A 122,788-nucleotide genomic window follows, 5' to 3' on the forward strand; every position below is an offset into this window, starting at 1 on the left:
TTGTTTCATTTAAGTCTTGTATGGTTGTATTATTAACACTTTCATAGTAAAACATGTATTAAGGTCTTCTCTATCTGACTGACTGGGTTTCTTTAATGATGCAGGTTGCATGGCAGCTTTGGATGCAGAACATTACTTGCAAGAGATTGGATCGCAGGAGGGTAAAAAGGATTGACTACATAGGGTGTGCTGCGGATTTGAAAGCCAATCAGTTAGAAGCAATATTTAATCAAAGATATAGAATTATCTTTGAAACATTTATATTTTAGCATTGGACTATTGGATGCATTGATAGATTACTACATAAGTTGATTGGCTTGATAATCTAGAAATCCTATGTTTAAATTTGGCATTTGTTTATGGTTTTGATTAAAACTGGTTGTAGCTTTGACTCCTGGTTTATTGAGATATCTTGCTTAAGCACCAGGTTTGATGAGCTAAGTCACATGTAAATTGTTTCCTTGCACTTTGGTCATGTGGTGGCATGTCCTATTGGTAATTATTCTTCTCCTCACATGGAGGTCATGCCATTATGAACAAATGCACATTTTTTTTACTAGGTTAGTTGAGCACTTGAGCTTTATCAGATTTTGATGTTCATGGATTTGTGGTTGAAATATCCTACTGGTTATTTATTAACCTTGTTGTGTGAGGGCATGCCAATAACCTTGTTGATAATGTCTTGAATTTCTCAAAATTTAACATCATTGGACAAATGGCTTTGTTAACGAGGGATATGATGCAAAATAAGGCTTCTTGATATAGTTGGAAAAAATTTATCACATCATAGAACCTATGTCTAATAAAAAAAAAAAAAGATGAAGAACATTGTGTTAGAATTAAGATGGAGCAATGTAGGCGAAAAGAACCTCTTCCTCTTCGGGCTTGGCCATAATGGGTGGCTGAGAAAGATAATCCTTCAACTGCTAGAAGGCCAAAGCGCATTCTTCTGTCTACTCAAATCATTTCCATTTGTGCAACAATTGGAAGAAAGGTTTACACTTGTTCGCGGACCAAGAGATGAATTAGTTCAGGGCTACAGTCATTCCTGTCAACTTCTGGGCTTCCTTGGGATTTTGAGGGGGTTGTAAATTATTGATTGCTTTAATCTGATATGGATTAACTTCAATTTCACGATGAGTGACCATATAACCCAAAAATTTGCCTGAACTGATGCCAAAAGAAGACTCAGAAGCATTAAGACGTAGCTTGTGCTTTCTCAACACTTCAAAAATACTTTCGAGGTCCTTGACGTGCTCGGACTCCACCTTGCTTTTCACCACCATATTATCTATGTAGACTTCAATATTCTAGCCAAGTTGAGGTTCAAACATCCTAGTCATCATCCTCTAATAAGTGGATCTGGCATTCTTCAATCCAAATGGCATCACTTTGTAATTGTAATTCCCAGTGGGCGTAACAAAAGTAGTATTTTCCTGATTATCCAGAGCCAAGGGTATTTGATGGTACCTGTGGGGGGTAAAAGCTATTGAATAAATTTTTTTGCTTTGGGCCTGATCGGTTAGTACCAGTCTGTTTTGATCAAGACTTTTAGGCCCACAAGTCAATCCGCACTGTAGTTGTCCGAGGAGTTGTCCGAGAAGGAGTGTCTCCTCGGACAGGTCCAACAATGACCCTGGGACTTCCTAAATGGGTTAGAGGTAGAACTCTGGAAGAACTGGTGGATAAGAGGGTGATCCAAGCACCCTTTAGAAGCAGAGACATGTGAGAAATATCTAAGGAAAAAGCTGTTATCACCACATTAAAGGCCCTGCATCTACCTTCCTAGCCGCATTAATGGGGAAATGACCTCTGAACAGTAGGATTCAACCTCCCTACTATTATTTGAAGACTTCAAGAAGGTGGTGGATGGGACAAGTATCCAAGGGGAAGATTTGTATGACACGTGGATGAACCAATGAAGAAGAAGTATATAAGGAAACGAGAGAGGAAAGAGAAGAGGGATCTGCATTTTTTGTTGAGAGAAAATAGAAATTAAGAATTGTAAACTTTGGCATAGAAAGAGAATATTTATACAAATCGTCCTCGGCTTACGTTCGAGGAGGTTTCTTTGTCATATTCGTTTACCATTTGCATAGATTGTGACACTCTAGTCTGTTAGTCAAACTTCCAACTTCCCGAACCTAGATTTCAAATCCATACTCTAAAAATTTTATTGTATAAGGCTCATTGGGTCCGAGCCCAACACTTATTTTTGGGTCCGGGTACAATTGTGCACTTACAATTGGCTTCGTTTATGGGAAATCTAGCGTTGAAGGAATTGGAATATAATGGCAGGCTTGGGTTCGCATCATGCAGAATCTCAGGGATCACAGCCTGAAGATCTTTTTTAGCGTCTTGAGTGCCGGAGGGATCGAGAGGGAAGTGTTCATACCGTATATCCTGGCGCGAGTCATACGCGCGGCGGAGGCAGTGCCACCTATGAGGATGATGCCCAGGCCATGCAGAGGGAGATTGACCACCTCAAGAAAAAGCTGCGCCATGTCAGACGAAGGCGGGCTTCACCCCCATCCAATCCTTCTTCAGGGGAATCTCGGGGAAGCAGTTATAGTTCAAGGTCCAGGACTCCCCCTAGCGAAACCTTTTCTCGCGAAGAGGATGACCTACCAGGTCGTAGGCATAGGAAGCTTCCTTCCAGGGGCTTGGGGAACGATGCTATGAGCCGAGCGTTACACCAACTCTCCAAATCGCCCTTCTCACGCAGGATTGAGAATGGAAGGCTCCCTAGGCGGTTCACCCAGCCCACCTTCAACATTTATAATGGCCAGATGGATCCGGTGGAACATGTGAGCCACTTTAATCAGAGGATGGCGGTGCATTCTCATAATGAGACCTTGATGTGCAAAGTCTTTCCTTCTAACCTGGGACCTGTTGCTATGAGATGGTTCAATGGGCTGAAGTCGGGGTCTGTCGGTTCGTTCAGGGAACTTACTAGGGCATTCGCGTCTCGGTTCATTACATGCAGCAGAGTGCCTCGACCGTTGGACTCGCTATTATCTATGGCCATAAGGGAGGGTGAGACATTGAAAACATACTCCGACAGGTATTGGGAGATGTTCAATGAGATAGATGGAGATTTTGACGAAGTGGCAATTAATACTTTTAAAGTGGGCATTCCCACTGATCATGATTTAAGGAAATCCTTGACCAAAAAGCCCGTACGGAGTGTACGTCGCCTCATGGACTGTATTGACGAGTACAAAAGGGTTGAGGAGGACCAACAGCAGGGCAAGGGTAAGGCGAAGGTTATCCTGCAGGAGAGAATGGATTTCAGGTTGGACAGGTATCATAACAATAAGCCGAGGAGAGAATACACTGGGCAATCTGGTCCAGCCACTTCTCAAGTAGTTAATACCGTACAGGTTGGACAGGTATCATAACAATAAGCCGAGGAGAGATTACACTGGGCAATCTGGTCCATCCACTCCTCAAGTAGTTAATACCGTATTCCGAGAACCAGTGCACCAGCTGTTGGAAAAGGTCCATAAGGAACCCTACTTCAAATGGCCCAGTAAGATGGCGGGGGACCCTACGAAGTGGAATCGGAACCTTTTTTGCCAGTATCATCAAGATGTGGGTCATACTACCGAGAATTGTCGGGCCCTCTGGAACCATCTAGAGCAGCTTGTTAGCGAGGGGAAGTTGAAGCAGCACATGTACCAACCTAACGGGCAAGGCAATCAGTCAGGTTCAAATAATCAGAAGAACAACTCATCTCGGCCGCCCTTGGGAACGATTAATGTCATCTTCGCTGCACTTGGCAGGACCGGTTCCTGTCCAACCAGGGTGATGGCAGTGTCACACTCCCAGGCCGAGGAGTCAGGCTCGAAGCCGAAGAGGGTCAGAAGGAGTGTGCCTATCTTGGGATTCTTTGATGAGGATAAGGTTGGGACTATTCAACCCCATGATGACGCCCTGGTGGTCACGTTGAGGATAGGGAATTACGACGTCAGAAGGGTGATGATCGATTAGGGTAGCGGTGCAGATATTATGTACCACGACTTATTCAAGGGGCTTAAGTTGAAGTTGGAGGATCTCACTCCTTATGACTCGCCATTAATAAGTTTTGAAGGGAAGACTGTTATACCGAAGGGACAGATTCGATTGCCTGTACAGTCTGGCTCGAAAACGGTCGAGGTAGATTTTATTGTGGTTGACACATATTCCCCATACACGGCCATCCTTGCCAGACCTTGGCTGCACGCTTTGGGTGCTGTCTCTTCGACTTTGCATGTTAAAGTAAAATTCCCCTCGGGGGGATTCATCGATGAAATTCTTGGCAGCCAGTCAGTGGCCAGGCAATGCATATCGGCTGCAGTACTACATCAAGCCAAATCAGAGTCCTCAGCTTCGGCTGGGAAGGACTTATAGCAATTAACAACTCTAACTGCGCCTAATGCAGTGACAGCGGAGGAGGCCATGTGTGAAGATCTAGAAAGGTTTCTCATAGCCGATGACCCCGAAAGGTTCTTTCAAGTTGGTATACGGTTACCACACCAAGAGAAGATGGAATTGGTGAAGTTTTTGAAGGACAATATCGATATCTTTGCCTGGGACCCCTATGAGGCTTCGGGGGTTGACCCAAGCTTTATTTGCCATCATTTGAACGTAAACCCTGCCGTTGTTCCTAGGAGGTAGCCACCTCGGCGTTCCTCCAAAGAGCATTCCGAGGCTGTCAAAGAAGAAGTGCTCAAGCTCAAAAGGGCTGGGGCTATTAAAGAAGTCTTCTACCCGGAGTGGTTAGCGCATACAGTTGTGGTGAAAAAGAAGAATGGAAAATGGAGAGTATGTGTGGACTTCACAGACCTGAACAAAGCTTGTCCAAATAACTCGTTCCCGATGCCACGCATCAATCAGCTTGTGGATGCTACGGTTGGGTATCCTCGGATGAGTTTTTTAGATGCTTTCCAGGGTTATCACCAAATACCATTTGGCGTTTGGTGATCAGGAGAAGACTGCTTTCATCACTCCAACAGGGAACTATCACTATAAAGTGATGCCGTTCGGATTGAAAAATGCCGGGGCTACTTACCAAAGGATAATGACCAGAATGTTTGAATCGCAACTTAGAAAGACCATTGAGGTATATGTGGATGATATGGTAGTGAAGAGTAAGACAGTACCTATGCATGTGAAAGATCTGGACAATACCTTTCAAATACTTAGAAAGTACAAGCTGCGCTTTAATGCCTCAAAGTGTTCTTTTGGGGTGGGTTTCGGAAAGTTTCTAGGCTACATGGTGACTCATAGAGGAATAGAGGTGAATCTGGCACAGGTCAGAGTCATTCAAAGCTTGCAACCACCTCGGAATCCGAATGAAGTTCAGAAGTTGACCGGGATGATCGCTGCTCTCAGCAGATTTATCTCTCGGTCAGTTGACATGTGCAAACATTTTTTTCAACTGTTAAATAAATGGAAAGGATTCCAATGGTCCGAGGAGTGTGCTTTAGCTTTCCAGCGACTTAAGGAATATCTTTCCCGGCCACCCATTATGTCTCGACTGGAAGTTGATGAAATTCTGATTGCATACCTAGCTGTGGCCGTCCATGCAGTCAGCCTGGTCCTTATAAAGGACGACGACGGGGTGCAAAGATCGGTTTATTACATCAGTAAATCCTTGAATGAAGCTGAGGTGCGTTACCTGCCTTTAGAGAAGGCACTCCTGGCTGTAGTCCATGCCACGCCAAAGCTTTCTCACTATTTCCAGTCCCATACTATTGTGGTTTTGACCCAACTGCCTCTCAAGTCAGTGTTACGCAGTGCTGACTACTCGGGAAGGGTAGCTAAGTGGGGAACTATTTTGGAAGCTTTTGATATCAAATACATGTCACGCACCTCGGTGAAGGGCTAGGTTCTCGCGAATTTGGTGGCAGAGTTCGCTGAACCATTGTTGGAAGAAACTGCGAAGGAATCACACATGGATGAAAAATCAGTTGGCATGATTATGGACAAAGGACCTTCGATGTGGAAAGTGTCCGTTGATGGGGCAGCCAACCAGATGGGGTTTGGTGTTGGACTTGTTTTGGTATCCCCTGAGGGAATCGTCTTCGAAAAATCATTGAGATTAGCGTTCTCGGCAACTAATAACGAGGCCGAGTATGAAGCGGTCTTGGTTGGTATGAACATGGTACGTAGAATGGGGGGAAATGAAGTTCATATGTTCTCAGATTCTCAGTTAGTCGTGGGCCAAGTGACGGGGACCATAGAGGCTAGGGATCCAAGAATGCAAGAGTACCTAACCCAGGTCAAATGTTTACAATCCGAGTTTGATTCTTTTATACTTTCTTACGTTTCTAGAAGTGGAAACACACATGCGGACTCGTTAGCCACTTTGGCAACATCCTCGGCTCAGTGTTTGCCTAGGATTATCCTCGTTGAAGACTTGCTAAAACCAACTCTAACCACTAAAAGTGCCGTCCGTATCCATCTGATAAGGCCTGGACCTAGTTGGATTGACCTTATGATATCTTTTCTAAAAAGCGATATTCTTCCTGAGGACAAGTCTGAAGCAGATAAGATTCGTCGAAAGGCACCTCGTTTCTGGTTGTTTGAGGATCAGAAATTGTATAAACGCTCCTTCTCCGGACCATATTTGCTATGTGTACATCCTGAGGTAACAGAGACACTTTTGGAAGAATTGCATGAGGGAATTTGTGGAAGCCATACTGGGGGAAGGTCCTTAGGCCATAGAGCTCTGACTCAGGGATATTGGTGGCCCAATATACAGAGGGAAGCTCAAGATTACGCGAGAAAGTGTGACCAATGCCAAAGGTTCGCTCCCAACATTCATCAGCCTGGAGGGGTCCTTAATCCTTTGTCCAGTCCTTGGCCATTTGTTCAATGGGGATTGGATATAGTTGGGCCTTTTTCGAGGGCTGTGGGAAACAAAAGGTGGCTACTCGTGGGAACCGACTACTTCACCAAATGGGTTGAAGCTGAGCCCTTAGCAAATATTAGGGATATTGACTCTAAGAAGTTTATCAGGAAGAATATTATCACTAGATTTGGGGTACCTCACACACTTATTTCAGATAATGGCGTCCAATTTTATAGTAGAGCTTTCAGGAAATATTGTAGTGACATGGGCATCACAAACAGATACTCCACCCCAGCTTATCCTCAGGGAAACGGGCAGGCCGAGACCGTTAACAAAGTCATAGTCAGTGGACTTAAGAAGAGGCTTGATGATGCGAAGGGTAGATGGGTAGAGGAGTTACCACATGTTTTATGGACGTATCGGACTACGCCACGTAGATCCACTGGAGAAACACCCTTCTCCATGACCTATGGGGCGGAGGCGGTGATACCTTTAGAATCTGGTTTTCCCACGCTGAGGACAAGTTCTTTTAGCCTAGAAAATAACGATGGCCTCCTTGAAAAAAGCCTGGATCTGGTTGAGGAGCGGCGAGAGGCCGCTATGGTCCAAATGGCTTACTATCAGCAGAAGCTTAAACGAGGATATGATGCTCATGTGAAGATAAGGCCACTAGCGCCTGGAGATCTAGTGTTAAGGAAAGTTGTGGGTACTGCCAAAAACCCAGCATGGGGAAAGCTAGCACCAAATTGGGAAGGACCCTATCAGATCATCTCTGTAGCTGGCATAGGATCATATTGATTAGCTGATCTAGATGAAAAAATTGTACAACGCCCTTGGAATGTAAACAACCTACGAAGGTATTATTATTAATAAAAGGTACTCCTATCTTTCATTGTTCAAATTATCAATATGTACTTGGGCTTATCTCTCACAATCTCCAAGTGTCAAATAGAAACTTGGTCATGCATGGTTCTCAAACCACATACCCTGTGGAAATTGATATCTTATCAAGTGTCAAACAGAAACTTGGTCATGGATGGTCCTCGGACCACATACCTTGTGGAAATTGATATCTTATCATTTGTTAAACAGAACCTTAGTTATGTCGGGTCCACAGACCTTCTACTTTGGGGAAATTAGCATTTCAAGTTACTATTTCTAAGTGTCAAACAGAAACTTGGTCATGCATGGTCCTCGGACCACATACCTTGTGGAAATTGATATCTTATCAAGTGTCAAACAGAAACTTGGTCATGGATGGTCCTCGGACCACATACCTTGTGGAAATTGATATCTTATCATTTGTTAAATAGAACCTTAGTTATGTCGGGTCCACAGACCTTCTACTTTGGGGGATCAATATCTCAAGTTACTGTTTCTAAGTGTTAACTAGAAACTTGGACATGTATGGTTCTCGGACCACATGCCTTGTAAAAAATTGGCATCCTACTTGTTGTTGAAAGGAAGTTTGATTATGCTGGGTCCTTGAACCCTCTACTTTGAGAACATTGGCAAAAACCATGTCACATTAGTATTGAGATGTTGATGAAACACTTGGATTGCTTTATGCCCCAAATTAAATTCTAAGTTAATTTTTTGATTGTATATTGTTGTGTCACATATGTTATGCTCTTGAGGCATGATTTGCAAAGTATAAGCTAAGTATGTGTACTTCCATTTAAAGTCATAACAAATTGACATATTACAAGTGGAGTTAGCTGTTCCATTCATTCATTTTTGTATTGATGGGTATTTTTATACTAAAAATTGCAAGTCAAATGAAATTAAGCCAGGCAGTTTCTCATTAATTACTGTTAATGTACATTCAAATCAAAAATTTTAAAAATTTGTTACATAACAAAAAGAGAAGTCCTATCTAGCCTAGACCCTAAGCCTTTGAAGGGGGGTTCTGCTCGGACATGCTGGCAGCCTCTGTACGTTTCAACTCTATTTCAAATGAGGGTTGTGCTTGTTTTCCCTTGTCTGTTGCCACTGGTGGAGGGATATTAGGCTCGGCGCTTTGGCTCGTAGTCTTCTTGGCACCTTCACCCTGTTCCTTTTCTTTATTGGAACTCGTAGGTTCTGTAGGAGTAAGAATGGGCTCTGGATCATATGAGGGAGCATGGAAGATACTGTCTCAGGGGCAGGGGCAACAGGAGGAAGTTATTCTATCACTTGGATGTCTAGGGGAAGCCAAATGTTTTCAGGCTTCCTCAGTTCGGAAGTTGAGGGAATCCCTGCCACATTTAAGGCTTCCTCCCACACCTGTTGGCAATACTCTCGGCACAGTCCGGCGAACTCCTCAGTTAGCTGGTTTTCTGTCACCACCACCCCTTTCTCGTAAGCAATTTTCTTCGCGGCCTCCATAGAGTCCTTGAAGGTACGAGCCTCGTCCTTCATCCTGGCAAGCTCCTTCTTCAGGTCTGAGTTTTCCTGTTGAGTTTTGGACAAGTCTTCATCCTTTTGACGAAGAAGCTTGCGTTGCCCCTCCACCTGGGTCCTCATCGTCTTCAAGCTGGCCTCAGCACCGTCCTTTTCCCTCTTCAGCTCCGTCAGCTGTGTGGTTAGCTTCTCATTATGCGCAAGAGCTTGGCCTAAGGACTTCTCGGTCTCCTACCTAAGCTCCAGTTCAAGTCTAGCCTTCTTTCGAGAATTTTCCACCCACTTCTCGGCAGCAAAGACTTCCTGGATGGCTTGTGGTGAAATATGAAAATGAATGCATTATTAGAAATGCAAGTATTAAGTACATAAGAACGTTTCTTACGATAAGGTGTAATGAAAAATAAGGTGAGGATAAGACTCAAATACTCACCAGGGCCAAGTCCCTTTTTAGAGAAAGGAACAGATGCGGCTGGTTCATTTTGCCCAGGGCGTCCATGTCCTTGGGCAGAAGAATGGGACGTTCCAAGGCGTCGGCCAGATGGAGAGCATGGCCTTGCTGGAATGCCCGGATACTAGACTGGCAAGAGATTGGTACCCCGTCCAGTTTAAGCTCGGGAGACCAGGTAGCCGGTGCATGGCGTACCTCGGCAAGGTCCCTGTTCTCCCCGCTTTCTACTGAAGAGGCACGTCCCTTGCCTTTGCTAGGCTTTTGTTGTTGTTGTTGTTGCTTCAACTTCTTCTGCCCCTCTGCATTTGCCTCCTCGGCCTCACTCTTCCTCTTCTTCTTGGACTCTAGAACAAGAGGCTTAGGGTCGGAGGGAGGAGGGGGTGGTGGCAAGGACGGAGGGACTTGCGACCCACCCGTTCCCTTTTTGGAGACTCTCGCGCCCCTCTTGTGCATCAGCTGTCGTAAAGCATCCATGTCTTCTTCTTCTTCGGAGCTAGAGTCAGGCTGGGCAATCACCAGACCTTGTATCCCCGAAGTCTCGGCGGGCGTGTGTTCCTCGTCCGAGAGAATGACAAGGGGATCTCCTCGAGGCCTTTCAACGTCCTCGAGTTGAAATCGGTCTATCTCCTCGTCCAACAATTGTTGCGAGGACGCTTGCTCTTCTCGGACGACGGTTGTCTAGGAGTGTGTCGACAGAGGAATCGTGGCGATGGGGCGTGTGTACAGAATGATGGAGGGATCGTCGGAGAGTTCACGGTTGGAAAGGAAGCTTAGTCTTGCCACGTCTATCCTTCTGCGTCGCTTATCTCTTGCAATGATCGCGTTGTCAATTTCTTGGAAGTCCACAGATATGGGGTCGTATCCCAGTATCAGGTGGGCAGCTCTCACTTGTAGGTCCTTACTGACGAATACTTCGGAGCAGAGGACACAGTTCAAGTCAGCAACGTTGAAAAGGTTGAGGCGTGGGCGTACGTGTTGTTTATCTGTAAGAAAAAGCATCCGAGAAGACGAGCATGGTCAGAATAGTGATAAACATCAAGACAAGAAGTAATAATGTGCAATAAAAATTAAAGGCGATAAAGGCAACGAGATTGAATCATGGGTTAAGAAATCTAACTCCTAAGGAATCACACCTGGCTCTCCCCATTCGACTGGGTAGTGAGGACAGTTATACCAGTTTCCAGAGGCGATGAGGTAGTCGTCCTTCATGCCTTTGTTGGATTTAGGAAGGCAGGAAATCAGCCTAACTATGCTAGACCGGGATTTAATATAATATCCTACATTTTTAAATTTATGGCACTCGTACATATAGACAACGTCGTGCCATGTGAGGTTCAGACTCATTTGATCATTCAGAGCATCGACACAGCCTAAGACTCTAAACATGTTTGGTGTGCATTGGTCTGGGCATAACCTATGGTTACGAAGGTATTTACTGGTCACATTTTCCATAGGAAGAGTCATCCCACCTTCTATGAAAGCGATCATGGGAATGAGGACTTCTCCCTCTCTTCTAGCGTTACCTACGGCTTCTACAGGACAATATCTTAGACCTATGTCACTGGGAATCCGGTATTTGCCTTAAAACCCTCCATACCGGCGTCAGTATCTACCAAACACTTAAATCTACCCATTTGGGAGAAGCGAAAATGAGAGTTTAAAGTAGAAAAGAGGTTTAGATGGTGGCCGAGGACAGAAGCCGGGAAGGAATAAGTAAAGAAAGTAAGAACTTACGAGAGTTGGTTATGCGATTCTTCACAAACTTCTGGAGAGAAAAAGTAATGATTGACACTTAGACACGATTGATTTCTGAAGAAATGAATGAGGGCGCGGATTTCCAAGCGTTTTTGACGTGCGGGAGGCAGCCTCAAAATTAAAATAGTCCTGCTCAAATTTTTAGAGCTAATTTGGGCGGTTGGATGCACATCCCACCGTCGAACGTGGGGAACAGGATGTAACTTACGGTCATAAATGCGCGCGTTCCAGGTTTCGAAGTGTCAGAGACATTTTTAGGGAGTGAAAGGACCCATACACGCGTGGCGGCTTACAAAGCGTGTGGAAGGTATGTTGGTTGGTTCAAAACTCTATTTCTCTCCTCGAATGGGAGGGAAAAATAAAGTTTTGAGGGGCTATTGTGGGGGGTAAAAGCTATTGAATAAATGTTTGGGTTTTCCGCCTGATCAGTTAGTACCAGTCTGTTTTGATCAGGGCCTCTAGGCCCACAAGTCAATCCGCATTGTAGTTGTCCGAGGAGTTGTCTGAGGAGGAGTGTCTCCTCGGACAGGTCCAGCAATGACCCTGGGATTTGCTAAATGGGTTAGAGGCAGAACTCTAGAAGAACTAGTGGGTAAGAGGGTGATCCAAGCACCCTTTAGAAGCAGAGACATGTGAGAAATATCTAATGAAAAAGTTGCTACCACCACATTAAAGGCCCTGCATCTACCTCCCTGGCCGTATTAATAGGGAAATGACCTCTGAACAGTAGGATTCAGCCTCCCTGCTATTATTTGAAGACTTCAAGAAGGTGGTGGATGAGACAAGTATCCAAGGGGAAGATTTGTATGACACGTGGATGAACCAGTGAAGAAGAAGTATATAAGGAAACGAGAGAGGAAAGAGAAGAGGGATCTGCACTTTCTGCTAAGAGAAAATAGGAACTAAGAATTGTAAACTTTGGCATAGAAAGAGAATATTTATACAAATCGTCTTTGGCTTACGTTCGAGAAGGTCTCTTTGTCATATTTGTTTACCATTTGCATAGATTGTGACACTCTAGTCTGTTAGTCAAACTTCCAACTTCCCGAACCTAGATTTCAAATCCATACTCTACAAATTTTATTGTATAAGGCTCATTGGGCCCGAGCCCAACACTTGTTTTTGGGTCCGGGTACAATTGTGCACTTACAGTACCCCTGAAAGGCATCCAAAAAGCTCATCCAATTGCAAACTCTCAAGACAGTGACTATTTTAAATAATTAAACCCTTCTATTCCTTTATCAAAAAACCAAACAGAAATTTTAAAAATAATTAAGAGTCAAGATTAGGATTTGTGGTGGAAATATCCTACTGGTTATTTATTAACCTTGTTGTGTGAGGGCATGCCAATAACCTTCTTGATAATGTCTTGAATTTCTCAGAATTTAACATCTTTGGACAAATGGCTTTGTTAACGAGAGATATGATGCAAAATAAGGCTTCTTGATATAGTTGGAAAAAATGTATTATATCATAAAACCTGTGTCTATAAAAAAAAGAAAAAAGAAAAGAAAAGAAAAGATGAAGAACATTGTGTTAGAATTAAGATGGAACAATATCAGATTGTTTCTTCAATTTGTGTCCAAGAATAACTACGGTTTGGAAACTTGTAAATTTTAAGCTTATTTTGAATTGTGGGTCACAAAATATTACACTTTGTGCATGTCTACTGAACTTCCTTAAGAAGACTGGAAGAGGGATGGTAGGAGTAGGACAAAATTTTGTCATGCCCAACCACCAAAAATTGCTCATAAAGATGCGTGAACATACATCATCCACTCCTCTTTGCTTATTAGTGAAAGATTATATGCACGCCAATGCTACATGGCTAGCATGTGGTCAAATAGTAACTTACGTGTCAACCTTTTATGAAACTTCAAAAAGGAAAAAAAATTGCGCAATTGGAAATTTCTGTTGTCAATTGTCATAGTTCTAGAGTCTTGCATTGAAATTAAATCATGCCTTCACAATCTGTCAAAAACAACCAACTAATTCTTAGGTTTAGTCTCTCTCTCTTTCTCTCTTGGTTCTGGTGAGTGTTTGAAAGGATTGAATATTGCTCGACACTGCGGTGCTTAAAATAATTCAAATGACCTCTACACTAGGGTTCTTCTTCTCTTATTTATTTTTTTTTTTTTTAGATTCCCTACATTTCCAAATGGACAGCACATTTTTGGTGCTGGGTTTTTGAACTGGTCATTGTCGAGCATAAAATTTGTGGTTCCTACAGAATTTTACGGAATAATTACATTTTAAGTCTTACGCTTCGTTTGTTTCAATGGAAAATCTTGTGTAAAGATAGTTTTCCTTATTTTTCAATGTTTGGTAGCATAAAAAAAATGAGTCAAAGGAAAACTATTTTTGGTCAATCTAAAAAATATGGCTTATTTTTAGATATTGTTTTCCATTAATTTTTTTTGGAAAACAACTCTATCTCACAGCAAGTTAAATAAAGGAAGTTAAGAAGTTGTTTTTCAACTTATTTAAAGTTGCTACCAAACATTGGAAAATGAGATAGTTTTATAGAAAATGCTTTTTAGAAAATGACTCATTTTCTAGAAAACATCATTATTGAAACAAACAGAGCGTTATAATTTAGGAGTGTGTTGGATAAAATATTTTGAAATCTCCTATTTGCCAACTAAAAATGACAGTTAAGCGTGCTAATAGAGGAGATAATGACAGTTACTTCCTCCGTCCCACTTAGTTTTTCATTTATTCTATTTTGAGATGTTTCAAAATATTATCCTATTTCTAATAATAAAAGTCATTAATTTACTAATGTTCCTATTATACCCCTATTTAATTTTCAAAACTCCTCCATTTGAAAAGAAAATCAACAAAATTATTTAAGGGTAGTTTTGGAAATTAATACATTTTTAAAAGTTAGACAAGACAATAAATGATGTTCCCTTAAAAAATTTGACTTTTCAAACAGGACAAACTAAGTAGGACGGAGGGAGTATTAAACTTCAAATAACCCATGAAATATTTCATGGTCATCAAAGTGAAAGGAAAGGATGCCAAATGAAGAGAAGAAATTGTCAATAACTACTACTAATTATTGATAACTGTTTGAGAGCTAAGTATAAATAGAAGACTTATTTATCAAAATAAGACACACAACTCTCTTATCAAAAGAGATTTTTTTTTTCTCTCTTATTATAGTATTTTTGCTTTCTAGTTTGGAATCTTTGTAAGTCGTTAATGCAAATAAGTAATTTGCTTATAATCATTACTCCTACGTGTCTATGAAGTTCTATTAGATTCATTGCAAGTTCTCAGTTGTTAAATCAGTAGATCCTTAGAGTCCTCAGTTCAATAGTCATTTATTGTTTCTCATCAATATAGCTTGTTAGTACTTAGTACTATGATTTGCTGAATATATTTTTTTTTTTTTTGAGGAAGATATGCTGAATATGTTAATCCTTTATACTTATCAGTACATTTGTATTTTATAGATCTCTTGGAGCATTCACATTAATTCTTCTAAAAATTGCTGTATATTTGAGGATTTAATTAAAGCAAGATTATGCAGGCTTAAATAGAGTTCATTTACAATTTCACATCCACACAACTCAGTAGAGCCGACTTAATCTAAGCAGTTCATTTCTAATTGTGAATCTGTAACAACAATACCTGATTCATCCCAGTCATTCCTTAGGATTTTCGACTTTGGGTGACAAGGAAAATTCATCAAAGCCGTTCATTTAGACATTACCTGATTCATCCCAGCCATTCCTTAGAATTTTTGACTTTGGGCGACAAGAAAAATATCATCAAAGCCGTTCATTTCTAATTGTGAATTTGTGCTGACAACACTTGATTCATCTCAACCATTCCTCTAGGATTTTCCACTTTGCGCAACCAGGAAAAATTGTAATACTGACAAAAGAATTGGCTAAAATATGTTTGTACTTGAAATTGTGAGCTTAAAAAAAAAAAAAAAAAAAAAAAACTGTACATAAATTAGATAAGCTAAACACTAAATGAAAAAGCTCGTGGTTATGTGTTTGGGAAGAAGCTATTATTTATTAGCATTTTGTTTCTTGTCTTAGCTTCAATTTCAATTTCAGTATTTCTTTTTAAAAAATAAAAGCTTTAATTTCAAATTCCCAAAAATTAACTTTTTCGAAAATTAAGTTTTGTAATACTGTTGAGTGACAATTTTTTTCACATATCACATGTTTTTGTCTCATTGAATCTCACTTACACACTCATCTGAAAATACCCAAATGGCCTTCAAAAATTGTTTTAGATCTTTACAATTATTTCATATTTCATTACAAAATTGGACCACAAGAAGATTTTTTTTTTTTTTTGAGGAAAACCACAAGAAGAACTCATTCATACAAAAGTCCAAAATATCATACTTTCACTATTTAACAAAGCTCAAAACCGCCGAATAAGCCCAATTGACACATCACTAGGCAAAATTCTTAGCACTAGTTTACGCATTAGGCATGGATTTTTTTTTTTTTTTTTAACATTGATATGGCAAGGTGTTTTGACGAATTGGAAACTTTTAAATTTTAAACTTATTTCGAATTGCGGGGCAAAATGTTACATTAGATAAGGCACTTGGCTTATGTTTCTGGTTAGTAAGCAGCAACTAAAACCAGTTATCAATGTTTTAGCAACCAAAAAAAAACCTAGTTATCAATGGGTTATAGATCAAACAGCACATCCTTCCAAATATTAACTTATTTTGATCAGTTTGTTTTGTTTGTTTATTAGGTATTCTTTTTAAAAGGCTAAAATATAATGTTGGTCACTTAAGTTTGTCTATTGTACGCTTTTGGTTCCTTAAGTTTGGAGTGAGTGCTATTAGTCCCTGAAGTTTAAAAAATAAGAATTGTTGGTCCTTCTATTAACTTCTGTTAAATTCTTGCTTATGTGTCTAATGGAAAATTGGCATGACACTTTTTTTTTCTTTCCTGTGACAACTTATTTTTTATTAATTAAAAAATCACATTCGTGATTAAAATCCAAAATCACTTTTTTTTTTCCTTATTTAAACTCAAATCCGAAAAACTTTGGTAATTGACTACACTCTCAAAATTAAATCATACTCAATTGAGATGGAATGCACATCAGAGCAGCAGCGCGCTGTCACATCTACAAAGGTCTTAGTGGATGTGCTTTCTTTGAATTTATTGGCTATAAAATTGCCAAATGCTTTTTCCCTCTTTTTTATTTTTATTTTATTTTATTTATTTATGTTCCCGTTTACAAGCATAGGGCATAAATCATAATATAGTTATTAATTAAGAGTTTCCATTGTATGAAACCAGATCAGACTAAGGGATTGTGAATTGTTTGAATAATATGTGGTTTGAAATTGATCAACGGTGAAGCCATTATAAAATGTCATGTCATTGTTCCGTTAGATATATAAGCAAGAATTTAACAGAAGTTAATAAAGGGACCAACAATGCTCATTTTTTAAACTTCAGGGACTAATAAAGTAATAATGCTTACTCGAAACTTAAAGGACCAAAAACGAATAATAGACAAACTTCAAAGACCAACATTTTATTTTTGCCATTTTTAAAACTTTACATTTTAGGTGTAACTATATTTTTACACAATAAATAAATTAAGTTGATGGTAATGTGCTCGTCGAAACAAATACTTGGAGGATAAAATTACACTATATGCATTTGCAAGTTATCATTTAGGGAAAAAAAGAAAAAGAAAAAGAAAAGTTGTGGTTGTTCAAAGAATTTCATTTTTATAAAAGCATACCAATGCTTCATTCAATCAAGAAAAACTAACGGATCTTGAACTGAATTCAAATGATGCTTCAATATAATAGGAAATTGTTTTATGGTTTTGCTTAAGGGGCTAAAGAGTGGACTTTTGAATATGGGGAGCCAAGACTGTTTGGAGCTTAAATTGCCAATTAGTGTTCTTGGAGTTCCTTTAGACGACTGGAAGAGTTATGGTAGAACAAAGAGGTTACACATTTGTCATGCCTAAAACAACCAAAAATTGCATATAAATTCCATCAAAAAAAAATTGCATATAAAGATGGACATGATTTCTTTTCAAACTAGTTTAGAGAGAAATCTTTTAAACTCCTTCTATATCTTTGTATTAGATGTGAATTTTGAAAATTTAATCGTTGAATTGTATATTTTTATTATATTCTCAATATTTGCAAAATTTCAAGAAAATTAAAGATCAATAGCTATGTCTTTAATCAAATATTTAAATTTTAATTTTTGTGGTACATGCTAACATGTGGTCAAATAGAAACTTACCGGTCAACCTTCTCTGCAACTTCAAAAAAAAAATGTGCAATTGGAAATTTATGTTTGTAAGGGCATGTTTTGCTCCCACAACCCAAAAGAAAGGTCAATGACCCAAAAAGCCCAAAACAATGAATTTGTAGTGAGTGAGCTTGAAGTTGAACTCTCAATAAATTTGGTTGACAATAATCACATTATGCTAATTGTTATTAGAAAGCATAAACAAACAGTTTGGGCAAGGAAAATCCTCGTCGGCAAAGTCCGAGAATGGTTGTTCTTATATATTTCTCTTAAACTTAATCTCAATTACAGTTCTTGAGTGTACAGTGATTTTTCTGTAGATTATCCGATCTCCCCCTGTAATGGAGTTTTTCTTCTTTATATTCCCCTTCTCCTTGGACAACATTTCTAGTTCCTCACGATTGAACTCCTTCCACGGACCATTATTTTGTAGGCTTCTGTCATTATTACCTGTCCTCGGACTGCTTGAGGTCCTCGGACACAGCCTATGACCTAATACCCATATCTGGCCCTTTATCCCCACACTGTTCATAGAGTTTTGACATTGGAATGAAATAATTTCTTCACAACCTGACCAAAAACACCATACTAATAATTCCTTGGTTCTGTCTTTCTCTCTCCTGATCTTGATAGAGTTAGAAAATGATTGATCATTGCTTGACATTGTCAGAAGATATGGCAACTGTGGTGCTTAAAAAAGTAAAATGAACTTTACACTTGGGTTTTTATTTTTGGCGGGGGGGGTTCTTGAAATGGCATATTCCCTTGCATTTCCACTTCTCTCTCACAAGGTTGATGGCCCGCAATGCCGACATTTACAAGGACAGCATATATCTGGTTGGTGGGTTTATGAACTGGCGATCTTTGAAATTTGTGGCTCCTATCAAATTTTATAGGAAATTATAATTTTTAATTCTTATAATTTAGGAGCTTTTTAGATAATATATTATAAAATCTCTTATTTTCCAGTTGGACACAAGTAGCGATATAGGGGAGCAACAAATGTAAAGGACAAAGCTCAAGTACAATTTGAACATGATAATAGAGGAGATAATGATAGTTATTAAATTTTGAATAAAATGTGGAATCGAGTATGAGTGTTAGAGCATCAGCATTGAATGTGGGAAATCTCAAATGCATGCCAAATTCTGAATTTTTTTACAATTGAGCTCAAAAAACATCTGCAATGAAAGTTGTATAATACAATAATGGTAAAAAAAAATACCATTGAGCTACAGTGTGATTCTAAATGTAGAATCACACTGTAGCTCAATGGTATAAAAAATAATAATTTTTTATTTGCTCAGAACCCGCGCTCTAACAGAATTTGCTCTCTCTTCTTTCTTTATTTCTCTCTTTCTCCCTTTCTTTATTTCTCTGTCTCTCTTTCTTTCTACTCTCTTCTTCCTGCTCTCTCTTCTTCCAGGAAAATATTGTTCCGATGGGTTTTGGTTTGCTCGGTATGTGATCGGCGTTACTGGTTCCGATGGTTGATGATGGGTTCCGATTGGCTTTGTTTTTCCGATGGGTTTTTTTTTTCTGGGTTTGCTGGTTTTTCCGATGGGTTTTTTTTTTTGACAATGGTTTGACGATGGGTTCCGATGATGGGTTCCGATTGGCTTTGCTTTTCCGATGGGTTTTTCTTTTTCTGGGTTTGCTGGTTTTTCCGATGGGTTTTTTTTTTTTGACGATGGGTTCCGATGATGGGTTCCGATTGGCTTTGTTTTTTCGATGGGTTTTTCTTTTTCTGGGTTTGCTGGTTTGCTGGTTTTTCCGATGGGTTTTTTTTTTGACGATGGGTTCCGATGATGGGTTGATGATGGGTTCCGATTGGCTTTGTTTTTCCGATGGGTTTTTTTTTTCTGGGTTTGCTGGTTTTTCCGATGAATGATGGGTTTTTCCGATGAATGATGGGTTTGCTGGTTTTTCCGATGCTGGTTTGATGGGTTCCGATGAATGATGATGGAGGAGTTGGGTTGATGATGGAGGAAGAGTTTGAAGAGGTGAACGGATGATTCTGGAAGAGGATAAAATTGAGAATAAACAAAACAGTAAATAATATATTTTATTGTGAAAATATATTATTTTAATAAGTAGAATAGAAAAATAAAAGTTTTGATGTTGGGTGTTTTAAAAAATGGTATTGTAAAATTGATAAAGTGAATTTTTGATGGTAAAATAGGATAGAATTAAGAAAAATGAATGTGGATGCTCTTATTGAAGTGAAAGGAAAGAATGTCAAAGTGAAGAGAAGAATCTTCAATAACAAGGCACAAAATTCTCTCGTCACAAAATACTCGAAAGATTTTTCTCTTGTTATTGTGTTTTTAGGGTCTTTGTAAAGCGTTAATGCAAGTAAGTAGTATGCTTATCATCAGTTACTCCTTCATATTTAAGAAGTTCTATTAGATTCATTTCAAGTTCACAAGTGTTAGCTTAGTAGGTTTTTATTTGCTCAAAAAAAAAAAAAACAAAAACTTAGTAGGTTTTTAAAGTACTTAGTTCAATTACCATTTACATTCTTTATCGATATAGCTTAATAGTATCATAGTTTTTTTTGAACATGTGAATCCTTTAAACTTCTTAGTAAAATTGTATTTTCATTAATCTCTTAGATGGTAATTTTCTCTTAATCGATAGTTAACTCAACAATTTCCTTGATAATCTATGTACCGTAGTTAATGACACTAGCATTGATAGATTAAAGTCAATGTTTTGTTTTTTATTTTTTATTTTGATTGATAATTTGATAGTTGCAATAATTGGAGAGAGATATTTGAATCGTGATTCTCCTCATAAATGAGAGCAAATAATGCCATTGGGTTACAATGCTATTAGCAAATACAATAAAAGCCCTCCTAATTAAGGCAATACTAAACCACACCCTTTTCAATATGAAGCCAAACCATAAAATTAAGATTTTTTTTTATACACATAAAATTAATATTTTAATAAAGGTCATCAACACACCCAAGAAAGCTTATTGATTCATTGGCAGTAGCATTGATATGTCTGGAATCATATCTGTAGGTGCACAATTTATACCCAGACTCAACCAAGTGATGGGTTCAGGTCCAAAAAGCCTTATACAATGAAATTTGTAGAGCGTGGGCTTGAAACCTAGGTTTTATGGATATTGGACAACAGATAGGTGGGCTAGATCGCCACTACTTATACAATCAATGGATGAAAATAACAGAAATTCTTCTCGGATGTAAGCCGATGATCACTTGTATTGCCTTTCTTTCTTTAGACAAAAGATTAAAACTGAAGATAATGTGTACAGTGCTTTCTTTATCTCTCCCTCTCTTTTTTCTTCTCCCATCCCCCCTTCCTAATGCCTCTTTCTTTCTCTTATATCAATCTTCTTCTCCCTTTCATCTTCCACGTATAGCACAGATTACCCAATTAGATATCTGTCCCATCCATCACCTTCTTGAAATCTTCAAACAATAGCTGAAAGGCTAAACATTACTGTTCAGAGGTCATTTCCTCATAAATGCGGCCAGAGAGGTAGGTGCAGGGTCTTTAATGCGGTGGTAACAACATTTTTCCTTGATATTTCTCATACGTTCTTCCTCTCTATAACTGTGTGGAATATACATTTACCCACCAAGCCTTCCAGAATCCTCTCCCCAAACATCATGATGTGTCACATGATCTTCACTTGACTTAGCCGAGGAGATGCCTCTCCTCGGACAACCTCATCAATCTTTCTAGTAAGAACTGGTTTGTGGGCTTCAAAGGCTCTGCTCTAACAGACTCACACCACCAAATCAGCCCCAAAACCTAAATACGTGTTCTGACCATTTTACCCCCCACAATATCAATACGCATGTAATTTCAAAAATAACAAATTACATCTTCTGGTTTCAAACAATAATAAATTAAAGATTAAAATTTCAAAAGTGATGATGCCTAAAAGATCAACAGTAAGCTGCTAGTACTTTCCCGATTTGAAGCAACACCTGCGAAGGAAAAAGGTAGGTGATCGACAGAGAGCACCGGTGTGGTGCCGGCCAAAGACCCTCCGACGATCAAGTTAGAATCTTTTAAACAACCCTAGAGTGCCAGAGTTGAGGTAATGGTGCGTACCTTTGGGTCATGAGGGCCTTGGGGTATATATAGTGGTGTGTGGCCGAAATTTGCGCCCAGGTGAAGATGTACTTTCCTTTTTAAAAGAGTAATTCACGGATCTTTGTCTATTGTATTGAGCCCTTTCCTTATGGGAATCTCCTTAACTAAGTCGAACGCGTAGCGCAAGGACTTTCCTTATATTCACATAAGCAGAGGTCCAGATAGGCTAAAAATGAAAGTTGGATTATTCCTTCGGCCTTCACCTGCCAAGGTCGTCAGCCCACGCGTAACTCCTATACCGTCGTCGGCTTACGTACGTCAACGTGGTCCGTCAGCCAAGGACATCAGCCAGACCTCACAGTCAAGGTCGTCACCCCTGACTCGTCCACGTGATCCGTCACCCTAACGTTGTTGCGTAAGGGGCATGGCTATGAATGCTAAAGAGGTGTTAGTGACAGTAGTTGACGGACAGCGTATTGTCGTCAGCTTCTTGACGCGCATTCAATATGTAAGTGAACTTCCGTCACCTTCTTCATGTATCGTCACCTTGTAATAACGTCACTATCAAAAAGTTAAAAAAAAAAAGAAAAAAGAAGAAGAAGAAGAAGAGATCCTTAGCCTATATTAATTCTAAACACAATGTTATTCTACTTAAATGTTTTAAGTTTTAATTTGTTAATTTTTTAAGCATTAAGGTTTAATTTGTTATTTTTGAAACTCTAATGTTTAGTTTATTATTTTTTAAGACCTTACGATTTAATTTGCTATACTCTTTAAACTGTACAGTTAAAATGTAATATTCCCAAATGTTAGTGACAATTTACATTTGTGTCTTACTGTTAGAGATGATTTAAAATATTTACCTTATTAGCTCGCATATTATTCCTCATACGCTACTAAATATTGATTTATAATGGCATACATATATTCCCAACATTTCTAAAAGATTTACCCTAAGCAAACTTCTCTTCTCCAGCTGTCACATATGTCTCCTAAATGATTTCATCCATTCGTTATGTATTTTCTAAACTTCTTAGTCTGATAAAAATAATGTTTAGAGTTTCATGTCACCTTTCTAGCTAAATAATCTTAGTCAATGATGTTTTAGCCCATCAACTTTGTCGGTGAGAATGATGCCTCATGAATTCATCTAACAAAAAGAAAGACTCCGTAATAATTTTAAATATTTGAAATGAAAGCAGGGACGGATGCATTAATTGACCCGGGGGAGGCAGTGGCCCCTCTAATTTATTTTTAAAAATATATTAATAATATATATATATATATATATATATATGCATCAACTTTAGTAATTTTGTTCTATAAAATTACATTTTACCCCTTAATAATACTCCCTCCGTCTCACTTTATTTGACCTCTATTTTATTTTGAGATATTCCAAAATATTGTCATGTTTCTGAAAATAGAAGTTATTAATTTACTAATGTTTCTATTATACCCCTATTTTATTTTCAAAACTATTTAATAATTCAATTTTTTGATAAATTTATTTAAGGGTAGTTTTGAAAATTTATACATTTTAAAAATGTAGACAAGATAATAAATGATATTCCCTTAAAAAATTGACTTTTCAAACCGGACGAACAAAGTGAGACGGAGGGAGTATTATTGAATCTTTTTAGAGTAATGTTAAAGATACAAACTTATTTACAATATTTTTATAAACTGTTGAGGTATAAATTCTTATTGGTTCATATCTGAGCCTATTACTTGCATCACTTTTTTACTTACCAATAATCATTCACTATATTAGCAATATACTTCTAGCACTTTTCTCATTTTAAAAGTCATTAAAAAAAATTTATAGATCTAAAATCTAAAACAACATATACTAGCCCAAAAACATTTGTGCAACAACAAAAATCACCAATAGCAAAGCTAAAAAAAATTAAGTCCAATTAACCAATTTTACTCAAACAAACAACTGGCCCTTTAAAAAGTTTTAAATATAATAATTTTATCTTTACCTGGCAAATGCCAACGTTAAAAACTCAAAAAAAAAAAAAAAAAAAAAACCTTTGTGGCTAAGAAGCCACCAAACTAGAGGTCAGGGTCACCCCCCTTAACTTAAAATCCTAGCTCCGTCCCTGAATGAAAGATTTAGAGTTCAAGTCTAAGTAGAGGTTAACTACCTCTCTCACTTATGGTCAATCATGATCAGCATTAGAAAAAAATATTTTGTATAATAGTAGTTGAATAGATCAATATAATCCAATCAATAAAATTTTAGGGCATTTTCTTTTACCGTTCTAGTCTTCCCTTGATCTCCGTGTTTTCTCTTACTGATAGTGATTCTATAATTGGTTACTGCTTTCTTTTAAGTGATTCTCTCATTTCTTTGTGTAAAGGCTAAGTTTCCTTACTAACATCACATTTCAACTTTTCTAATTATGTTAGTTACTATATGACCTCCTTAATGTGCTCCCTCACCTAACCATTATGACAACCGGAGTGCCATTCAAATGCCCACATTGATATAGAGCACTAAATATATTGAGATCAATTGTCATTTGGTACATTATCATTTGGAACAAGGCATGCTTCATCAATTATCCAAGCCGTTTTCGACTTTTTTGTACTCTTGTCACTATACTCAAGCTAATGTATAACTTCCCACATTAAAGGGTTGTTTAGTAGTGTATTTTGAATAATAGTTTTTAATATTTAAACAACATTACATGTATTTTTATACACTTTTTCATCTACGTGTATTTAAAAAAAAATACAAACAACATTACCAAACGTGCCCATTGCAGGAGTAGACTATTAATTGATGAATTGGCCCAAACCTGTTCTTAATTCTTGCACATTTTGCAATTTCTAGACAATGTCATTACTCTTGAGTGACGTGGATATTGCCAAATCTATATGTCAACTGCCAAGCTCTCTCTCTCGTTTTATTATTTTCATATTTTGTAGTATCAATTTGAATTATTGTTAATTTGATAAAAATTATTTTTTTAAAAACAAATATATAGGATATTAAAATTTATGGCCTGTTTGGAAGTTAAAAAAAGAAAGGAGAGTTGTTCAATTACCTAATTTGGAAGTTTTTTAAGGAAGGAGAGAGAGGGGTTTGAAGGGGTTTTAACTACCTCTAACCCTTCATTTTTAATTCCTCCAAATTGGAGAGATTTGGAGGGAGAGTAGACTAGATAAATTATTAACCAAATGAATTTATCAATTTACCCTTTCTAAATTAACAAAATTACAAACCAATTATATAAATAATATTTGTTTGTTTCCTGAGAAAATTTAAGTTGACTGAAAAAAATAAAAATAAAAATAATTTGCTAATAAACAGGACCTCACACCGGTACATTTGCACTGTTTGTCGGCGCCGGAACTCTGCACAGAAACCGGCCGGTCGCGCCTTGGACTCACCGCTAGTGACACCTCGTTTGTATTCCGGCGAGGGCCAGGCCTTGATCTGAAGCACAAAAGCGGCAATTCGTTTCCATCGCGACTAATGCGGCTCGCCGGAGACCTTGCTGACTTCATTACGACGATCGGAGACTCACCATTCCGATCCTAAACGAAGTTCTGGTGGCTCATTTGGTATGGTTTTTAGCTTTCTTCGAATGCAAAAGGCCTTTGAGTTGCAGAGCTTCGAGAATATGCTTCAAAGCCTCCAATTCCTCTGTGCCATTCCTCTATACGACACCGTTCTATAATTTTCCATAAATAAAGAAAATTTATTTTTATTTTTGTTATAATTTTTTTAAGGTAATAAAAATTATTTTATAATAGTTTTTTTTTTAGAATAAATTATTTTATAATAGTTAATAATAGTTTTATACTTTTATTAGTGATATTTGATGAAATGAAAATATTAATTAAGTAATTATTTAATTTAACAAATTAATCCTTGATCAATGTTGTAAGTTTATTTTTAAATAGGGATAAATTTGTCTATTTAAATCATTTATTCTCCTTTCCATCCTAAATTTAAAAGAGAAATGATATGTCCACAATATTTTTACAACATTTTTACAACAAATCTTAAGTGGCAGGTTGTTACTGGTTGTTATTGTTGGGGCAAAAAAGTAATCTTAGTGTTAAGTTCAAATTTGAACCAATAATAACTAACTACCTATGATTTGTTGTGAAAATATTGTAAAAATGTTGTAGACGTAGCACCTCTTAATTTAAGAACATCCAAACAAAAAAAAGGTTTAATTAATCTCTTCCCCCTTACTAATTTTAAAAACATCCAAACAAAATAGAAAATAACCAAAATAAAGAATAACCATTCCCTTCTAATCTCCTTTCCACTACTCCACTTTTCTTTCCACTGCTCTCCTCCCTCTCTAAACCTCCACACAGGCCAGTTTCCTAAATCCTAATCCAATCTTTGCAATGATGGTACCTGTGCAGAACAGAACAGTCCATTTTAATGAAAGTAAATAAAAAGAGAATAATAAATATGTTTTTGCTTTTCCAGGTCCAGCCAACGCTGCCAACCCATTCGCCGCACGAAAATATAATCCGTGTGTTCTGGAGAAGATTGATGCAAACCCCATCGACAACAATCACCAAAAGCAAAAATATTTCGAAAAGTGGTCCCTTCGAATACAAATACCAAAATATAATACTAAAATTATAGTAGACCCTACTACCACTCTCTCTCCACGTGGGCTCCCACTCCATTATCACAAACACCAAGAATATATACATATATATATATATATATCTCTCCATTTTTACTAATTTGCAGTACGAAACATTAAAAAAAAAAAATCACAATCTCAAAAACATTTTAAAAAAATAAAGCTGAGCTGGCAAAGGCATTAATGTGAACCACCCAAAATGACACACACTGTAACACTGCTGCAAAAAATGCGCAGCTAAGCTTAAATCCAAAAATAAATAACAAAGCTACTAACAGAATAATAATAACTCAAAAAATTAAAGGAAAAAAAAAAAAAAGCAACAGTTTTAAGAAGACCTATGAAATTACAATTCAGGACAGGAAAAGCGAGGAAATAACAGTGGCACAGCCAGTGAGAACTACTGCCATCACTGCAGAACCCTTCACGTGATGCGCTCCGTTTGCAGTCTTACTATTCTCAGACTCCGCCGTCGGCGCGTCCGCCGGAGAACCCGAAGGAGTCTCTGCCGGAGGTGCTGGCGGCGAAGCTTTCGTAGGAGACGGCGCCTCAGCCGGACTTGGAGCCAAAACAGGCGCTGGACTTGGAGTCGTCACCGGCCCCGGAGCCGGCGCAGGCGAGGGAGATTTTCCGAACAGCTCTTCCGGAAGAAGCACATTGTCGACGGTGAAGATAGCCAAAGGCGTAGCGTCGAGCACCGTGTCGGCGATTCTCGACGAGTCTACTCCGGTGTGAAGCGTGACCTCGTCTCCGGCCGTCGTGACTTTCAGATCGTACTTTCCAGCACCGTTGGTCGCCAAAGTGTCGATCGGATCCTTGGTGGTTTTCAAAGTTCCCTTAGGAGTGTAGCCAGCGCGTGCATGATAGAGTAAGAGCGAGACTTTATCAGCGTTGGAGAGCTTGTTTATATCAGGTACTCCGGCGGCTTTAAACGCCTCGTCGTTCGGTGCAAAGACGGTCAAACCCTTATCAGCCGTTGACTGAAACGTTTTAATCACGCCGTTAGCGGTAATCAACGACGCGAAGGTCTTGCACCCAGCCTTCTCAAGAGCCGCCGTTATGTTAACGTCGGACGCCGACGGAGCCGGAGCCGTCAAAATTCCCGGCGCGATGATCGGCGCGCTGATCTCGATCACCGAAATGTTGTAAGGGATTTGCTTGACCGCTTTGGTGTAGCTCGAGTCGAGTTTCGAGCCGGGAACAGCCGAGCCGAAGCCGACTTTGCCACCCTGGAGGTCGGTTATATTGACAAAACCAAGATTTCCAGGGGCATTTCCGGTAGTTTGGTAAAGAGTGGTGCTGAGAGTCGAGCCCTTTGGGATTTGGTGGAGCTTGGTCGGGTCGTAGTAGTCGAGGATGACGTGGAGGCTGAGGGCGTTTTTAATGACGGAGATGGGGTGTTTGGCTGTGAGGGCAGACAAGGCGCCGTTGTTCAGGACAAGGACAGTGATTGTTTGGCGACTGTTGATCTCGTCGTTGAGTTTCGTTTGGGTGAGGTAGTTGTTGAAGTCTGAGTACTCTGGGAAGGCTGAGAGAATGTCGGTGATGTTGTGGGCTGAGATGGTTGTGACTAGCAGCACTACTGTTGTTGTGAGAGTGAGAAGGAAGAGGATTTTGTGTGCCATGTTGGAAAAGTTTTGGAGCTTGGAAAGAGAGTGAGAGTGTGAAATGGGAATTAAAGGGAGTTAAAAAGAGATGGGTTAACTAGAGTTAAGGGGTTCGGTTAACCATGGTTGTTGTTTAGGGGGGTTTAACTAGGGTTAAAGGGTTTTTGGGGGTGGGGGGGCCACGTGAGGGGGCAGGAGGGGCTTGGTTCACAGCTGGAAATGAAAAGGCGTTTGTGTAGGCATTTGTTCTTTGCTAAATGGTAATGGTAATAGCTACAAAACTCTTTTGAGTGGAATTACAGATATATGGCCATGGGCCTTTGTCTTTTGCCTTTTTGTTTAGGACGTTTGATAAATAGAACAAAGTGATTTATGGGTGGGTGTTATTATGAATAAGATGGTTCTGTGAGTAACGGTTCTAAACAAAGTTGGTGGCTTTGGGTTCTTTTGCTAAATGGTCAGGTTAGTTTTTTTTTTTCTTTCTAACGGTTGTAAACAAACCCATGGGGGAACCTTGAGTTGAGTTGGTGATCATTGGTTTAGACAGTAGTGCTTCAAAGATATGGTCAATGCAGGCAGTATATAAATTTGGTCACAACTTACAAGTGGTATCTAACTTTTGAAGACCTATTCTAGCTCTAGCTACTGTAACTACTCACCATGTGATTAAAACTTAGGGTACAAATGTACAATGCTCTATAGCAAAAGTTCAGCATAATAGTTTTGTATTGAGAAAATAATTGGGAAAGCTGAATTTATTATAAAATGCTTATAAATAAAATTGGTATGACAATAAATCAGATTGGTTTCAAAACAACAACATAATAAATAAATTTTGAGTCATATATTTATTTTGGGTATAAAAGTTTCCACCTTAATTTGTAAGACTCGTGGTGCACTTTGCTGTAATTAATTAATTGTAACATTACTCAAATTGTTGCAAAATATGACAGTGATTATTCATTAATTGACAAGATGATGATATGTTATGAGTCTTAACTTTTTTTAAAAAAATTTATTTATATAGAGGAAGTCTAAGTTATCTTGATTATTATAAATAACAATAGGGATGTGTTTTATTGATTCAAATAAATTAATTCGTAGGAGGAATTTTTGAAAAGAGTTTGTGGTAGGTGTAAGTGCACAATTGCACCTGGACCCAAAGAAGATTATGGGCTCAGGCCCAATGAGCCTTAAACAATAAAATTTATAGAGTGTGGGCTTGAAACCTAGGTTAGAAGTGCTGGGAGCTTGATAACAGACTTTTATAAAAGAATACAGGTAAATAACGAACGATAATTGCAAATGGATCTCCTCGGACTCGAGCCGAGGACTACTTCTTTATTATTTTTCTTTCTTTCTTACAGGTTACAATCCTTAATTTCTTTTTTTTTTTTTTTAGAGAGAGAGAAAAAGATCAAGATCCCCTTTCCTTTTGCATTCCTCCCCCCTTAAATACCCCTTTTTTAGATGCCCTTTGGGACCCTGACTAGAAGTTTCTGCCCTACTGTTCAAGGGTCACTTCCCCATTAATGCGGCCAGAGAGGTAGGTGCAGAGTCTTTAATGCAGAGGTGGCAGCCTTTGCTCTAGATATTTTCCTTAACACTAGGGTATCGAGAAGGTTCAGGATTTCCCCCTTTAACCATTAGTCTTTCTAGAGTTGAGCTTTGACCTTCATAATGAAGCTTTGAATTCTCTAGAGCTTGTCCGAGGAGAAACTCGTCCTCGGCTGCACCCTTGGACCCTCGGCGTATTGGCCAATTCGTAGAGTTCAATTCTGAAGCAGGTCGGCCCTTCATGCTACAGTCCAAAGGCCCATATGCCCATTTGGGTCCTTTTACTCCCCACAATAGCCCCTCAAAACTCTATTTTTCATCATCCGAGGAGAAAAATAGGGTTTTGATCCAACGAACACTTTCCCCACCCTTTCTGTAAATAACTACACGTGTGAAAACCGTTTCGCGTTCCAGAGGGTGCCACTTGGCGGTTTTATTTTCAAAAACGCGCGCATTTATTACCGTAAGTTATAACTTGTCCCCCATGTTCAACGGTGAGATGAGCATCCAACGATCCTTGTTACTCTGTGAAAATTTGGGCAGGACAAATACAATTTCGAGGCCGCTTCCCACACGTGCTGACGCTTCGGGAACCTGCGCCTTCATTTATTTCTCCAGAGGCTAATCCCATCAAAACATCAATGATCACCTTTTGTCTGCACAAATCCGTGGAAATTCGCACAACTTCAAGTCTGTAAGTTCCTGTTCCTTTTTTTCTCTTAACCCTTTCTCCTCGGACCCTATCCTCAGCTCCCCTTATAATCATTCCCCCTCTTAGAATTTAGCCTTTCGTTCCTTTCTGATGGGAAAGTTCAAGTGTCTAGTTGATACCGCCACTGGGATGGAAGGCTTTAGAGCCAAGTATCGTATTCCCAGCGACGTAGGTTTAAAATACTGCCCGGTGGAAGCCGTGGCTGGTTCTAGGAAGGCTGGAGAGGTTATCATCCCAATGGTAGCCTTCGTAGAAGGTGGGATGACCCTCCCAATGAAGCCTGTAACCAGGGAGTACCTCCGCAACCACCGGTTGTGTCCCGATCAGTGTGCCCCAAACGTTTTTAGAGTTTTGGGTAGCGTCGACGCTCTAAAAGAGCAAATGGGTCTGAACCTCACCTGGCATGATGTCGTCTACATGTACGAATGTCATAAACTCACTGGAGTAGGTTACTACATCAAATCCCGCTCCAGTATAGTTAGGTTGATCTCCTGTTTGCCCAAGTCTAATAAAGGCATGAAGGATGACTACCTCATCGTCTCTGGCAATTGGCACGACGGCCCCCACTGCCCTGTTGAGTGGGGAGATCCAGGTGCGACACCTTAGGATTTAACTTCCCCTAACTTCCTAAATCATCTAGGAATATGTATTGACATTTACTTGAGCGTCTGACTTTGATTTATTATATGTTCTACGTATCTGACCGTATTCTCTTATTTTGATGTTTCTCTCTGCAGATAAGTAAAACGTGCGCCCGCGCCTAAGCCACTGCAACGTTGCAGACTTGAACAGAGTGCTACGCTCCGAGGTGTTCGTAAGCAGAGATCTACAACTTAGAGCGGCCCATTTGATTTTGGGGTACGATCCCGTCTCCTCGGACTTCCAGGAGATCGAGAACGCCATAATCGCGGGTGACCGAAGGCGTAGGAAAATTAACGTAGCCAGACGCCACTTTTTGGCCGACCACGACATCCCTGACGCCCCACACACAGTGCTGTACACACAACCCATAGCGGCAGTTCCCATTGCTGTGCACTCTCAGGCAATTGCTGTCCCAGAGGAGCGAGTGTCTTCCTCGAACACGTTGGACGAGGAGATAGAACAATTCCAGTTTGAGGACTCCCCACGACCTCGCGGAAACCCGTTCGTCGTTCTTTCCGACGAGGAAGAAGAAGCCGTCGAAGCCTCTGGGATAGAAGGTCTAGTGATAGCACGTCCAGACGACAGCTCCATTGAAGAAGGGATGGACGAGCTAAAAGACCTTATGACCGCAAGAGGTGCATGAGTGGCGAAGAAGGGGACACGGGGGTCCCAGGTTCCCCCGGTTTAACCACTACCTCCTCCTCCTCCAGCCGACCCTAAGCCTTCAGCCGAAGATCCCAAGAAGAAAAGGAAAGCGGAGGTCGAGGGGGCTGGAGGAGAAAAACAAAAGAAGATGAAACAGCCCGCACCGGCCCAGCAGCAGAAGTTGGACAAGGGCAATGGGCGCGCCCGCTCGATTGAAAGCGGGGAGATCAGAGACGTGGCCGAGGTTCGCCGAGCACTAGCTACCTGGTCTCCTGACTTGAGACTAGACGGCGCTCCCATTCCCTGCCATTCCAGCATTAGGGCAGTTCAACAAGGCCACGCCCACCACTTAGCCGAGGTGCTGGAGCGTCCTCTTCTGCTGCCCAAGGACATGGAAACCTTGGAGAAGATGGGCCAGCCGCAGCTGTTTCTTTCGTTAAAAAGGGGTTTAGCTCTGGTAAGTTCCACCCTGCCCTCGTACCTTATATTTGTTTGTAAATACTTTAGCATATTTATCCTTCTAACGTTTTTGCAGTCCATCCAAGAAGTTTTCGCGGCTGAGAAGTTCGTGGAGGAGTCTCGGAAGCGCACCGGGATGGAGCAAGAGCTAAGGCAAGAGGCAGAAAAATCCTTAAGCCAGGCCCTAGCTAAGAATGGGAAGCTCACATCAAGGTTGGCCGAACTAAAAAGAGAGAGCGATGGTGACAAGTCCAGCCTAAAGACGATGGAGACCCAAGTGAAGGGACAGCGTAAGCTCCTTCGTCAAAAGGATGACGAGCTCACCCAAGTCCAACAGGCACGCTCTGACTTGGAAAAGGAGCTTACGCGGGCTAGGGAGGAGGCTCGCGCCCATAAGCACGCACTGGAGGCCGCGAAGAAGGCCAGTTACCAGGAGGGGGTAACCAGAACACAAGAACAGCTGACAGAGGCCTTTGCGGCCTTGTGCCGAGAGTACTGTCAGCAAGTCTGGGGAGAGGCCATGAATGCAGCAGGAATTCCTCAAGCTTCCGAGCTGAGGAAGCCCGAGAACATTTGGTTTCCCCTAGACATACAGGAAATTGAAGACCCTCCTGTTGCTGCCTCTCCTGACCTTCCTCCTGTGGTGCAAGATCTTGTTCCTGATCCTACAGAACCTGAAGGTTCCTATAAAGAGAAGGACAAGTGTGATGGAGCCGAGAAGGAGCAAGTCTAAGACATGGAGCCCCTCGTTCCTTCAACAGAAAAAGGGAAGCAAGTTTTGTCCACCTTTGAACTGGAGTTGAAGAGTACCGAGGCTGGCAGCAGCTCCCTCCAAGACCCTCTTCCTTAGTTTAGGGCCTAGTATAGGAATTTTCTGTACTCCTCTTCTTTGTATATAATTAATGAAGAAGATTTTTATTCAACTTTCGTTCATGTTGTCTTTGTTTTACTTTATACTTTTTGTGCTTGCCATGAGAGCTTTCAATAACAAATAGTTAAAAGGAAAACAGAATAAATAAGTATAACTCCACCATGCGAATAACTATGACTTCAAAACTGCCACATAACTTAATTTAGACATCAAATAATGTTAAAGTTAGACAATTCACATGACAGTTAAACCTTTGTAATATGACATATTGCTTTCAGTAGGATGTAAGGTCCGAAGACCATTCCTTACAAAAATTCTGCTTAACACTTAAAGATGAAGAACTTGAGATCCAAATTAATAAATAGTGAGATAATGATTTCCATAAAACGGGTGATAAGAATAAGAACAGTGACAAAATATTAAGAACAACGACAAGGTTTGTGGTCCGAGGACTACACTTAACCAAGTTTCTGTTTGATTCTTAAGAACAGTAACTTCAAATGTTAATTTCCCCAAAGTAGGAGGTCCGAGGACCCGGCATAACTAAGGTTCTGTTTAACAAATGACAAGATATCAATTTTCACAAGGTTTGTGGTCCGAGGACTGCACTTAACCAAGTTTCTGTTTGATTCTTAAGAACAGTAACTTCAAATGTTAATTTCTCCAAAGTAGGAGGTCCGAGGACCCGGCATAACTAAGGTTCTGTTTAACAAATGACAAGACATCAATTTTCACAAGGTTTGTGGTCCGAGGACTGCACTTAATCAAGTTTCTGTTTGATTCTTAAGAACAGTAACTTCAAATGTTAATTTTCCCAAAGTAGGAGGTCCGAGGACCCGGCATAACTAAGGTTTTGTTTAACAAATGACAAGACATCAATTTCCATAAGGCTTGTGGTTCGAGGATTGCACTTAACCAAGTTTCTGTTTGATTCTTTAAGAACAGTAACTTCAAATGTTAATTTTCCCAAAGTAGGAGGTCCGAGGACCCGGTATAACTAAGGTTCTGTTTAACAAATGACAAGACATCAATTTCCACAAGGTTTATGGTCCGAGGACTGCACTTAACCAAGTTTCTGTTTGATTCTTAAGAACAGTAACTTCAAATGTTAATTTTCCCAAAGTAGGAGGTCCGAGGACCCGGCATAACTAAGGTTCTGTTTAACAAATGACAAGGCATCAATTTCCACAAGGTTTGTGGTCTGAGGACTACACTTAACCAAGTTTCTGTTTGATTCTTAAGAACAGTAATTTCAAATGTTAATTTTTCCAAAGTAGGATGTCCGAGGACCCGGCATAACTAAGGTTCTGTTTAACAAATGACAAGGCATCAATTTTCACAAGGTTTGTGGTCCGAGGACTGCACTTAACCACATTTCTGTTTGATTCTTAAGAACAGTAACTTCAAATGTTAATTTTCCCAAAGTAGGAGGTCCGAGGACCCGACATAACTAAGGTTCTGTTTAACAAATGACAAGACATCAATTTTCACAAGGTTTGTGGTCCGAGGACTGCACTTAACCAAGTTTCTGTTTGATTCTTAAGAACAGTAACTTCAAATGTTAATTTTCCCAAAGTAGGAGGTCCGAGGACCCGGCATAACTAAGGTTCTGTTTAACAAGTGACAAGGCATCAATTTCCACAAGGTTTGTGGTCCGAGGACTGCACTTAACCAAGTTTCTGTTTGATTCTTAAGAACAGTAACTTCAAATGTTAATTTTCCCAAAGTAGGAGGTCCGAGGACCCGGCATAACTAAGGTTCTGTTTAACAAATGACAAGACATCAATTTTCACAAGGTTTGTGGTCCGAGGACTGCACTTAATTAAGTTTCTGTTTGATTCTTAAGAACAGTAACTTCAAATGTTAATTTTCCCAAAGTAGGAGGTCCGAGGACCCGGCATAACTAAGGTTCTGTTTAACAAATGACAAGACATCAATTTCCACAAGGTTTGTGGTCCGAGGACTGCACTTAACCAAGTTTCTGTTTGATTCTTAAGAACAGTAACTTCAAATGTTAAGAGTACTTATAACTTTGAAATGTTAACCAACAAAAGCACGTTTTATTACAAATAATACCTTCTAAGGTTATTTACATTCCACGGACGTGGTACAATTCTTTCATCTAAGTCAGCTAGCCGATATGACCCTATGCCTGCTACTGAAACAATGCGATAAGGGCCTTCCCAGTTGGGTCCTAGCTTACCCCAAGCTGGGTTCTTAGAAATCCCTACAACCTTTCTTAGTACAAGATCACCAGGTGCAAGTGGCCTTAGCTTCACATGGGCATCATATCCCCGTTTTAGCTTCTGTTGATAGTAAGCCATTTGGACCATAGCTGCCTCGCGTCGTTCCTCGAGTAAATCAAGACCTTTCTCCAGGAGTCCATTGTTATTCTCCGGGCTAAAAGAGCTCGTCTTTAGGGTGGGAAAACCAGATTCCAGAGGTATCACCGCCTCGGCTCCATAAGTCATAGAGAATGGCGTTTCTCCCGTGGACCTGCGCGGTGTGGTCCGATACGTCCATAGAACATGAGGGAGCTCTTCTACCCATCTGCCTTTCGCATCATCCAACCTTTTCTTAAGCCCACTGACTATGACCTTGTTAACGGCCTCGGCTTACCCATTTCCCTGAGGATAAGCTGGGGTGGAGTATCTGTTTATGATACCCATGTCACCACAATATTGCCTAAAGGCCTTGCTGTCAAATTGAACGCCATTGTCGGAGATAAGTGTGTGTGGTATACCGAATCTAGTGACAATATTTTTCCAGACAAACTTCTTGGAATCAATATCTCTGATATTTGCTAAGGGCTCGGCCTCAACCCATTTGGTGAAATAGTTTGTTCCCACAAGAAGCCATCTTTTATTTCCTGCTGCTCTCGGAAATGGCCTCACTATATCCAATCCCCACTGCGCAAAAGGCCAAGGACTAGAGAGAGGGTTGAGAACCCCTCCAGGTTGATGAATATTAGGGGTGAACCTCTGGCATTGATCACATTTTCTGGCATAGTCCTGAGCCTCCCTCTGCATGTTGGGCCACCAATAACCCTGAGTCAGGGCCCTATGGGCTAAGGACCTTCCCCCAATGTGGCTTCCACAAATCCCTTCATGCAGTTCCTCGAGAAGTGCTTCCGTTGATTAAGGGTGCACACACAACAAGTACGGTCCTGAGAAAGATCGTTTGTACAGTTTCTGATCCTCGGATAGCCAAAAACGTGGCGCCTTCCGACGCACCTTCTCTGCTTCAGACTTGTCCTCAGGAAGGATGTCGTTCTTAAGAAAAAATACGACTGGGTCCATCCAACTAGGTCCAAGCCTTATTAGATGGATGCGAGCCGCCTTGGCGGGGATAAGAGTTGGCTCCAGCAAGTCCTCCACAAGGATAATCCTGGGCAAATCCTGAGCCGAGAACGTTGCTAACGTAGCCAAAGAATCGGCATGAGTGTTCCCACTCCTAGAGATGTGAGCTAAGACAAAGGAGTCAAATTCTGCTTGCTGACGCTTGACCTGGGCCAAATATTCTTGCATTCTTGGGTCCCTAGCCTCCATGGTCCCCATGACCTGGCCGACCACTAACTAAGAGTCCGAGAACGCATGGACTTCCTTTCCACCCATCTTATGTAACATGTTCATGCCTACCAGAACTGCTTCGTATTCGGCTTCATTATTAGTAGCCGAGAATGACAGCCTTAGAGATTTTTCGAAGATAATTCCCTCTGGGGATATCAGAACAAGTCCCACACCAGACCCTCTCTGATTAGCTGCCCTATCCACGTACATTTTCCAAGTCGAAGGCCTTGCGGCCGTGATCACACCAACTGATTTTCCATCCATGTGTGCTTCTTTTAGAGTCTCTTCTGGCAATGGTTCAGTAAACTCTGCCACCAAGTCAGCGAGGACCTGGCCCTTCACCGAGGTGCGAGGCTTGTATTTAATGTCAAAAGCTCCTAAAATGATTCCCCATTTTTCCACCCTACCAGAGTAGTCGGCGCTGCGTAACACTGCCTTGAGAGGCAATTGGGTCAGAACCACTACAGTATGAGACTGAAAATAATGAGGGAGCTTCCGCGTGGCATGAACTATGGCCAGAAGCGCTTTCTCTAAGAGCAGGTAGCGCACCTCGGCCTCATTCAAAGACTTACTAACATAGTAGACCGGTCTTTGCACCCCACTTTCATTCCTGATAAGGACCAGGCTGACCGCGTGTACGGCCACTACCAGATAAGCAAACAAGACCTCGTCCGCCTCGGGGCGAGACAAAATGGGTGGCCGAGAAAGATATTGTTTAAGCTGCTGGAAAGCTAACACGCAGTCCTCGGTCCATTGAAACCTTTTCCACTTATTCAACAATTGGAAGAAGGGACGGCATCGGTCAGCTGACCGAGAGATAAACCTATTCAATGCAGCAATCATCCCGGTCAATTTTTGGATTTCTTTCGGGTTCCGAGGCGGTTGCAAATCCTGAATAGCCTTAACCTGCACTGGGTTCACCTCTATGCCTTTGTGAGTAATCATGTATCCCAAAAACTTTCCGGACCCCACGCCAAAAGAGCATTTTGAGGCATTGAGGCGCAGCCTGTACTTTCTTAGCACCTGGAATGTGTCGGCTAGATCTTGGACGTGCGAAGGTATTGTTTTGCTCTTTACCACCATATCGTCCACATACACCTCAATAGTCTTACCCAGTTGCTGTTCGAACATCCTGGTCATCATTCTTTGGTAAGTAGCCCCAGCATTTTTCAACCCAAATGGCATGACCTTATAGTGGTAGTTCCCCTTTGGAGTAATGAAAGCAGTCTTCTCTTGATCCTCCAATGCTAATGGAATCTGATGGTAACCCTGGAAAGCATCCAAAAAACTCATTCGAGGATGTCCGACAGTGGCATCCACCAGTTGATCAATACGCGGCATTGGGAACGAGTCCTTGGGGCAGGCTTTGTTCAAATCTGTGTAGTCCACACATACTCTCCACGTTCCATTCTTCTTCTTAACCACAACCGTATGTGCCAACCATTCGGGGTAGAAAACCTCTTTAATAGCCCCAGCCCTCTTGAGTTTGAGCACCTCTTCCTTTACAGCCACGGAATGTTCTTTGGAAGAACGCCGAGGTGGCTGCCTTCTCCGAACAATGGCAGGGTTGACATTCAAACGATGGCAAATGAAGCTCGGATCTACACCTGGAGCCTCATACGGGTCCCACGCAAAAACATCAATATTGTCCTTCAGAAATTCTAACAACTCCACTTTCTCCTGGTGTGGCAAACGTATGCCGACTTGGAAGAACCTCTCTGGATCATCAGCTACCAAAAACTTCTCTAACTCCTCACACTGAGCCTCCTCTCCTGTCATCATTCCAGATGCATCAGGAGCCGTTAACTGCTATAAGTCTTCGGTGATCAAAGCCGAAGACTCGGCTTCTGTCTGGTGCAGCACTGCAGCCGATATGCATTGCCTGGCCACCGATTGGCTGCCGAGAACTTCCTCAACATATTCCCCCGAGGGAAATTTAACTTTAACATGCAAAGTAGAGGAGACAGCTCCCAGAGCGTGCAGCCAAGGCCTGGCGAGGATGGCCGTGTATGGAGAGTACGCGTCAACCACAATGAAATCCACTTCAACCGTTTCTGAGCCGGATTGAACGGGCAAACGAATCTGTCCATTCAGCACAACGGACCTCCCTTCAAAGCTTATAAGTGGCGAGTCATAAGGAGTAAGATCTTCCAGCTTCAATCTTAACCCCTTAAATAGATCAGGGTACATGATATCTGCACCGCTGCCCTGATCTATCATCACCCTCCTCACATCATAGTTCCCTATCCTAAGCGTAACTACAAGAGCATCGTCATGGGGTTGGATAGTCCCTACTTTATCCTCCTCAGAAAATCCCAAGACGGGCAAATTGAGCTTCAACCTCTTCGGCCTGCAGCCCGACTCCTCGGCCTGAGGATGTGAAACTGCCATCACCCTGGTGGGAGCCGAGCCGGTCCTGCCAGGTGCAGCAAAAATAACATTAATTGTTCCTAACGCCGGCCGGGATGAATAATTCCTTTGATTATTTGAGCCAGATTGACTGCCCTGCCCGCTAGGTTGGCATAAGTGCTGCTTCAGTTTTCCTTCACTGACAAGCTGCTCCAAGTGGTTCCAAAGGGTCCGACAGTTCTCGGTAGTGTGGCCCACGTCCTGGTGGTACTGGCAAAAGAGGTTCTGATTCCTCTTCGCAGGGTCTCCTGCCATCTTATCAGGCCATCTAAAGAAGGCCTCCTTACGCACTTTTTCCAGCAACTGATGTACTGGTTCTCGGAACACAGTGTTCACGGCCTGAGGTGCTGCCGAGCTGGACTGCCCAACGTAATCTCTCCTCGGCTTGTTGTTATTGTGGTACCTGTCCAACCTGAAATCCCTTCGCTCTTGCGGGATAACCTTCTCCTTGCCCTTTCCTTGCTGTTGGTCTTCCTCCACTCTCTTGTACTCGTCAATACGGTCCATGAGGCGACGTACGCTGCGGACGGGCTTTTTAGTCAAAGACTTTCTCAGGTCGTGATCAGTAGGAAGGCCTACCTTAAAGGTATTAAGCGCCACCTCATCAAAGTCGCCATCTATTTCATTAAACATCTCCCAGTAACGGTCGGAGTATGCTTTCAGCGTCTCCCCTTCCCTCATGGTCATGGATAACAGCGAGTCCAATGGCCGAGGTACTCTGCTACACGTAATGAACCGCGAAGCGAATGCTCTAGTAAGCTCCCCAAACAAACCTATAGACCCCGATTTAAGGCCGTTGAACCACCTCATAGCAACAGGTCCCAAGCTAGAGGGGAAAACTTTACACATCAAGGTCTCGTTGTGAGAGTGCACCGCCATCCTCTGGTTAAAATAACTCACATGCTCCACCGGATCAATCCGGCCATTGTAGATGGTAAAGGTGGGTTGAGTAAACCTCCTAGGAAGCCTCCCCTTCTCAATCCTCCGTGAAAACGGAGATTTGGAGAGTTGGTACAGTGTCCGACTCATAGCATCGTTTCCTAAGCCCCTAGAAGGAGCCTTCTTGCGTCTGCGAGCTGACTGGTCATCCTCCTCACCAGAGGACATTGCACTGGGGGGTAAGCATGATCTTGAGCTGCAGCTACCTCCCCGTTCCTCCTCTGAGGAAGGATTAGATGAGGATGGTGAAGACCTACGTCTGGCGCGGCGTAACTTTCTCTTCAAACGATTAATCTCCTTCTACATGGCCCTAGCACCATCCTCATGGGTGGTGCTACCCCCGCCCTGAGTATGGCTAGCCCCGGGGTATTCTGTATGGACACTTCCCTCACGATCCCTTTGACGCTCAAGGCGCTTGAAACGATCCTCCAGTTGTGATCCCTGTGACTCTGCATGGTGAGAACCTAGGCCTGCCATGGTATCCCAACCTTTTCTAGACTAGATTCCCAGCAGACGACGCCAATTATAAGTGCACAATTGCACCTGGACCCAAAGAAGATTATGGGCTCAGGCCCAATGAGCCTTAAACAATAAAATTTGTAGAGTGTGGGCTTGAAACCTAGGTTAGAAGTACTGGGAGCTTGATAACAGACTTTTATAAACGAATACAGGTAAATAACGAACGATAATTGCAAATGGATCTCCTCGGACTCGAGCCGAGGACTACTTCTTTATTATTTTTCTTTCTTTCTTACAGGTTACAATCCTTAATTTCTTTTCTTTTTTTTTTAGAGAGAGAGAGTAAGCGAGAGAGAAAAAGATCAAGATCCCCTTTCCTTTTGCATTCCTCCCCCCTTAAATACCCCTTTTTTAGATGCCCTTTGGGACCCTGACTAGAAGTTTTTGCCCTACTGTTCAGGGGTCACTTCCCCATTAATGCGGCCAGAGAGGTAGGTGCAGAGTTTTTAATGCGGAGGTGGCAGCCTTTGCTCTAGATATTTTCCTTAACACTAGGGTATCGAGAAGGTTCAAGGTTTCCCCCTTTAACCATTAGTCTTTCTAGAGTTGAGCTTTGACCTTCATAATGAAGCTTTGAATTCTCTAGGGCTTGTCCGAGGAGAAGCTCGTCCTCGGCTGCACCCTTGGACCCTCGGCGTATTGGCCAATTCGTAGAGTTTAATTCTGAAGTAGGTCGGCCCTTCATGCTACAGTCCAAAGGCTCATATGCCCATTTGGGTCCTTTTACTCCCCACAGTAGGATCAATTAGGAACTTAGGATATTATAATTAGGGGCGGAGCCAAGGGGGGTGAAGGGGGCACCGGGGGGGGGGGGAAGTGCCCCTTGACCCCACCCAAGGTCTCCACTACCCCACGTTTGTTGTTGTAATTTTATTTTTTAAAGTTATATTCCACATACAAAGCTTTATTCTTATTCTTATGGGGTAATAACTTGTAAGGATGTGAAAGTGATATTGAGGAAATAAATAATTAAGTTTCAAAAGACAGATTTCAATGAAAATAAATTGATCTCAATTAGCTTCTTAACTACTAGTATTTCCGGTTTAAGAATAACTTAACTGGATGGGTTTTATTCAATATAGTCTATGTCACTGTTCACTTTAGTTTTCCTATAAATTGTTAAAATAGCCACCAGAAGAAATAAACAAGGTAGCACCAGTTCCCAACATGGTCCTAATTGTTATGTGATAGTCTTATCAAGTAATAACGTTATGGTTTTGAACAATTAATAGCAAAGACAAGTAAATCAATTGAACAACTTATTAGATTATCTCTGCTCAATAATGATTACTAACGTTTAATTGTTAGGGACATATTTAATGTAATTAACTAATTCTTTGATAAAATGCACTTTACTTGTAATTAGGTAGATTTAGAATGGTTTAAGACTTCAAAAAACATGTTGTTCAAGTCAAACCATACAAATTTGTCTAAGAAACAAGTGAATAAGTGTTGTTCATTAAAGCTCAAAAGATGACTCGATAGAAGCCTATCTATCGATATTTCATGTTGAAGCTCGACACAAGTTGTATTTGTTGAGAATTATGAAATCAAACTTTTCAAATTTGATTACATGCATATCCTTGAGTATTTGTGTAGGGTTTCTTTTCTCACAACCCTAGACATATATAAGAGTTATTTTAAGAGCCGTCACAAGTGATGCAAGGGTATTGAAAATAGAATACACGCATATTGCGATTGGAGACCGAAATTGTCCTAATTCATCATTCTCTTTGTAGAAGCTACTGCGTCTTTGCGTCAAGGGTTTAGAGACAAGGAGCTTCGAAACAAGGAGCTTCTTGATCTTCACGTTGATGAACTGAAGAACTTTGTAGCCAACATCTTCTTCAAGTTAGTGTGTTAGTCACGTACTGGGATCTAGGGTTGTAAACGAGCCGAGCTTTGTCAAGTAGTGATTGTTCAAGCTTGGCTCGACTTGACAGTAAAAGCAGAATGTTCAAGCTTAGCTTGAGCTTGATACAAGCTTACAAATAATGTTCAAGTTTGAGCTCGGCTTGGCTTGGCTCGGCTCAGTTCATTAGTCAAGCCAAGCTCGAGCTCTATATCAAGCCCAAACTCAAGCTCAATATCTTGTTTTTGAGCTTGGGATCCAACACAAATATTATCAAGCTTATAGCAAGTTTATTATCTAGCCTATTTGGTTTGGATGAGTGGTCTCAACTTATAATTAATTAAAGTCTTAGAAGGATATGAGTGTACTTGTTAAGCTCATATCAATTTCATTATCAAACTCATAAATAAGCCCAAGCTTAACTTGTTTTGTTACTTTTGTATCGAGCCTTGGTGTTCACGAGCTTTTTCATGAACAATATTTTTTACTCGGGCTTGGCTCATTTATCAAACAAGCCTAAAACTAAAACTCAAGCTTGGCTTGTTTATTAATAAACAAACACGAACGAGTTTTTTATTGAACCAAACCCAAGCTGTTTATGAACAACTTGGTTCATTTACAGCCCTTGTGGGATCCGTGCATCATTGGTTAGTCACGAACTAGGATTCGTGCATTGAACGGAGAGATTGCCGCTACAATACAAGTCCAATTAGGTATTGGGATAAGAGTTCAACTGTAGGTTGGTATTAGGTACTGAAATTCCTTTTCCTTGTAGCCGCTTGTATTTGATAATTCACCTAGTGGGGTTTTGCCTTAAAAGTTTTCTCCATTCGTAAACAAATCACCATGTTAAATTTATTTTCCACTACATTTAGTTTAATTGGTGATTTATTTGTGCTACCACTCTATTGCATGTTAAATTGACTTAATTAATTAATTTGGATAATTAATTAATTAATTTTCCAAATGGGTCAATACAATTTTGGCCTATCATAATCTTTTTTACATTCAAATGATTTGTTCGAATATCTTATATTTAAATTAATCTTTTAACTTCATACATTGATAATGATTATGATTTCTATACTTGTTTACAATATACATTTTTAGCCCGTTTAAATTATGAAGTGGTTTAAGCATTGCAATGATTATAACTTTTACATTATATTTTTTGTGTTGATCAAATATTGTTTAATAAATTAATTTTTTCTTATATTAATAATTTTTATATAAATTTTGTCTTCAATTTTTTTATCTTAATCTTGCCCCCCCTAAATCAAATTCTTGGCTCTGCCACTGATTATAATTATGATTATTTTTATTGATAGACTATGAGAAGATGGTATTTATCTTTCTTTTCTTTTTTTGAGAAAGACACATGCATACAAAGGATTAGTTACAAATTGTTAGTAAATCTAACTTTGAAGTTTGAATTTCCTTTGCAATTATCCCTTTATTAATTTTGAAAGCCATGATTCTCTGAATCAACCAATAAAAAAATTGTGCATGTTTTTTTTTTTTTTTTTTTTTGAGAAACACACACACACATATATAGGGGAAGAGAGATGAGATAAAGGAATACACTCACACCAATAAAAAAATTGTGCATGTTATATAATAATTTTGGAATTTGTTGGGCTAGATGGTTCCACTTGTTCCACTCAATATTTATACGGTCATCCCACAATCAAAACCTTTCATTACCGTATAAATATTGAGTGGAACAAGTGGAACCCTCTAGCCCAACAATCAAAACCTTTCATTAAATATAAATACGGAATAAACATGTTTTTGAGTTACCCTTTCCTTCTATGTATAATGTAATACATATGATTTTTTTTATTAGATATGAAATAAATATGATTAAGTTACCCTCTCGTTCGTTATAAGATTATTCCTTCCTCCATTTTAAAACTTATAAGGTTGAGCAATCCATTTTAAAATTCAAAATGGACTATTAATTTACATTACAAAGATTATTTACTGAAAAAGAAATAAAACCAATATATATATATATATATATATATATATATATATATATATATATATATATATATATATATATATATAATTATATAACTTTTTTAAAGTGGTGGTAAGTGGCTTTACTTTGATGATACAGCTCAAACGATTCTAATAAGACAGAATAGAAGACCTTTAGTGAATCTCTTAATAAATTTAAAAAGGAATGTACCATTGATCTTCTTAATAAAACAGCAATATATATATATATATATATATATATCATTAAGATTTATAATTAGGAGATTAGAAGGTAGGGTGGTGAGGAAAATGGTGTTGCAATTGTTGGGGTTGATTTTGAGATTTTTGGTGGCTTGGGGATATGAAATAATACTAGTGAAATAATTTTTTGGGTCAATTTTACTTTCCTCTCCTCTACCCCACTCTCTCTCCCTTCTTAATCCAAACAGATAATATAACTAAACATTTGTAAGATTATATTGATATAATTTTGGATTCACTGGTTTTTTTTTGGGGATGTTTTTGCAACTATATAGTATATATGGAGGTTAATTTACAACAAATTGCAATAATTGAAATTCAAAAATCCGGTGAAGAGAGTAGATTTGAATTTGCAATTTCTCTCTTGTGTGATTATTGTCTATACTCTATTGCTATTGATGAGATGGTAACAATTGGAGTGATTGCCAGTGTATTGATAATTAACGTGGTTATTAGTTTATTACCACTGTATTGAAAACCGACCCTAATGATAATTATGATATGATTAACATTTAAGTAACATTCAACGTTCGGAACATAGTTATGTTGCGGTGAACTGTAATTTGCTTTCAACTTTTAAAAAGAAGAAAGCGCTACGCCAAAAAAAAAAAAAAAAAAACCGACAGGCCCGAAAGAAGAAAAAAGCATTAATGGACTGGCAATTAAGCATCTCGTGTGCCTCAAACTCAAAGCAAGAAAATGCCTTTATAACTCTCATTGGTTGTCAAAATATATCTTTCAAACATTCTGATTAATTAGTGAAAATGTGAATGGAGTAGCTTACTCTAATCATTGTCAATTTTATAAAATTAAAAACTTTATAGCTCAAATTGACAATTTCTAATAATTACAACGTGTTGCTAACCTCGCAGCTCGAATATTTTCCCCCTAGGAATGACAACAGGTTAGGTTTAGGCCAGATTTTTTGATACCCGAACCCGACCCACGGGCTCGGACCCGCAACCTAGACCCAGCCCGATTATTAAACGGATTTTTTTTGCGGGCTCCAAACCCGCCCCGTCGGGCCACGCGAGCCCCGTCTAGCCACTTTTGCTGCCTATTCAGAAGCCCAATCCAATCCAATCATAAAAAAAAAATTACATCCATAGAAATCACAACCACAAATTGTTTCACAAACATAAATAGAAATACAAATCACACCCATAAAAAAAAGAAAAGAAATGCAAATCACAAACAAACTATTTTCAATCTTCAATAGGATAAATCAAGTTTTGCTATCAGTCACCAGACAGATTATAACATTTAAATTTAAATAAGAAAGAACATTACTCTGTGTGTGCGTGTGCTAGTCCTTAAACCATTGACCCTTTTGGTTTGCATTCATCACACAAAGCCAATAGAACACCGAATAAAAGAAATGGAATCATTAATTGAAAAAGAGCTCTCGCATTAGAAATGTATTGTACAGGGATCTAAATCCAAACTGAACTACATGTGAGACAACACAGGATAGAACTAAAATGGTGCTACTTCACAAGGATAATCACCCCGTGGCTATAAAAAAAAAAAAAGAAGATTTGGAGGCTCTATGCTGAGTTGAAGCAATGAAGAGATGGGATCGTTAAGAGGCTCTATGTAGCGACAGCGCCGTTTCAGTCTCGCTGTCAGATTTGCGATGAAGATGATGGTGTAACGCCAGTAATGAATCGAAGACGATGACTATGACAATGGCGATGAGAGATGACGGCGGTAACAAGGATTTGGATTAGTATTGAGGTTTGTTTGAAGATCAGCAAAAGTAGGTGGCTGGCGGCAATGTGTGGGAGCCTATGTGTGTGTGTGTGTGTGAGAGAGAGAGAGAGAGAGAGAGAGAGAGAGAGAGAGAGAGAGGGGTGGCTGAGAGGTGAGGGTTAGGGTTTGTAGGTGGCCGACGGTAGTGTGTGAGAGCTTTGGTGAGAGAGTGAGAGAGAGAGAGAGGGGGCGGCTGAGAAGTGAGGGTGAGGGTTAGGGTTTGGAAAATGAAATGTGATAGGAGAAAGAAAGTATTTATATCTAGGGTTTTAAAAAAAAATATTATATACGTATATGGGTCGGGTTCGGGCTGGGTATGCATAAAACCCAGACCCGTTCCGGGTTTTTTTTAAAAAAAAAAAAAAAAATCTATATCCGACCCTATAAAGTCCGGCCCATTAGGGTCGGATCGGGCCGGGTACCCGCAGGTCGGCCTTTTATTGCCATCCCTATTTCCTCCTTAGACCCCTAACCACTTTGTATAAGGGAAGGTGTTAATTCAACTACAAGGCCTTTGGCAGATGAACTACTGGATTTATTCTTTATTACAAAACCAATTTTCTTTTCTTTTGTCTTTTCTATTGAGATACAAAACGGCAAATCGCATACCAAATTATAAGTTCATTAAATTTCATTGTATTAGTGAAAGATAAAATATTTAAATGTAAAAATTTGTTATTGCTAGAGTTGTCTAGGCTTGACTTGGGAATTTTTTTTTTAAATTGGTTTATTTAACAAATGAGTCATATTCCTCAAAAAGAGAAAAATAAAAAAGAGAGAGAGTCATGCTCAAGCCTAAAATAAATATATATTTGACTATTAAACAAGTCAACTCAAATATAAAAATGTGCATGAGAACGAGCTTGTAAGTATGAGACTTGATTAAAGTATATATAACATTATTTATATCTACATGTATAAACATTTAAAATAAGCTTATATAGATTTAAAAAAAACAAACAAACATACACATGCGCAATTGAGAGAAAATAAGGTTCTAATACAAAGACATAGGACAAACAATATAAACTTGATATTAAATTATGTAAATTTGTAAATACGTTCATAAGATATCAAATTACTACTTGTAATTTAATGAGCATATATTAAATAGTCTCTTTTTATTGGTTAATAAAATTATACATAATTTTTAACAAAAATAAGATTGGTTAATCTAATTTTTATAATAAACAAAAAATCATCCTATTTAATTAATTTAAATAATATAATTTCATTTTGTTATTAATTATTAGCATAAAGTTGTGAAATGGTAAAAAAATTTAGTCATTGTGCTTACTATATATAGAAAAAAAATATAAGTGTCAAGTAGCTTGTGAATTAATTCAAGTTTATATGATAAGAAATTAAACTAAATTTTAACATATAATTTAGTTTAGTAATGAGTTAAAAATTGGCTTGTGTTTGAAATAAATTTAAATGAACAATTTTAAACTTTTATTTTGAAATCCTATGCTATTTAGTATTTAGTATTTACACCACTTGATAGCAGACACGTGGCCTTGTTGATGTTAAACTGTTTTAATCTTTTGGGTTATTGTTATAATCTCTGAGGCTTTGGAGAAATTATATAGTATTCATGGTGAACCACGTTACTTATCCACTATTTTACTAAAAGACTCCTACTTGTTTAAAATTGTTGAGTAAGTAATCAATTTCTGTTTAAAAAAAATTTATGACTTAACAATTTTAACTAGGTGAGAGTTTTTTAGTGGAATTGTGGACAAGTGACATGGTCCACCATGAGGACCTTATAATTTCTTGAGATTTTGACTATGAAATCCGGAAAATTATTGAATATTCTAGAAGTACCATAAATGCATACTCCCATCTCTCACATGAATTGTGAGTCCTCCCATAAATTTAATTAATGGAATCCATAATTATGTGAGAAGAAAGAGTATGCATTTATAATACTGTTACCCATAAAATCCACAGGAAAATGGGAATATAAGCATTAAGGAGGGGGTTTGATGCCTTGATGGTTGTTAGTTGTTACGCAAACTATATATTGTCGGCAACAACGTAACATCTCATGCAGGTTAAAATTATTAAAATCAGAATAATTTTAATTATTTGTATTGGATGTCATGTGACTAATGTTGTGCCCCATTAACATCTGAATATGATAGATGGTCCACATGCTTGTTTGCATCTAAAAACGATATTGAGAACTCAATTTTCAGCTTGAAAATGAGTTTTTGGTTTAAAATGATTAAAAAAAAAACCGAAATGTTACAAATTAAAAGCAATTTCTCTACATTGTTTTGTTTTTTCCTATGATCTCTTTTATAAGTTTTAACTATTAAGTATTAACTTTTTTTTTTTTTTAGTAAACAGTAATACTTATTAAAACACATACATAAAAATAATAACATTTGTATTTTAAACCGAGTTTATAATATATTACATAATCAGAGTATAATTACAAAATAGCCTAATATTTATAGTTGTAGACTAGAGTTATAAATAGTAGATACTAAATACATACAACTAATGTAGGATAAACATCTCTATTAAATTTGTTATTAGTTAAAGAGAACTTTATTTCTTTTTGTTAATGAAATCAAGTTCGTGTCTCCAAAAAAAAAAAAAAAAAATTCATGTCTAAAGAGAGAATTGGTAGGTTGAACACAAGCTTACCCTATTGCCTGTTGGATCTCTACAAGAAAGAATTGATTTATTGTATCAAAAGGCTTTATTTTATTTTATTTTATGGGGAACTGAAATTTCATTGCATCAGAGAAATTGAATTACAACAGGGAAAAGGAAACAACTGGAAGAAATCCTGCCTGAGTAGAAATTTGATACAAGGTGGTTCAGTTCCTTTCCAGAGGTGAGAGATCCCACTAACTCTTGCTAGATGGGCCAGCTCGTGTGCTGCCCTGTTGGACTCCCTTTTCAAGTGCTGATAATTCCAATAGCGGAAGGCAGAAAGTGTTTGATGCGTCCCCTGAATGATGTGCCCAAGAACACCAGCAGTCTCCTGTTTTTTTAAAGGATTGGATAACAGAGAGCGAGTCAGATTCAACAATTATATCCAAAAGATTTAGCTCCTGAGCAAGCAGCACCCCATTTTCCACTACTATTCTTCGACTTCATCCACCGTGTACTGTGCAGGAAGAGTTTTGCACATGGTTGCAATGACAGAGCCCTCAGAAGTTCTTATGATTTCACCAATGCTTGAGGGTCTGTGATCTTGCGAAGTTGCTCCGTCAACATTTACTTTAAAAAGACCAGGAGGGGGAGCTGTCCATCCGGGCTGACTTGGGAAGATTTGTTGAGGACAAGATGAATTTGCATTAGAAAAATCCTGGATCAGCCTTTGAGCCGACTCCTATATTTGAAGAGCAGGCCTTGCAGCAGCCTCATGAATGGTTTGGTTCCTATTGTTCCAAATAAACCAAGCTGTAGAAAAGAAAACTTCAAGGTCCAAAACAAAGCCAGGGTTTAGCAATTCAATGGCGGCATCAGAAATGTTAAAGTATAGAGTCTAGGAGTTTAATGGGACACTCAGACCAGAAGTTCCATACCTTGGCAGCCAACTCACAATGAATTAAGGCATGGGATGTGCTTTCAAAGTCATGGCTGCAAAGAGGGCAAGACTCCTCCACGGCAACCCCCCTTAACCGAAGATTCGTCATAGTTGGAAGAGCATCCTTACAGGCTCTTAACAATAAAGAATTGATTTATTGTATCAAACTCCAAACCTCAAGGAATTAGTGTTATGAAGTTACAATGATTTTTCCGTTTAGGGTTAGAAATTAGAATTTCTCACAATAAATTTTGTTCCAATTAGATTGGATGCCTCAGAAGAGAGACCTTCAGAAACTGGTAACAATATTGAAAGATAACTCACTCACACTATATAACAGAAAACTTATTTAGTCTTTACCAAAAAAAAAAAAAAAAACTTATTTAGTAGAAATTTTTTTTTTCTTTTTGAGAATAATTGCTGTGAACTTTATTAAAAAAAAAAAAACTAGCCATGGCCAATCAAAAGAACATCATGAAAGTGGGAAGGAACATGCTCCAATCATACTAATAAACTCTTAACATGTCTTGTATACTTAGCAAGGTTATGGGTTACAAAATTACTTGATCTACGTGTTGGAGAAAAACAAATACTATTAAAGTCATCTATAGTGGGTTTCATGGAGCCAAAAATCAATTTAGAGTCACCCTTTGAGAAGTGAGAGCCCGTTTAGTACATGTGTTTAAACTTATATTTTTAGTTTTTAAACAACATTACACGTATTTTCATACACTTTTTTACTCACACGTATTTAAAAAAAATAAAAACAACGTTATTAGAATAACGTCACCAAACGACCGTTTGTTTGGTACGGTTGTTTAAACAACAGTTTTTACTATTTAAATAACAATAATACTTTAACACGTAATTTTATAACACTCAAACACGTATTTTCATAACACTGAAAATTGAACAATAATATTTAAACACTGCTACCAAACAGACCCTTAGGGGTATTTGGTTTGTGTTCTCAAACAACCATTTTCAGTTTTTAAACAACATTACACGTATTTCTATACACTTTTTCACCCTCACGTATTTTCACAAATGTTTTCAAATAACAATTTTCAATTTTTAAACACATATACCAAACGGGCCTTTAGTTCCTGAGTAAAGAAGATTGCTCGGACCTTTGCGAAAGCTTCGACACCATCGTTCTTTATAAAGAAGATTGCATTTGTTATATAGCAAAAGAGAAATGCAAAATAAGAACAAAAGAAAAAAAGAATAAAGTAGTGCATGATGGAATATCGAAATAAAAGAAGGATAAAAACGTTTGGATCTTCCAACATTTCGAGAAATCCTAAAAAATTATTTGAACCAATTGTTACCTAGGTATCATGGGTTAGTTCGTTAGGTGTCCAGATATGAAATCTGAAGTAGCTTCTATTTTGTTGTCATGTGGTATGAGACTATTGAGTCTATGACTCTATGAGCTAGCAGCCTAGCAGTAGCACATTGATTTGAACTTTGAAGATTGAAGTATTAATACATTTGTTTTGGGCTGAATAAAGTTTTAACTTTTAATACATTAAGTCAGGGCCTTATATTTTTTATGATGTTTTTTCTTTCTTTTTATTTTGGACCTTGTAGCCCGTTATCAGGCGAGCTGGCATGCTCTGGATGCAAATAAAGATAATGGGGTTTCTACATCCAATTCCAGCCCAATTTTTCATAAACAAAATAGCAAGTTTTATGATGGGCCTTACACTTTTTTTTGGATAGTATGTTTTGAACTTAAGCAAATATTGGGCCAGACTATCTCAAAATACTTCATTACTTTGAAATCCAACCTTAGAAAAATATTGAATCATATTTTTAATATTTTATTATTTTAGGACCGGGTTGGTAGAAGATTTTTTGTTTTTGTTTTCAAATTTTTTTTATATAAAACTAGTTTTCACATAATAATTTTTACATTATATTTGTTTGACTTCCATTTTTAAGAACATTTTCAAAATGGTGAAATAAATGATGTTTTTGGGAGACCATTTTCTACTTTTGAGAAAAATTTAACTATTTAACAAAAAGTAACGTGTAGATTACATGTTTTTTTTATTTTTTATTTTTTTATTTATAATGAATAAGCTCCAAAAGAATCAAAACTAAATCCTATAAAAAAAGAGCTCATGTATTGTTATTACTATTATTATTTTTATAATGATAAGTTTCAAAATTGAAATGTAAGAATTTTTGTGATAAAACTAAACTTCCAAATTTAAAAGATAGAAAAATTTAGGCAAATGAGTGGGATCTGTTATTTTCAATTTATTTATAATTATGCCATTAAAAACATTTCCTATATCTTAAAAAGTGAAAATATCCCTCAACTATTTTCATAATCACGTTAAGTAAAAACAGAAAATAATTTTTTGAAAATTAAATAAAAAAACATCATCCAATCAATAAATTCAAGTGTATTTAAATCCACTTACCAGCCTATATTCTCTATCTTGTCATCTTGTGTTACTTTCTTAACACTCATATTAATATTGTCAACCTATCACCTATGTATATCAAACAAATATATAATCCAATCAAATGATCATCTATATATATATATAAACGTATCCATAATATGTGTATATTTTGTCTTATTAGGTTTCATTGGATTTGACAATGCAACAGAGGCAAACAACAAGTCCAGCCCATATTGATGATCCTACCTAATCAGACCCAACCCAATCCAATCGCCAAAAACAAAGAAAGAAAGGAAGAAAGAAAGAAACAAACAATACGGTACTAGAGGAAGAGGAGGACACTCCACGGCCACTGCAAAGGCCCACTTGTCACTGAGAGCACCCACACATGGGCCCCACCAATCCACTTCCCTACCTGACTCCATTTGGGAACCACGTAACGGAAAACCCAATGACGTGTCTTCCTCTACCTTAACGTTATTGCCAGACAAGACAACAACCCTGACAAGGCGCGTGTACCCAGTTCAACACAAAGTCACAAACCTCCCGCGTACCCGCCCAGCTAATATCTCAGTGTCCCTCACGCGCTTCTAAGTACTCCGAAACTACCGTTTACATACGTTGTTTTTTTTGAAAAAGTGGTAATTTTCTTCAAGTAACGTTTGTATTTTTTAAAATTACGCACTAATGAAAAAGTGTATAAAAAAAAAAAATTTTTATTTAAAAGTATTGCTTAGACACGGCTCATATCATCCCCGCTTAAATTTATTATTTATTCCCAATGCTGCCAATACAATGTACTGTACATTTTAAATTTTTTTTTAATATATATTTTTGGCACTGAGGAGAGCTTCAGAGAAAAATAAAAAAGAAGGCTGAGAAATTGTCAGAAAACTGACACACTGACAACACTTTAATCTCACTTTCTCTCTCACACACACCAACATTTACACTCACACACCATTTGTTGTGAGTGCAAGAGGCTTTTTTTTTTTTTTTTTCGGTTTTGCTTTTGGGGTTTTGATTTTTTTTTTTTTGTGGGTTTTTTGAAACACGCTTTTTAATTAATATGTCAAGGACCTGCAGTGCACCTGTAGTAGTGTAGTGTGTGTTGATACTTGCTGTCCTGTCACGTTCGCAGTTGTTTCAGGTTTTGCTTTTGGCGTTAGAAATTTACTCTCATCACATTTTCTCTCCATCTCTATCTTTATCTTTCTTTCACTTTCCCTCAAATCCCAATTTTGGGATTTTGGTTTGTTCTGTCTCTTAAAAACTTGAAGCTCATGTGAAAATGGAGGCTCCACTACCTCATCAAAGTCTGGTTCTCTCTCTCTCTCTTGCTTATTTGGTTTTTTGGGTCTATAAAGATTTCTGTTTTTTTTTTTTGTTTTTATTTAGGTGGTGGAGGTGGACCCCAGAAGTTGTTTGAAAAGGCATCGACGGTCAAGGTTGAAGATGTAAAGGAAATTGCACAAGAAGAGGCACAACAACCGTGGATCAAGCTTGGTCTTGGGATTGGTGCTAGTTGTAGTAGCTCTTGTGATGAAGCACAAAACCTCGTGACTATTGCTATTGGTAGTAGTAGTAGCTGCTCTTGTGAAGATACACAAAGACACGAAAAGCCTGTGTTGTTGACACCAACTCAGCTGCATGAGCTCCAACAACAGGCTCTCATCTACAAGCACTTGGCTGCTGCTCTCCCTGTTCCTCTTCACCTCGTCATTCCTATTTGGAAGAGCGTGGCTAGCTGTTTTGGTCCCGCTATTTATGACCGATATCCTAGCTGTGAGTCTCTTTAGTCTTTCAACTTTTCTTGCTTTCAATAGGGTCCTCTTTTAGCTTTCTTTATCTTGTTATTAAGAAAGTTGCTGTCTTTTTCATCTTTTAGAATTCTTTGAATTGGAATTGAGGTGGGTTTTCAATTGTGAGGTGATCTTGACTTTATTTGATTAGAAATTTGACGGGTTTCTTTGTTGGTTACTGTTTTTTTTTTTTTTTTTTTTGTTCCGGTAGATTTGTAAGTGAAACTTTATTGGGATTATTGATTATATATGTGTATATGTGTGGTGTGCGTGTGTTTGGGGTGGGTATAAGCTTGCAAGACTTGATATAGGATTATGATAGTCAGATAGATCAGCTACTTTGTTTTTATGGATTTTTCTTAGAATTTTGATCTTACATTTGTTTTATAAGATGGTATTTGTTTATTAGGCTTGAAATTTGAGATTGGATCAGCCTAATCAAATTAATTTTCTCTTGGTTTGGGAATATATGTTTTAAAATTTGTATTGGTTTTGTTTATCTGAAATGGTGTTAGTCATCATGGCTAAATTTGGAATTTGGAATTTGGAATTTGGAATTTGGAATTTGGAATTTGGAATTTGGAATTAGGCTTATGTCAAATCAAATGATTGCCTTTTGTTTTCCGCCAACTTTGCTGAGAAATATTGATTTTTGAAATGGAGTCATGTTTAGTCAGTTGAAATTGGTTTATGTTTATGAGACATGAATTTTGGGATTTGTTTTCATTAATCAAATATTGCAATTATCTATTAAAATTTCAGTTGAAGGTTGTGATCTGGGTTTTGTTTCTTTTTGTTGATCCCGTTCAGTTATAGGTTATTTTAGTCCCAAAGGATTTGACTATAGGACCATGATGGATCCTGAACCGGGAAGGTGTCGAAGAACTGATGGGAAGAAATGGAGGTGTGGTAAGAATGTGGTTCCAGATCAGAAATACTGTGAGCGGCACATGCACAGAGGCCGTCAGCGTTCAAGAAAGCCTGTGGAAGCTTTTAAAATTGCCTCCCCTTCAGAGTCAACACCATCCAACAAGTTAACTGACAAATTAGTGGAGTTGAAAACCAAGCATGGTAATTCAACTGCTGTAGGCCTTCAACTCATGACTCCATCTTCTACTAACAGTGCCAACAGCCATAGTACCTCCTCCACCTCTAACGCCAACACCCCCAGTAGCAATATTGGAAGCAAGAAAAATGAAATTTGTGATGCTGTTACCGCCAGAACCCCGATCTCTGCGACTACCATACCTGCCACTGTTACTGCAAGCATCACAACTACCCCTGCCACTGCACCCACTCTCACTGCTAATTCCAACAACAAAATTGACCACAATACTTACAGGAAAGATATGAGTGGCAACTATGCCTGTTACAATGGCACCATGAAAAGCAGCAGAAAAAGGGTTAACAACATAAATATTGGTATGACAATGGGATTGGACTTCTCACCGAAGAGTGTTCTTCAAGGTAATATTAGTAATATTGAAACCACCCTTTTGTCATCTGAAAACTGTTATAAATGATGACATTTTTGTAACAGGGATTTCTCCTTTTCTTTTCCCTCACAAAGAGACTGCTTTCTTGTTATTGTTTGCTGGTATAAATAGATGGACTTCTCCATTGGCCCCCTTAATACTTTGAAGGCTATTGATTTTCTAATGTAGATTGTTTTGTCTTTTCAGTATGTGTCTCTTATGCTTGTTCTTCTGGAGATATATAAATATATATATATATATATATATATATATATTTATTAATAGTAATGCTTTCTCATAAAGAATGTTAGGTGTATATATATATATATTTATTTATAGTAATGCTTTCTCATAAAGAATGTTAGGTGTGTGTGTATATATATATATATATATATATATATATTTATTTATTTATAGTAATGCTTTCTCATAAAGAATGTTAGGTAAACTAGGATATGGTCTTGATATGGTTGATATGTTTATGCTGTTGGCACACTCTTATAGAATCCTCTTTCTTTTGATTCATTGGTAATAAAACTTTGATGCATTTATTTCTGAAAATTTCTTTCGTCTACTGCTATTAGCAATTTGAGTTGTAAGTTAAGATCAAATCAATTTTGATGAGATGGTTTATAAGTAAGGTTTATGTGTCTGATGTTGTTGGAACTTGGTCACTTGATTTTGATAAATATCGTGTGATACCAAGGTTAGAATAGGACTGAGATGCTGATGCTTTGTCATAGAAAATAAACTATTGAGGTATGATGTTATATAATTTACTGCTTTAAGTGGGTGTATGTTCAATCTCATTGTGCCTTGTTGAAAATTTTGAGTGGTCATATTTTAGTTGCTTTCTTTTGGGATTGTGAAATGAGATTTATCTTCTTTTCATCTACTTTTTTCAGTTCAAGGTTGCAGTGGTTCATGCTTTGGAGACCGAAATGGGAATGAACTTGAACCAGGGAGGTGTAGAAGAACAGATGGAAAGAAGTGGCGGTGCAGCAGGGATGTGGTTCCTGATCAGAAGTATTGTGAGCAGCACATGCACAGAGGTGCCAAAAAGCGTGTGCTAGCCTCCCAAACAATATCTGTTCCCCCTGTTTCCACTGCTGCAAGTCATAGAGCTCCACCATATTGTTCTACAAATATACCCAACAAAGCAGCTTGTGCAATCCCAAACACAAATCTCTCCATTTCAATCCAAGCAAGTCCTCAATTAATACACAATGATGAAAAGAGTACCAGCAGTAGCAGTGACACCACAATTACGGACACCAGCATCACTGCCAATGAATATGGTTATGTTTCTTCGTAAAGATGCTGTCTACAAGACTAACCTTTTAATCTTTTGAGTGCTTTCATACAATTGCCGGCGGTTGAGAAACCAGTTTTGAGGCATTGTTGCATGCAGGAGGTAATGGTGATTTTATTTGTGTTGTGTAAGGAGGAGATATATAACCGATGAGCTTCTTGTTCTGTATCTTGTAACTACCGAGAGGCCTATTTTGTTAAAATGGAAGCCTTGTTTGTTACTATACAAAGCCTTTTTTCTTACGAAGATTATGTTTGGTTAGCTGCCATCTAAGACGGGAAAATATACAACTGCAGAAACCAATCTATTTGGCAAAACTACCTGATGTTCATTGGTACAATATTGTTTGGTTTACTAAAGCTGTCTTCAAAGCATGCTTTTATGTTTTATTGGCTATTAAAAGCAATCTATTGAGAAGGAATAGATTAGCTTAATGGGGTTGCACAGGAGATTTCTTAAGTGTTTTTTTGGAGAAGCATGATTAAATGTAGAAAGCATTATTCTTCTGATTGCTCTTTTACAAAGAAACTGTGGCAAGCAGTATACAGAAAAAGTTTGGATGTCATTTTGATCAATGGCTTGGGCTGCAGCTATTTCCCTATTGTAATTTAGAGAGGAAAGTGGAGTTCGTGGTGATGGAATCAATGATAAGAAAGCTATTGATACTGATTGTGGCAGACATTTTACAGATAAACTGTCAGTAGTGTCCACTATCTAGCAAGAAACCCTTACGCACTAGGACAAATCCAACATAAACAAGAGTAACCAAGGATCCCATCTCACAATTGGCTAAAAGCCTAAAACTAAGATTAGCCCCTCACCAGTGCAAGCTCTTAGCCTAGGCGCAGAAATATGTGTTGTCCTCTATCTCTATCCATCCGATTCTACACAAGGCAGTACTCTCCTAATTCTTCAAGTAATCATTCCCTACCAGCCTCACCATTGGAAGGTTCCACTGCGTCTGAGCTTTCTAATGGGTTCCAGCCACTGATTCAAGAATCCAAGAGAAAATTCATCAAAAAAAAAAAAAAAAAAAAATCCAAGAGAAAAGAAATGAACAACCATCAGAAGCACACACGGTAACTCATATTCTTCCTTATTTTATCAATTGACCATGACTTTTGTTCCCATCTTATTATTGCTAGTTGCAAAACTCACGAGATGCTTCGAAAAATGTAATATAATTATTTTATAAAATTATAATAAATTTCTTTTAGGTTAAATAGTTCATGTGTAATTTAAAAGTATTTTCTATTTTTTATAATTAATTTTTATGTAATGGAATAATTTATTTTGCATTCAACAACAATACGTACTGAGATATATATATATATATATATATATATATATATATATATATATATATATATATAATGAAGAAGATGTTATTAAAATTATTTAAAAAAAATACCATAATTAGTTGATTAATTTGAGCATATCCAAGAATATTAAAAAAAAAATGTACACCCTCAATCCATGGAACACATGTAACATATTATATTAAGTTTAAATTATTATATAAGTTTAGAATTCTAACTTTTTTTTCTATCTTTTCAAATATAACTATAGTACTATATTATTGAAACTTTAATATTTAAGGTAATCTTTTGAATATTTATGATATTTATTGTTTTTTTAGGCTCAAATTCTAATGCCTATTTTGTTTGTATTTTTTAGTCAAAAATTAAAAAGTATGGCTCAAATAGAATAAAATTTCATTCTTCTCAACTCAAAAATTAAGAAAAAAAGAAAATGCAAATTTGAACCAAAAACTCAAAAGACAACCTACAAAAAGAACCAATATAAGGGTCAATTAGTCCGAAGTGGATCAAAGTGGACCAAATGATTGAAATTGATAAAAAAAAAAATGTATCTTTTAGAAACACTAGGAGATACTAATATGTTAACATTATAGGAGTGTGTATGAGTTGTATTAGATACTTATATGGTTTTTTTCAATCAAGCCTTTTTAGTTTGAGAAATTTCCAACCTAACCCATCACATGTATAGAAACCAATGATTGCGCATACATATTTAATGCCTTATTAAAATTTGGGTTTTTATCAATTGTTTAAACATTTTTTCAATAAATTATTACAATTAATATTATTTACTTAAATTGTATTAAATTTTTTTTAAATTTATCAAAATTAATTCTTAAAATACCAAAATCATTCAAATTTATTAATAACTAGCAGTCAAATTTCCACATCACTAAACCATCAAATTTAATGCGCCATACCAAAAGAAAAAAAAGAAAAAGCGCCACACCAAATTTCGTCAAGCAGAACAAAAATCCAAATCCAAATTTGATTTATCGGCATCTTATTCATTATTTTTATTCATTCCTTAAGAATTGGGCCTGTATTCGTTCGGCCCAATTAGTAATTTTTTCTTTGTCGTTCCGCAACTATGTATTATGTATACTTCTCTTAATAATATATAAAAATCGAAAGTTAAGAATCACACAGAATGACCATTAACACATTAATTAGTCACTGAAGTGAAAACTAATACTGTTAATCTGTTATTATACAGTTGCTTGGAATAAAATTGCAGTATTTCCTTGAAAAAAAAACACTTGGAAATAGTTGGAATATCAAATATGCCTCTTTTCATTTTTTTTGGTTCATTTTTTTAATAAATAATAATAGGGAGTCTATAAATAAAAAGTAATTTTAGAACCATACATTTATTCTACAATTAATCAATGTAGTAAATTGTGATTGACTACTTGTAATTTTCACATGTACTCATTATTTATTTTCACTGCTCATAGCTTACTACATGAGCATTAGCATTCATTTTCTACAAAATATCTCATTTTATCATTTCAAAAGTTACTTTATTTATTATACCATACTATTTTACAAGAGAGATGCTATGTCCACAATATTTTTACAACATTTTCACAACAAATCACAGGTGGTTAGTTGTTATTAGTTCAAATTTGAACCTAACATGAAGATTACTTTTTTGCTCCAACAATAACAACCTGCCACTTAGGATTTGTTGTAAAAATGTTGTGAAAATATTGTGAACATATCATTTCTCATTTTACAATACACCTAACATCCCAACTTTTATATTCCTATATAACACATTAAAATAATATATCTATACAATCAAATATATAACCCAAAACAGTAAAAAACAATATTTTAATTTTTTGGTGAGTTAGGGAGAGAGAAAGAGAAAGAGGAAGATGCTTTTGAGGTAAATGAATATACAACATTATTTTAATTTTGCAAGTGAACTACATAATTATTATAAATTTAGGATGGTACTGTAGTATAATTGCAATTTTTTTTACTATTGTAAAACTGGGTAATGAACTATTATTGTACTTTAATGCTAAAATATAGTATAGTATATCATATGCGAGATCTGATGTGAATTGTAGTAAAATTGTAGCATAAAAGATGTGGTCATATATTTTTTTCATATGTAAAATGAAATGGTGTCCTAATAACTATAAACCGTTTCACTCTCAGACACCTGAAAAACCCTGAAACATGGGGTAGAATATCAGACTGTTCTCGTATACGATACAAGTAAAGAGACTATTTTTAGTGCGGTTTTCAACAAGCAAGCTGGAACTCTCAAAGAATTTAGGTACCATCTTTGGTCTTTCCTTTACAGATAAATTGTATAGTAGTAGTTACTAGCAAGTTACAAGTATCACCATAATATATTGCTTAATTTGCTGGGGTTCGAGTAATTATTCTGATGGCTTTTTCTTAAATAAAATCCAAATTGATCACAACCAACACGTTCTCATCTTTATGTTCAAAAAAAAAGTTGTAGCTTTTGGTGCAACTAAAACAGCCTGTTCATGCCACATTAATTGTTCTACAATTTTGAGTTCAAAGTTTACTAGGTATAGTTTGCATGGTTCCTGTTGTGGGTTTGGTTGGAGTTGGAAGGTTGCAACATAATCACTGGCGACTCCAGGAATTTTGTTCAGGGTGTTCCTATTCCACTTTGAAAATTTTTTGGGTCATTTCGGTCTATTTCGGGTGTTTCGGGACATTTCGGTAAATACTGGCTTCAATTCAAAATTTGGCAAGCATGAAGTTTGTACTTAAAAAAAAAATTCTTAAAACCAAAACAAATTTGCATTCTGCACACCGAAAAAATTCAAAAGAAAAAAAAATAAAAAAAGAAAAAAAAAAAGAAAAGAAATTAATGAACAAAGGTACCGATACAATAAACTATAAGTTCATTTGAAATATTAATCAAATTATTAATTATTGTTGTTTAGTTGTTTCATAAAATTGTTTGTCTTTTATAAATTATAATTTGTTGTATTATTGTTGTGGGTAGTAAAAGGATCCAGGTGGGCATATGGGCCTTTGGACTGTAGCATGGAGGGCCGACCTACTCCAGAATTAAACTCTACGAATTGGCCCATACGCCGAGGATCCGAGGACACGTCCGAGGGTAAGTTTCTCCTCGGATAGGCCCAGGAGAACTCAAAACTTCATTATGAAGGTCCAGGCACAACTCTGGAAAGACTAATGGTTAAAGGGGGACACCCTGAACCTCCTAGATGCACCAGTGTTAAAAAAAATATCAAGAGCAAAGGCTGCTACCTCCGCATTAAAGGCTCTGCACCTACCTCCCTGGCCGCATTAATGGGAAAGTGACCCTTGAACAGTAGGGCTGAAACTTCTAGTCACTTTCCAAAAAGTATCAGGGAATGAAGTATTTAAGGGGGGGTGAAGGCCAAAGAGAGGGGGGATCGGTAACTAAAAAAAAGAAATTAAAAATTGTAATCTTTAAAGAAGAAAGAGAAATAGTCCTCGGCTCAAGCCCGATGAGACTCATTTGCAATTATCATTGATTATTTACAAGTGTTTGCTTATAAAAGCCCGTTATCAAGTTCTCAGTACCTTTAATCTAGATTCTGAACCCACACTCTACAAATTTCATTGTTTAAGGCGCATTGGGCCTGAGCCCATAACCTTCTTTGAGTTCAGGTGCAATTGTGCACTTACAATTGGCGCCATCTGTGGGGAGTCTAGTCTAAAAGGAGTTGGGATATTATGGCAGGCCTGGGTTCTCACCATGCAGAGTCACAGGGATCACAACCGGAGGATCTTTTCGAGCGTCTTGAGCGTCGAAGGGATCGTGAGGGAAGTGTCCATACAGAATACCCCGGGGCTAGCCATACTTATGGTGGAGGTAGTACCACCCATGGGGATGGTTCTAAGGCCATGCAGAAGGAGATTAATCGTTTGAAGAGGAAGTTACGCCGCGCCAGACGCAGGTCTTCACCGTCCTCATCTAGTCCTTCCTTAGAGGAGGTACGGGGAGGTAGCTACAGCTTAAGGTCATGCTCACCCCCCAGTGCAATGTCCTCTGGTGAGGAGGACGACCAGCCAGCTCGCAGACGCAAGAAGCTTCCTTCAAGGGGCTTAGGGAACGATGCTATGAGTCGGGCGTTGCACCAACTCTTCAAATCTCCATTTTCATGGAGGATTGAGAAGGGGAGACTTCCCAGGAGGTTTACCCAGCCCACCTTTACCATCTACAATGGCCGGACTGATCCGGTGGAGCACGTGAGTCACTTTAACCAGAGGATGGCAGTGCACTCTCACAACGAGACCCTGATGTGTAAAGTTTTCCCCTTTAGCTTGGGACCTGTTGCTATGAGGTGGTTCAACGGCCTTAAATCGGGGTCTATAGGTTCGCTTGGGGAGCTCACTAAAGCATTCGCTTCGCGGTTCATTACGTGTAACAGAGTACCTCGGCCATTGGATTCGCTGTTGTCCATGACCATGAGGGAAGGGGAGACGTTGAAAGCATATTCTGACCGGTACTAGGAAATGTTTAATGAAATAAATGGAGACTTTGATGAGGTGGCGCTCAATACTTTTAAGGTAGGCCTTCCTACTGATCATGACTTGAAGAAGTCTTTGACTAAAAAGCCCGTCCGCAGCGTACGTCGCCTCATGGACCGCATTGACGAGTATAAGAGAGTGGAGGAAGACCAGCAGCAAGGAAAGGGTAAGGAAAAGGTTATCCCGCAGGAGAGAAGGGATTTCAGGTCGAACAGATACCACAACAACAAGCCGAGAAGAGATTATGTTGGGTAGTCCGGCTCGGCAGCACCTCAGGCTGTGAACACTGTGTTCCGAGAACCAGTACATCAGTTGCTGGAGAAAGTTCATAAGGAGCCCTTCTTCAGATGGCCTGGTAAGATGGCAGGAGACCCGACGAAGAGGAATCAAAACCTCTTTTGTCAGTACCACCAGGATGTGGGCCATACTACCGAGAACTATCGGATCCTTTGGAACCACTTGGAGCAGCTGGTCAATGAAGGGAAACTAAAGCAGCACTTGTGTCAACCTGGTGGACAGGGCAGTCAATCTGGCTCGAACAATCAGAAGAATAATCCATCTCGGCCCCCATTGGGAACGATTAATGTTATCTTCGCTGCACCTGGCAGGACTGGCTCAGGTCCCATTAGGGTGATGGCAGTTTCCCATTCTCAGGCCGAGGAACCAGGCTGCAGGCCGAAGAGGTTGAAGGTGACCTTACCCGTCTTGGAATTTTCGGAGGAAGATAAGGTTGGTACCATTCAACCCCATGACGATGCTCTTGTGGTCACTCTCAGGATAGGGAGTTATGATGTCAAGAGAGTTATGATTGATCAGGGTAGCGGTGCAGATATCATGTACCCTGATTTATTTAAGGGGTTAAGGCTGAAGTTGGAAGATCTTACTCCTTATGACTCGCCACTCATAAGCTTCGAAGGAAGGGCCGTTGTGCCGAAGGGACAGATTCGTTTGCCCGTCCAATCCGGCTCAGAAACGGTTGAGGTGGATTTCATTGTGGTCGACGCGTACTCCCCATATACAGCCATCCTCGCCAGGCCATGGCTGCACGCTCTAGGAGCTGTCTCCTCTACCTTGCATGTTAAGGTTAAGTTTCCCTCGGGGGAGTATGTTGAGGAAATCCTCGGCAGCCAATCAGTGGCCAGGCAATGCATATCGGCCGCAGTGCTTCATCAGTCAGAAGCCGAGTTATCAGCTTTGCCCATCCAAGAGTCATAGCAATTAACAGCTCCGGATGCACCTGGAGCGGTGACAGGAGATGAGACTGTTTGTGAGGAGTTAGAGAAGTTTTTAATAGCAGATGACCCAGAGAGGTTCTTCCAGGTCGGCATACGCTTACCGCACCAGGAGAAGATGGAGTTGTTGGAATTTCTGAAAGACAATATCGATGTTTTTGCGTGGGATCTTTATGAGGCTCCGGGTGTAGATCCGAGCTTCATTTGTCATCGTTTGAACGTCAACCCTGCCATTGCCCCGAGAAGGCAGCCACCTCGGCGTTCCTCCAAAGAACATTCCGAGGCTGTGAAGGAAGAGGTGCTCAAACTCAAGAGGGCCGGGGCTATTAAAGAAGTTTTCTACCCCGAGTGGTTGGCGCATACGGTTGTGGTTAAAAAGAAGAATGGAACGTGGAGAGTATGTGTGGACTTTACGGATTTAAACAAGGCATGCCCCAAGGATTCATTCCCAATGCCGCGTATTGATCAACTGGTGGATGCCACTGTCGGACATCCTCGAATGAGTTTTTTGGATGCCTTCCAGGGTTACCATCAGATCCCATTAGCATTGGAGGATCAAGAGAAGACTGCTTTTATTACTCCAACAGGGAACTACCATTATAAGGTCATGCCATTTGGGTTGAAGAATGCTGGGGCTATCTACCAAAGAATGATGACCAGAATGTTTGAACAGCAACTAGGGAAGACCATTAAGGTATATGTGGATGATATGGTGGTGAAGAGTAAAACAATACCTTCACACGTGAAAGATCTGGCCGACACCTTTCAGGTACTAAGAAAGTACAAGCTGCGCCTTAACGCCTCAAAGTGCTCTTTTGGCGTGGGGTCCGGAAAGTTCTTGGGATACATGATTACTCACAGAGGTATAGAGGTGAACCCAGCGCAGGTCAGGGCTATTCAGGATTTGCAGCCGCCTCGGAACCCAAAAGAGATCCAGAAATTGACCGGAATGATTGCTGCATTGAATAGGTTTATCTCTTGGTCAGCCGACCAATGTCGTCCTTTCTTCCAATTGTTGAATAAGTGGAAAGGGTTTCAATGGACCGAGGATTGCGTGTTAGCTTTCCAACAGCTTAAGCAATATCTTTCTCGGCCACCCATTTTGTCTCGCCCCGAGGCGGATGAGGTCTTGTTTGCTTATCTGGCAGTGGCCGTCCACGCAGTCAGCCTGGTCTATATAAGGAATGAAAGCGGGGTGCAAAGACCGGTCTACTACGTTAGTAAGTCTTTGAATGAGGCCGAGGTGCGCTATCTGCTCTTGGAGAAAGCACTTCTGGCCATAGTTCACGCCACGCGCAAGCTTCCTCATTATTTTTAGTCCCACACTGTGGTGGTCCTGACCCAATTGCCTCTTAAGGCGGTGTTACGCAGTACCGATTACTCTGGCAGGGTGGCAAAATGGGGAACCATTTTGGGAGCCTTTGATGTTAAATATAAGCCTCGCACCTCGGTGAAGGGCCATGTCCTCGCTGACTTGGTGGCAGAGTTTATCGAACCATTGCTAGAAGAAACCCTGACAGAGGCACACATGGATGAAAAACCTGTTGGTGTGATCACAGCTACAGTACCTCCGACTTGGAAAGTGTATGTGGATGGGGTAGCTAATCAGAGAGGGTCTGGTGTTGGACTTGTCCTAATGTCCCCTGAGGGGATTGTCTTCGAAAAATCTTTAAGATTGGCGTTCTCGGCTACTAATAATGAGGCCGAGTATGAAGCAGTCTTGGTGGCCATGAAGATGGTACGTAGAATGGGTGGAAAGGAAATCCATGTGTTCTCGGACTCTCAGTTAGTGGTCAGCCAAGTCATGGGGACCATGGAGGCTAGAGACCCCAGAATGCAGGAATATTTGGCCCAGGTCAAGCGTCAGCAAGCTGAATTTGACTCCTTCGTCTTAGCTCATATTTCTAGGAGTGGAAACACCTATGCAGATTCTTTGGCTACGTTAGCAACGTCCTCGTCTCAGGGTTTGCCCAGGATTATCCTCGTGGAGGATTTGCTAGAGCCAACTCTTACCATTGTTAGCGCAGTTCGCATTCATCTGATAAGGCCGGGACCTAGTTGGATTGACCCGGTTATATATTTTCTTAAGAATTACATCCTTCCTCAGGACAAATCTGAAGCGGATAAGATACGTTGAAAGGCGCCACGCTTCTGGTTGTCCGAGGACCAGAAACTGTATAAACGATCCTTCTCAGGATTGTACTTGTTGTGTGTGCATCCTGAATCAACGAAAGCACTTCTGGAGGAACTGCATGAGGGAATTTGTGGAAGCCACACTGGGGGAAGGTCCTTAGCCCATAGAGCCCTGACTCAGGGTTATTGGTGGCCCAATATGCAGAGAGAGACTCAGGACTATGCCAGAAAATGTGATCAATGTCATAGGTTTGCTCCTAATATTCATCAACCTGGAGGGGTTCTTAACCCTCTCTCCAGCCCTTGGCCTTTTGCGCAGTGGGGATTGGACATAGTGGGGCCATTTCCGAGAGCTACAGGAAACAAAAGATGGCTTCTCGTGGGGACAAACTATTTCACTAAATGGGTTGAGGCCGAGCCCTTAGCAAATATCAGAGACGTTGACTCCAAGAAATTTGTCTGGAAAAACATCGTCACTAGATTCGGTATTCCACACACGCTTATCTCAGACAATGGCGTTCAATTCGACAGCAAGGCTTTTAGGAAATACTGTGATGATATAGGCATCGTAAATAGATATTCAACCCCAGCTTATCTTCAGGGAAATGGGCAAGTCGAGGCTGTTAACAAGGTCATAGTTAGTGGGCTCAAGAAAAGGTTAGACGATGCGAAAGGCAGGTGGGTAGAGGAACTCCCACATGTTCTGTGGACGTATCAGACTACGCCGCGCAGGTCCACGGGAGAAACACAATTCTCTATGACTTATGGAGCCGAGACGGTTATACCCCTGGAATTTGGTTTTCCCACCCTGAAGAAAAGTTCTTTTAGCCTAGAGAACAACAATGGACTCCTGAAGAAAGGCCTCGATTTACTTAAGGAACGACGCGAGGTAGCTATGGTCCAAATGGCTTATTATCAGTAGAAGCTAAAACGGGGATATGATGCCCACGTGAAGCTAAGGCCGCTCGCACCTGGTGATCTTGTACTAAGAAAAGTTGTGGGCACTTCTAAGAACCTAGCTTGGGGTAAGTTAGGACCCAACTGGGAAGGCCCCTATCGCATTGTTTTAGTAGCATGTATAGGGTCATATCGGTTAGCTGACCTAGATGAAAGAATTGTACCACGCCCGTGGAATGTAAATAACCTTAGAAGGTATTATTATTAATGAAATGTGTTTTTGTTAGTTAACATTTTAAAGTTATAAGTACCTCTAACATTTCGAGTTACTACTTTTAAAAATCAAACAGAAACTCGGTTAAGTGTAGTCCTCGGACCACAAACCTTGTGGAAATTGATATCTTATCATTTTTTAAACAGAACCTTAGCTATGCCGGGTCCTCGGACCTCCTACTTTGGGGAAATTAACATTTGAAGCTACTACTCTTAAGAGTCAAACAGAAACTTGGTTAAGTGTAGTCCTCGGACCACAAACCTTGTGGAAATTGATATCTTATCATTTGTTAAACAGAACCTTAGTTATGCTGGGTCCTCGGACCTCCTACTTTGGGGAAATTAACATTTGAAGCTACTACTCTTAAGAGTCAAACAGAAACTTGGTTAAGTGTAGTCCTCAGACCACAAACCTTGTGGAAATTGATATCTTATCATTTGTTAAACAGAACCTTAGTTATGCTGGGTCCTCGGACCTCCTACTTTTGGGAAATTAACATTTGAAGCTACTACTCTTAAGAGTCAAACATAAACTTGGTTAAGTGTAGTCCTCGGACCACAAACCTTGTGAAAATTGATATCTTATCATTTGTTAAATAGAACCTTAGTTATGCTGGGTCCTCGGACCTCCTACTTTGGGGAAATTAACAATTGAAACTACTACTCTTAAAAATCAAACAGAAACTTGGTTAAGTGTAGTCCTTGGACCACAAATCTTGTGAAAATTGATATCTTATCATTTGTTAAACAGAACCTTAGTTATGCCGGGTCCTCGGACCTCCTACTTTGGGGAAATTAACATTTGAGGTTACTATTCTTAAGAGTCAAACAGAAACTTGGTTAAGTATAGTCCTTGGACCACAAACCTTGTCACTGTTCTTAATATCTTGTTACTGTTCTTATTCTTATTACACGTTTCATGGAAATCAGTATCTCACCATTCATTAATTTGGATCTCAAGTTCCACATTTTTAAGTGTTGAACAAATTTTGGTAAGGAATGGTCTTCGGACCTTACATCCTACTGAAAGCAATACGTCAGATTACAAAATTTTAATCATCATGTGAGTTGTCTAACTGTGACATTATTTAATATCTAAATTAAGTTATGTGGTTGTTTTGAAGTCATAGTTGTTTGCATGGTGGAGTTAGACTTATTTATTCTTTTTTCCCTTTAACTATTTGTTATGGAAGACTTTCATGGCAAGCACAAAAAGAATAAGGTAAAACAAAGACAACATGAACGAAAGTTGAATAAAAATGTTCTTCATTAATTATATACAAAAAAGGGGGAGTACAAAAGGTTCTATCCTAGGCCTTAAGCTTGTGCAGGGGGTCTTGGAGGGAGCTGCTGCCAGCCTCGGTACTCTTCAACTCCAGTTCAAAGGTGGACAAAACTTGCTTCCCTTTGTCTGCTGAAGGGACGAGGGGCTCCGTGTCTTGAACTTGCTCCTTCTCGGCGCCATCACACTTGTCCTTCTCTTTATAGGAACCTTCAGGTTCTGTAGGATCAGGAACAAGTTCTTGCACTGCAGGAGGAAGGGCAGGAGAGGCAGCAATAGGAGGGTCTTCAATTTCCTATATGTCTAGGGGAAGCCAAATGTTCTCGGGCTTCCTCAGCTCGGAAGCTTGAGGAACCCCTGCTGCATTCATGGCCTCTCCCCAGACCTGCTGACAGTACTCTCGGCACAAGGCCGCAAAAGCTTCTGTCAGCTGTTCTTGCGTTCTGGTGACCCTCTCCTGATAGCTAGCCTTCTTCGCGGCCTTCAGTGCGTGCTTGTGGGCGCGAGCCTCCTCTTTCGCCCGCGTAAGCTCCTTTTCCAAGTCAGAGCGTGCCTGTTGGACTTGGGCAAGCTCGTCATCCTTTTGGCGGAGAAGCTTACGCTGCCCCTCCACTTGGCCCTCCATCGTTTTCAAGCTGGCCTTGTCTCCATCTCTCTCTCTTTTCAAGTCGGCCAGCTGTGACGTGATCTTCCCGTTCTCTGCTAGGGCCTAGCCTAGGGACCTTTCTGCCTCTTGCCTTAGCTCTTGCTCCATCCCAGCGCGCTTCCGAGAATCCTCCACGAACTTCTCGGCCGCGAAAACTTCTTGGATGGACTGCAAAAATGCCAGGAGGTTAAATGCGGTAAAGTGTTTGCAAATAAATATAAAGTACGAGTGCGAGGTGGAACTTACCAGAGCTAAACCCCTTTTTAATGAGAGGAACAATTGCGGCTGGCCCATCTTTTCCAAGGTTTCCATGTCCTTGGGCAGCAGAAGAGGACGCTCCAACACCTCGGCCAAATGATGGGCGTGGCCTTGCTGGACTACCCTAATGCTGGAGTGACAGGGAATGGGCGCGCCGTCCAGTCTCAAGTCAAGAGACCAGGTAGCTGGTGCTCGGCGCACCTCGGCCACGTCTCTGATCTCCCTGCTCTCAACTGAGCGGGCGCGCCCTTTGCCTTTGTCCATTTTCTGCTGCTGGGCCGGCGCGGGCTGTTTCATCTTCTTTTGTTTTTCAGCTCCAGCCCCCTCGGCCTCCGCTTTCCTTTTCTTCTTGGGATCTTCGGCTGGAGGCTTGGGGTCGGCTGGAGGAGGAGGAGGTGGTGGTAAAGCTGGGGGAACCTGGGACCCCCTCGTCCCCTTCTTCGCCACTCGTGCGCCTCTTACGGTCATAAGGTCCTTTAGCTCGTCCATCTCTTCTTCAATGGAGCTGTCGTCTGGACGCGCTATCACTAGACCTTCTATCCAAGAGGCTTCGGCTGCTTCTTCTTCCTCGTCGGAAAGAACAACAAATGGGTTTCCGTGAGGTATTGGGGAGTCCTCGAACTGAAATTGTTCTATCTCCTCGTCCAACGTGTTCGAAGAAGACACTCGCTCCTCTGGGACAGCAATTTCCTGAGGGTGCACAGCGAGGGGAACTGCCACTATGAGCTGTGTGTACAACACTGTGTTTGGGGCGTCAGGGATGTCGTGGTCGGCCAAAAAGTGGGGTCTGGCTATGTTAATTCTCCTACGCCTTCAGTCACCTGCGATTATTGCGTTCTCGATCTCCTGGAAGTCCAAGGAGATGGGATCGTACCCCAGAATCAAGTGCGCCGCCCTAAGTTGTAAGTCTCTGCTGACTAACACCTCGGAGCGTAGCACTCTATTCAAATCTGCAACGTTGCAGTGGCTTAAGCGTGGGCGCACGTTTTGCTTATCTGCAAAGAAAAACATCCAAATGAACAAACATGGTCAGATTCGTAGAACATATAATAAATTGAAGTTAGACGCTCAAGTAAATGCGAATACATATGCGTAGATGATTTAGGGAGTTATGGAGGGGGAAGTTAAATTCTAAGGTGTCGCACCTGGATCTCCTCACTCAACTGGGCAGTGGGGGCCGTCGTGCCAGTTGCCAAAGACGATGAGGTAGTCATCCTTCATGCCTTTATTGGACTTGGGCAAACAGGAGATCAACATAACTACACTGGAGCGGGATTTGATGTAATAACCTACTCCAGTGAGTTTGTGGCATTCGTACATAAAGACGACATCATGCCACGTGAGGTTCAGACCCATTTGCTCGTTTAGAGCATCAACGCTTCCTAAGACCCTAAAAACGTTGGGGGCACACTGATCGGGGCACAACTGGTGGTTGCGGAGGTACTCCCTGGTTACGGGTTTCATTGGGAGGGTCATCCCACCTTCTACGAAGGCGACCATGGGGATGATGACCTCTTCGGTTTTTCTAGAACCGGCCACGGCTTCCGCCGGGCAGTATTTTAGACCTACGTCGCTGGGAATATGATACTTGGCTCTAAAACCTTCCATCCTAGCGGCGGTATCAACTAGGCACTTAAACTTTCCCATCGGAAAGGAACGAAAGACTAAGTTCTAAGAGGGAGAATGGTTATAAGAGGAGCTGAGGACAGGGTCCGAGGAGAAAGGGTTAAGAAAAAAAGGAATAAGAATTTACAAATTTCAAGTTGTACGAATTTCCACGGATTTCTGCAGACCAAAGGGTGATTACTAATGTTTTGATGGGATTAGCCTCAGAGGAAATAAATGAGGGCGCAGGTTCCCGAAGCGTCACGACGTGCGGGAAGCAGCCTTGAAATTGCATTTGTCCCGCCCAAATTTTCATGGAGTAACAAGGGCCGTTGGATGCTCATCTCACCGTTGAACGTGGGGGACAAGGTGTAACTTACGGTAATAAATGACGCGTTTTTGAAAATAAAACCGCCAAGTGGCATCCTCTGGAACGCGAAACGGTTTCCACACGAGCAGTTATTTACAAAACGTGTGGGGTAAGTCCTTGTTGAATCAAAACCCTATTTTTTCTCCTCGGATGATGAAAAATAGAGTTTTGAGGGGCTATTGTGGGGAGTAAAAGGACCCAGGTGGGCATATGGGCCTTTGGACTGTAGCATGGAGGGCCGACCTGCTCAAGAATTAAACTCTACGAATTGGCCCATACGCCGAGGATCCGAGGACACGTCCGAGGGTAAGTTTCTCCTCGGATAGGCCCAGGAGAACTCAAAACTTCATTATGAAGGTCCAGGCACAACTCTGGAAAGACTAATGGTTAAAGGGGGACACCCTAAACCTCCTAGATGCACCAGTGTTAAAGAAAATATCAAGAGCAAAGGCTGCTACCTCCGCATTAAAGGCTCTGCACTTACCTCCCTGGCCGTATTAATGGGGAAGTGACCCCTGAATAGTAGGGCTGAAACTTCTAGTCACTTTCCAAAAAGTATTAGGGAAGGAAGTATTTAAGGGGGGATGAAGGCCAAAGAGAGGGGGGATCGGTAACTAAAAAAAAGAAATTAAGAATTGTAATCTTTAAGGAAGAAAGAGAAATAGTAAAGAAATAGTCCTCGGCTCAAGCCCGAGGAGACTCATTTGCAATTATCATTCATTATTTACAAGTGTTTGCTTATAAAAGCCCGTTATCAAGTTCTCAGTACCTTTAATCTAGATTCTGAACCCACACTCTACAAATTTCATTGTTTAAGGCTCATTGGGCCTGAGCCCATAACCTTCTTTGGGTTCAGGTGCAATTGTGCACTTACAGTTGTTTCATTAATTATTAAATTATAAAATTATTAATTTTTGTTTAGCTTAACATAATTTAATTTGTTTGTCTTTTATAATGTATAAGTTAATTAAATTATTAATTACTGGTGTTTAGTTGCTTCATTCATTTTTTTTTTACTAACTATTAGGAGTCTAGCACACACTCCACTGTGCGTAAACACACACCTCATGTGTGCACACACCCCTGCCTCTGCATGTTTTTTAGTTCAAAATTTGTTTAGCATAAAAATTTTGAGGGTGTTCCTAATATTGCTTGAGGGTGTTTTTTTTTTTTTTTTTTTTTAAGGGTAAACAAAAAAAAAAAATTTTATTATATATAAAAAAAAAAAAAAAAAAAAATTCAAGCCAGGGTGTTCCTAGGAACACCCTGGCTACTGAGTGGCGTCGCCACTGAACATAATATTAATCATGCACATTGTTTTTCTTCACACCACAAAGAGATTTTGCCATGCAAAAACAGAGCCAAAGTCACTAAATTGGTCAATGCGCGTACAAAGATTGATTGGATTTTGTGGGAGAATATGTGGCTTTAGTTTGGTGTTTGGTGCTATGTTTGTTATTGCTATTTGTGGTGCAAGAATACGAAGAGTCCCATACTCAGGAAGGTTCCATCTCTCTCATTGAAATGTTGGAGGATCTGTTAGGAGATATTGAGTGGCAGAAGTTTGAGGAGGAATACAGAGGGAAATTACTCCCTCTATCAGACCCTCGAACTATTCGGGTACAATCTATAGCTGCAAAGATCATTATAGCAATGAATAGCGGGTTAAGGGTTGGAGACGAGTTCACGATCAATGGCCATTTATATGCTAGTAGAGATTTTGGAGATAAAGGGTCATTGTTGGCACCAAAATCTGAAGGAGATAAGGCTGAACAAGGGTTTAAGCAGAGACAAAACCGGGATCGAAACTATATATGGAAACCTGCTACTAAATTTTTATACCAAAGAAATTGGGAAGTCTATGTGATGGATACTTTGGAAATTAATGCCAAATGCTTCTCTGGTGGAAGGATTGTTGTTCACAAGGGGTTGCTTGAGATTCTACACTGTGATGCAGAGTTAGCAACTATTATTGCGCATGAGATCTAATTTGGTCATTTTCTTTAGAAATACAGTATTCATTCCTCTATTGGGTTTAACTATATGAGAACTATTTAGTGCATTTTGGTTTTAAATTAATTAACTCCCTTTTTCTGTGGTTAGATTGGGCATGCTGTGGCTAGGCATAGCTCAGAACGTTTGTGATGGATTTTGTCTGGGTTCTCATTGCTCTGATTCTTCTTATTTTTGCTATTCTTAATGTTGGCAGTTCAACTTCAAGAAGAAATCCGGATGGTCCTGCAAAACTTTGGGGAATGTTTAAGAATTTTAGAAGCAGGAGGTATTTTCTTCTCATCAAAACCCTCATGTTTAAATCATTCTCTAACAATCTTGAATGCATTCTTTTTTTTTTTTCTTTTTTTTTTTTTCTCCCCCCTTTGAATTCGTGGTCTGTATGCAATTTTTTAAAGAATAAGATAGATAGAAGCTGCATTTTATATTTGAAAGTAGGAATTAAAGTTTACACAAGGCTTTTGCATGTTTGTTTGGTCATTTGTTTTCTTCGTCATAGATAATCAATTAGTTCTTCAAATGACAGCGCTAATTAACGACCTTGTACTGAGAATGTTTCTCAAATACTCCTATGATCTTTCCATTATTATTTCTGAAGGGGCCCTTGGTCAATTATAGCCAGGGCTTTCCTCACTGTGTTGATGAGTATTAACAAAGCAGATTGGGAGGAGGACAGGAGAATGCTATATTAGTGTCAATAGCAGACACTGTTTGGTATATTCATATCCAAAGATTCCAATCCCAATTGTTATCTACAAGTTGAAAGGGGCTGCTTCCTTAGGAGTTAATTACTTGAGATTGCATATGGATTTGTGAATCCAAAGGAAGGATTTCAATTCACTTGAATGAGCTTTAAAGGCTAAGATATTTCTTTCTTTTTCATTTTTATTTTTAAAAAAGATCTATTTGGATTTTCAAATGAATTGGAACCTTCTTACGCTGTGGACTTGTGATAATTATTATATGGAATTCCTTATTTCTTTTTCTTTATTATTGTTCAAACAAAACCTAAATGCATGTGCTTGAAATTTCTTTCTTGGTGTCCATAATTGATATTGTTGTGAAATTCTAAATTCTGTTAACTTGAATTTTCTTCACAGTAATTTGTAGTTAAAAGTTGGGATAATTGTTTGTAATGTCAAATTGTAATAATGTTACAGTTGATTTCCTTCGCAGGAGGGAAGAGGGAGCAGATTATATTGGACTAATGTTAATGGCATCTGCTGGATATAACCCTCAAGTGGCACCCACAATATATAAGAGAAACCTGAGGAATCTTGGTGGTGAAGGTGATATCAACTCAACTCACCCATCAAGTATTAAGAGGGCTGAACTGCTAAATAAAGCAGACGTAATGAACAAAGCGTTGGCTGTGTACAAAGAAGTGAAAGCTGGTGAGGGGGTGAGAAGCTTTGTCTAGGATGCTTTTGTAATATAAATCATAATGCTTTGCTTGCTTAAGATAACGAATGGGAGATGCACTATTCATATTATTGTTCATGGAGGGGATTGATGAAACTATGTTTGCAATTTCCTTTAACCAATAGGCTGGTAATGAAAAGGGCATTTTTGGTTAAGAATGCTAAGTTTCGAAAGCTTTGCTTGGATAATTTCTTCAGCAAGGGTAGTGATTAGTGAAACCCATGATATGTAATGTTTTGGATATATAACAATATTCTTGTTTTGGAATGGTTATGTATTAGACTTTGAATGGTAGTATCATGGTTATGGAACAATGTTTGCTTTGGAATGGTTATGTATTAGACTTTGAATGGTAGTATCATGGTTATGGAACAATGTTTGCTTTGGAATGGTTATATATTAACTTGGATGGTAGTATCATGATATGGAACAATTTTAGTTTGAGTTTGGAAACTTGAATTTGGATTTTAAATTAATAGATTTTTTTTTTTGAGAAAAATTAGATTCATTAATTTTAGATATCATTTAAAATCCAAGGATTTTAAAGGTTTAAAATCATTGGTGGATTTGGTCAAATTCAAATCCTTGATCTTTTAAAACTCCAAACAAGGTATTTGAGTTTTAATTACTCAAATCTTGCTATCCAAACACACATTTGGAATGATTATGTATCAGAACTTTTTTTTTTTGAGAATGTTATGTATTAGAACTTGGATGGTAATATCATACTTATGGAACTATAATAAATTTATGGTTATGTGTAGTATTGTGATAATTTGAGTATTTTGCTTATGTTTAACTAGGTTTAAGTGCTGTATTTTGAACATGAACTTCCCTTGCTTATGATGTAATTATGGATGTACCGGGTATGTCTTGTTGAAAAAAAAAATTATGTTGATTATATTGATTTTAGTTATGTATCTTGTGAATTTAGTTTTTTAACTTTTATTTTCATCTAATTATTTATTTTATATACTTGGAAATAAAGGAGAGATGTTACCTAATTTTTACTTGAAATTTATACAAAATGAAAATACTAATGGAGGTGACGGAGTTGAGGAGTGGACTAAGTCGCACAATACCATCTACGGATTTATCCGATGTAGTAGAAAAAATTTTACATGTTGTCCTTAGAATACTTATTCTCAACAAAAAAAAAAAAAAAAAACTTTAGCAAAGAAAGCGATATTGCCATTAACAGATAAAAATTGATTTCATCAATTCACTTAATTGAGCATTTAATCAATATTAAAATAATTTATAATTTTTTTTTATAAAAATAATCCAACACAAACCAAACACCAGAAAACAAGTAATTTTCCTGAACTAAAAAAAAAAAAATTGTCAGAAAACGTTTTGTGTCAAAACAAAGGCAATCTTAATAAAATTATGAAATGGGTGACATCTTCTAGTAAAAAGGTTCTTAAAGTTCCTTCAAGGGGGTTTTTTTTTTTTTTTGAGAAAAATTTATGGAGCTTTTTTAAGTTGTGACACACAGGCCATACACCCATAGACCATAGTCCATAGACATAAAAATGAAGTTTTAGGCAAAAGAAGATTATCCTTCACCATATCTACAATTGTTCAAGTAGTGTGGCCTAGGGGGAAAAAGAGAAAGAAAGAAAGAAGGAAAAAGATAGTGGACTCTGATTAAACCCATAAGGCTTTATTACTTTTTTTCCCTTTTAAATAGTACAAAATAACAGCTCATTAAGATTAATGATTGGAATAAAAATCCAACCATAAGGGAGTTCATAAGGGAATGGAACGGAATGGAATAGAATGATCATAAAGGAATGGAATGGAATGGAATGTATTTAAGTAAGGGAAAATAATGGAATGAAATTAAGTAACCTTGATTGAATGTTTTAAAATAAAAGAATGGAAAGGAATGAAAATGAATGGAATGTAAGTAATTTTGTTTGGGAGTAACATGGAGAGAGTGGAATGGAATGGAATCATTTTATGACAATATTACTATTAGACTCCTATTTTAAAATAAATGGTTGAATATATAAGTGTATTTTGGGAGTTTTAGTAAAAAATTCATTAAATCTAATTCCATTCCCTCCCATTCCTCCCAATTTTGGGGGGAATGAAAATTTGAGGTTTTAAGGGAATAGAGAGGAATGAGTGTTCCTTTCTATCCATTCCATTCCCTCCCACTTAAACTCCCAAATAAGGGAATGGACTTTCCATTCCCTCCATTAAAACTCCCGAACAAGGGAAGGGAAAAATATTCTAAAATTATTATTTTCATTCATTTCCATTTCATTCCTTCCTCCCAAACGAGGCTTAAATTTCAATTTTGATATGGACTTATTCCTATAGAATTGGGCCTGTATTCGTTTGGCCTAATTCAAAATGTTGCTTGTTCCGCAAGTATACCTTCTAGCCTAATCTCCTTCTTATCTACTCGACTTCCAAACCAGAGTTTATTCAACCATGAAAGAAACCAATTTTAAAGCTGGATGCCCAAGTTTTTCAACAAGAATCTCCAGGGTAACATCTTTCCTTCACAGATAGTATATATAGTAGTAGCACACTAGTTCTACTGTACTAGTATCATCACCATTATATTGCTCAATTTGCTAGGGCTTGAGTAATTATTCATGGGGTTTTCTTATGCAAAAGCCAAATTAAACACATTCAACACATTCTCATCTTTCTTTTCAAAGAAAAATGTAGCTTTTGGTGCAGCTAATAATAGCCGGTTCACGCCACATAGTTCTACAATCTTGGGTTCAAACTTTTCAAGTTTTAGTGTGGTTCCTGTTGTGGGTTTGCTTGGAGTTGGAGGAGTGCAACGTAATATTCATCAAACATGTCGTTTTCTTCACGTCACAAGGAGATCTTACCAAGCAAGAACAGTGTCGAATTCACGAAATTGGTCAATGCACGTACAAAGATTGATGAGATTTTGTAGAAGAAATTGGGTTGCTTTGTTTTTTGGTGGTTCTGTGGTTTGTACTACTATTTGTTGTGCAAGAATACAAAGAGTCCCATACACAGGAAGGTTTCATCTTGCTCTCACTGAAAACATTGAGGATAAGTTAGGAGAGTATCAGTGGCAGGAGTTTGAGAAGGAAAACAAAGGAAAATTACTCCCTCTGTCAGACCCTAGAACTATTCGGGTACAATCCGTAGCAACAAAGATCATTGCTGCAATGAATAGTGGGTTAAGGCTTGGAACTGAATTCAAGATCAATGGCCATTTAGGTGCAAGTAGAGATTTTGGAGATAAAGTGGCACAATATTTTAATTTTAAAAGTGCTCTTGCTGAAGCAGAGTTTAAGCATAGCCAAAAGCGGGATCGAAACTTTATATGGAAACCTGCTACTAAACATTTGAACCAAAGAAATTGGGAAGTGTATGTGCTTAATACTCCGGAAGTTAATGCTTCCTGTCATCTTGGTGGAAGGATTGTTGTTTGCAATGGGTTGCTTGATATTGTAGACAATGATGCAGAGTTAGCAACTATTATTGGGCATGAGGTCTGTTTTGGTCATTCTTTAGAATTACAGTATTCATAATTTTATTGGATTTAACTATATGAGCACTATATAGTGCATTTTGGTTTTAAATTAACCCCCTTTTTTTTTTGTTAGGTTGGGCATGCTGTGGCTAGGCATATAGCAGAAGGTATTGTGAGGCTTTTCTTGATGCTTTCCGCTCTGATTGCTCTTATTTATGCTCTTATTACTACTGGCGATTCAACTTCAAGAGGAAATGTGGATGGTCTTGCAAGTCTTCGAGATATGTTTACCAATTTAATGTCCAGGAGGTATTTTCTTCTCCTTGATCCTCATGTTTAACAGTTTAAGTCATTCTCTATTCATTTTGAATGCATTTTGTTTTTCTCCCTTTGAATTCATGGTGTGTATGTACTATGTAACTGGTTTAAAGCATATGATAGAAGCTACATTTTATATTTGAAATTAGGAATTATAGTTTACACTAGGTTTTTGCATGTTTGTCTGGACATTTTATTTTTGTCATAGATAATCAATTAGTTCTTCAAAAAAACGCTGTTAATTAATGACCTTGTACTGAGAAATTTTCTCAAACATCTTTCCATAATTAATAAGGGCCAGGGCTTTCCTCATTGTGTTGATGAGTATTACCTAAGCAGATTTGGAGGACAGGAGGATGCTATATATATTTGATAGGTAAAGAGGATGATGCTATGCTAGTGTCACTAGCAGACACTGTTCGGTAATACTCATATCTCCAAAATTAATTGTTGTCTACAGGTTAAGAGGGCCTGCTTCCTTAGGCGTTAGTTTCCTGAGATTGCATATAGATTTGTGAATCCAAAGGAATGATTTCTATTTACTTGGATGAGCTTTGAAAGCTAAGATATTGCTTTTTATTTTATTTTTATTTTTATTTTTATAAAGATCTATAATTGCATTTGCAGATGAATTGGAACCTTCTTATGCCGTGGACTAGTGATAATTATTATATGGAATTCCTTTTTTGTTTTTCTTTCTTATTATTGATCAAATAAAACCTATATGCATGTGCTTTAAATTTCTTTCCCGGTGTCTATGATTGATATTGTTGTGGAATTCTAAATTTTTTTATCTTGATTTTTTCTTAACACTAATTTGTTGTTAAAATATGGGAAAATTGTTTGTCACGTCAAATCATAAAAATATTACGTTTTATTTCCTTCACAGGAGAGAAGCGGAAGCAGATTACATTGGGCTAATGTTAATGGCATCTGCTGGATATAACCCTCAAGTGGCACCCAAAGTATATGAGAAGAAGCTTGGTGGTGAGGGTGGTATCCAATCGACTCACCCATCTGGAATAAAGAGGGCTAAACTGCTACAGAAACCCAAAGTGATGAACAATGCGTTGGCTGTGTACAAGGAAGTGAAAGATGGTGAGGGGGTGAGAAGCTTTGTTTAGAATGCCTTTGTAATGGAAATCATAATGCTGTGCTTGCTTAAGGAAATGAATTGGAGATGCATTATACATATTCTCATTCATTCTTCAATCAAAAGTAAAAACCACCAACGATACTTGTATATATGAATGAATTCATTGGTCTTTCATTTTATTGAATTCTTTTGATTTAAGCCATTACAAGCTAGCTCATACTATCTTTGCTTAGTCAGAAAATAGATCATAACAGTGAAGGTCATTTTGTTCTTATTCTCAAATAATAGAATCCAGCTCAACAACTTTGGGGGCTTTAGGCGAAAATTTTAAGTGTGGTATTTTTTATATTTAAATATTAATCAAATAATATATATTGAATTTTTTATTTAAAATCTATTTTTCTTACTTTTTGAGATGCAAAATTACTAATTAAGTTTTTGTATTTAAATTCCTCTAACATTTCTTTTTTTCAATTGATAATATAGCTAATCCACTTAATTTTTCTTGTGATATAGTAGACCTTAAATAAGATTTTGTTAATTTTAATTTTAATATAGCTAATCCACTTAGTTTTTCTTTTTCAAATAAAAATTAATTTATTACATGGTTCAAAAAATTAGTGTCACTATAATACAAATGAGTTGATATGATATACATCAAATTATTAATTGGTATGATAATTTATAATAATTGATAAAGTAAGAAAATGTGTTGTCCTATGACTGTGGGCCACTGGGCTGTGTAGCATTTGCAGCCTGTGCTGCTGTGCAGTGCACAACTATGTAGAAAACGTGCTATCCAACCTAAATTTAATTTTGTTAGCTAAAGTTTGACTATTTTTGTTTTTTCCCTTTTTAATCTTCTGCATTTTAGGATACAATCGGGTCTTTTTAATGCATTTTATTGACCAATAAAAGTACTTAAAATTTTTTTTAATTAAAAAATATAGATAAATATATTATATATATAATTCTTTTTTACAAGTTGGGGTCTTTTTTTATTTGGAGGCTTAGGTGATTGCATCAATTGCATCACCTATTGAGCCGGCCCAGATAGAACTTGTCTCTAAGTTTCTTGAGATTCTATATAAACATTTTGGGGAATCTTCAAACAACTCTAAACAAATATGTAAATTTTAAGAGTTTTTTTTGACAAACGCACAACTAAAACTTGAACAATTTTTTCCTTGTTAGGTAAAGGTTATATATATTTTTTGTTTTTTTTTTTTGTTTTTTTGCTTTTATTTTTGAGAAACTCTTGTTAGGTAAAGTTGCACTGGGTCTTGCCCACAATCATATCAATAGGCCAACTAGTATCATGCTAACGATTGGCTTCCAGAATAATATGCTAAATAGGTGTTACTGTAGATGATAAACAACAATGGTTGCGGTAATCCACCTTGCAACTATACTGTAAACCAATAAAAGCCATTCAAAAAACTAAACAATTACAAATATCAAAATAAACTGGCATGGATAATTTGTCATTACCGTTTGGAATAATAGATTAATTAGAACCTGTAATCTAATTTCTATATATAAATCCGTAGTAGCAAACCTATCCATGGCAAGAGAAAGAACATTGAATTATCATATACAAAACATATAATACATGAAGCTCAAAGCTTGGTTTGCAAATCAATGTTTCTAAGTCAAGAAACAGCCTAAGATAAGAAGAAATATTGAACGTTACACGAAGAGCTTTGGAAGCTGCATTGAGTGGAGTGGGAAAAAAAGAAACACCAATAGTTGCAGAATTCAATCATGTTGATACCTCCAAGCCATGTCAGAATCAGCTTTGAAGTTTAAAATCCTACTTATTGCAGATACTTGTAGGGTCTGCATTCTTGACTATCCAAGGATGCTCCATGATCTTCTGAAGAGAGAGCCTTTTTGAGGAGTCCTTCACCAGAAGCTGCACATATTTTCAGATCACACATTCAGGAACACAACTAAATGTATTCAATACAGCATTTCCTGTGCACCCAGATATCAACATGAAAATAGAGTCAATAGACATGGACTAACATACTCGAAGAATGAGATCCTTGGCTTCTGTAGAAACACAAGGGGTGGAAGGAAAGCTCAGGTCAACATTCATTATCCTGGTACAGCCAAATACAAGTTAACAAACTAAAAATAACACAATTTATGGTACAATTTTCTTCCACAGTAATCACACTAAAACAATTATCTCTACCTTACCTTCTAAAGGTATCGGTTTGACTCTCAGCCTCAAATGGAGGGACACCATAAAGGAACTCATAGCAAAGGATACCCAAAGTCCAGTTGTCAACTGCGTAGTCATGAGCTTTGTTCTCCACCATTTCTGGTGCTAAATAATCCAAAGTTCCACACATGGTGCGTCTCTTGGCTCTTGACTGTACAGACCATCCAAAGTCGGCAATTTTCAGCCGACCCTACAGATATAATTATAATTAAGTCAAACAATTAATTGTCTTGGTTTGATGATAAAGAGCAATCATCATAAAATGAGCACTATAGGTTCAAACTATTGCATCTATAAAGTAAACAGAAAAACTGTAACTTAGTTCGCACTTCCTCAATAATAATATTTAATGCTGGTCCAGGTTTGGGAAAAAATCATTAAATTTTTTTCAACTAATTATAGACAAGTATCTATTAAACAAATAAGAAGAAAGTTTGGAATTCCTCTCTGTTTGGAGCTTCTTAAAAAATAAATTATTATTGGAAGTTGGTTAACTTGCTATAGCAATGCATCCTGAAGTTGAGCACTAGCACCTGACAATTCTACAGAAACTTTTTATTCAAATTCAAGAAAGAAACCATCAAGTAAAAGAAAAGAAAGGGAGAGAGAGAGAGAGAGAGAGAGAGAGAGAGAGTTCAAAAAATTGTCCTATTCATGAGCTCAAGTGTCCAATCTCAGTTGCAATTTCTGCTATAGATTGTGCAGAAAATGCATCCAATTAGTGCCTATAGTAGGTGCACTCATCGTGTAGATAGACAGAAGCTTTAGGCTGAGAGGAATTAAAAACATTGTTCTATTCATAAGCTCAACTGTGGCAATTTCTGCTTTAACATTGTACAAAACAAAGCTATATCCAAATGGTCCCTTAGTAGCTACGTTATTGTATAACTTAGTACCATAGATATGCCCAAGTAGACTTAAAGTTCATACAGAAATACTTATGGCCGATTTATTAAAAGAACAATAGCATCCCCAAAATTTGGATGATTCTTATTTTTGGGCAGGTAAATAGAAACAGATAAAAATCTGAAATTGACTGTGCTTAGAATTTGGGCTAAACTTGTCGAGTAAGACTAGTGCAATTCATGCCAGAAAAAAATTTCCCCACAAAGTCAACTATCAAGAGCCATGGTCTGTATGTTTGAAATGAACTACAACACACCAAAAATATTATCCACTTGAAAAATACACATTTACATAATCAATCCAAACTGAAGGAAAATAACAGGTTCCTTATAAAACTAAAAGGACAAAAAAGAAAAAATGTCATGAAGGATTTTTTAGCATACCTCATGATCAAGCAACAGATTTTCGGGCTTGATGTCTCTATGAATCACATCTTTCTCGTGACAAAACGCCAACGCTTGCGCGAGGCTCAAAATGTACTAAAATTCACAAGGGATACACATAAGGATACTAAATTTGACAAGAAACAATGAATTAAACAAGGAGAAAGGACAAGAAAACCCGTCGTAACTAAACATATTAAAGTAATAATTAACAGTCATGCGCAACACAAAAAGCATAGCACATATAGTTGAAGCAAACCACAATTATCCCAACATATAAAACCACCAGCCATTATGCCAAAATTTTAAGGTCGACAATGGATCCTCAATAGATTAATCAGGATCAGCCATTATTTGGTTCCTTTAAAAAAAAAAGCAAAATTTGAAATACCCATTATTGGGGTCCTCCAAAAACAAAAGTCCCCAAAAATTACGTACCATTATATACACACACACACTGAATTTCTCAGTAAACAAACAGAGCAAGGGAGGGAGAGAGAGAAATACAGTGGCAGCTTTGTTCTCAGAGAGAAATCCACGTTTTCTGAGCTCCTTGTAGAGCTCGCCGCCATGAGCGTATTCGAGAATCAAGAAAATGCGTTCGGAGTCGTGGAACCAACCGTAGAGTCGCAATATATTTGGGTGGCGAAGGCTGGTTTGAATCTCCATTTCTCTCTTGAGCTGGTGCTGAATTTTGTACTTTTCTATTTGCTCTTTGAATATCACCTTCAACGCCACTATGTATTTGCTCTGCCAAAAACCCAAAATGTCATAGACTCGGATTCAGAGGATTGCTTTAGGAAATGAAATCAAAAGCAAAACAACATTTGGTACTTTTTTCACTTCACCTTGGCTTCTCTGGCGAGATAGACTCGGCCGAATTTCCCTTTTCCGAGGGGTTTTCCGATCTCGAAGTCTTGCAAGGACCATTGCTTCTTTGGTGATTGGGTTTGGGATTTCATTTCTTTTCGTTTGTTTGGATTTTGAGAATTCAGAATTCCCAGTTTGGACTTGGAGAGAGAGTGAGGGAAGCGAATTTAAATTTTCTTACACGCAGATGGTTAAAACGCCGCGTTTTAAACCGCTAACACAAACCAACCAAGGCACTGTTTCGTTTGGTTTGATTTTTTTCTCCCTCTAAAAGACAAAAACACAATTTACACCTCATAAGTTTTAATCCAATAATTTGAAAATTTTCATTTTGTCCCAATAATTTTGATACCATGGTCACTTCATCCCTTATATCTAATGTCGCTAGATCTATTATTTAAATATCTTAAAATGATTTTGTTCGCATATTTTTATATTTAAAAAATACTAAGCTATATATTACATGGTTATAAACAAATTCTATTATTTATTTTTATTTTTTTGCTAAGTTTTAAAATATTTTTTGTACTTCAGCCATAGATCATGATATTCATATTCTTAGAGCATTCATGTTAGGGTGGCAAATTTTTTAGCATTTAACATTTCAAAACATTACTTTATCTATTTTAACACATCATTTTACAATATATCTAGGTATTTTTTTACAACTTTATTTAAATATTATTATTTTTATTCTTTCACTATGTTTCTTTCTCTCTCTTCTTATCTGTGTCTCTTTCTTTTCCTGAACAAAGCCACCACTTTCTTCTCTACCCAAGCAAACCCACAGCCATAGCCACACCCACGGCTAGCTACTGCTAAGCGCTAGCCACCACCACCAAACACAAAAAAAAAAAAAAAAAACCACCATCCAGTGCCCACCATTGCTACAACAATTGTCACTACGACCGCCTCCTACAACCACAATCTCCAACCACCAAAATTACAAACCCAAACTCACAACCTCATCACTACCAACAAGCAAAAAAAGAAAACATAACCCACAAAAATCACAAACCCATAATCCTTTCACAATCACCGCTGGAAAACCCAGCCACATTCGTCAGAAACCATCCACACTCACTGGAAACCACCGCAACTCTAATTAAAAACCCACCAAAACTTATTGCGAGACCCATGAGTTGAGCCACCCATGACCCATGAACCACAAAGTCGACCCACAAAAAAAAAAAAAAAAGAGAGAAGAAAGGGAGAAAGACAGAGTGATAGAAATGAGAGATAGAAATGGTGAAGACTAAAGTTACTGAACAGAAAAAAGAAAAAGAGAGAGGAGTGACAAAAATATGGTGAAAGAAAGAGAAATATTATTTTAATGGGAAAGAGAGAGAGAATACTATAAAATATTATTATTATTATTATTTATAACTTTGAAGTTACAGTAAAGTGTCAAAAATAACACTCTACTGTAGCTTGGATGCTAAATATTATAGTAATAGCATCATTGATGGAGCCTTATTTAATGGTGTGAGTTGTTAAAAAATAACTTTTTTTAGCGTTTCACAGCTTTGATGTGAATGCTCTAATTTGCGAATAATATAGCATATCACAAGTTTCTCTAAGTTTTTCTTTAAAGGGTTTATCAAAAAAGTTTTTCTTTAAGGACTAATTTTTTTTTATACTAGTATTTTGTTTGTAATAAGTTATTTTTTTCTTTTGAAAGTTATTTTTTTCATATATATATATACTGTACCTTTTTTTTTAGATAAGTACAGATTCTTTTTTTTTTTTTGATAAAAAGTGTAGATTTTTTTTTTTTTTTGAGAAACATTTAGATTTTATTAGTAGTACACGATTTAACAACTTTTTTTTGGGAGATAACAGAGGTTTTGATTGGGTTGATCATTTTAAAATTCCATAGTTGGAGTATATATTCTCTTTAAAATACTTGCCAAATTCCATGTCAATTATATATTCTATGTCAAATATATATATATATATATATATATTTTTTTTTTTGGAGAAAAATTTCATTTTTATGTTATGTTATGTTATATACAAAGCTCATGTTTTTTTAGTATTATATAATTCTAAAACTCATCTAAATATCAAGCATATAGCAAAAACCAATTTCTATAAGTATTTGAAAGGCAAGTGTAATCTTACACTAAGATTGTTATGATCTTAATATTCCACATTACTTAAGTGTAAATTTAAATATGTGTATATAAGTTTTTGGACACTCTCTACTTACAAGCTGATTTTTAAGGATGAGTTCTACCAATGAGTTACTATTTGATGCCCCACAAGTGTATAACTTAACAAGGAACTTGAATTCAACTTTTAGATTATTAATAATCTCCTTCAAAACCATTAAGGAATTTTCACTTGCTATGATGCAAAATCATCTGAATTAATGAAAGGTTTTTTATTTTATTTATTTTAAATTATTTATATACAAGATATAATTTTTACTCTAGCCTAATTTAAATGTATATATGTGAAACCCCCTCTTGAAAACTTGAACTCCGGCCTTTATCCCTAACACCCCTACAAACATTTATACTTGTAGAGTGACCACTACGCCAAGGGTGCATGGTAATCTACTTTAATGAAAGTTGATAAATCAATGTATTGCCCACCATTAATGGTGAGGCGCTGACAAGTAGATTCAAGGTTGGTTTGACATAGGAAAACTACATTGTTCAATGTGCTTCTCTTCTGTATAACAAATTTGTTGAAAATAGCTTGTCTTCACCTGATGTTGCACTGAAAGTAGCGTGTTACTTCTAACTGGAATGCTTTTCTGGACAATAGCCAAGCATTCAAACTTTTTTGAGAAACGCCAAGCATTCAAACTAATTATAAAAAACAAGGGGTAATTTTACAGTGTGTATTCAAACTATCTACTAGATTTAACATCTCAGCAACTTTCTAAATTGTGGATTTTTTCCCCAAAGTAAGCAATCCAAATTGTAAATTTACTACCAACAATAAAATCAGATTCTTACATATAGATTAAATATTTATATTATTCTTAACCATTTATATTTTCCTGATCTGGTTCCTCTTCTTAACAACGCGTAATATAATGTTAATGATTCCATATACCACAAAATGATGATAATTCATAAACCATATATAAAACTTCATTCAAATTAATTTACTATTAAACTTTTTAGAGATATAAAGACCAGTCATCGTAATTGTGCAGAAGAATACAAATCATTCAACAATAGTAAGATTCTGGTTGTGAGGAGTGACATTTACACGATGTAGACCACTAGGATTTGCCTTTTCCTTTTTACCACTCGGCGGTAGGTTTAAATCACTATAACACAGCTTTGCTTTGAATTGAAAAAATCGTAACATGTAAAAAATTTAGTTAGAGCCATACTCTTCATTCCATTGCTCAAGCTCTTCCCACTTGCTTTTGTTTAAGCTGGGTCTGATGACCGTCATTGCCTTATGGAAATCTTCATATCTTAGTGGCCTTACCTGATTTTTAAAGAAAAACAGTTAAGATTAGAACATATAGCATGATTTCTTAAGAAAAGCAACGCAACCTAATATTTACTAGTCAAAGTGGAAGGTTTAAGTAAACCACATCCGATTACTCAGATGTATAGCAATGAGGCTAACTTAATAAACATACTCTACTTAAAAGCCTAAACCATGTAAAACAAAATATCACCAATTGTCGAAAAAAATAAAAAGAGGGTTGCTGGAAAATAAATTCCACATCAGTTTTACAGCTTGGACAATTAAGAGGGCTATTGCTTGGACAATTAAGAGGGTCAGTGCATGTTCCATACCAGCATGCGCCCTCATTTTTGGCATATATTAGGAAGTTGTTTACACCACCAAATCAATTTCAGACACAATATGGAGGGAGAATTCTAGAACCATTTAAGAATTAGTTATTAGGTCACAAATAGGGTCACAACCGTATACAAGCTTAGATTACCTGATTTGCTTTGACAGTTAGAATGTTAGCACCTAGCTCTCTGATTGGCATCATTGCAGCCTCTTCACATAACGCTTGTAGATCACTTCCAGAATATCCTGTCCATCAAGAATAATAATTTGTAATTTCAATTGAACTAGAACAATTTTTTTTTTCAAATGTTGTTTGAGATTTTATTTTGCGGCCAGTCTCTTAGGTGGCATAATTATATTGGCTACAAACCAACAACCAATATGAAAAGTTATGTTACCCTCTGTCACTCTGGCAAGTCTCTCTATATCTCCACCTGTCAAAAATAATGAGAACCAAATCATCATCTGATTCATACTTTTCATAATTCAGTGCAGTTAAAAGGGACACTAACAACATTGCACAGGTCACACAAGCTATACTTGCACAATTCACTTCCTTTTGTGTGCTATATAATGAGATACCATGTTTCAGTAACAGAAAAATCCAGTAGTCTAATTAATTACCTATGTTGAAAAACTTGTTTCAACCAAAGAACTGGCCAATCTAACTGTCTTTTGGAGGTCTATAACTTTTGCTTATAATTACACTAGCATTAAATGCAATTATTATAAGTGGACCTCTTAGAAACAATATACATTGACAAGTATGTTTTGACTTCCAAACAGATGGGACCAGATATTCGATTTGTTTTACTTATCAAAAAAAAAAAAAAATATTCAATTTGTTTCATTGAGTGGTGCCCAGTACCCCAGCAAACCTGCTACAAGTAGATGAATCAATACATGCATACATACATATACCATATAGGTCTATCCCTGAACATGGATTCAGGTATGTATCTCCAGGTGTCAAATTAATTTACTCTCCATATTTTCAAAAGCATAACCATACTAACTTCATATTGTGCTCACATAGGTTTTCTACAGTGAACTAAAGGGGAACATCAACATAGAGGACTATTTTTACCATGTTGTTGGCTACAATATCATCAGTAAACAATATGCATCTAGGGTACTTTTTGTAATTATGGTAGTACATAAGAGATAGTATTAAGGTGAGAGTGAAACCTACAACTTTTTTTTTTTTTGATAAGTAAGAATGATATATAAACGAAAGGTTACTCTATGAATGAAAAACATAGAGCAAACCCAAAAAGTACAAGGAAAAGATATAGAGAAACATAAGAGAAAACCAAACAACAAAGAAATTATAAGAGAAAAAGGGAGCAAAGAAAAGAAGGGAGGGAATCACTAGACGTGAGTCCCCACGCCTGAGACCAATCAAAAAGAGTTCCACTAAAAGAAGCAAGCAACTGATCACTGGAGCTATCCAAATCCTTGAAAGTCCTCTGATTCCGTTCTTTCCAAATACACCATAGGATGCACAACGGGACTAGGTTCCAGATTTGAGACGAGTGCTTCCCTAGCCAATTCCACCAACCAAAAAGCAAGTCTGGGATCGATCTAGGAATAACCCAAGACAAGCCAAAGGTTGTGAAAAGAAAGCTCCATAACCAATAAGCCATCTCACAGTGAAGAAGTAAGTGGTCTACCGTCTCACCATAGTAACGGCACATAATGCACCAATCCACAAAATCCAATCTACTCAATCTCAGATTATCTTCCGTTAGGATCTTATTCCAAGCTACACACCAAACAAAAAAAGAAACTCGCCTAGGGGCCTTTACTCTCCAAATAGCTTTCCAAGGAAAGACAATTGAGGGAGAATGCCTTAATTTGTTAAATACGACCGGATGTCAAAAGCCCCATTAGGCTTCAATTTCCATCTCATCTGATCTCCAACCTCCATGGGAGGGTTAATGGAACCCATTAAACGAAGAAACTGCAGACCTTCATCCATCTCCTAATCATTAAAAAATCTACTAAAACAAACATTCCAAAATCTTCTCTCCTCTGCCCCCTGCCTAGGCAAAGAAGCTTCAACAGAAGCCTCCTTATCAATGGCAATACCATACAGCCTTGGAAAAGCCAATTGAAAAGGTTGATTCCCATACCACCCATCCTGCCAAAATCTCACTCTATTTCCCAACCCAACAACAAAGTGACAATTTTTGCTGAAATCCTCCCAACCCATGCGAATACTTCTCCACACACCACACCCATGAACTCCCCTACCCAGCTTTGAGGTCCATCCCCCCCATTCTACCCCATATTTAGAAGCTACCACCCTCCTCCATAACCTACCCTCTTCCTTCCCAAACCGCTACAACCATTTCCCCAATAATGCCTTATTAAAGGTAGAAAGTTTCCTTATCCCCTAGCCATCTTTGGCTATAGGCGCACAAACTTTATCCCAACCTACCAAATGAATCTTGCTATCACCCCATAAGAAATCCCTTTGCAACTTTTCAATTTTATTAGCTACATGAGTAGGAATTGTGAATAACGATAGAAAGTAAGTCGAAAGACTAGATAGCGTACTCTTAAGTAACATCAATCGACCCCCCTTAGACAGGTACAGCTTCTTCCACCCAGCTAATTTCCGCTCAATTTTTTCCAAAATTGGATTCCAAATTGAAGGGGAGTTATGAGAAGCCCCCAACGGCATGCCAAGATACGACATAGGCAAAGTTCCAACTCTGCAGCCCAAGATATCAGCCAAAGCATGCACATCAACAACCTCCTCTATTGGAACCATTTCACTCTTATGCATATTTACCTTCAAACCTGTTACCGCCTAAAAACTAAGTAACAACAACCGAATATGAAGAATTTGCTCCACATCTACATCACAAAAAAGGATAGTATTGTCTGCAAATAATAGATGTGAAACACGTTCCCCTATATCCCTCCTACCCTCAAGATTAAAGCCACGGATCAAACCAGCTCCCTCCACTCTTCTCAACATCCTACTAAACACCTCCATCATGATCAAAGACAACATTGGAGATAGCGGATCTCCTTGTCTTAAACCCCTTGAGCTACCAAAGAAATCAGCTGGAGACCCATTAATCAAAACAGAAAACTGAATAGTGGATATACAAGTACAGATCCACTTGCACCACTTCACTCCGAAGCCCATCCTATTCAACAAATACAGCAAAGCCTCCCAATTCACATGATTGTAGGCTTTCTCCATATCGAGCTCACAAATGACTCCAAGAACCCTACTCTTCCCTCGGCCATTCACACACTCATTCGCAATAAGAACCGAGTCAAGGATTTGTCTCCCACCCACAAAGCTATTCTGATTCTCAGAAATCAACTGATCTAGAACCTCTCAAGCGATTTGCCAAGACCTTAGCCAAGATTTTATACACTCCCCACCAAACTAATAGGTCGAAAATCTCTAATATTAGAGGCATATTTCTTTTTAGGAATTAATGCAATGAAGGTAGCATTAAAGGATTTTTCGAACTTGCAATGTTGGAAAAACTCTTCAAAGACCGCTAAGACGTCTTTCTCCACTACCCTCCAACAATGATGATAGAACGCCATAGTAAACCCATCCGGATCTGGAGCTTTGTCCCCTTCCAAGTCACTAACAACTTGAAGAATCTCTTCTCTCTCAAACTTCCTTTCAAGCCAAACCCTCTCCATATTCTCAATACGATCAAAATCCAAACCCTCCACAAAAGGCCTCCACTCCTCAGTCTCCTTGTACAAATTTTTATAAAATTGTACAACTTGATTAGTAACCTCGGAGGCCTCCTCAAAAACCACCCCATCCACCTCCAAGGTTCTTAGATGATTAAACCTTCTATGGGAGTTGGCCATTTTGTGAAAAAACTTGGTGTTATTATCCCCTTCCTTGATACATAACATCCTAGATTTTTGTCTCCAAGAGATTTCTTCCAAGGAGAGAAGATGCTCCACCTTGGACCTCAACTCAGCCTTATGACATTTCTCCCCATTGGAGAGACCAACATCCCCTTCCTTTGCGTCTAAAGTTATCAACTCCTCCAATAATTGCTTCTTTTGACGCGCTACATTACCAAACTCTCGGCGATTCCATTGCACAATGTCCTCTTTCAGAGCCTTTAGTTTTTTTGCAAGCACGAAACTAGGTGTACCTACAAAGGAATGCCGATTCCACCAGGTTTGAACTCTATCTGCAAATCCCTCCGACTTCAACCACATATTTTCAAATCTGAATGGACTTTTCCCCCTTGCCATTCTCCCTGCCTCCAAGAGGATTGGATTGTGGTCTAAGATAGGACGGGGTAAAATCTTTTGAGTAACATCTGGGAAATGGTCCTCCCAATCTGGAGTGACCAAAGCTCTATCAATCCTAGACATCGCTGGTTGATCAGAACCACTAGATCAAGTATAGCTACCTCCCTCCAAAGGCAAATCAACCAAGTTAAGATCCTCAACAAATTCAGAGAATTTTTCCATAGCCAGGGTCAAACGGGTCTCGCCCCTACGCTCGCTAAGAAAGCGAACAATATTAAAATCCCCAAAGCAACACCACGGAATCCTCCAATACTGCTGAATACCCACTAACTCATCCCACATGTGGCCCCTCTCAATATTCTCATTTGGGCCATAAACACCTGAGCAAGCCCATATAAACCCGTCCCCCACCCCTTAACACTTTACCGACACTGAGAAAGTACCAACCATAACCTCCACCTTCTCCAAAACCCTTTTATCCCACATAAGCAAAATACCACCGGTAGTCCGATCAGCCTCCAAAACAGCCTAATCCACATATGGACAGCTTCACAAACTACAAACCAGCTGTCTATTCATACTAGCAATTTTTGTCTCTTGTAAACAAACAACACCACACTTCCACTCCCGCAACAAATTCTTCACCACAAGGCGTTTCTGAGGATCATTTAAACCTCTAACATTCCACGAAATCATTTTTATCTTCATAAACACTAAAACATCCCCAACTACAAACACCATCACAAGACCACCCTTTATCTCCTGTCATAATTCACCGAAGAGATCAAATTTTGCAGCTCTCTACATCCCTTATTTTTGGACTTAGCCACCTTTTTACTACCCGTTGCTTTCCTGTGTAACACATTGGCTGCCTCCATCACTGATTCAAGTCTCTTTAAGAGTGCAATGCACAAATTCTCGTGTTGAGTCATAGACAACCCAACCAATTTACTAAAACCCGGAATTCTATGTTTCACCCACCCAGAAATATCTAACTTAGTCTCAATACTTAAAACCTCATTGACCTCTTCCAACTCTGCCAAGGTTGTCGGCTCACTCAGATCAATGATTTGCAGAGGAAAGCCAACTGACAAATCAGATTCACCAACACCCACAGAAAAATCAACTGCTTCCTCCACAAGCAAGACCTCCCTAGAAAGGCAGAGTTCCTTACAATAGGAAGGATTAACCTCCTGACCCAATACCTCCAAACCCAGTGATCCAGCTTGCACCAACTCTAGAAAGAAATCAGGGAAAAAAGGTCCTAACGATCGTGGCACTAAATTGAGAGTCACCGTCCTCTTACCTTCAAAAAACAACCCACCCGGCAACAAAATGGAGCCTAAAATACTGCTCCGGTCAGAGGTAAGCCTGAAGACCATGATCAGAAGAGACTCGGTACACCCCGACACTCCTATCGGCGAAACCACCTGAAACCCGGTACGACACAACTCCTGTAACGGCAGAATAGGACACATCGTAGGCACCAGAGACACCGAAATGCTCAAACCACCCATCTCGGCCTGCATCCGTACCGTCGGCGTCTGCTTATGATCTCTGACCACCTGTATTGGCATCTTGGAGCCCGTCGAACTCAGCCCGGTGCGACACACCTCTTGTATCGGCGAAACAGGGCACATCAGAGACACCAGAGGCACCGAGAAGCTCGAACCACCCATCTCGGCCTGAACCCGTGCCGTCAGTGCCCTCACAAGACCTCCGGCCACCTGCGTCGGCAACTTGGAGCACGTTGTGCTTACCCATGGAGTCTCCCCGTCCTTCTCGTGGGTATCGGCTGAGACTTTAAGCCCTCCACAACAATCAGAACATTCCCCAAGCTCTAATATTTTTGGGCTTGTGAAATCTGGGCCTGAACTTGAGCTACTGATTGGCATTTGGGCTGTCAGCTTGTTTGGGCCCAAACCCAGCTTGCCTTTGCTCATAACCTTCCCAGCCCGTGATACCCATTTAAACTTCTGAACTCCCCTTTTCTTTCTATCCCAGGAAACCTGCCTCCTCCCTATCACGTCAACCTCCACGATTAGACCACTCCTTGTCCAACATGGTCTCCTCACATCATTCGTCTCCCCATGTGCATTGGCTTTTGAGTATGATGGGAAGCGTATCCTAATTCCTACCGGATTTTGCTCCCCTGACTCTAACTCCTCATCAAACACTGCTCTCTCCTTTCCCCTTCTCCCACCACCATCTTCTCAGGCTTGCCCACCGGATAATCCCCCCCCTTGGCACCTGTCGAGCTCGGATTCACCACCATCTTCCCCACCATCTTCTCCTCTCCTAACTGTGTCCTCTTCCCCTTATCTGTAGTACCTAACTGCTTAAGCTGCTGTCTATCCTCTGCTTTTCCATGATAGCCTTGCACAAAGACAGCATCAGCAAAAGTTCTAGAGTTCTTAGCCTCCAAGAAATGCCTATGCACCTGAGGAATAAAAATTGGATGACCATTTCCACCCGCATATTGGGAAGGGTTCAACATCTTTCTTAATTCAAGGCCAAAGGCCCTCCAACCACTTTTCTCTTTGCCTTCCGGGATAATAATCGACCTCCTAGACCCGCCAACTTTGAGTTCAGTCAATAGAAAGAACTGACCAAAAGAACTGGTGCTTCGTTGGAGAGTATAGGCAGTGTCACCATCTCTGAAAGTGAAAAATTGTTTGAAATTTGCCCCAACAACATGTTCTATATTATTCATCAGCCATTGTGCTGCATTCTTGCCCATGAAGACTGATCTCATGGAGTATTTGCCGCTCTCAAAAATCCGTAACGAGAAATACCGTCCCCCTTCCTCTACAACTAGATGAAAAAACTTGGATTCAATGAAAAAACTACGAAATCCCCCCATGCTAAACCCAGCTACCAGATTCCCCTTTCTTCTCAGAGAGAGAAGAATAATCAATAAAAGCCCAATAACGAGACCCGAAACCTACAATTTTCTTATTCTTGTTTCAATCATTCCTAATTATTTTGGATGTTTCTTCTTCTTCTTAAACCAAAATAGTGGAGAGAGTAAACCCTACAACTTTCTTATTCCTATTGCTATCCCTCCCAATTAACTTTGATGCTTTAGGTATCTCAAAATATTGGACCAAACTAGCTTAATATCACACCTGACCTTTCAGACCTACAATACAAGCTAGATCTAGAGAAGGTGATGATTTAACCGCTAAAATGAGAATAGTTCCAATAGAGTTTCATCTTTTCTGGGACTTAATAAGAACTTCCCATAAAAATTCATTACTAGCCACTCTAAAAGGTGTAGCCAATTTGGGCAACATGCCTTCCTACCCTTCCATGGGACTCCCAAAAAAAAAAGAAAAACCTTTCTAGTAATTTAATGCAACCAGATTTGAATAAAAAAAAATTCTACAAGTTCACTTTATTTTGCCTCAAAGTAATAAGAAAAAGAGTACAACCATAAGCAGCTTTTTAAAGATATTGATAAGAAATATGAATTGTTCGTTTAAAAAAGACAAGCTTCAAGATAAAATACAGTATATTCTTACTGGGTAAGGAAAAGGCCTGGCCCTTGAGTTTGTTCTTAAGAAGTAGTCTCCTAACATTTTCATCAGGTAAGGGTATGTATATTCGCTTCACCTGGTTCAGAATTTCAAATTAAACTGAGTCACAATACCAAAAATAAAATTGAGTAAAAAATTCTGATAATCTGCCAAAAAACAATATATGAAGCTTTCAATAAAGAAAAAAGGAAAAAAAAAATGAAGCTAAACAATCTTTTAATATACTACTCTAGTTGTTTGTTGTGTCATATCTTTGTTCACATTAGAATCTTTTTTTGAAATTTAAAAACGTGAGTAATTAGTATATTCCAGCCACTACCCTAGGTGAGTTCTCTAGACACTAGGGCTAAGGCTCTCCATTTGCCTTCAAGTTGAACTAAATAATAATAATAATAATAATAATAATTATTATTATTATTAAAAAAAAATCTTTTGAACTCCAATTCTCAAAATTTCCATCTCCACATCATAAAATAATTAAATAAATAAATAAGAGCTTTGTTACTGTAATAGTAGTTTTTGATCACTTTCTTCATGCTTCAATGTCCTTGTCCTTTTTGGTGGGAGCAAACTTATAAAAGATGCTAAGCCTTCAGGGCCAGAAAGTAGGGAAAGGCTAAAATACCACATGATATTAGACAAACCAAAATTAATATAACTAATAATGATTCATTAATATTTATCCTTGAATGTAAAAAAAACTCAGCACTTCATAATTCATAATCCCAAAACAATTGAGTTGCAGCACATTCATGACAAATACTAACCAATCTCCTAAGAACTGCGTCATCCAGTTCTTGTGGCTTATTAGTAGCACCTGCATGAGCATGAAAGCAGAGGAAATTAGAAAATGAAACTGAAGCATTAGATATGCAAATTACATCAATAGAAATCAAATCCAGCAAGGACACCAAAAGAAACATCCATGGATGTTGGACATGATGGTATACTATTGAATAAAAACATGTGGCCTATAAAACAACACCACTGTGAAAGATGCATGTAGCTGACTCCAAAAGGTGAAGACAAAACCTAACTGAATTAAATATAGAGCTCACCAATGACAATTATTACATCATTACTATTAGAGGCAACACCATCAAATTGTATAAGAAACTCTGACTTTAACCTTCGACTCGCATCATTTTCATTAGCCAATCTTGTTGACATGACACTATCAATCTGTTAACAATCATACAAAAAAAGAATAATTAATTACCATTTAAAAAGGTTACAAATTTGGAATAAACAAAAATTCCAATTAAAGCAACATCCAATTCTCTTTTTCATAAGCAAACCAAAGAACAAGTCTTAATAATAGTAAATATTATACTAGTTTATATGATGAAAGCAAAGTTAGGTAATGGAACTCAACAACAAACCTTAAAATCCCAACTACAAGGAACAATAACACTAATAGTGCAGATGGTGGTTACGGTGGACATAGCACTGACGGTGGTGGAGGTTGTGGTGGTAAACATCTAAATGATGGCTGAGTGTAAAAAAAGACAAGTTTCTAACATAGTCATTTCACAATGGTTATAGAGTATGTTTAGGAGAGAAAAAAAGATAAGTAAAACACGAGGGAAGCAAAGTTGAACAATGCTACCCAATAGGCCCCTAAGAGCATTCACAATGAGTTCAACAAACCCCATTCTCGAAATTTTGATGAAAAAAACTCACTTTTTCGTCTCCAACGAGCTCGCCACTGACTCAACAGATTTTTGCTTTGCTACAGTAACTCAATAATTGTTGGCTTACAGTAGCAAAGCTAAATCTTTGCCATCCCTTTTTTATTCCCTCCCAACCAGGACTCTCTCTTCTTCCAGTACAATACAATGATTTTTGCTTTGCTCCACTCTTCTTCTTTGATGCTGGCCTAACAAGTGAGACAGTTGTTCAATGGAGGTCTCATGACGGCAGATCAGTATGTTGGTAATGGCAACAAGACGGTACCGACACACATCATGATGGTCCTTGTGGTGGCATGGTTTGGCAATGGCAAGCGACATGGCTTCCAACGGAACTGATTAGATCCAGATCGGACTAATGCATGGGTGGATCTTGCAGCTTACATATTGGCTTTGACGTTGACACTTGAGTTTGTGGTGGTGGCTGGGGGATCAATGATCCGATCTGAGCTGGCAGCAGGGGTTCATTGATTGGATTAGGACTCAGTTCAGATGGGTTTATTATTGGGCTTGGGTTTAGGGTTCCAGTAAGCTGGGCCGTGGATCTTGTTGTTCGTTTCTGTGGGATGAATGAGGTGTTGTGGTGATGGGAGGGGAAAAAAATTTGACATTGAAAGAGTATAAAAAGATTAAAAAAAAAATGGAATAAAGAATAAAATAGGGAGTTCATTGGGGAATGTAACAAAATGGTTGGTAGTTACAATAGAAAAAGGATTTTCTAGCAAAACTTAACTAGAACTCCGTTGAGTTCATTGTGAATGCCCTAAAATGTAAAATATGAATTTGCAACCTTCACAAATATTCATGTATTTCATTAATTTTATTGTAAGACAAGATTATCATTCAGATTACTAAATAACTCAACTCCTAGTGACAGCAATAATTGTTCGTTCTCCAATACAATCAATTTCAGCCAACTGGGATTGGTATATCAAGTTCCAGCTCCAGTTCCAAACAAATACGAATCTGAAAAGTGCCATGGGACACAGCAATGCAATGCAAGCTTTATGCACTCAATGTTCCTTCATGAACTACACAATCTACTTAAGCATGGAAGGAACAGCATACTTCAAGGAAGACCAAGTATGGTAACTACTAAGACCTTCACAATGTAGTTTGCAGAAAGGATAGCATACTTCATCCATGAAAATTACAGATGGCTGTCTGGATTTAGCAACCATGAACAGAGCCCGTACAAGCTTTTCAGCCTCCCCCACCTATTTCAATGTAAATAGAACTTATAAGACCCTCTCCAATAAGGACAATAACTAAAAGTAGAACCATAGACATCATGATCTTTAAAACAAATTAATAAATCAAGGACAGAGACACACCCATTTTGATGTCAAGGAAGATGCAGAGACATTAAAAAATGTTGCCTCAGACTCTGAAGCGACTGCTTTGGCAAGCATGGTCTTCCCATTACCAGGTGGACCAAAGAGAAGCAAACCTAATAACGTCAGATGTTTTCTCATTAAACTAAATTTTGGAGTGTCACTGGTCTGTATGTAAAAGTATTCCAAAGAATTGTGTCATTACCTCTAGCTGGCCTCCGAAGACCAGTAAATAAGTCTCTTCTTTTAGTTGGCAAGATTACCATCTCCATTAAAGCTTGCTTTGCCTTCTCAAGACCAGCTGCAAACAAGCTCAAATAAGTAACTTTGTTATTTAATGAGCTACATGACTACCGATGGAAACAGAAAATGAGAAAAACATAGCATTAATAATTTCATACCAACATCCTCCCATTTAACGGATGGACTTCTATCTACTATTGTAGTATTTATCATTTCAACCAATTTGTCTTCATAACCAGAGTTAGCGTCTTTTGTAGGTTTAGAGCTTACAACTTTGTCTGTCTGATTCCTCATACTTGGGCTGTTTGTACTAAAAGAAGAAGATTTTTTTAAAACGTCCTTTCTAGGATTCGGTGCAGGGCTCTGAAATAAAAAAGAAAAGCATCTAGGTCATGATCAAGGTTATTTTATTTAAAAAAGAAAAGAAAAGAAAAGAAAAATGGGTCTGTAATCATCATTGATGTTCTTTAAAAAGGAAACAAAAAAAAAATAGCAAGGCTAGTCTATAAGTATTAAGGACTTGAAGAATAGTACACATTAAGGTGAAGAACATTGTCCAAACACATTTCCAATTAAATAAAATCAGGAAAGGATTCAGTGGAAAAAATTCAACTAAAAATACAGCTACTTACCAGAAAAGGATAATCACGCTTCAAGTGGAAAATATAAACTAAAATAAAAATCTACCTTTATAATTCAACAAGAACAAATACCTTGCTTGTCGATGTGCCACCTGAAACAAGAAGGGGGCAGAAAAGAGAGAGGAAGAAGTATCAGTGCTCTCTGTAAATCCATATCAACTTAAAAAACAATGCATGATCAGTTGTAACAGTATGAGAAATGAACCTGCACGCCTACTTAAAGCTTGTAATCTTTCTGACACATGACCCTGCCATTTTGATATTTTTTGACGATAAGATTTCACCTTCTCTTGTTCACTGTTACAAAACCATCTATTTAAATAATACAAATAAAGAATAACTACCCACACACACACACACACACACACATATTTAATAAGTAAGTTTTGACCCCAAGGGGAGGGAGAGATTCGAACTAGTGACTGGCTTGATATGGTGTGGCCCCCAATTGATTGAGCTACCCTTTAGAGTAAACATAATTGAAAATAAGGGAAAGGTAAAAAGAAGAGTTAAATCCGAAAAACATATTTCCAACTCCACTAGAGTCACGCAAAGCATTGGGAACAACTTCAATATCAACAATTTACTTATTTTGGAAACCTAAGTAATTACAAAAAAAATGTACGTTCATGAAATCTGTTTGGTTAACATTTCACTTTCACTGTAGTGTAGAGGACCAATTGCTAAGATGGTAACTGATGTGTGCACTAGTAGTACAGAATTATGTGAAATCTGAATCCTTTAAACTAGCCCTTAATCCACTTTCAAAAGGAAAAAAAGGAAAGGAAAGGAAAAAAGTTTTAAAAGAAGAAGAAGAACATGTTACAAGATAAAGAGTTATACAAAAGATTCCATTTATAGAAGGGAAAGGAGCACTAGAATTGGAAGTACTATCTAACACAATCTCTTTGATACATAGAGAATGTCCACTCCCCTTTCCAATTGCTGAAAAAATGCCACAACCCGATTTTATCAAGAGATCATTAAAGAAATAAACTAAGATGTTTCACAATCCAGATAGAAACACTTAAAATTCACATCTAATTAAGTTTTCCTCGACCAATCAGATCAGAGAGATCTTAAGACGACTATGATGTTCTATAACAAACCCTAAAGACGCACAAGAATTCTTTACAATCTGACGACAAATGAAAGGATGTTTTTAATGCTTTCCAATCTCTCCATTGCTTATAAAACCCAGTCTTTGTACCATTAGACAGCTAACCTGATAACCTCTCAAATACTTAAATCATTTGCTAAAAAAAAATCTACCAGACCTTTTTAAAATCTACATATAATAAGCCCCATTATACAATGGTTTGCCACCACAATTAACCATATACACGGGTTTGCTAAGTGGGGCCATCTTAGACTAAATTTATAGAACAAAATATGAATGCCCATATAATTTTTCCTAGAGTATTAGACACCTGAGCTAATGTCAAGCTCAGAAAAATTCCCATCTAGCTACAATCTGTTCAAGCAATTGCCGAACAAAATTCGCGGTTAAAAGAGAGGACAACAAACACCAAATTACTTAAAGCTTATATAACCAAAAACAAAACACAATGTACAACTTTCTCAGCAGCCAAACAGAATGCAAACCCCAAAAAAAGGGGGGGGGGAGAAAATAGAATTACCTGGGGGTAATATATGAAGGAGCAGGAGTGGAACTAGCTTCGAGGAGTATTCTCTGGGCGTTCTTGTAGTGAAGAATAGCATCGTCGACTAAGCCCCACTCTTCGGCTCTAACGGCCTTGGCGATCTCTTCGGTTGCCAAGTCGTGGTAACCCTTGAGCTTGTGTGCGACGCGCTCGTTCGACACGCCTTCCATGGTTGATGATGAAGAAGAAGAAGAAGAAGAATAAGAAGAATTGGGATAAATAGGGTTTGGGTTTGGGTTGGAATCGTAGGCTGGGGAGCTAAAGATTGAGCCAAAAGAGTCGATGAGTCCCTTCAGGAAGCTCATGTCTGAAACGCAAAAGAGGGAAATTTTTATGTGATCAAGTCAAAATTCAAAAGGCTAAAGCTAATTAAAGAGACAGCGAGCCAGAGAGGGAGAGAGAGAGAGAGATTTCACCATTTTTTTTTCCCGAGAGATTGATTTCCGACGGAATGCTTCAAGCTTGGCTCTGGAAAAATCAAAAAGCGAATTTTTGAGTTCAACAACAAATTTTGAATTACTGTTTTTTTTTTTTTTAATTAATCACGAAAACGAGATTGTGGAATTTGGAGGTGTAAATATATATTTGGCACCGCTTATGGGAAAATTAAGTTAAATAAATGGTTTTTTTTTTTTTTTTAGAATAAATTAATGAAAATTTAATATTTCTTCGTTGAATCGAATTCGTGCTACATACGGGAAATGTTAAATATTAGTAATACTTAAAAAAAAAAAAAAAAAAAAAGGGACAAAAGGGCCGAAGGAACCTTTCTTTTCTTTCTTTTATAGTTATTAGCTGATTATAAATATATATAGTTATATTCTTAAACAATTAGCCAACAGGTCGTTGTAGTATAGTGGTGAGTATTCCCGCCTGTCACGCGGGTGACCCGGGTTCGATCCCCGGCAACGGCGACTTTTTATTTATTTATTTATTTTAATGTTTCTCTGTTTTGGGCATTTTAGTTTTAACTGGTACCGTACCGGAAATTACCCATTTATCTTCACCACCTCCCACTTATTTGTGTGCATTTTTCTTTTCTCAACTTTATCTGCTTCTTTAATTTTTTAATATTGGAATTTTTTCCCTTTTAAACTATTTTTTGAAAATAATAGGGAAATGAGAGTAAATTTATATAAACTATATATTTTATTATCTCATTTTTCTTCTAAATCAAATAGAAGAGTTTTTTATCTCTCTATTCTATCATTCTTCCAACCAAACACACATGATGAAAAACTAATCATTTAAAAAAGAAAAACATCTATAGCTTGGAGATTGAAACATTCAGTATTTCCTTCTTTATTGTACAAAATAGCCCACTTAACCATATTCTTAACCACAAATTAATCTCTCTACTAGGATGATGTTGATCTACAAAAGCTAGCGAGAACATAAAAGACTCAATTGACTTATGGGGTTTAGAAGAAAAACTTTGGACAAGGAGAACGATATCGTGATAGTTCCAACTAAGTTATTCTAAAGCTCCTTTTAGTATAGGACAATACATAAACAATATTCACAATTTAATATGATTTGTTGTGATTTGAATCATATCATTTTTATTTAAGTTTATCATTAACACCATTTTTATTATGTACCAATCATAACAATTGGGTTTCTAAGGTTATTGCATGATTTCATCAATCCAATGTGTCAAAATGAGATTTTTTTTTTTTTTTTTTTTGGCGTATTGTTAAAGAGGACCTAGGGTCACATATTAAGGAATAATAAATATTAAATTATGAGTTGTAACTTGTAATGCAATTTTAAAAAAAAAATTACACTTGTTAATAGTTCATTGGCTTGCACTGCATCAATTCACTGCAATTGTGTGTCTTTTACACCTTTTGAATTTATTTATTTTTTCCTTCAAAAAAGGTATATATACATAATTTAATAACATGTGTCATCTCTTGATATTTTCAATATTCAAATTTATTTTCCATTATAATTTATAATTATTATTACAAAAAAAAAAACCCAAAATAAATATATTGCTTTTACTTCACGAAAAAGCAAAAACCTTCAATTAAATACAAGCAAAACCTATTTCCTTAACCATTCCGAAGTCCAAACCCACAAGGCCACAACTAAACTCGGCGACTGTCCACTGAAGAACAAAGCAAGCACTTTCTTTGACATTGAGAATACAATTTCATCAGAAATTTGGGCAAGGCCATGGAGTCGTCTTCTGTGGCAGAAGTGGCGGAGAACAAGGCGACCGTGGTTGTGCAAATAAAAAGTATACTGGCAGATACACTTGAAGTTGGCATACAATCCGTTACGAGAATCCTTTGGTTGGGTGGTGGAAGCAGTTGGTGTGGTTCTCAAAAAGTGTACCTAATTAAGAATGCATGTGTAAGCTGGTTGGTTGATCCCAACGACAAGTTCACTACCAAATATAGGGCACAGCTACTTGGGCTTTGAAAGAGGATGTGTTGTGTTGTGCATGTTGATGCTTTGGATCATTTATTATTCCATGTTTTTTTTTTTTAATTTTTATTATTAAAAGGATTTGGGACGTTGTTTTGAACATGTGCTTGATGAAAAGGGAAGTTGGTGACCTGTGTTATGAGTATTTTTTTGCAACATGTTGCTAATGTTAGATTATATAAGAATGTTAACAACCCTATTTAGAAATATAGCTATATATGTGTAGTTCATGGATTCTGTTTTTGAGAATCAATGCTTGTTTTCTTTTTGTTGAAACAATTCACTTCTCTTTCCTAACAATTTAAGTTTTTTGAACAATGCATAATTTTCTCCCAATGGTGTTTAAGTTATGAGTTGTAACTTGTAACTGTGTGTACATGTACCGAGTGTGTTACAAGAATTAACCTTAAGTTATAGTTTTTTAGTGCCTATCAAAGAGAAGCCCAATTACATACATGTGGATTTCACGTTCATCATGATTCAGCGACTCTTGTACTATATGGATACAAATATCTGGCTCGCTGTCTACCTCAGTCCCCCCTCATTGGAATGGATGATACAGAATTGGAGGTCAATTTCCAAATAATGATTCTCTTAATTTCTATAGCACAAACCACCAATCTCAAGTTTGATTCATTAATTTTAGGTTGTCTTTTTTCTGGGGATTGCTCAAAATTTCAGTGTTTGTAAACCTAATGTGTAAGTGCCAGGTTATCTCAGCAATTATATGTGATAAATTGAAAGTTTTGAAACATCTGGATGGTGGATCCTAGTTTTGCCTATTCTTTTGTTGACATAAGAAGCTGTAAGTGCTCACCAAAAGTTACTATAAATACGGAGGGGTGCTATTTCAGATTGGAGTATAAACTTGAGTATTATTTTGGTGAAATGAATAGAACATCATTAGAGAAGGCCATAGCTTTGAAAAATTAGATAGTTTTCACCATTGTCATAATCACTGAAATGGGATACGTACAACTTGGAGTCTGGAGCAATAAATTCGTGGGCCACTTCTTGATTGAGCATCCTTCAAGGTAGAACTATACGATCTTATCTATCACATGCTTCCAACCTTCATCACTTCAGATAGATAAGGTATCAACATCAACATATTTTTATCGAGTAGCTAGATTATCTATCAAAGTTGTAGTGTTATACTAGCAATTGAGCCCATGCCTACAATTGGAATCGATGTGCACAATACATTGCTAGCCACGCCACACAATCTTTTTGCATTCATCTCATACACAAAAACAAGAACAACATAATCAGTACCACTAATATTCATTCCAGTGTGGAGCCATTATCCAATTATAGAAGAAAAAATCACTATGTCAATCATATAGCATATAAGATATTTCATCATCTTCACTGCTATCCACTCATATAATCACAGCATCTCTTTTTCATGGATAGTACAATCACTATTTTCAGTTCTTTCCTTCCATAACTTAATATAACTCTCCCTATCCTCATAAGGCTCAAGCTGATCAGTTTAGCTCTGCCTTAAATCTAGTATTTGAAAGTATCTCCTAGCTGTCTAAATTGGAGAGGACAAGAGATCTCTGTATTGAAATATGCAGAAAGCTTGGCTTTACGAGGAGAATGGTCCCAAGGAAGTCCTCAAGCTAGGAGATTTCCCTATTCCAACTCCTCTGCATAACCAACTTCTTGTCCAAGTTCGAGCTGCTGCTTTGAATCCTATCGATTCCAAGAGGCGGCAGAGACCAATCTTTCCTTCTGACTTTCCTGTGAGTAGGAACCAAAAGTGCCAAAAAAAAAAGGAGTAAATTTATACCAAGTGGCCACCCAGAAAACCGCGGGGGGGGGGGGGGTGGGGCATGTGCTGTTTTTTTTTTTTTCCTAAGCGACAGTTCTGATTTGTTAAGTTCTTGGTTTGAATTGCTTTATAATGTCTTGCTATATCATAGGACTCCTTTGGACTCTACTTTAAAGATGAGTTGGTTTACTATTTTAAGATACATGATGTGAAAGAAAAACTTTGTCATTTAAAATTAACGGAAAAATATGGGGGTGGAGGGAGGTGGTGAAAACAATTTGAAGCAGGTAGGAAGGACAAGGTAAAGAACAGCAGATAATTAATTCATGTTGAATACGGAATAAGTTATTAATTTAAGCTGAAAAAATGTTGCATATTTGTGGCTTGCAAATAATATTTTACGTATTATGTGCTGATACCTTTGCGAAATTTATAGATCTTTGTACTAATGCTGATGAAAAACATTATATAAACATGGAAAAAAATAACTCCTGGCCCCTACTCCCAGCAGGTTATTAATTAAATTTGAACCAGCAAGATTTTAAGATATATCATTTATGTTGGTATTCGTGCAGGTGGTCCCTGGCTGTGACATGGCTGGTGTAGTGCTAGAAAAAGGCAGCAGTGTTACGAAATTTGATATAGGTGATGAGATTTATGGGAACATCCAAGATTTTAATGCAGAAGAAAATTTAAAGCAGCTTGGAACTCTGGCAGAGTTAATAGTTGTGGAAGAGAGTTTGATTGCAAGAAAACCGAAAAACCTTTCATTTGAGGAAGCTGCTAGCTTGCCTTTAGCAGTTCAGACTGCAATAGAAGGTTTCAAAACTGCAGGTTTTAAAGAGGGGCAATCGATTTTTGTAGTAGGTGGAGCAGGTGGTGTTGGAACTTTGGTTGTTCAACTAGCCAAGCACTTGTATGGAGCTTCTTATGTTGTGGCTACAACTAGTACCCCAAAGGTGGAATTTGTTAAAAAGTTGGGTGCTGATAAAGTTGTAGACTACACAAAGACTAGATATGAAGACATCAATGAGAAATATGATTTCGTCTATGATACAATCGGTAAATTTCTCACATGGATTATTTTAACTAGAATTTGCACCCTAGGGAAGTGCTTTATGGTAGCTCTCTTTTCATATTAGCACCTTGATTTGTTGAATAGATCTTAAAATTTATTGACCCTTGTTATTAGGCAAATAATCTGTATATGTGAAAGCATTATTGCTGTACTGTTACTACTTTAAACCATTACAAGTGCTTTGCTTTTTTGGAGAAAACAATATGAGAAAATTAGAGCTAACAGCCTCATTCTTTTTTACATTTTCTGTCTTCCTTGTGATTAAAAAACTGGTTGCAGTGCACGTACTCAATTTGAGTGTATTTTTTTGTTTGATTGATTACTGGGACTTGAAATTTGAATCCATGATTTCACCAACCACCCCCCAATCCTTATGGAGCATGGGGGTGTCATTTAGCTTAAAGGTCATTTGTAGCTGTTAATTTTCTCTTCTAAAGCAAAGTTTTAATTTAGTGCTTTGAAGTGAGATTTAGTATTCCTTATTATCTGGTAGGCTTTGTAAGGAAAGTTTTTTTTATCATGCCACTGTTAGCTTGACCAAAATTAGTACCATGATTATTTTTACTAGATTTTGGGATTGAACCGAGAATCTGATTTACCCTATTAAGCATGCTTATGTTAGACTATCACTATTCAATTGGTCCTCATTTTTCATTAAAATTTTGATCTTCAGGTGACAGCAAGAATTCTTTTTTAGTAGCTAAGGATGACGCACCAATTGTTGACATAACATGGCCTTTGCCTAATCCAAGAGCTGTTTATTCGAGCTTGACAGTTTCTGGTGAAAACTTAGAGAAGCTTAGGCCATATTTGGAGAGTGGAAAGCTTAAGGCTGAGATTGATCCAACTGGCCCTTATAATTTTGGAGATGTAATTGAAGCTTTTCGGTATTTGGAAACTGGAAGAGCAAGAGGAAAAGTTGTCATCTCTCCCTTCCCTTCAGAGCATCTTCCCTCCTCTATTCCATCTGAGAGCAAGAACGATGTAACATCTGAAATGGTCCAAATGGATCTTAAGAAAATTTATGTTTCCTGAGTTGTGCACCTAATAGTACTGAGTAATATATATGAATTTACAAGGGCAGGTTTAGCACGTCATACCATGTTCTAAATAAACTATTCTACCTCTGCAGTATACTTCAGATGTTCTGATGAAATAAATAAAAAGGTTCCATTTTTCACTTCTCTGGCTGATCTTTTGTCATGAACTTCTCAAATGTAATGAGCAAATGCTACAGTATTTTATGCTCCTTTTCATGTTTGACAAATATTGTTGATATTTATGTCTAGATGAGAGAACTTTTAAGCTGGTTTTGTTATATATGTTACTTTTGGTGTTGTTCGAAAGGTAATTTTTATACCAGAAAATTTTTAGAGAACTTGGACATGGAAATTTTCAATAGACAAGAAGTAGAATGAATTTTTCAATTTTATACAGTGAGCTGAGTGAGGCCAAAAGCTGTTAATGGAGAGTTATCCGATGGGTTATGAGTCATGATCATATGAAGTATAATCAATAAACAATTGCTAGCGGTTGAAAATGAAATAATGGACAAATTGGTTGAAAAAATATGTAGAGAGAGAGATTGAGAGAGAGAGAGAGAGACAAAACGGTTATGATAAAAACTATTAAAAAAAGTCGAAGCACTCCGCGAGCAGATAGTTGGAACTTGGAAGCTAATATATGTTGCTTTGGATCGGTCAACATTTGTAACCAAAATGTGAAATGCTTGGAAGGAAGGAAGAATCTAAATGCATTAAGCAAATAATTTTTGTTATCTTTTGGCAATAAACTGATCAGCATCATTTGACTGTCGAAATTTCAATTTTTCTAATGCATCAATGTTCAACACTTCAACTACAGTACAACAACCATAAAATAAAAATAAAAAATTGTTTATTACTCTCGGACAAAGTTTGGCTATAAACTTGGTAGTAATTAATGACTACAACTTACATTAAAAAAATTAACATGATTACATATTTTGAAAATTTAATCACTGATTGCATGTTCTTGCTGTCATTAACACGCATGTTAATTTTCATATCAATCGGATATTATTTGTAATTCAATCCATAAATTTATTTTTTATGTACAATTTTAGACTACAAAAACTTAAAATTCAAACATTTGATTGATAACATAATTTTTAATTTTTTTATCTTCTAAAAATTTTGTAAGCATGGAGGATATAAAAAGAAAATGTAATCTAATGGTGGATTTGTCAAAATTCACATTCAATAAAAATATATTTAGTGGAGTTGTAGTCGTAGGCTATAATCAAGTTTGTAGCTAATGACTACAACTCCTATTAAAAAATTAACATTGTTACATATTTTGAAAATCTAACCATTAGAATGCATGTTTTTAACACACACGCCAAATTACATCTTTAATTTTGGTCAATTGTCATTTTTGTCCTATACTTTTCATTCTTGTCATTGTGATTTTGTAAGTTTACATTTGCTATCACCGCTAGCCCTTCATAAAATAATAGTTTGAGAAGACATGGACTTAAGCGTTGTATTTATACAAATTAGTAAGTTACCCGTGCGATGCACGAATAATGTTGTAATGTTTTATGTAAGATAATTTTGGAGAATGTTGTATATGTATTATAGCATAACTGTTATAAAAATTTATTAGTAATGATCGTTCATCATAAAAAGCAACAATTATAAATTGCACACAGATCTATTATAATTATTCAATTGAACTAATGAGAAATTAAAATAAAAAAAAAACTTTGGAGGAATATAATAGAATAAAAGTTTATATAGAATGTGTCTTTCTCTTTCTTCTTAATTCTAAAACAAAATACATATTCCAAACATTCACAGTCAATCACATCATTTACAAAACCCACAAATCCACAACGTCTAACTTTAACATCAAAATCATAATTGTCATTGTTACTCAATATAAAATGCAAACCTCTCTTCCTTGGTTGTAGCTAACTTATACGGGTTAGGATTAGATGAGACAATAATGTTAAAGCTAGGTAGGTGTTGCCGAAAGATTGAAGATAAATGAAATTGTTTTTGGTCTGTGTGTATTTGAAATGAGATGGCATGAAGGACTATGAGTAGGTATATATAAAGGGGTAAAAATGCAAGAGGTGAAAATGATGAATTAAAATGCAAAATTTTTTGCGTGTATCTATGAGGGATGAAAAGCCTTAAAACATTGAACTAAATAATACAAAGAATATTTATTTTTTAATTAGAAAAGTCTTGAAACATTGAACAAAATAAAACAAAAAGTCAATATTTAATTTGTTATTAACTTTGATGTGGCACTTGAGAATATTTCAATTCTCTTTGCATAGAATGCACCACTTGGCAGAACCTCATACTTTCTTACATGAGGTCTCTACTTTTATATATACAAGTAACCAAATCTAAAAGCAAACAATATAAGTAATAAAATAAGAGAACAATATGGAAATAAAGTAATAAACTAAAGGATAACATTTTCAAATGGAAAAACCACTATGAGGTAATGTAAATGGAGTAAATACTATGTTGACGGTTGTTTCGGTTTGATTAGTAAGACCAAATATTTTGAAACCGGTTGATACCGAGGTGTATTGTTTCATGTTTACCGCTAATTTTATATATTTAATTATATATATATATATATATATATGTATATATAGATAGATAGATAAATAGATAGATAGATAGATAGATAGATAAATTTATTTATTTGTATATTCATTAGTCAAAATTTATATCATTTATTAAAAAAAAAATTTTTTAAATTTGAGAACAAGTTCATATCTCATTTAGTATGCTAATTTCTAACTAAAATGTGAATTTATTGATAATAGTAGACAATCGATGTTCATGTACTTAAATTATACTCTAATAATAATAAATTAAAAAAAACAACAAAGCAAACCTGAGGCTTGTTCTATGTATTTATAATGCCATAGTGGTATTCTAAATAATAATAATAACAATAAAGAAGAAGAAGAAGAAGAAGAAGATGAATAGTTCTATTGAGCGATGCTTTTGTTTTCTCGTTTTTAGCCTCCATCTCTACACCACACTCACCACCATCAACATGATGCTGCTGCCATAGTGGTATTCAATAACATGGCAGTGACAATAGCTAGAAACTATAATTACTATTTGTACTTAAAGTGAAGGGAACAAAAATAAAAAAGTTGTATTCATAAATATCGGCCGGACAACATTAACTTTGGCTTGAGAGATTAGTTGAGTCCATAAATTCTTAAGATGAGAGCAGTTGTGTTACAGCCAAGGAATTATAACAAAGAAGACTTTGCAAGTTGTGCAGACTGGGAAGAGCTGAGATTGAAAAGAAAGTAATTCAGAATTCAAGATGCCTTGCAAAAATGTGAAAGGGGTGAAGTAGATGCAGTAGGTTTCAATGAAATAATAACCAAAATATATAGACAGTCTTTGTACAAAACAAAGCTACCACACTGACAATATTTTGAAGAAGAAACCTCAATGAGTGCCAGATTTTGATTGTGAACGGCTTATTCAAAATTTTGTTGAAAGTGGATTAAAGTATATTTGTAGTTTTAAATTTTTTTTTTTTAAAAAGTTGTCATACTAATAGTGCATCAAAATAGTAAGTAAAAAAGTAACGCAAATTTAGTTAGATTTAACACCATAAACATGTGGAGGAAGATCTTCTATCCATTAAATCATTAATATGTCTCGCATGTTTAGTTAGATTATAAGTTACAGAAATTTTCAATCGATGATATGTGAGAAAATAAAATTGATAAAGATATCTGTAAAGGACTTTGCAAAAGTGAGCAAATGTTTAAAAGGCTAAAGATTCATCCTCACTTCTCAAGGCTTTGATGAATTCGATAGATTTGTTGAGGCAATTGGCATCAATGTTTAATCGAAAATGCTAGAGTTACAAACAATTTTTTTTTTTTTTTATAAAAATAGTTAATATTGTGAGTGATTATTAGTAAGTAAAAAACAAAATGACATAAGTAATGAGCTCAAATGGGAAATGTTAGGACATATGTTGTTCACTTGATAAGAACATATGTTATTCTTTTATGTAATTGGCTAATCCTTTGACAAAATGCACTTTACTTGTAATTAGGTAGATCTATGATGTTTTTAATACTTTAAGAAGCAAGGTTTCAAGATCAAGTGTTAAAGCCATGCAAGTCTGTCCAAGAAACAAACTGAGAAGTGCTCTTCATTAAAGCTCGACAGCTGCATTTATTGAGCTTTAAGAAGCTGTTCTAGCCCCGTGGCTCGACAGCTGCTCGACACCTCTAGCTGTTGAGAAAAATAGTTTTTCAATACTGTTTTGATTCTAATCCGTGGATATGTCTTTGAGTCTTCTTTTCTCATAACCCTAGACATATAAAAAGATTATTTTAAGGGCCGTCAAAGTCAGCACAAGTTGCACAAGCTTTGAGCAAAGTCTGTTCAAGCAATTTGTGACCGGAGACGAAGTTTGCCCTAGTTCATCTCTTTGTGAAGAAGCTGCTGTGTCTTTGCACTATAGGGTTTTGTAACCAAGCATCTTCTTGTTATTCATTGTGAGGATGAACTGAACAACTTTGCAGCCAACATTTTTCTCAAGTTGGTGATTGAAGTCGCGTACTGGGATCTGCGCAATTGGTTAGTCACGTACTAGGAGCCGTGCATTGAAAATGAGAGATTGTCACTACAGAACAAGTCCAATTGGGTATTGGGGTAAGGGTTCAACTGTAGGTTGGTAGAAAGTACTGAGATTTCTTTACTTGTAACCGCTTGTTGTGATAATAGTGGATTCTCGGAAGTGGTGACCTTAAAATCACCCGGTGGGGTTTTTGCCTTGGAGGTTTTCCCCATTCGGAAACAAATTACCGTGTTAATTAATTTTCCGCTGTACTTTAGTTTATTGGTGATTTGTTTGTACTACCACGCGTTTGCATGTTAATTTGATTAATTAATAAACTTGGCTAATTAATCAACTTAATCCATCACAAGGGGTCAATACGTTTTGGCCTATCAGGAAACAATAAAAATTTATCACATCAACTTTGTGTAGGAATATTGTTAAAAGTATTGTATTTATAGCATTTCAACCTAGAAAATGAGCACCCCATTTTGTAATGGAGATTATTTACTCAAATTTGTAAAATTACTTTATGGTTTTAAAAATTGCTTTGTCTACCCTCTTTCGTAAAAGTTTGTGCTAATTATGTGTATGAAAAATGAAGAAACAAATTTTATCTTGACTTGCTTTTTGATATATATTTTTTATGTTTTATGTGAAGAAGAAGGAGAGAAAAGAGAAGAGAGACATAAAATATATTGAAAAAGGACACGTTTACCCATATTTTTAACGGTGAAAATGGAGAGGTGGATTACGACTATCTATCATAGAGCATCGTTGGTAGTTTTATTGATACTTTTTAAACTGCGGGTAGGCTTTGTTAAAACCGGTCAAACCACAAGTGTGTTTACTGCAATTATCTCTAAAAAAAATTTCATATTTCAAATTTGAAACTTATCATTATAAAAGAAAGAAAAAAAATGTAATATGAGCTCTATTCCCTTATCATTATTAATACAAAAAAATAAAAAATAAAAAATAAAAAATAAAAACAAAGTAATCTATAGATTCTACAAGTTATTTTTTATATATATATTTTTAAAAATCTCAAAAAAAGAAATGGTCTCCCAAACAATTTTTATTTTTATTTTATTTTTTTGTTTTTTAGTTTGAAAATTGTTCTCAAAAGTAAGAGCCAAACACATATTACCTGAAAACTAGTTTCAGTTTCAATTTTTTGAAAATTGTTTTTATACTGTTTTGAAAACAAAAACAAAAATCTTCTTACCATTCATGCCCTTTCTAAGAAGGATAGTGCATGAATCACGTTTCATTAGATTTAGATACCTTTTCTAATGATAGACTTACGTGAACAAGAAATTGCTCCAATAATATTTTATTAAAAAAAAAAAAGTTGTCATTATTCTATAATGTGGAAATTTTGTGCAACCTTGTCTCTATCATATAATGTGATGAAAGTTGCATATGTAATATGTGTCATTAGCATACTTCAACCTTGAGAAGAGGATGCATGTATTAAATACACAAGATACCTTCTCCAATGATAAATTCAAAAAAGTAATATAATTATCTCATAAGAATATAGTATAAAAAATTTGTAGGTTAAATATTACACATGTTATTTTTAAGTATTTTATATTTTTATAATTTTTATGTAATGAAACTTTTTAAATATATATCTATATATATATATATATATATAGGATTTGAAACTAGGGGGCCAAAATTCTCTGTTTGAAAATTTTCAAAAATTGTTATGTCAACACTAGAGGTTAGCAATGTTGCATCATCAGTATTACTTGCATTTTTCTATACAAATATTAAAAATTGTAGTTGAATTTCCCACAATCTATGAATAAAAAAAAGTATATTAATTATAGGACAAAGTTTAATTATAAAACAGGTTGTAAGCTAAGGCACAACCTTATTAAATAAAATAAACAATACTACATATTTTGAAAATCTAACCATTGAATTGAATATTCTTTGCATTCTTAATATACTTGTCAAATTTTGTGTCAAACAAATATTATTTACTATTTGATTTATAAACTTATATTTTATGCATAATTTAAAACTATGAAAACTTGCAATTTTAAACAATTTATTGATGACATAGATATTGATCTATAATTTTCGAGAAATTTTGCAAGAACAGAGGATATAAGAAGAGGATGTAATTCAATGGTGGATTTATCAAAATGCACATCAATAAAAAGATATTGAGTAACGTTGTAGCCTAAGACTATTACTAATTTTGTAGTTAAACTTTGTCCATAATTATAGGGATTTATAATCAATAGCTTTGTAACTTAACTAAAACTTATTAGTGTGCCCAACAAAAGCTCAAATCCCCACTCATGCTTGTTGTAGTACTATCGAAAAAATGATTGGTTCTAAACTTCTAGGTTCTTTGGTTGGATTGAGGTTGGACCAATTCTTCAATCTTTTCACATTAAATTAAAAAAAAAAATCAATTTAGTTATTATTTTACATTATTATATATCTAATATCTTTATAATGATATATAAACACGCCTCCCTTCCCCACCTTCACTCACCAATTGATTATATATGTGAAGTGTCAAGTGTGTACTAGTGAGGGGAACAACAAGAATACAATTCTAAAGTGGATTTGTATTCTAAAGTGAACAACAAAACTTTTGAGCCCTTCTCCTATAATTTAACATTGATTTCAATGTAATAACATTTGTATCAATTGTAAAATAACATAAGACCCAAAATTTGTCCAATCAACCTTAAAATACACACACATTAACTTATGTATCATTGTGCAAAAATACATTTGTGCTACAATAACTGTGTAAATTTACACAATTACTATAGCATGAATGTATTTTGCAAATTTACACAATTACTAAAGGACAAATGTATTTTTGTACAATGATACATAAACTAATATAAGTGTATTTTTGGGTTGATTGAGAAAATTTACACAATTACTGTAGCTATACAAATGATTTTTTTTATAAATTATTTAGATTGTGGGCATTGATTTGATGTTTTTTTTTTATTTTATAAAATTTATACTTTAGCCTCTAACTCGAAATTCTAGGTCCATCCATGATTGGTTGTCTATAAGCTTCACCTTTGTGACCATCTATATATAAGCTGAAGTATAGAGTTTAATGTTGCTCCGCTCCTATTAAGCCACATCAGCGCCACATCCTCAACTTATTTTCAATATTTTCTCTTATTTTTAATTATTTTTCTCCTTATTAATTTTCCACTTTACAATTACACCTTCTCCAAAATTTACTTACTTCTACCTTTTATCTCCCCACTACTTTGCACCTTAACCTTAAAATTTCTTCATCCCTTCATCTTCCTTTTATTTTGACTCTTCATTTCCCCATTTTTTTACTATAAAAATTTGTTATTTTCTCTACCATTCAATTCACATTTTGCTCACACAAAATGATCTCCTTTTTAATTATTTTTCTCCTAATTAATTTCTCACTTTACAATTACACCTTCTCCAACATTTACTTACTTTACCTTTTTATCTCTCCACTACTCTATATCTTAACCTTACAATTTCTCTATCCCTTCATCTTCCTTTTATTTTAACTCTTCTTCTCCCCATTTTTTTTACTATAAAAATTTATTATTTTTTCTTTCATTCAATCCATATTTTGCTCACACAAAAAGGTGAATACTCTCTCTCTCTCTCTCTCTCTCTCTCTCTCTCTCTCTCTATATATATATATATATTCTTTCTTTTGGTGGATGTTTAATTCTTTAGATTGATGAATTTTTATGTTTAACTCTACTTTAGGTTGATATGATTTGGTTATATTTTAATTTTATTTTCTTTACTTGTTACCTGTTATCCTATGAAATTACAAAATAATTTAATGTTATTCTATTAAATAGCATGACTTAGATAATTTGGTGTTTACAACTATACATTTTCTTTTAAATATTGTTCTACTTATCTTCTTTTATATAATTTTGATATTTGTCTCACATTCTTTTTCAAAAAAGGTGATTGTTCTCTCTCTCTCTCTCTCTCTCTCTCTCTCTCTCTCATTAATTCTTTCTTGCAAATCTATTTAAGATTGATGATTTTTTTTCTGTGTCTTTACTTTTGGATGGTACACTCTGGTGGTGTTTTTTGAGTTATTTATCAAATATACTCTCTATCCCTCTTATAGTTTTGGTTTGAGTTCATTTTTAAATACTTTAGAAGCGAGATGATTATGTATTTGAATGTCTCTATAAATTATTTGAGTAATATCAATTATAAATTTGTGATGAGGTTTGGTTATCGCGATAATCTTCTTAAGAGAATGAGAAATTCAAATAATTTATTTTGGAACTTAAAAATTTTAGTTGTAGAAAAAAAAAAAACATAACACACTATATAAAAGCAAGGTCAGTTGAACAATGGATACAATTGATGCAATCGCCTAAAGCCTCCAAATAAAAAAAGGCTCCCACTTGTAAAAAAAACATTATATGTATAATATATTTATCTATATATTTTAATTACAAAAAAATTTAAGTACTTTTATTGGTCAATAAAATACATTAAAAATGTCACATTGTTTCTTAAAATGCAGAATACTGCACAATAACAGCGTACACAACTTGATAGGACAAGACTGCATAGTGCTATGTGCATTGTGTAGTCTTGTCCACAAGCCCCAACACATCACAAGACCAAAGCTAAGCTGCCCCTACACGGCCCTACACTAATTAATAAGTTATCACTTTTTTTTTTAATGAAAACTCTTACTTTATCAATTATTATAAATTATCACACCAATTAATAATTTAATATATATTATATCAACTCATTTGTATTATAGTGATACTAATTTATTGAAACATGTAATAAATTAATTTTTATTTATACAGGTTTAGATTTTAAAATTTAAAAAAGAATTCACTTAAAATTTTTGCCTAAAGTCCCCAAAATTGTTGACACTAAGCAATGTGCGCTGTGAGAAATATATGTGTTGTTAACACTATTATGATTGGTATTCAAACTTAGGCGGATAAGCATGTCGCGAGTTTCATGTAGTCCACGAGTTACACCATTAGCTTGAATGTAGCCTTAAGGGCCTGAATCCCACAATTACTGTTGATAAGTTGATTGTCCTCATCTTTGTCTTCATCATATTTGGAATTTAGAATGCTAATGACTTTTGTCACTATCTACTCTATTATCCGTAGTGAGTTTAATACCAACTTGCCTTAAAATATTAATAGATAAATTTTTTTGTTTAAAATCCTAGTCAAGTTGTTTGTTTTAGGTAGAATTGGTTGACTACGATTAATTTTTTTTTTTTTTTTACTATTGATAATTTTTGTTGTTGGACTAAGTTTTTGGGCTTGTATATCTTGTTTTAGATTTTAGATCTATAAATTTTTTAAGGTCTTTAAAATGAGAAAAATGCTAAAGTTACAATTTTTTTATTATAAATTATTGATGTGATGATTGGTTATTGGTAAGTAAAAAAATAGTGTAAGTGGTGGGCCCAAGGTAAACTAATAAAAATTTGCTACCTTAATAGTTTGTAAAGGAAAATTATTAGGTACTCTCTCAGTACCATAAATGCGTACTCCCTTTTCTCACATAAATGGTGGGTCCACCATGAATTTAATTAGTAGGACCCACCATTCATATGAGAGGAGGGAGTATGCATTTATGGCACTTTGGGAGTACACAATAATTTCCCGTTTGTAGAAACGTTGTAGAAATATTTGTGATTATAACAATACTCTTAAAAGAATTAATGATATTGTTAAGGGGGTAAAAGTGTAATTTTATATAACAAAATTGCTAAAATTAGTACCTTATGTATAATAATATTTTTTTAAAAAAACAATTGGAGGGGTCATTGCCTCCCAAGTCCAACCATGACTCCGTCCATGCCTGGCTTCATCTCAGAGCCCTCCTAATTATCAAAATTATTAATGATGTTGCAAATTATGAAGGGTGGAAAAACAGTAATGAATCCATATAAAAGTGATATACAATATTATTGCCACTTCTCCTCTATCTCCAGTCACTATCATCTCTGGCGATGGTTTCAATGGTGTGGTCCATAGTTACTCACTTTTTCCTTCGAGGATTTGTTAGGATGTAGGCCAAAATGGCCAGATACCATCTTTAGTTGAAATATTTAGCAATCTACTATTGTTTGTGAAATATTTAGTAATCTACCAACTTTTTAAAACTTGAAATTGTGAAACTCAAGTTTCAAAAACTCGAGTTCCATAAAAGACTACCATGATGGCACCCATTGACCTGAATTATTTTAATTTAAAAAAAAAATCCACGTGGAACCTTGTAATGTGTTACTCGAGTTTATGAAACCCAAGTACCATAAAACTGAGGTCCATATCTCTAAAACGGAGGTCCACATCTTTAATGGCATGTTGAACTAAACACTAAACAAAGAACTTTTATTGAAAACTAGACCTTTTGAATTACAACACTTTACAAGTACAACCATTACACTAGTGCACACGATCAACTTCTTACGATTCACACACTGGTTTTTTATTTAATGCACTCAGTCACCAAATACACTTGCACACACATGACACCTTACTTCTAGGGGTTTGGCTTACCTCCAGTACTTTTTTAACTGAACATATCCTTTTATTTTAAATATACAATGACAAGTGATAGTGAGTTTTAATCACCACTTTTTATTTAGTTAGTAGATGACGTGACAGTCTCTCATTAAAATAAAAGAAAATTCCAATTAAAAAAGTATTGAAGGTAAGTCAAACCCTACTTCTAGACACCTACACACTATGACTTTTAGACTTGGTGCTTTTTACATACTTCACTTCAACTATCCTTCACTTCAAAAGTCACACAGCATTAGCATCATCCTATCTATATATACTAGATGTAGGTCGGTTAAGAAATCGACATGAAGCTTCTAGCTTCATCTTTTATAGGCAGTAAAATAATGTCTTTTACCAACCTTCTAGAAATTTTGTAAAATTAAGGGTAAGATTAAATTATGTAGGGAAGCTCTAAAGAATTCCGGAGAGAAAGAGATCAAGAGAAAACCCCTTAAAATTTCTAGAGAGGCAATGCTTGATTTTTAACATGGCAACATAGTAAATTCATTATAAAACTTCTCCTCACCAAAGTGGTTGAATAGCTTCATTTTCTTTAGTCTGTTTCTTTTCTTCTTTTTCTTCAGCTTTTCCTTTTCACTTCAACGTGTCCTACATCCATAAGGCCACATCTTTGACATGAAGTAAAGCTTGTGAGACAAGCTCCTTAAATGAGTCTTTAACTTGTCTACTCTAGTGAGCACACTTGCTCCTAAGGGATGGTGTGGTTCGATTGGTTTCAACTAAGGCTTGAGTAAAGACAATGAAATGAGAAAAGAAAATGAGAGGTACAGAAGCATAGGAATCTAAGCTTATTTCTTACTCGTTCAATTTTAAAAAAAAACTCGAGTTTCAAGAGCTCAAGTTTCATATTACAGGGAACTCGAATTTTTAAAACTTGAGTTCCACGTAGACTTTTAATTTATAAAATGCCAAATTAGTTCTGCCACCATGTCACATTTATAACTCGATTTTCATAAATTCGAGTTCTATGTAGAACTTGAGTTTCATGAACTTGAGTTTTAAAATAGTGATAAATTGCTAAATATTTCACAAACAGTAATAAATCGCTAAATATTTCAGTGATATTTTGCTATTCTCGCCTTTGGATTCATGAATCAAGACTCTTTTATTTGTGTTCCTTAAGGAAAGTTGTGATTTACAACTATGTTTTATGTTGACTTTATTCCATAACAAAAAGTGTTGTATTTGCTTTAATTTGTTCCTTGTATTTTGTGGGATTTTAGTGTATTGAATTTAGTATTAAGTTGGTGAAGAATTGAGCATAAAATAAAGAATCAGTGGATTTCGCGACTGTCTCACTAGTAGCTAACCCGCGAAAGTGCCACGTGAGAAGCACATGCTGGAAGCTGAAGAGTCGTGCTAGCCTGGAGGATTTCGCGATTGTCTCGCAGGTAAGGCCTTCTCGTGAGATACCCGCGAAACTCTCTGCCTGGAGGTTTTTTAAGTGTGACTTTCTTACCCTTCACCCATACTATATATACCCTCATTACCCACAAAAGTGTAAGGAGGTCATTCAGAGAGAAAAACCCTAGATAGATTTTCAACAACACACACACCCATCATTTAGAGAGAGAGAGCTACTAATCTTTAGTGAGAAATCATTCTAGCCTCTTCTCCCATTGTCATACATTGAGAGGAGATTTGTACCCAAACACAACCCACACATTTTCAAAGTGTAGAGAGTGTTTTGGAACTTGGAAAGCTTTGGGGATTTGCCAAAAGAACCCGGTGAGGCTTGAAAAATGCAATCGGGCGTATTGCGGGATCTAGAAAACTAGAGAAGACATGACTCCGTGAAATCTGTTGGTAGTAGGAGCTTGGAGGGCTCAAGTACATTGGATAGATTAGGTTTGGAGGGTCTTTTGTTATTCGTGTACTCCAACTTTATTCTCTAGTGGATCGTTTACTACTTGGAGGGTGGCGGTGAGGTTTTTCGCTGAGTTATTTGGTTCCTCTTCGATAACACATCGGAGTATTATCTTGTGTTTACATCTCTCTTCCCTTACTCTTGTGCTCTACTTTTATTATTTGTTTTTCATATTTATTGCACTAAAGTAGTTATCGGTTTATTGTGCTTCATTTACTTTTGTTCTGCACTTAGATAAGATAGAGTAAAAGCAATCTAGCCATAATTTTTAATTTGGGGTCTAAACAGCTCTTGTGTTTTTAACACAAATCCGAGCGTTCAATTGGTATCAGAGCAGGTGCACTTGTTGTGGTTTCATTACCTAAGTGTGATCCTTGACCCCTTGTGTTTTTTGCTATGGATAGTGTTTTGTATGCTTCTATGGATGTTGTTGATTGTAACATGTCATGTGTTTGTGAAAATGCCTCTATGAGTGTTTTTCCTCATGATTGTGATGCCATGTTACATGAATCTTTGGGTGTTGTTGATATTTCTAACATCATACTCTTGAAGAAAAAGACTAAGAATTTTCATGAGAATTTGAGGAAGTTTATTTGTGAAAAGGATGATTTAATTGCTAAGCTCAATGAATCTAAAAAATTGGTTGAAAAGTATAAGAGACTTGTTGAACATTCTCTTCAAAACTAAAAGAGTTTGAATGTTTGAATATGGACTTGGATGCTAAACTTGTTTTGTCTAACAAACTAGCTGATGAGCTAAAATGTGAAAATGAATCTCTTAAGATGCATGCCAAGTGTTTGATTGCTGAACCGAGTGTTAAAAATGATGAAAACATTTGTTGCAATCATGTTGTGGTACCCGATTTTGTGCCTATTATGAGTTCTACCTCTAAAGACAAATCGGTGTACATTCCTCCACACAAAAGAAACCAAAAAGTAGAGAAAAAGGCTTTTAAGCCAAAGCCTCCGTTTAGGTCTCAACCTAAGGTTTTAGATGGATCTAAGTTTGTTCCAACTTGCCACCATTGCGGTGTGATTGGTCACATAAGACCACAATGTCCCAAGTTAAAAAGAGAACAAAACCATGTTGTTAGATCTCCTCCCAAAAAGTTTAATGGACCTAAATACATTGTTTGTCACTATTGTGGTGTCTTTGGTCATCTAAGACCTCATTGCTCTAAGTTTCAAGCTCTTAAAAGAATTAAAAGAAAAGAGAAACTTGGGTTTTTTGGAAGTTGTGCTTTGCAAGCTAAACCAGTTTTGGGAGAAAATGGTAAGTTGTTGAAGAAAGTTTTTGATATTCTTACCTCTTTGTCTATGTACATCTTTTGTTCTCATTCTTCCAACCCTCGTCTCACTTCTTATGAGACACTCATTCCAAACAATCGTTCCGTTTGGATGAGGAAAAGTTCCTACGGTTGTGCTTTTGCTCTTTTGGTCCTTAATCTTATTCTTTCGATTTTTGTAGAACCCTTCGTGCTATAGATGCTTCATTGTCATGCATTTGTGCATCATGCGTTGTTTTTGCCTTTGATCTTACTTTTACGTTGTTTTTTTGTGTGTAAAAATCCAAAACACATAAAAAGTGGAAAATTCAAAAAGTTTGATTGTGTTTGTTTGAGCACATTTCACATGTGAGTTTGGCCTAGTACTTTCGTACTAATGGCGTAGTGCATTTATGAGTTTAGCTTGTTTTGTATGCACATCTATCTTTGTGGGACAAATCTTGAAATCTATGTGTGATTGTTATAAATCGATCTTCAAACTTGTCATGAATGATTAGTCAATAGTCTTGTTGGTCTTGATACTTGCATAGATTTGTGCCTATATCTTTTCTCACGTTTTTATGTTTTTACTTAAAGAGCTCATCAAATGTCAAATTTTGAAAAGAGATATTGAGCTGCAAAAGCCATTGCACGTACTAGTATTTGACTAGGAAAAAGGGAAAGCAACTTGTATTGAAATGTATGATGCCTCAAAAAGCCAAAGGCTTACTCACAAAGTTGAAATATCAAAAGTTCAGGCATCAATCTCAAAATGAGATGTACTTTGTTCAAAAATGATCATATGTTATGTCTTGTAATGGAGCCAAATGAAAAGGTTCAAAGTTTTGTACTCATTCTTGTGGGAGATCATATATGTTTATTTCTATAATTGAGATAGTCCACTTGACTTAGTACTAGTTGTATATGACTTGATTGAATTGATCATTAAAGCTTTACTTTAGACTAAGGACTATTCCACACTTGATCCACACACACAACACACAAGTTTAATTT

General features: G+C 37.3%; 6 protein-coding genes, 1 long non-coding RNA gene and 1 other non-coding gene across 11 annotated transcripts in view; 5 read left to right on the forward strand and 3 right to left on the reverse strand.

Annotated features, from left to right (window-relative positions):
- Positions 1 to 441, forward strand: part of LOC142638868 (thioredoxin reductase 2-like) — a 2,613-nt gene extending 2,172 nt beyond the window's left edge. The window contains exon 2 of the mRNA XM_075812934.1: positions 105 to 441. Within this exon, the coding sequence (XP_075669049.1) occupies positions 105 to 175 (71 nt within the window). The 3' untranslated portion in view covers positions 176 to 441. The remainder of the gene's footprint in view (positions 1 to 104) is intronic.
- A 26,112-nt stretch (positions 442 to 26,553) lies between these two features.
- On the reverse strand, positions 26,554 to 28,074 carry LOC142640368 (fasciclin-like arabinogalactan protein 10). Its single transcript, XM_075814427.1, has one exon. The coding sequence runs from the start codon at positions 28,029 to 28,031 to the stop codon at positions 26,760 to 26,762; it is 1,272 nt and encodes a 423-aa protein (XP_075670542.1). The 5' UTR covers positions 28,032 to 28,074; the 3' UTR covers positions 26,554 to 26,759.
- A 25,071-nt stretch (positions 28,075 to 53,145) lies between these two features.
- Positions 53,146 to 57,099, forward strand: LOC142640848 (growth-regulating factor 9). Its single transcript, XM_075815147.1, has 4 exons — positions 53,146 to 53,472; positions 53,555 to 53,941; positions 54,769 to 55,425; positions 56,339 to 57,099. Exons 1-4 carry the CDS (start codon positions 53,448 to 53,450, stop codon positions 56,746 to 56,748), a joined length of 1,479 nt encoding a protein of 492 aa, XP_075671262.1. The 5' UTR covers positions 53,146 to 53,447; the 3' UTR covers positions 56,749 to 57,099.
- A 15,533-nt stretch (positions 57,100 to 72,632) lies between these two features.
- On the forward strand, positions 72,633 to 74,792 carry LOC142640849 (uncharacterized). Its single transcript, XR_012845271.1, has 2 exons — positions 72,633 to 73,568; positions 74,477 to 74,792. It is a non-coding gene; the product is annotated as an uncharacterized LOC142640849 (long non-coding RNA).
- Positions 74,793 to 81,176: 6,384 nt separating this feature from the next.
- LOC142640966 (serine/threonine-protein kinase Aurora-3) lies at positions 81,177 to 84,200 on the reverse strand. 2 transcript variants are annotated; one of them, XM_075815310.1, is made up of 6 exons: positions 83,979 to 84,196; positions 83,638 to 83,880; positions 83,131 to 83,226; positions 81,817 to 82,031; positions 81,644 to 81,716; positions 81,177 to 81,526 (listed from the first exon to the last, which is right to left on the reverse strand). In XM_075815310.1, exons 1-6 carry the CDS (start codon positions 84,090 to 84,092, stop codon positions 81,425 to 81,427), a joined length of 843 nt encoding a protein of 280 aa, XP_075671425.1. In that variant the 5' UTR covers positions 84,093 to 84,196; the 3' UTR covers positions 81,177 to 81,424. The 2 variants fall into 2 exon arrangements, with proteins under 2 accessions (XP_075671425.1, XP_075671426.1); XM_075815311.1 differs by lacking the exon at positions 83,131 to 83,226 and having other exon boundaries at positions 83,979 to 84,200.
- A 2,879-nt stretch (positions 84,201 to 87,079) lies between these two features.
- Positions 87,080 to 101,736, reverse strand: LOC142641003 (uncharacterized). Of its 2 annotated transcripts, XM_075815352.1 has the most exons (14): positions 101,563 to 101,736; positions 101,123 to 101,453; positions 99,688 to 99,779; positions 99,555 to 99,574; positions 99,000 to 99,204; positions 98,804 to 98,899; positions 98,599 to 98,714; positions 98,401 to 98,481; positions 96,632 to 96,755; positions 96,341 to 96,390; positions 95,559 to 95,649; positions 88,176 to 88,211; positions 87,926 to 88,023; positions 87,080 to 87,456 (listed from the first exon to the last, which is right to left on the reverse strand). In XM_075815352.1, exons 2-14 carry the CDS (start codon positions 101,449 to 101,451, stop codon positions 87,340 to 87,342), a joined length of 1,455 nt encoding a protein of 484 aa, XP_075671467.1. In that variant the 5' UTR covers positions 101,452 to 101,453; positions 101,563 to 101,736; the 3' UTR covers positions 87,080 to 87,339. The 2 variants fall into 2 exon arrangements, with proteins under 2 accessions (XP_075671467.1, XP_075671468.1); XM_075815353.1 differs by lacking the exon at positions 101,563 to 101,736 and having other exon boundaries at positions 101,123 to 101,542.
- Positions 101,737 to 101,988: 252 nt separating this feature from the next.
- On the forward strand, positions 101,989 to 102,060 carry TRNAD-GUC (transfer RNA aspartic acid (anticodon GUC)). Its single transcript has one exon. It is a non-coding gene; the product is annotated as a tRNA-Asp (tRNA).
- Positions 102,061 to 104,962: 2,902 nt separating this feature from the next.
- On the forward strand, positions 104,963 to 107,624 carry LOC142638748 (2-methylene-furan-3-one reductase-like). Of its 2 annotated transcripts, none has more exons than XM_075812815.1 (3): positions 104,963 to 105,333; positions 105,938 to 106,424; positions 107,114 to 107,624. In XM_075812815.1, exons 1-3 carry the CDS (start codon positions 105,160 to 105,162, stop codon positions 107,473 to 107,475), a joined length of 1,023 nt encoding a protein of 340 aa, XP_075668930.1. In that variant the 5' UTR covers positions 104,963 to 105,159; the 3' UTR covers positions 107,476 to 107,624. The 2 variants fall into 2 exon arrangements, with proteins under 2 accessions (XP_075668930.1, XP_075668931.1); XM_075812816.1 differs by lacking the exon at positions 104,963 to 105,333 and adding an exon at positions 105,613 to 105,663.
- The last annotated feature ends 15,164 nt before the right edge of the window (positions 107,625 to 122,788 follow it).

This window comes from Castanea sativa, chromosome 6 (genome assembly GCF_040712315.1).
Source record: "Castanea sativa cultivar Marrone di Chiusa Pesio chromosome 6, ASM4071231v1".
Classification (NCBI taxonomy): Eukaryota; Viridiplantae; Streptophyta; class Magnoliopsida; order Fagales; family Fagaceae; genus Castanea; species Castanea sativa.

Excerpts from the sequence above, each read along its gene's own strand:
- LOC142640368 (XM_075814427.1), bottom strand. The coding sequence starts at position 28,031 with ATGGCACACAAAATCCTCTTCCTTCTCACTCTCACAACAACAGTAGTG.
- LOC142638748 (XM_075812815.1), top strand. The coding sequence starts at position 105,160 with ATGCAGAAAGCTTGGCTTTACGAGGAGAATGGTCCCAAGGAAGTCCTC. Across the intron at positions 105,334-105,937 it reads TCTTTCCTTCTGACTTTCCT|GTGGTCCCTGGCTGTGACAT; the intron begins GTGAGTAGGAAC and ends GTATTCGTGCAG. Across the intron at positions 106,425-107,113 it reads TTTCGTCTATGATACAATCG|GTGACAGCAAGAATTCTTTT; the intron begins GTAAATTTCTCA and ends TTTGATCTTCAG.
- LOC142640848 (XM_075815147.1), top strand. The coding sequence starts at position 53,448 with ATGGAGGCTCCACTACCTCATCAAA. Across the intron at positions 53,473-53,554 it reads GGCTCCACTACCTCATCAAA|GTGGTGGAGGTGGACCCCAG; the intron begins GTCTGGTTCTCT and ends GTTTTTATTTAG. Across the intron at positions 53,942-54,768 it reads TTATGACCGATATCCTAGCT|TTATAGGTTATTTTAGTCCC; the intron begins GTGAGTCTCTTT and ends GATCCCGTTCAG.
- LOC142641003 (XM_075815352.1), bottom strand. The coding sequence starts at position 101,451 with ATGAGCTTCCTGAAGGGACTCATCGACTCTTTTGGCTCAATCTTTAGC. Across the intron at positions 98,715-98,803 it reads TCTTCGGAGGCCAGCTAGAG|GTTTGCTTCTCTTTGGTCCA; the intron begins GTAATGACACAA and ends TGACGTTATTAG. Across the intron at positions 88,024-88,175 it reads ACTTGCCAGAGTGACAGAGG|GATATTCTGGAAGTGATCTA; the intron begins GTAACATAACTT and ends CTTGATGGACAG.
- LOC142640966 (XM_075815310.1), bottom strand. The coding sequence starts at position 84,092 with ATGAAATCCCAAACCCAATCACCAAAGAAGCAATGGTCCTTGCAAGAC. Across the intron at positions 83,227-83,637 it reads CTGAGAACAAAGCTGCCACT|TACATTTTGAGCCTCGCGCA; the intron begins GTATTTCTCTCT and ends TGTGAATTTTAG. Across the intron at positions 81,527-81,643 it reads CCAAGGATCTCATTCTTCGA|CTTCTGGTGAAGGACTCCTC; the intron begins GTATGTTAGTCC and ends AAATATGTGCAG.